This window comes from Xyrauchen texanus, chromosome 50 (assembly GCF_025860055.1).
Source record: "Xyrauchen texanus isolate HMW12.3.18 chromosome 50, RBS_HiC_50CHRs, whole genome shotgun sequence".
Lineage (NCBI taxonomy): Eukaryota > Metazoa > Chordata > Actinopteri > Cypriniformes > Catostomidae > Xyrauchen > Xyrauchen texanus.
In genome coordinates, this window is record NC_068325.1 from 19,293,058 (window position 1) to 19,406,970 (window position 113,913).

General features: G+C 38.6%; 9 protein-coding genes and 1 long non-coding RNA gene across 12 annotated transcripts; 3 read left to right on the forward strand and 7 right to left on the reverse strand.

The window, feature by feature from the left end:
• Window positions 1-284: 284 nt before the first annotated feature.
• On the forward strand, window positions 285-4,459 carry LOC127641315 (mitochondrial import inner membrane translocase subunit Tim13). Its single transcript, XM_052124243.1, has 3 exons — window positions 285-484; window positions 1,618-1,686; window positions 1,783-4,459. Exons 1-3 carry the CDS (start codon window positions 365-367, stop codon window positions 1,879-1,881), a joined length of 288 nt encoding a protein of 95 aa, XP_051980203.1. The 5' UTR covers window positions 285-364; the 3' UTR covers window positions 1,882-4,459.
• Window positions 4,460-8,557: 4,098 nt separating this feature from the next.
• Window positions 8,558-10,779, reverse strand: LOC127641105 (U6 snRNA-associated Sm-like protein LSm7). Its single transcript, XM_052123875.1, has 4 exons — window positions 10,757-10,779; window positions 10,471-10,561; window positions 10,171-10,242; window positions 8,558-9,698 (listed from the first exon to the last, which is right to left on the reverse strand). Exons 1-4 carry the CDS (start codon window positions 10,760-10,762, stop codon window positions 9,556-9,558), a joined length of 312 nt encoding a protein of 103 aa, XP_051979835.1. The 5' UTR covers window positions 10,763-10,779; the 3' UTR covers window positions 8,558-9,555.
• Window positions 10,780-10,838: 59 nt separating this feature from the next.
• Window positions 10,839-19,440, forward strand: LOC127641109 (uncharacterized). Its single transcript, XR_007970145.1, has 4 exons — window positions 10,839-11,221; window positions 12,234-12,299; window positions 13,085-13,263; window positions 18,616-19,440. It is a non-coding gene; the product is annotated as an uncharacterized LOC127641109 (long non-coding RNA).
• LOC127641093 (hippocampus abundant transcript 1 protein-like) lies at window positions 14,678-33,122 on the reverse strand. Its single transcript, XM_052123862.1, has 12 exons — window positions 32,883-33,122; window positions 32,069-32,164; window positions 29,754-29,816; window positions 29,541-29,668; window positions 29,238-29,352; window positions 28,924-29,142; window positions 26,890-27,003; window positions 26,666-26,737; window positions 26,464-26,576; window positions 19,698-19,795; window positions 19,460-19,611; window positions 14,678-16,728 (listed from the first exon to the last, which is right to left on the reverse strand). Exons 1-12 carry the CDS (start codon window positions 32,958-32,960, stop codon window positions 16,522-16,524), a joined length of 1,455 nt encoding a protein of 484 aa, XP_051979822.1. The 5' UTR covers window positions 32,961-33,122; the 3' UTR covers window positions 14,678-16,521.
• Window positions 33,123-34,821: 1,699 nt separating this feature from the next.
• Window positions 34,822-45,115, reverse strand: LOC127641099 (protein ABHD14A). Its single transcript, XM_052123869.1, has 5 exons — window positions 44,979-45,115; window positions 44,369-44,643; window positions 42,699-42,814; window positions 42,253-42,488; window positions 34,822-38,197 (listed from the first exon to the last, which is right to left on the reverse strand). Exons 2-5 carry the CDS (start codon window positions 44,638-44,640, stop codon window positions 38,015-38,017), a joined length of 807 nt encoding a protein of 268 aa, XP_051979829.1. The 5' UTR covers window positions 44,641-44,643; window positions 44,979-45,115; the 3' UTR covers window positions 34,822-38,014.
• A 3,863-nt stretch (window positions 45,116-48,978) lies between these two features.
• LOC127641094 (hyaluronidase-2-like) lies at window positions 48,979-61,279 on the reverse strand. The gene is made up of 4 exons (XM_052123863.1): window positions 61,083-61,279; window positions 59,171-60,164; window positions 54,144-54,233; window positions 48,979-51,758 (listed from the first exon to the last, which is right to left on the reverse strand). Exons 2-4 carry the CDS (start codon window positions 60,155-60,157, stop codon window positions 51,420-51,422), a joined length of 1,416 nt encoding a protein of 471 aa, XP_051979823.1. The 5' UTR covers window positions 60,158-60,164; window positions 61,083-61,279; the 3' UTR covers window positions 48,979-51,419.
• An 11,314-nt stretch (window positions 61,280-72,593) lies between these two features.
• LOC127641104 (tumor suppressor candidate 2-like) lies at window positions 72,594-76,064 on the reverse strand. The gene is made up of 4 exons (XM_052123874.1): window positions 75,929-76,064; window positions 74,915-75,124; window positions 73,608-73,728; window positions 72,594-73,459 (listed from the first exon to the last, which is right to left on the reverse strand). Exons 2-4 carry the CDS (start codon window positions 75,061-75,063, stop codon window positions 73,394-73,396), a joined length of 336 nt encoding a protein of 111 aa, XP_051979834.1. The 5' UTR covers window positions 75,064-75,124; window positions 75,929-76,064; the 3' UTR covers window positions 72,594-73,393.
• A 613-nt stretch (window positions 76,065-76,677) lies between these two features.
• Window positions 76,678-91,677, reverse strand: LOC127641097 (ras association domain-containing protein 1-like). 3 transcript variants are annotated; one of them, XM_052123866.1, is made up of 7 exons: window positions 91,344-91,677; window positions 86,276-86,853; window positions 84,108-84,232; window positions 80,039-80,143; window positions 79,559-79,856; window positions 79,367-79,482; window positions 76,678-77,325 (listed from the first exon to the last, which is right to left on the reverse strand). In XM_052123866.1, exons 2-7 carry the CDS (start codon window positions 86,547-86,549, stop codon window positions 77,176-77,178), a joined length of 1,068 nt encoding a protein of 355 aa, XP_051979826.1. In that variant the 5' UTR covers window positions 86,550-86,853; window positions 91,344-91,677; the 3' UTR covers window positions 76,678-77,175. The 3 variants fall into 3 exon arrangements, with proteins under 3 accessions (XP_051979826.1, XP_051979825.1, XP_051979827.1); XM_052123865.1 differs by lacking the exon at window positions 91,344-91,677 and adding an exon at window positions 88,386-88,863; XM_052123867.1 differs by lacking the exons at window positions 84,108-84,232; window positions 86,276-86,853; window positions 91,344-91,677 and adding an exon at window positions 82,029-82,264.
• A 659-nt stretch (window positions 91,678-92,336) lies between these two features.
• On the forward strand, window positions 92,337-94,418 carry LOC127641107 (transmembrane reductase CYB561D2). Its single transcript, XM_052123877.1, has 3 exons — window positions 92,337-92,596; window positions 93,331-93,368; window positions 93,456-94,418. The coding sequence occupies exons 1-3, from the start codon at window positions 92,470-92,472 to the stop codon at window positions 93,957-93,959; spliced, it is 669 nt and encodes a 222-aa protein (XP_051979837.1). The 5' UTR covers window positions 92,337-92,469; the 3' UTR covers window positions 93,960-94,418.
• A 1,075-nt stretch (window positions 94,419-95,493) lies between these two features.
• LOC127641088 (helicase ARIP4-like) lies at window positions 95,494-113,695 on the reverse strand. The gene is given in 23 exon segments (XM_052123856.1): window positions 95,494-98,164; window positions 98,255-98,344; window positions 98,463-98,552; window positions 98,637-98,815; window positions 98,949-99,145; window positions 100,110-100,285; window positions 100,367-100,572; window positions 100,661-100,760; window positions 100,838-100,947; window positions 101,181-101,299; window positions 102,242-102,466; window positions 104,375-104,552; window positions 104,752-104,981; window positions 104,983-105,095; window positions 106,022-106,218; window positions 109,225-109,358; window positions 109,432-109,614; window positions 109,703-109,938; window positions 112,233-112,346; window positions 112,450-112,562; window positions 112,660-112,909; window positions 113,018-113,186; window positions 113,481-113,695. Coding segments are annotated over 22 exon segments (4,311 nt in total). The 5' UTR covers window positions 113,172-113,186; window positions 113,481-113,695; the 3' UTR covers window positions 95,494-97,247.
• Window positions 113,696-113,913: the final 218 nt, after the last annotated feature.

The following is a 113,913-nucleotide window of genomic DNA, read 5'->3' on the forward strand; positions in this document are numbered from 1 at the left end:
TAATTACTTTTTAGAGTAACTTACACAACACTGTGTTTTTATATATATATATATATATATCAATGTAATACACACACACACATCAACACACACTGATTACAATGTAATACACACACATCTATCTATCTATCATATATATATATATATATATATATATATATATATATATATATATATATATATATATATATATATATATATATAATAACGATGGAAAACTACATTTCCCAGAATTCAGCAGTCATGATCTGTTCAACAGCGCTTCCGGGTCATCTCAAGGGCATTTGGCAGATGATCACATGTGCTGAAGCGGCGCAGACTTTAATCGTTCGCTCTTAGTTTTATAATATTTATAATATCTAAAATGGACAGTTTCGGTGCAGATTATTCCTCTGGCTCTTCGGCTGGGAAAATGGACACTGGCACGATAATGGAGCAAGTCAAAGTTCAGATCGCTGTCGCAAACGCTCAAGAACTGCTGCAGGTTTGTGACTTTATTCAGGAATTTGTCTTGGTGACAGAAGCTTCCAGTGCACAAACAATACAACAACAAGACAGAGTTAATAATTATAATAAAACACATATATATAATATAGAAATACAGTATAATACAAATAGATATGTAGACGTACGTACAAATACATATAAATCTGTTATATACAGATTCAAGCGAATAGGACGTTAATTTGCGATTTAATAAAGTGTATATATATTAACTTCAGTGTGCTTTTTAAATGTATACATCTGCATTTGAGAGGCATGTTTTCTATACTAAGAGTTTGCTATCTTTGCTGAAAATAGGGAGTATTCTTAAAAAAAGTGCTATAGAAATACCAGTTTATATTTTGGACATGCAGCATAGGAGTTCTTTGTATGTGAATATGGTGATCACTCAATACCATATAACAAAGTACCACTTTATTACAATGTTTTTTTTTTATTTGCTTCATGTTAATACCGACTATATAGTAATTTAAAGGTGCACTCAGTCATTTTTTTCCTCATTAAAAATTATTGTGCAAAATATGTGTGAAATCATGAGCACACACACATTTAAATGAGGAACCTATCAGTAACTTTATAAAAGCTGTTTTATTGTACATGGAGGGGGTCCGCACATGGGGGCGGCCATATTGAAATCACATGATCAGCCGTATACTACTCACTTAATCTCAGTAACCATCCTGTCATGTGACACTTTTACTCATTGATTAAATTAATCATGGCTGACTGTGAATACTACATTTCTACAATGATATCATATGAAACTGAAAACTATTGATTTTAAATGATGCTGCATTAAGCCACAAGGTGTCAGTGTAATCCAAGATGGCACAAGTTACCAAGTGCACCTTTAATGGTATGCTTTGAAGGTTCTTGGTCAGGCATGTTATATACATTTAAAGTGCAAAATTCCACGTAGCTTCTCTGCCCATAATGTCATAAAAGCTGCACAAAAATGATAAAATATTTAATTACAAAAATTGTATATAGCTGGTCGTCACACTGCAGGACAAATCAACTTACCAAACATATTTCATGTCTACTGTTTTGCTGTAAAATGATACTGACAGTCTTATCGAGCACATTTTAATTTGCATTAGTCCTACATTGCAGAGAATGACTGATAAATGCTTCAAGAAATGCATCGGCAAGCCAGGAAGCACACTGGACAATTCTGAACAGGTATTGGCGTTAAAACCGTAATCACTTCCTGTATTGATGTTTACTTGTGGAAGTAATATCCTACCTAACCCATCCCAAACCCTTGTGTTTTCCCAGAAATGCATCGCCATGTGCATGGATCGCTATATGGATGCATGGAACACGGTCTCGCGTGCATATAATTCAAGATTACAAAGGGAAAGAGCTCGGATTTGATGTGCACATGCTGGCCAGTAATACTTCTGTATCACCTGGGTATGCAGGTAGAGATGCTCTGTCTGCACAACATGTGTATAGACGGCTTTCTGACCTCACATCAACAGCTGATCACTACCGAATCAACCAGGTGGATCGGATTTATACCGTACATGCCATGGACTTTTTTAAAACGTGTTAAAACAATTATTTAAGACATTTGTCATCGAATGATTTGCAAGTTCCAATTAGGACTATTATGGATAGATTGTGGTTGCATTGCATATGCTTAAAATTATGCCCAGAATTGAGATTATGGGTCAAAAATGTATCTACATCCACTCTGTACCCTGTTTATAGGTCTCACTGTGTTTAGCAATGGAAGATCTTGTGTTGTTATCCGTTCATCAAGCTGCCAATCCAAATGTAGCGAGCCATCTTGTCATTTGTGGATCTTTTTTTTCCCCAGAGTGAACGACTCACTTTAACATCTGTTTCACAAACATACTTCTTCTTCAAAGGGGTGTCTTTGTTGCAAGTGGCCTCTTCATCAAGAGCAGCCAAATAGTGCTTCTTTACCGCAAAGAACAAAATGCAATAGTCAAACCTGGAGTGTCATTTGGCTCATTGTCGGTTTAGTACAGTGCTCGTTTTGTTTAGAACCACCGATCCTGGTGTAAAAGTATTTTAGGAATTTTGTGAAATTATGGAATGCAAATAATTACCATCAAATGATACATTTTTATTGTTGACAAAGTAAGAGAATGTAGCACCATTTGTAACAATTAACAAGTCAAATCTACTGGAGTGAAAGATGTATAGACCCATATTTAATTAAACACAACTGAAAACAAGGCTGTGAGAGATAGAAGTACATGAATGGGTTAAAATGTCATGCGATCCAAGACATTGAGCGCATTTAAATGCATGTTCTTATATGATTATGCCTAAGCTAACAATGTGTGTGGTCATGTAAACTTACGAAACGGCCTTTATCGGTTATAAATGGTGTTAGAATAAACCGATCGTCCCGGGTAGATTATTGTCCATTACGCAGATTTTGCATTGCATGTATGAATGGCCTTCCTCACATTCTTACCGCCGTATCCAACGTCCGAATGTATTGTGCATATAACGTTAGCCAGCTGGTAGTTAGCTGTGCAGTGTGTAAACCTCACTCCCCTGGCGTCAATAGGCGCACTAGCAACTGACGCTAGAGGCTGTAGCCTTTAGCCTCCATGTTAGCGCGCGCGCCTCCCATGCCGGAGACGCCGGTTCGAATCTCGCTCTGAGCTGGTCGAGCAGTTCTGCGTTGTTCTGTCTTTTTCTGAGCGCTGAAACAAAAACATTTATTATTAATTTGGCATCGGCCTTACAACGTAAATGTGATTATTTCAAATGTCAAGGGTAAACAAGGATTTCTCTTTTCTTTTTAAATAAACAGATTTTTTGGAGTAACTAGTGTATTGGCGAGCATGTAAATGGTCTTAAGAAAGTAAGACCCATTGAATGGGTGGTACATTCATCTCTCACAGCCTCATTTTGATTTTTGCGTAAAACATGACGTCTACCAGAGGCAGTGCTAGGATTTGGTCTCTTGAGTTGGGGGCAAGAGGTTAACCGTTGATCGTCTTGCCACTGTCGGGGCAATGGGGCATGAGGAAAAACTGGGGGGGGGGTGCGCGCCCCGTCATAGTCCCAGCCATTATATCTACCCTGACTGAGGTCCATGGTCTCCTTTTTCCTTTTGAAATCATAGTTTGTCAATGTAACTTTGGGTTTGATTAGAGACAAACAAATGTCGCCATATTTTAGTTCCTTGCTTATGTAATCTCTGTAGGAAAGCAGCTTAACTTGATGATTTCTGTATATCTTTTAGCAATATGGGTTACTCTTAGGCCCATACATTTCTACAGAACTCGAATGCCCATATTTCACAGAGTTCCTGTATTAGAAATTGCAAATAAAGTCAGTGATTCCATATGGGCCTGGTTACGGTTTGTCTCGACTAGAGGTGGAGAGTAACAAATTACAACTACTTTCGTTACAGTACTTGAGTACATTTTTGATTTCAAATTAATTTGAAATATAAATAAATAATAGTACTTTTATTTGAGTTGATTAAAAATGTAGTATTCAACTTCGCTACAGTTATTTTTCACCACAATTGCAAATAGATTGCAGGGCTTACCCGTCATGAAACCCACACGTGCTCCAATGACGAGCAAAATCAATATGGCAGCTAATGTGAAACATTGGCTTTGGGTCGTCCTCAGGCCACTTTTTCAAATCCTTCTCCATTGCAATCTAGACAAAAACCTGCAACACATCCTGGACATCCAAACCCTAAAACACAAGAAGTCATGGGGGTATAAGTTACACACAGTAAAACCGTTCATCTCCTAACAACACCTCCAGAATCACTGAGTTTGGGTTAGTAAGACATCAGATGTTGAAGAGCATCCTGTGGGAACTGTAAGTGAAAATCACCTCGTGGGATACCAAAGTATTATTTCACTAGCCATACAATTAAACAATACAAGGAGTGTTTCCAAGAAGCCAAAACAAACCTCTGTCAATTCAGAAATGTGAAGCCTTCTGTTTCAGATGGGATGATATAGCTACACAGCAGGCTTGTAAATGCCACAACAACTCTCTCATATTGCCAAAAAACAGTAAACTGGGTGTTTACTTGTATGCAAATTAAAACTTGAATTGCAAATACATTGTTTCCTTGCATGCATGGCTACAGTTCTGGCATGCATTTAACAAAACAGAACAATATGTTCCAATTTAAACGGGTATATAGTATATAATGGCTATTTTATGCATTTTTAAGCTATGTAATGTATATCTATAGTATGCAAATGGAATATGCATGTATTAAATATAAAATCTATAATATAAGAAATATGTATACAAATACACTATTGAAATGCTATTCAGAAAAGATTAACACAAACAACATTAGGCCTATTTTTTTGCACAGAAAACTTTAATCTGCTGTTCTAGACAGCATAAATGCCACAACAATGCTCCCATTACAAGCATGCATGCAAAAAACAAAAACAAAACAAACAAAAAACAGAGGGAATATAATGACTCTTCCAATAAAACATATATCATACATGCAGAAACAGTGCAATAGTATGCAACATTTTGGCAAACAGTGCAATGTATTCCAAATACAATGTAAATATAACTAAATAAAATACATTTCATATTTTAAAATTAAATAAAACATTTATTTTTTATTTTTATTAAACTTAAATATTTTGTTACCAAATAATTCAATTATTATTCTGTAGAATTTACACAAAGTACTACAAATAACATAATCTCATTGTAGGACGAATAACTACTAAACTAGTCTCAAAAGAGATGGTTACAGTTTCAGACCTCATTTGGGCAATGCGGAAATGAATAAACTGATGTCCGTGGAAACACGCGATGTGGTTAGTAACTGTACAGAACGCAGCGCTGTTTAGGCGGTCGGCTCTCTTGTGGGCGTGGCTTTACGAAGGTTAGCGTGTGATCTCATCTCTGATTGGTCAATGTTGCAGCGATGTTTTCCCTCTTTTGACAGAATCCGCAGAAATGATCGTATTTAAGCACTTTCGACAAACATTAAAGCATTTGTTAAATCAGCAAAGACTCACAACGTTTTTTAAAGAAGTTTGAACGATTAGGAAAAAAACAAACAATATATAGTAGTTTTTGGGAGGGGTTAAATTACACTTTTTGATTTAATTGGGATAACAGTGATTTGGGTGCACTCCAAAGCTTGAATTAAAATACAGTATATTTACAGATATTTTGTTATTTTTCTTTAAAATTCAGTACATATGTGCAAACTATCACATCCCTTCCTCAAAAAACACAATAATTGAAATTCTGATTGAATTTTATCTGACAAACCTCATTAGAATATATAATTTTTTATATTTTCCATTTGTATCTGCTTATATTTGAATTCAAAGATCTCTCCACATAGCATCCATTAAAGGAATATTCCGGGTTAAATACAAGTTAAACTCAGTCGACAGCATTTGCGACAATGTTGATTACAATGTCATTTTTAACTCATCCCTCCTTTTCTTTAAAAATAAAAGCAAAAATTGAGGTTCCAGTGACACACTGACAATGGAAGTGAATGGGGCACATTTTTGGAGAGTTTAAAGGCATGTGTGAAGCTTATAATTTATTTATTTTTTAAAGAAAAAGAGAGATTAATTGAAATAAATATTGTGGTAATCTGATGCTTCAAATGCTGTCGATAAAGGCTTAACTTGTATTGATCCCCGAATATTCCTTATATTCTTTATTTCTTAGATAAAAGACTATTTAATGTTAGTAAATAAGTTGAACCAGCAATCATAAATCAACAAAGAATTATATAATTTTAGGATCAGTCGGCATCTTTAGATTTCTTCTGAAAACATGTTTAGTATTTTATCTATTTAAAGTTTAATTCAATTACTCATGCAAACTGGTACAGATAATGGACAATGTCACGTTGTGATGGGGCAATACTTTAAAGGAAAATGTACATTTATGTTTCTAGTATTTTAGCTTTGATGAAACACCAAGGAACCCCGCAAGTGAAAATGTTTTAGTCTTATAGGGGTCCGGGACCCCCCTAGCCCACCCTCAATTTGAACACTGTTTACAGAGGAACAATATAATATACAAGATAACTCTCGCTTCAGTTGTACTCAAAAACATTAAATTAAAGTCACATCTTATATATTTTATAGAACATAGATCTTTTTCGCTGCCGTGGAGAATAGAGCAAGTCTCCACATGCGCGACTACTCCACAGTAAATAAGCCACGTGATAAGATGCGCGGGTTGATGTCTCAGAAGAGGAGGCAACTGAGATTCGTCCTCCACCACCTGGATAGAGGCAAGTTACTACGCCACCATGAGGACTTCGAGCGCATTGGGAATTCCAGATTTGTATATCCGAAACCGACCGGTATATCAGTTTTACCAGTCTCGGTACCGATAGTTGCTTTTTGGAACAATCGGTTATTGGCAAAGATCTCTACCAATAGTTGCCGATATCAATAAACCTCATCTTCTGAAATACACACACACACACACATATACAGGTCCTTCTCAAAAAATTAGCATATTGTGATAAAGGTCATTATTTTCCATAATGTAATGATAAAAATTAAACTTTCATATATTTTAGATTCATTGCACACCAACTGAAATATTTCAGGTCTTTTATTGTTTTAATACAGATGATTTTGGCATACAGCTCATGAAAACCCAAAATTCCTATCTCAAAAAATTAGCATATCATGAAAAGGGTCTCTAAACGAGCTATTAACCTAATCATCTGAATCAACTAATTAACTCTAAACACCTGCAAAAGATTCCTGAGGCTTTTAAAAACTCCCAGCCTGTTTCATTACTCAAAACCGCAATCATGGGTAAGACTGCCGACCTGACTGCTGTCCAGAAGGCCATCATTGACACCCTCAAGCAAGAGGGTAAGACACAGAAAGAAATTTCTGAACAAATAGGCTGTTCCCAGAGTGCTGTATCAAGGCACCTCAGTGGGAAGTCTGTGGGAAGGAAAAAGTGTGGCAAAAACGCTGCACAACGAGAAGAGGTGACCGGACCCTGAGGAAGATTGTGGAGAAGGACCGATTCCAGACCTTGGGGACCTGCAGAAGCAGTGGACTGAGTCTGGAGTAGAAACATCCCCGCATTCCCCAGGTCAAGCCACTTTTGAACCAGAAACAGCGGCAGAAGCGCCTGACCTGGGCTACAGAGAAGCAGCACTGGACTGTTGCTCAGTGGTCCAAAGTACTTTTTTCGGATGAATGCAAATTTTGCATGTCATTCGAAATCAAGGTGCCAGAGTCTGGAGGAAGACTGGGGAGAAGGAAATGCCAAAATGCCTGAAGTCCAGTGTCAAGTACCCACAGTCAGTGATGGTCTGGGGTGCCATGTCAGCTGCTGGTGTTGGTCCACTGTGTTTTATCAAGGGCAGGGTCAATGCAGCTAGCTATCAGGAGATTTTGGAGCACTTCATGCTTCCATCTGCTGAAAAGCTTTATGGAGATGAAGATTTCATTTTTCAGCACGACCTGGCACCTGCTCACATTGCCAAAACCACTGGTAAATGGTTTACTGACCATGGTATTACTGTGCTCAATTGGCCTGCCAACTCTCCTGACCTGAACCCCATAGAGAATCTGTGGGATATTGTGAAGAGAAAGTTGAGAGACGCAAGACCCAACACTCTGGATGAGCTTAAGGCCGCTATCGAAGCATCCTGGGCCTCCATAACACCTCAGCAGTGCCACAGGCTGATTGCCTCCATGCCACGCCGCATTGAAGCAGTCATTTCTGCAAAAGGATTCCCGACCAAGTATTGAGTGCATAACTGAACATAATTATTTGAAGGTTGACTTTTTTTGGTATTAAAAACACTTCTTTTATTGGTCGGATGAAATATGCGAATTTTTTGAGATAGGAATTTTGGGTTTTCATGAGCTGTATGCCAAAATCATCAGTATTAAAACAATAAAAGACCTGAAATATTTCAGTTGGTGTGCAATGAATCTAAAATATATGAAAGTTTAATTTTTATCATTACATTATGGAAAAGAATGAACTTTATCACAATATGCAAATTTTTTGAGAAGGACCTGTATACTTATACTGTATATACAAAACTCTTCATCTGGTGGAGATATATATATATATATGCTATAAAAAGCTTCATTTGGTAATTACTAACATTGTCGGGCTTGTTTATAGTTAAAAGTCTGGTGTTATGTACCAAATCTTAATTTTACTGGATATTAATGAGACTTTGGTTGCACACTAAACTGCTTTTGGGATTGTATACATTTTGAACATTTGTAGCCTCAACGTCTGTGCCCGTCTTAGGTAGGCAAGACTAAGAAATGTATAATCATTTTATAAATTGATTTTTAAAACAAACTATCGGATGATTTATCAGTTATCGACATTTTCCATCACCTTGGTAATCAGTATCAGCAAAATCAAATATCAGTGGACCTCTAATGTAAACCCAGTCCTTTTTATGCTATTATACAACTTGATACACGTAGAAAAAACATTCCCCAAAATGAAGAAGCATCCCAGAATTGAATCTTTACAGTTGAACAGGTATTAGTATTGTGTATTTTGAACAGAGGGGACACCATTAAGGTAAACGAGAATGTTATCTGAAGGCGTCTGGTTGTTTTTCGAACCTAAGCCACTCTAAATACAGTTTGCATTAAGCACATATAATGCTGTCAATGTCTTAACAATTTGAATGTCTACAAAAGCTTTCTTAAAAGGTAAAACAAAAGCAAGCCAATGGGATCCACACAGTCGTAAACATTGTTTTTGTTTAAATCAGAAATGATGAAATCCCAGATGTTTATTAATGTCCAAATTAACTTCAGAACCAGAGGAACACTATGTGCCCATTTTCATAAACGGTAAACATGTCACATATTTCACCATAATCAACATACACATAAATTGCTGGAACAATACCAACAAAAAAAATTCATCCCGGGTCTAAATACAAAATGCAAAAAGAAATGTAATCAGTGTGACATCACTATCCATTATTTCAGGCCTAGCAAAAAAAAACATCTACACAACGCAGGAAAACAACTTGTGTCTGTTTGTTTTTGTACATTCGTGTCTATTTTATCCATCCTGCTGTTGAATGAATGGGTTTGGAATGGCTTCCATCCCGTCCTGTGGACAGATAAGCACAACCGACGTCCCTCGACACACAACCAGACCGAGCTGCCTTGTGTCTTCCGTTAATTTATACTGGTCATCAGGATCTGTGAGAAAAGGATGTGATCAGGAAGATTCGAAATACATTTTTATTATTATTATTATTATTATTTATACCCTTTTCTCCCAATTTGGAATGCCCAATTCTCACTACTTAGTAGGTCCTCGTGGTGGCGTGGTTACTCACCTCAATCCGGGTGGCGGAGGACAAGTCGCAGTTGCCTCCACTTCTGAGACCGTCAATCAGCGCATCTTATCACGTGACTCGTTGTGTATGAAACCATGGAGACTCACAGCATGTGGAGACTCTTGCTACTGTCCACGATCCACACACAACTCACCACACGCCCCATTGAGAGCGAGAACCCCTAATCACCACCACGAGGAGGTTACCCCATGTGACTCTATCCTCCCTAGCAACCGGGACAATTTGGTTGCTTAGGAGACCTGCTGGAGTCACTCAGCATTAATACTCTATGAGCTACCCAGGCCAACAATTGACCAATTATTAAGACTTACCTCGCATGTATTCAATGGTGCCATCCAACACAAGATTTAACAGTGGGTCAAAGCCTTTTAAGACACCACTAGCTGAGAATCAAAAATGACACGAAATTATAGATTTTATTACATTTGACAAATACTCAATTATTTTACTTTCATCTACATGAGGTAAATGTTCAATTATGGAGATTTGTTTTAAAATATAATGTGTTAATTATAATTAAAACTCTAGTCTTGCATCAGAAAAAGAATAGCTTGATACTAAAGAGAAATTTGGTTATGACCTTTTATAATTCAACAATAATATTGTTTTACCTTCACGGCCTCCTTGGAACTTTACTCTGATATGTTTGTCGATGTATTTCGACAAATCGAATATACTTTCCTTCTTTTTCTTCTCTTTATCCTGACAATTAAAGTCACATGTTATATATTTTATAGAATAAATGATAGATAGACCACAATATCTAGCGAACTCTAGGCTGTACAAATATAAAATGCTTAATGTACGCAGCACATTCCTTTGTTTACATATTTATCAAAGCCACGTGTTCATAAATGCGTTTATTGAGTGAACGGTGCGAAAACGTTTGTTACTCACCGCCATTTTCGATGCTGCTTTATCCCGCCCACTTCGTGTTTAACGTTGCTCTCCACCTCTCGACCAATCACAGCACGTTTTTTTTACCTTCAACGTCTTCCACTCAAACAGAACACGCCTCGCTGCGATGGGACAAATATTTTTATTTTATTATTCGTAAATAACCGCACGTATGTGTTAGACATAGTCAAAAATGTTTAATATTATTTTAAAGTGGTTGTAAAAATATAAATATACTTGAATAAATAAGCCTGAAAAGGGTAGAATGTCCGGCGTTTCCGGTGAGATTTAGAACGGACAAACGAGGTGAGCGACGCGCCAAAAAAACAAACAAACCAAACACGAATCAACCGTGATTTATATTATTATTATCCGTTTTAGCTTATTTTATGAACTGAAAATGACGGAATTAGTTTTTAACAAGAGGTTACCGGTGCTGGTGAAGAGTAGAGATACGGATGAAAGGTAAAAACTGACATTATATGAAAGAGCTGAAAATGAATAATAACAGTATGTTTGTTTATGTTTTCCCGTGTTTAGGTTTTGTGTTAATAATTATATTGTGTTATAACTAGTAAGGCTCTATATGTGTTTATATGCAGTGTTGGGTGTAATGCATTACTAAGTAATGTCATTAAATAATTTTTTCATTGAGAAATAAGTAAAGTAAGGGATTACTCTTAATTTTTCATTAATTTAATGACAGTTACTTCTAATGCAATTGCATTAAATACTGTATAGACTCTAGAACAATTAAATATGAAACAATAGTGAATTTAAAATAAAAAATGTACAAGTTAAATATATGTAAATGTTAAAATATATGGTTTCTAATTTAACGCTGCCCCTTTAAATTCTTTGACCAGTTCATGAATAATTAATTTTATTAATTAAATAATTTGTTTCATGTCTATCCTTGAATTTTTCATCTGGTCGAGGTTGATCAGGGTTTTAGAAAGTAATTAGAAATAAGTAATGCAGTTACTTTTCAAACAGAGTAATTAGTACAGTAATCTAATTACACTGTTGATGTAATTAGTAGTTAGTAATTAATTACTTTATAGAGTAACTTACCCAACACTGTTTATACGTCATGTTTCACTAAATATCAGGCGTTCAGTCATTCACATTGGTATTGATCTGCAACATCAAATCCTGTCCATAGAAGTGTGAGAAAATATAATTTTATGCATTTCCATTTATTGGTTTAAAGCTTGTTTTTGCATAATAGGTGTGTATAATAGGTTGTTGATGTTGGTAGTGTAAATGAATGTGAGGGCATAATAGCTACATGCATAATTATGGCAAAGAATTGGCCATTTTAGAAGGAGTAGAGCATGTCCCACCACAGGACTTGTCAATTACATATGCAAAAAATAATCTTGAGAATGTAAAAAAATAATATCCAGAGCATATCAATACATAAAATATTGTTTTTATTAGCAAATCAGTTTTTCTCTTGTGTTTTGATCAACAGGATTTTGTGGTACGGCTGACGGATGATACCGATCTATAACATCATATCAGAAGAGGATTTTCAGAGGTATTTTGAATAATAATGCTTCAGATTAGTCAGCGCATTATTATGGAAGCCCATTTCAGCCACATAAAAAAGTGCTTTGATAAGTCAAAATTATGATTTAAAAAGTTTAAATTCTGAGATGCAAGTCATTATGAGAGAATAAAAGAGTTTGAGATAATCTCAAACTTTTGACTTTTTAATCTCATAGTTATTATTTTCTCATTATTTTGAGTGTTTATTTCAAATCTGACATTAATATCAGAATTATGATTTAACTTCTCAAAATTATGACTTTAACCTTTGACAGTGATTCATATGACGTTTATCTCATAATTGTGATTTAGCCTAGTGTCTTATAATTATTACTTTTATCACATAATTATGGCTGTTTATCTAAAAAAATAAATACTTTTTAATCTCATATCTTTGACGTAGTAATTCATAATTATGATCTTTAATTATTTTGTCTTTTTATCACATAATTATTACTTTTTATCTAAATATTATGACTTTGTATCATAATTTTGATTTACCAAAGCAAAAAAATAATTATATATATATATATGTGTGTGTGTGTGTGTGTGTGTGTGTGGTGGATATGGGCTTCCATACATTATTATTAACAGTTATATGTTTTTTTTCATCAGTGTCATAAACTTTATTTTCTTAATGACAGTTTAAAAGTACAAAAGCGGCATCACAATGTATTTTGCACAATCTCATCATAGATTTGACTGAAACTTTTAGCTTTCAGTATGATTTGATCATGCTTATTTATCCAATGCATGTTAAATCTGTATTTACAGGAAGAAAAGAAGCAGTTGATGAAAAACTAAGATCTTACCAGACAACTATACTATGCACAACAAGTCAAGTATTTGGTCTGACCTTGGGGAACTTGTTGGTTTGGACTCCAAGTACTTTGAGCAACGAGATGACAGCATTCCACTCCGAGGTCTTTTACCCAGCATGCATTTGAATAGAGGTAAAACACAAATATTTTTTTTTTCTTCACCATTTATAGTTGATTGCTAATTAGCATTAGGAGTTAATTAGGGCTGTCACTAGCTTACTAATAGTGTCATTATTCCATGATAAATATGACAACAATGCAACATTCACTGGTTGAAACACGACTGCATTGCATGTGAGTGCCCTCCAGTTATCATTTGGGGGAATTTAAATGGTTATTTTCCAAATATATTTTGCTATTAAAAAAAGGCATTCCGAATAAATTAGTCCAATAAATGAAATGTTAAAATCTTGGTTGCAATTACTTCCATTTAAACTAAAAACGGATGGTCAAGTCGAGTGCATTGCATTGTAAAGTATTCTGTGCATAATGTACACAGTTAAATTATTATTACTAGTTCATCTAATGAAAATACCAGTATGTATAATTGGCTATATATCTTCATTAACGTTTTACAATAAGATTGTGTTTTTAACATTCACTTAGCATGAACTAATAATGTACTATTATTGTACAGCATTGATTAATCTTGGTTAATGTTAATTTCAGTATATACTAATTAAATCTGTTGATTTAACATTAATTCCGTTAATTTATTATTTGAAAAATGTACGCAACTCTTCATAATCAACTGTACATATATTTAGCAAAATAGTAATTCAAGTGACTGTTGGCCTTGTTCAGTGATTTGGAAATGAACCAATGTATTCACTTCTAAAGCCACTTTTATAATGTAATGTCTAATACACTGTGTACACAATATAGTTACACTCAGGACGAAAATCTTTGATCCCAGTGCCATTAAAGAATTAAGTCATCAATTCTATGATATTATGCTTTAATTCCAGAGCACTGGCTTCAAATTATTATTATGATTTTATTTATCTATATATATATATATATATTCCACCAGATGGCGCCATTTCCCCCATGTTTAGGCTATGGAGCAAATACAAGCTTTTCCCCTATTTTCTGTTTGCTGTATTATAGAGACCTGCTGGACAATTGAATAAATGATGCAGCTAAATGTGTGCGTGAAAAACAACTGGCATTATTTAAGATTTAATATCCAGAAAATTAGGTAGTTATTATCAGGCTGATGTTGGTTATAAAATCTTACGTCAGTGAAAGTGGAAAATAATATGCATATTTATAATAATCTTATGGCAGTTTTTTTGTCCTAAGGATCTCGGAGTAACTTTTATTGACACACAAGTTTTAACATTAACCCAAGTCAATAAATGCTTTAAAATATTCTTAATTGATGGTTAATTTAATGCATTGAACAGCCAAAACCCACGACACTGTCTGCGTGGATTGCTATTTATACCGCTACCAAGATGCAGATGATATGATATGACTCTTCTTCAAACGTGTTTAATATAGTTAACATTTTCAGCGTGTGACCAAAAGGAAATAACTTGATCGCGCATACATCAAAATACTTAACTTTAATGCATGTTTAGATACTTTGTGACATATGTACATAGTTCAATTAAAAGTTAAAATGTACAATGAAGCCAGCACAACAAAACCACAGAACGTAAAAAAAAAGCACACCGTATTCTGAGACGAAGAGAATATATTACAAAAACTAATCTCATAAATATCCAAAACAACTAATTACTCTCCCATCAATAACATATCTTTAAATTTGGTCAAATATTGTATTTTAAAACAAGCCATTCTACTGTCTCAATGAAAAATACACAAAGGCCACTGGCAAATTTGACCCCTGTCAATTGGCAAAGTGTTTTATGCAAACGTTTCCCAGCGAGGCTGAAGGATAATCAGCTAACACGGATCCTTAAATCTTGTAATCAGATCCCACCGGCTTCACCAATTCCTGTCAACAATGCAATGTAAGCTGGGGAAGGCACCATTGATTCAAAGTAGTACAAATAAAACAAGCATCAGCTTATTATATGAGCAACAAATAAAGGGAACTGTACAACAATCAGAGCGAAAAACTTCAAAGCTGAACCGTTATTTAAGGCCATTCACGACGAAGCGATGGGAATCTGTATGATTATCCATTCATTACGTTCCCTATCAAACTTATCTCATGAACGCAGCACATTCACATCAAGGCCTCGTTCATGAAACAGGAGCGTAGTTCACGGCCATTTGTCAAAATATTAGTACGAATGATTTTACGATGATTTAGACATATTTGTTAAACTTGAATTCTTTCAAATGGACATTTGAAGAGTTGTTTCTGTTTGACGTTTTACCAACAATGGTGCCTTATTCGTAATCTCAAGCCAAACAAATCTGTAAATTGTTAGTTAAATGATTGTTATGTAAACTATTCAATTCAAGGAACAATATACATAATTCCCAAATTGCATATATTGGTTCTGCTTACATTTTTTAAGAATGTTTTGGCAACAATTTAGGCAAATTTTTTGTAATGGTTTCATGAAGAATTAACAAATATTAGGTCTGCATTTGTGTGTGCAGTCAGAGTGGTCACCACCACTCGGCATAGTGGCTAAAGCACAGGGCTGTTAATCAGAAGGTCACTGGTTCGAACCCCACAGCCACTGTGTCCTTGAGCAAGGCACTTAACTACAGGTTGCCCGGGGGGATTGTCCCTGTAAGTCGCTTTGGATAAAAGCATCTGCCAAATGCATAAATGTAAATATTAGTTCTGCTTCAATTTTTACGAACGATTTACGCGAATGTTTTTACTGTTTCTGCACCGAATTACGAATTATTTTCGCATTTATTCTCTGCAAACGGTTTTACAAACTAAATGTGTTCTGCTTTACACAGAAATTCGCTCTGCTCTCATTTCATGAAGGAAGCCCGTTGTTTTTACGTTGTCGTTAGGCCCTTCTCATGGAGGAACACACTGTGTTCAGAAACATTCCTGACAAGGCTAATGTCCCTGAGTGAGCTATGGTAATGAAGAACTAGAAGTCAGAATGAGCAACGCATTAAAACGGAAATAAACAATAATAAAATGAATAAATACAAGCCATTGCAATAGTGCCTTTGGACAGAACCGTCATTAAATATATGTTCTTCTATATACATTTCTTTAAAAAGTGGTGCTCTATTCTTGAAACGGCAAGATACTTGTAATCCTGATTACGGAGATCTATGTTCCTGGAGAATTAGGCTCAAAAGTCGATCTATGAAAGCAGGACTGAGGGACCGCTCGGATATAGCTTTACATTTCAATATACGACAACAGTCTCCATGCGCAACGTTTTGCTCAATCGATTGAGGGTTTGACCAATACGGCCATTGTGAAACAACCAATCACACGTTAGTGTCCTGTAGCAAGGGCTCTTTGGCCTCTCCGGGTGGGTGGGGACTGTGCGGGTGCCCATGGGGCGATGTGTGCTTCTTCCAGCTGCCAGCACGAGCACCCATATGAGGGTGTTCGGGGATGAAAAGAGCCACCAGGAGCGCCAGCAGCACAGAACACGCACCAAACAGGAATGGCGGTCCAGGGATTATTGCACTCTGTTTGGGAAAACCATAACAAGGGAAACTGGTTAAGATCCAACCAAGACCTTTTAAAATCGATCTCCTGTAAAGGCCTATTTTCAGCACAAAACGTGGCAATACATTTCTATGTGATCATTTTAGTTTGCAAATATTTATACTTAAGTGTAAGCTTAATCAAGTTAAGCTCAGACAGCATTTGTGGCATAATGTTGATTACCACAAAAAATTATTTCGAAATTTTCTTAAAAAATCAAGGTTACAATGGCTACGTTTACATGTACACCTTTACTCTGATTATTGCTTTATTAGTAAATAATATTACAAAAAACATCTTGTTGCAAAATGTCTCCGTACACTGGATGTATGAACCGATTATTTTTAGTGAACTGAAACGAACAGAACGAGTCATTTGTTTGTCAGACTACACTGGTTGGTCTGTCCGTTTTGATTCACTAAAAAGAATCGGTTCATATGAGTCGTTTGTTTGTCGGACTACACTGGTTGTTCTGTCCGTTTTGATTCACTAAAAAGAATCGGTTCATACGAATCATTTGTTTGTTGGTCTGTCCGTTTTGATTCACAAAAAAGAATTGGTTCATACGAGTCGTTTGTTTGTCGGACTACACTGGTTGGTCTGTACGTTTTGATTCACTAAATAGAATCGGTTCATACGAGTCATTTGTTTGTCGGACTACACTGGTTGGTCTGTCCGTTTTGATTCACTAAAAAGAATCGGTTCATACGAGTCGTTTGTTTGTCGGACTACACTGGTTGTTCTGTCCGTTTTGATTAACTAAAAAGAATCGGTTCATACGAGTCATTTGTTTGTTGGTCTGTCCGTTTTGATTCACTAAATAGAATCGGTTCATACGAGTCGTTTGTTTGTCAGACTACACTGGTTGTTCTGTCCGTTTTGATTCACTAAAAAGAATCTGTTCATACGAGTCGTTTGTTTGTCAGACTACACTGGTTGTTCTGTCCGTTTTGATTCACTAAAAAGAATCTGTTCATACGAGTCGTTTGTTTGTCGGACTACACTGGTTGTTCTGTCTAGGGCCTCTGCTTTTCTCCTTGTTTATGCTTCCCCTGGGAGATATTATCAGGAATCGTGGAATACGTTTCCACTGTTATGACGATACACAACTTTATATTTCTTAAATAATTCTCCAAATTAGCAGAGTGTATCAATGAAATAAAAGATTGGATGGCCAGAAATTTCCTTCTTCTCAATTCCGACAAAACAGAGGTACTAATTATTGGACTAAAAACAAGCCACTACAATATAATTTGACTTTCGATGGATGTACTGGTACATCATCTTCACTGTTGAAGAACTTAGCTGTTATATTTTATAACAATCCTTCCTTTGAGAATCAAATTTCCAATGTTTGTAGAACAGCATTCTTCCAGCTGAGAAATATTGCTGATGCCGAAAAACAAATGAATGCGTTCATGACCTCAAGACTAGATTATTGTAATGCATTACTGAGAGGATGTCCAGCAAGATCAATAAATACACTTACAGCTGCCAGAGTGCTGACGAGAACCAAGAAATATTATTATATTTGCCCCATTTTATCATCGTAACATTGGCTACCTATTCAATTTCGTATTCATTTTAAAATTCACGCTATATTTCATTACGATCGCAAAATTCTGGCCTGTTAATAGTTCCTAGAATATCAAAATCCACAAACGGAAGAAGATCCTTTTCATATTTGGCTCATAAACTATGGAATAGTCTCTCTAACACTGTTCGGGATGCAGACATACACCTCATTTATACATCAACTCACAATTAGGCTGCTTTAGTTGGGTCTGCTTGAACCAGAAACATTGATCGTGATCTTTAACGCTGCAAAAAATTGAATGGCATCTATTCTTATATTATTTGTTTCCCAGCTCCATTCCTGCTTCGTGTCGGACTCCACTACTACGTGTCGCTGTGTGATGATGACTAATAGCGGCCGGTGCCAACCAGACATCACTTCAGTCTATTATGATGGACTTCAGAGGATGAACTGATGCCAACTACAACAATAAGACATGGGCACTTCGTATGCCACGGCCTGAACCTTGGATTTAGGGTTGACCTGCGATGCACCTCACTGATCTCTGCCTGCATCACCTCGGTCTAATGATGGATTACACTCTTGAGAGGGAACACATACGATTAACAATCTCATTTTATCTAATTATACAATGATGATTCATCAACTTTATAGACAGTTTTATCTTCTGTAAAGCTGCTTTGAAACAATGTGTGTTGTTAAAGGCGCTATACAAATAAAATCGTAGTATTGCCTTAATCGCATGATGCAGTGCATGAGACAACGGAAGTGAATTATGTACATTTTGGGAGGGTTTAAAAGGCAGAAATGTGACCTTTATATTAATTCTTCTATTTGAGCTGTAAAGTTGTTTTGGGGTTTACAGTGTTGTCATTATGGTAACAAAATTGTATATAAATTGACAAAGAATAGGTTAGTAATCAATTTTATCACAATAAAATCATGTTAAGACACATTGTTTATGTCTTGTCTATACTTTTGAAAACATGAGTATTTTAACGTTTATGGATTAGTCCCCATTCACTTCTATTGTAAGTGTCTCACTGTAACCGTGAATGTTTTTTATGTGGTAATCAACATTATGCCACAAATGATGTCGTTTGAACTTAAAAGCAAACCTGAATTGTCATTAAATCACATAGTTCCGTTAACTGCATTGATTTGAGATCGCTGACCTGTTGGTGATCGAGGTGTTGCTGTACATCCGGATCTTTCTCTGGGACCTGGTCCAACTCAACATGAAAGATGTAGAAGATGAAACCGTAGAGGGCCGGACCGAGACCGTTACACAACCCGCGGATTCCCGTGACCATGCCCTGACCCACACCTACAGAAACGAGAAAAAAATGTATTGGTCCCATTCGGACTTAAAGATCAACGCTGCATGTGTAACTTTTTGATTAAACAAAATACCTTGTTGATCAGGATCAGCGTTGCGGGAAATCAGGGTGCTCACAGCAGGGAAGGTTATACTGGACATGGCGGCAACAGCTCCCGCGGCCCACATCATCCTAGAAAGTTGGGGAAATGCACAGAAAATTCACTTAGTAAACAATCATTCATTATTGACATTATTCTTAACCTCGTGCAACACCGCGCACACATGCGTGGACATTGTATTTTGGTTTCGCTATATGCAACGCATATTTTAAATTCATTTAAACCAACTGATCTCAGTTCAGGAGACACCATACAAGCACAGAGTCTTGTGACAAAACTACATTTGGTAAGCCACCAGATAACCTTTTTAAAGTTTGAGTCAAAATATTAAGAGTCTCTAGTTTCATCCAAAATGCCCAATTTTAAATTTGAGCGATTTATCGTGAAACTCCACACTGATAAAAACAATGTACACTAGTTCACCAAAAGCTGAAAAATGTGTCTTTCAGAGGCTTTATATGGAATTAGGATGAAAATAAGGTGCATTTCAGACTGTTCTGAAACCAGTGCAGACAGACAGCACACTGAAGGTTAAGTCATGCACTAAATAGGGAGCAAGGGAGCATCCTATAGCTCTCTATAACTGTTCTGAGACCAGTGCAGACAGACAGCACACTGGAGGTTAAGTCATGCACTAAATAGGGAGCAAGGGAGCATCCTATAGCTCTCCTATAACTGTTCTGAGACCAGTGCAGACAGACAGCACACTGAAGGTTAAGTCATTCACTAAATAGGGAGCAAGGGAGCATCCTATAACTGTTCTGAGACCAGTGCAGACAGACGGCACACTGGAGGTTAAGTCATGCACTAAATAGGGAGCATCCTATAGCTCTCTATAACTGTTCTGAGACCAGTGCAGACAGACGGCACACTGAAGGTTAAGTCATTCACTAAATAGGAAGCATCCTATAGCTCTCTATAACTATTCTGAGACCAGTGCAGACAGACAGCACACTGGAGGTTAAGTCATTCACTAAATAGGGAGCAAGGGAGCATCCTATAGCTCTCTATAACTGTTCTGAGACCAGTGCAGACAGACGGCACACTGAAGGTTAAGTCATTCACTAAATAGGGAGCAAGGGAGAATCCTATAGCTCTCTATAACTATTCTGAGACCAGTGCAGACAGACAGCACACTGGAGGTTAAGTCATGCACTAAATAGGGAGCAAGGGAGCATCCTATAGCTCTCTATAACTGTTCTGAGACCAGTGCAGACAGACGGCACACTGAAGGTTAAGTCATTCACTAAATAGGGAGCAAGGGAGCATCCTATAGCTCTCTATAACTATTCTGAGACCAGTGCAGACAGACAGCACACTGGAGGTTAAGTCATGCACTAAATAGGGAGCAAGGGAGCATCCTATAGCTCTCTATAACTGTTCTGAGACAAGTGCAGACAGACGGCACACTGGAGGTTAAGTCATGCACTAAATAGGGAGCAAGGGAGCATCCTATAGCTCTCTATAACTGTTCTGAGACCAGTGCAGACAGACGGCACACTGAAGGTTAAGTCATTCACTAAATAGGGAGCAAGGGAGCATCCTATAGCTCTCTATAACTGTTCTGAGACAAGTGCAGACAGACGGCACACTGGAGGTTAAGTCATGCACTAAATAGGGAGCATCCTATAGCTCTCTATAACTGTTCTGAGACCAGTGCAGACAGACGGCACACTGAAGGTTAAGTCATTCACTAAATAGGGAGCAAGGGAGCATCCTATAGCTCTCTATAACTGTTCTGAGACCAGTGCAGACAGACGGCACACTGAAGGTTAAGTCATTCACTAAATAGGGAGCAAGGGAGAATCCTATAGCTCTCTATAACTATTCTGAGACCAGTGCAGACAGACAGCACACTGGAGGTTAAGTCATGCACTAAATAGGGAGCAAGGGAGCATCCTATAGCTCTCTATAACTGTTCTGAGACCAGTGCAGACAGACGGCACACTGAAGGTTAAGTCATTCACTAAATAGGGAGCAAGGGAGCATCCTATAGCTCTCTATAACTATTCTGAGACCAGTGCAGACAGACAGCACACTGGAGGTTAAGTCATGCACTAAATAGGGAGCAAGGGAGCATCCTATAGCTCTCTATAACTGTTCTGAGACAAGTGCAGACAGACGGCACACTGGAGGTTAAGTCATGCACTAAATAGGGAGCAAGGGAGCATCCTATAGCTCTCTATAACTGTTCTGAGACCAGTGCAGACAGACGGCACACTGAAGGTTAAGTCATTCACTAAATAGGGAGCAAGGGAGCATCCTATAGCTCTCTATAACTATTCTGAGACCAGTGCAGACAGACAGCACACTGAAGGTTAAGTCATGCACTAAATAGGGAGCAAGGGAGCATCCTATAGCTCTCTATAACTGTTCTGAGACCAGTGCAGACAGACAGCACACTGGAGGTTAAGTCATTCACTAAATAGGGAGCAAGGGAGCATCCTATAGCTCTCTATAACTGTTCTGAAACCAGTGCAGACAGACAGCACACTGAAGGTTAAGTCATTCACTAAATAGGGAGCAAGGGAGCATCCTATAGCTCTCTATAACTGTTCTGAGACCAGTGCAGACAGACAGCACACTGAAGGTTAAGTCATTCACTAAATAGGGAGCATCCTATAGCTCTCTATAACTGTTCTGAGACCAGTGCAGACAGACGGCACACTGAAGGTTAAGTCATTCACTAAATAGGGAGCAAGGGAGCATCCTATAGCTCTCCTATAACTGTTCTGAAACCAGTGCAGACAGACAGCACACTGAAGGTTAAGTCATTCACTAAATAGGGAGCAAGGGAGCATCCTATAGCTCTCTATAACTGTTCTGAGACCAGTGCAGACAGACAGCACACTGAAGGTTAAGTCATTCACTAAATAGGAAGCATCCTATAGATCTCTATAACTGTTCTGAGACCAGTGCAGACAGACAGCACACTGGAGGTTAAGTCATTCACTAAATAGGGAGCAAGGGAGCATCCTATAGCTCTCTATAACTGTTCTGAGACCAGTGCAGACAGACGGCACACTGAAGGTTAAGTCATTCACTAAATAGGGAGCAAGGGAGCATCCTATAGCTCTCCTATAACTGTTCTGAAACCAGTGCAGACAGACAGCACACTGAAGGTTAAGTCATTCACTAAATAGGGAGCAAGGGAGCATCCTATAGCTCTCTATAACTGTTCTGAGACCAGTGCAGACAGACAGCACACTGAAGGTTAAGTCATTCACTAAATAGGGAGCATCCTATAGCTCTCTATAACTGTTCTGAGACCAGTGCAGACAGACGGCACACTGAAGGTTAAGTCATTCACTAAATAGGGAGCAAGGGAGCATCCTATAGCTCTCCTATAACTGTTCTGAAACCAGTGCAGACAGACAGCACACTGAAGGTTAAGTCATTCACTAAATAGGGAGCAAGGGAGCATCCTATAGCTCTCTATAACTGTTCTGAGACCAGTGCAGACAGACAGCACACTGAAGGTTAAGTCATGCACTAAATAGGGAGCAAGGGAGCATCCTATAGCTCTCTATAACTGTTCTGAGACCAGTGCAGACAGACGGCACACTGAAGGTTAAGTCATGCACTAAATAGGGAGCAAGGGAGCATCCTATAGCTCTCTATAACTGTTCTGAGACCAGTGCAGACAGACAGCACACTGGAGGTTAAGTCATTCACTAAATAGGGAGCAAGGGAGCATCCTATAGCTCTCTATAACTGTTCTGAGACCAGTGCAGACAGACAGCACACTGGAGGTTAAGTCATTCACTAAATAGGGAGCAAGGGAGCATCCTATAGCTCTCTATAACTGTTCTGAAACCAGTGCAGACAGACAGCACACTGGAGGTTAAGTCATTCACTAAATAGGGAGCAAGGGAGCATCCTATAGCTCTCTATAACTGTTCTGAGACCAGTGCAGACAGACAGCACACTGGAGGTTAAGTCATGCACTAAATAGGGAGCAAGGGAGCATCCTATAGCTCTCTATAACTGTTCTGAAACCAGTGCAGACAGACAGCACACTGGAGGTTAAGTCATTCACTAAATAGGGAGCAAGGGAGCATCCTATAGCTCTCTATAACTGTTCTGAGACCAGTGCAGACAGACAGCACACTGAAGGTTGTCATTCACTAAATAGGGAGCAAGGGAGCATCCTATAGCTCTCTATAACTGTTCTGAGACCAGTGCAGACAGACAGCACACTGGAGGTTAAGTCATTCACTAAATAGGGAGCATCCAGCTCTCCTATAACTGTTCTGAGACCAGTGCAGACAGACAGCACACTGAAGGTTAAGTCATTCACTAAATAGGGAGCAAGGGAGCATCCTATACCTCTCCTATAACTGTTCTGAGACCAGTGCAGACAGACAGCACACTGGAGGTTAAGTCATGCACTAAATAGGGAGCAAGGGAGCATCCTATAGCTCTCTATAACTGTTCTGAGACCAGTGCAGACAGACAGCACACTGAAGGTTAAGTCATTCACTAAATAGGGAGCAAGGGAGCATCCTATACCTCTCCTATAACTGTTCTGAGACCAGTGCAGACAAACAGCACACTGAAGGTTAAGTCATTCACTAAATAGGGAGCATCCTATAGCTCTCTATAACTGTTCTGAGACCAGTGCAGACAGACAGCACACTGAAGGTTAAGTCATGCACTAAATAGGGAGCAAGGGAGCATCCTATAGCTCTCCTATAACTGTTCTGAGACCAGTGCAGACAGACAGCACACTGGAGGTTAAGTCATTCACTAAATAGGGAGCATCCAGCTCTCCTATAACTGTTCTGAGACCAGTGCAGACAGACAGCACACTGAAGGTTAAGTCATTCACTAAATAGGGAGCAAGGGAGCATCCTATAGCTCTCCTATAACTGTTCTGAGACCAGTGCAGACAGACAGCACACTGGAGGTTAAGTCATGCACTAAATAGGGAGCAAGGGAGCATCCTATAGCTCTCTATAACTGTTCTGAGACCAGTGCAGACAGACAGCACACTGAAGGTTAAGTCATTCACTAAATAGGGAGCAAGGGAGCATCCTATACCTCTCCTATAACTGTTCTGAGACCAGTGCAGACAGACAGCACACTGAAGGTTAAGTCATTCACTAAATAGGGAGCATCCTATAGCTCTCTATAACTGTTCTGAGACCAGTGCAGACAGACAGCACACTGAAGGTTAAGTCATTCACTAAATAGGGAGCAAGGGAGCATCCTATAGCTCTCTATAACTGTTCTGAGACCAGTGCAGACAGACAGCACACTGAAGGTTAAGTCATGCACTAAATAGGGAGCAAGGGAGCATCCTATAGCTCTCTATAACTGTTCTGAGACCAGTGCAGACAGACAGCACACTGAAGGTTAAGTCATTCACTAAATAGGGAGCAAGGGAGCATCCTATAGCTCTCTCTCTCAATGATAATCAGTACATAGATTCACAATTTATAATTTTATTTTAACATGGTTGGCAGTGATTGGATTATGCTGGACATTGAATCACCAACAGTCCTGGAAACATAAACAATTTAATAAAAACATTTTTAAAAAAAACTTTCTACAGCTTAGTGTTATATAAAATTCCACAACTGTCACCATCCATTTTTAGGAAAACTAAAAATATGTTTTTTGCATGTTGATTAGGTGCTACTAGTTACAACTTAAAAAGGGAAATGGAAAATACATTTTGTAAATATGCGCTAGACAGAGAGTTATGCTACGACTTGCTGTCTTTTCAGCGCTTGCGCAGGAGGGCGGTATTTTTAAGATGTTTTTATCGACACCATTTGTGGTATAACGTTGATTACTAAAGAAATACATTTTGACTTGTCCCTCTTTGTTTTTAAAGAACATTTGTGGAGCGGAGGGGGGCGGGGCCGGGGCGGAATAAATAGCGAGGGATAAAGCGGTGAGACGATGGTTCGAGAGAGAGAGAGAATTACAGGCATGTTCGTCATGTGTGTGTTTGTTTATGGTTTTGGTTTGAGTTTTCATTAAATTATTATTTATGTTGACAAGCCGGTTCTCGCCGCCTCCTTGCCCATCCTTTAACTGTGTTACAACATTTTATAAAAGTTATAAGCTTCACATTTCTGGCTTTTAATCCTCAAAAAATTGGCACCATTCACTCCCATTCCAAATGCCTCACTGGAACCTCGATATCTGATATTATAAAGGTTAGAAATTAGTAATTTTTTTATCAACATTACACCACCGTCGATTGAGCTTAACTTGTATTGAACACGGAATATTACTTGTTATAGTTATATTTTGGCATTTCAATTAGCAGAGTGGTTGACAGGAAATAACAGAGAAGAGCTAGAACAGGATCGGGAATGAACTCTAGCCTATATGGGGGTTTTTTCTCCCCAATTTGGAACGCCCAATTCCTAATGCACTCTAAGTCCTCATGGTGGCGTAGTGACTCGCCTCAATCCGGGTGGTGGAGGACGAATCTCAGTTGCCTCCGCAATCCAACTTATAGCGACCACGAGGAGGTTACTCCATGTGACTTTACCCTCCCTAGCAACCGGGCCAATTTGGTTGCTTAGGAGACGTGACTGGAGTCACTCAGCACGCCCTGGATTCAAACTCGCGACTCCAGGTGTGCTAGTCAGCGTCAATACTCGCTGAGATACCCAGGACCCCAGCCTATCTGGTTTCTAAAAATTTTTGGGATACCAGCTCAGCTCCAAATCTTTTATTTAATGTTTTTATAAATGACATCCTTTTATTGAAATCTTACCATGGCTCCGATCCAAACCCATACCAGGCGAGCTGCAGAATCTGAAATCCCAGACCCAGCAGGATTGTGTTCTTGTTCCCGATGGAACGCATGAGTAAACTTAAAATTACTGTCTGTAGGTGAAGAGAAAGAAATGAAACGTCATACCCTTTACAATGTTATATAATTTTATGAGTATGAATATACTTTGAAAAATAAATACCTGTGCAACAATTGACAACAATCCTAAAACAGCAATGAAAGCTGCGACACTTTCAGGTGAGAATCCCATTATCTGAAAAACAGGTCAGAACAATTTATGGATCTGTTTATTCATAAGATTTCAACTTGCATAAGCAATAAAACAGACGTGGCCCACTAAATATAATGAACAGAGTTAAAGATTAACTACAGAGATAAACTAATGCAATTAACAAAGACAGGTACCTGTTGCAGATACAGGAAGAAGCTGGAGTATTGACCAGCCTCAGGCAGATAAGACAGAAACACTGTTATACAGATGAGCAGAACCGTTGAGTCCTGACCCACTTTCCTCAGAGACTGCAGAGAGAGAACACACTTAATACATGCATACTGTACTTGAATGAACACCTCTACCACACGTCTAATGCATATCCCAAAATGGCTTTTGATGTAAAGTCCGGTCCGAATTAAAGGTTGTCCTCCAGTGGACTTTGGCTATACCGATAACGAAGGTGGTTGAAGTCCGCCAACCGATTAATTGGGTGATAGTTTTAAGTCTTTCCTCACTATAAGGGCCTAGACACAGAGGTTACAAGCGTCCAAAATAATCAAATTCTAGAAGCAGTCTATTGTGCAACCAGAAATCCAAATATTATTCATTAAAAAATGAAGATTAGGCCGATGAACGATTAATCGGCCAATAGTTTTTAAAATCGATTTACAGAATGTTGTGTTCTGATGATCTGAAAATATGCACCGAAGTGAGGATTCAAATATTGACAGTAAAGACGCTGACTATCGCACCTGGAGTCGTGAGTTTGAATCCAGGGCGTGCCGAGTGACTCCAGCCAGGTCTCCTAAGCAACCAAATTGGCCCGGTTGCTAGGGAGGGTAGAGTGACATGGGGTAACCTCCTCGTGGTCGCTATAATGTGGTTCTCGCTCTCGATGGGGCGCGTGGTGAGTCATGCGTGGATGCCGCAGAGAATGGCGTGAAGCCTCCATATGTGCTACGTCTCCACGGTAACATGCTCAACAAGCCACGTGATAAGATGCACGGATTGATGGTCTCAGACGCGGAGGCAACTGTGTTTCGTCCTCCACCACTCGGATTGAGGCGAGTCACTACGCCACTATGAGGACTTAGAGCGCATTGGGAATTGGGCGTTACAAATAGGGGAGAAAAAGAAAATAAAGTGGCTATCGGCACTGATGATCTGTAAAACCGATATATCGGTCTACCTCTAGTCCACATTGGAGATTATTCCAGCCAAAAAATGCCTACTTGGACAAAGAAATCGTCATGACGTCTGATGTCATGTGAAGCAACGCACCACCATTTATTAACATTTAGGGAGAGGTGAATATGACATTTCAATGAGAACAAAGCGTAATGTACAGTTCAGGATTACCACACTTTTTGACAAGTGACTTGTAGAGTCATTTATGATTATTTGATATAATTATATTGACATTGCACTCACAAAGAGCCGTTGGAATATTTTAGAACGGAGTAGACTAAAACCAAGAAATTGTGTAAATTAAATGGCTAAAAACCAGACAATCAGATCGCCGTTTTCAGAAAGCTTCATTTGTGTCTGTGACACGCATAAGTTGGTCTATAAACGGTTCGTGCTTCTGACACCATATTAACATACCAAACTTTAAAATGTCCCTCTTCTAAATTTCACAGCAACTGAAGCACCCAAAAATAACCAGAAATTGCAACAAATCGAACTCTTCAGAACAAGCCATGCATGAAAACGGGAAGGTGTAAGATAGCATGTGCATTTATAAATATGGTGCAGCTTTTAAAACTCCACAATGTTAACACTTCATGCTGTTGAGGGGGAAATAGTTATAAAAAACTTCCCTACAGAAACCACACAGGACGTGAGCAAAGAGTTGCATCAGCGTCATTACTCTTGTCTCTGTGATAATCTCTATTTATATAATGAATAAAACACTTCCGTTCATCCAACGGCATTTGCAATGTATCTAACTTCAGTAATGTGACATTCGAGGGAGAAAATGATGTTTGATTTCAAATAAAGATTATGATTAAATGTATTTTCTTTCAAATAACATGCATATACTCAGTGAGACCAGCAACATTTGATGAGAAACTAAATGGGGCCAATTTTGATTTCATTGGTTCTCAAAATGAACAAAACTTTAGTTTTTGTCCTTAAGCTATTTAATTGATCGTAACCATTTTATGAAAGCAAAAAGGCACTATCTATCTTCCAACCATCTTAAAAAGATCAAATCTACTCACAGCAAAGGGGTCTGCTTGTTCCCATGATATAGGGGCGCCCCAGGACGCTGGTCTCATCTTCTCAGGAAGCGATTCAGGCACAGCCACCAGGATGAAGCAGATGTCCAGCATGGCTATAGCAGAAGCCAAAACCACAACAAGACTGTCTCCATACACCTGACTTAGATACGCACCGATCGCAGGGCTTATTACGAGACTCGCCGCAAACGTAGCCGAAACCTTTTGGAGGGAGGACAGAAACGTAAATGTAAACATCATATAGAGAGATGCTGATACTGTAGTGTTGACTGTAATCTCAGATTGGATCTACATACCATGCCGTACGCCATACTGCGCTCATGTTCTTGGGTGATGTCGGCCACATAGGCAAAAATAACCGAAAATGTAACCGCAAACACTCCAGATACAGAGATAACAGCAAAGTACCACCTGAAACACAAGAGGAACACTCTGCTCTTGTGAACAGCCTTAAATCAATGCTAGCATGTGACTTAAACGACTGTTAAATAGCAGCTAAATTGGTTAATCGGCTAATTTGGGGCTTTTTTAGATTAGCATCAATAACAAAATCTTCCGACAGTCTTCTTCTGAACAATACAAAGAGGAATGTAACATACCATGGGCTTATCTTCATTAAAGGAATAGGAGCACATGTGAAGAACACAGTGAGTAAAAGAAATGACTTTCTCCCCCACACGTCTGACAGAGCACCAATCAGAGGAGCGCTTAAAAACGACAGAAGACCCTGCAAACAAAAGCACACAGGGGTGAAGATCAAGAGTTTACAGAAAGAACTCAACAGAATAATTATGAATAGAATAAAAACACACCTTAACCCCCTGAATCAAGCCATTCATGAGAAACGTGTGCTTCGGGAAGGTTTCATGGAGAGCCTACGAACACATGATACAACACAGGTTCAGTGACATTCGTGCAAGTTCATTTGAGTTTCTATCATCTGTAACACAACATAGCAAAACAACCAGGGCACCGTTTCCCAAAAGCATCGTAAGCCTAAGTAGATCGCCAATGGTCTCTACGATCAACTTAAACTTCCGATGCTTTTGGGAAACGCAGCCCAATCTGATATGCATATCTTTATTTTTCTCCAATTCCCAATGTGCTCCAAGTCCTCGTGGTGGTATAGTGACTCAACCCGGGTGGTGGAGGACGAATCTCAGTTGCCTCCGCGTCTGAGACCGTCAATCCGCGCATCTTATCATGTGGCCCGTTGAGCGCGTTACCGCGGAGACGTGGCGGGTGTGGAGGCTTCGCGCTATTCTACGCGGCATCCACGCACAACTCACCACACGCCCCATTGAGAGCAAGAACCACATTATAGTGACCACAAGGAGGTTACCCCATGTGACTTTACCCTCCCTAGCAACCGGGCCAATTTGGTTGCTTAGGAGACCTGACTGGAGTCACTCAGCACGCCCTGGATTCAAACTCACGACTTCAGGTGTGGTAGTCAGCGTCAATACTCGCTGAGATACCCAGGCCCCCTGATACGCAAATTTTAATAATTCACATATTTAAATGTTTTAAGTTACATTTTAACCGATGTACAGTACTGTGCAAAGGTTTTAGGCACTTAAGATGTTTCACAAAAACATTTGTCTTAAGATGGTTATTTATATCTTCAGCTTTAGTGTATGTCCATAGGAAAAATACATTTTAGACTCCCAAACATTACTTTTACAAATAGAATAGAACAGAACAGGGCGCCCTGCAACAGATGGCATTGCCCACACTAAGCCCCCCAATGAGCATCATGTCTGTCCGGGATTACATGAAGAGACCGCCTATAACAGCCTAAATAGACAGAAGAACTGTGGTGAATTCTCCAAAAAGCTTGAACATCCTATCTGCCAACAACGATGAAAGCTCTCCAGGTGTATCTTGGAGAATTGGTGCCGTTTTAAGGCAAAGGTGGCCACACCGAATACTGATTTAGCTTTTTTTATATGTTTACTGGACAGTATGATGTTAATTGATCAATGAAAAATATGTACGGCATTATTTTTGAAGACATGCTCACTATGCAACATTTTTCACAAATGCCTAAAACTTTGCACAGTCCTGTACTTTATACAAAACAAGCTATTCTCAGGTTAATTTACCGACGGTCTCATATTGACACATTCAAATCCATTTAAATTTTAGTCAACGTGAAATGGCACATTTGTGACATATTTCTAGGTACAACAGGACATTCAACGAAAAAGAAAAAAAATAGGGCATAACTTGATTTTATTCAATGGGAATTAGTGACACGTGTGCATTAGATAGCAAATTGGAGTCAAGGGAGGGGTTGAAAAAAGTGAACTGTCCGCTTCTACAGTGAGATTTTTCGTTCAAGCTACTGTTATAGCGAAGCAACAGTTTGAAGACAATATTGCTGAGCAAGTACTTACTGTTGCTTCAACTGGACAGTAGTTGACTTGAAAGAGAAAACTCACCGTAGATGTGTATAGTTCACACTAATCTCCCTATAGCACCCCTTGTGGCGACGTTGAGAATGCAGCGCATACTCACAAATTGCGAAACATTTCCGAATGCAACTACGCACAAAATCAAGCTTGTGTAGCTGGAAGCATCTGCGTTCACATACTTGCATAGAGTATGTTTAAGACTTTAGACATGATGCACAGCACACTTTTCACAATATAGCAATGCGTCGAGTGCCAAGCTACATTCATACTCAAGTTGCTATAAATATATTGACGTCTCAGCAACTTACTCAGCAAAATTCTCTTCAAACTGTAGCTTTGCTATGATAGTAAAACTCATGGTAGAAGAGTACGGTTCACACTAATCTCGCTATAGCGCCCCTTGTGGCAACATTGAGAATGCAGCAATACTAATGAATTGGAACTATGCACAAAATCAAGCTTGTATATCTAGAAGTGTCTGCATTGACATATACTTCCGTAAAGGAGGCGTTTACACAATCTTATGCCTTGTAGGCATTTAAACCATTTAAATGCTTGCAAATGCGCTCATTGATTCAACTTTGGAATTACGTACACCAATAAAATTGCATACAGTAAGACCAGGAACATGTATTAAAGATAATAGGGTCGATTTAGATTTCATGTTGACTTTAAACGGTGGCACAAAATGAAATAAAACCAGAACTTACTCCCAAAGTAGGTGCCGTCAGTAAACCCCAAGCAAAGAACTCCAGAAATATGACGATGACGGCGTGATAAACGCTGGGAGACCCAAACCCTTCAGGCTATAGAGAAACAATAATGTAATACATAGCATATTATTAGGGAAAATGACCTCTGTTAGGCACATAAAATACAAATGTGAAGAAACCAGTCTGTTAAAAAAACACATTTTCACTTTTGGTCTGGATTTGACAACTGAGAAATGACATGAATGTGTTTGTGGGAGTAATTCTTCATTCAAGGAAATGCCCTACATAAATATTTGTGTGTGTTTTTTGTTAGTGTAAACCCTTTTAATGAAAGATCAGAGCACATTATATCAAACTATTCATTAGGAGGGTGGTTAAATACTAATCAAGACCTTGTCCTTCAATTTTACTTGTATTTGTGTGTTTATTATTATTAAAAAATGGAGAATGCTCATATTACAGACAGAATTTCAGATCAACATCCTCTAAGATATCGATGTCTCTCTCTATATATCTATCTATCTAATATATATATATATATATATATATATATATATATATATATATATATATATATATATATATATATATAAAATGTATGTGTGTGTGTGATGTCTGTGGTTAAAAAAGGTATTTTTCATTTCCTGACAAAAACATTGACAGACATGACGTCGCACATCTGTAAACTCACCTTATGTGTGATTAGAGCACCTTTGCTTTCCAATATCAACCGAATAAGTAAATATACACCCTTTTGAACCCTATATATGTTTGTAAGTGTTTTATGTGGTTAAACTCAACAGACACTCACCGTTCCTCCATCCTTGATGATGATTTTCTTCGCCAGCAACAAACTGCGATTCACCCGCTTCTTCTTTTTCTGGGTCATATTATCATCCTAGTTCTTCACACTAGGTTAAAATGCCGTTGATTTCAATGTAAACGCATGTGGATCGGGATGTAAAGGGGATAAGAGGGGGGACTTGTACGAATTATTTTGCTGCTTTTCGTCCATTCAGTTTACCATCATGTACACAGTCGCCATCTTCCCCAAGAGAGACGCATGGTGTGCGCGATGACGTCAGCATCATTCGATTCCGGCAGGCCACGCCCACACACTACGTACACGTAATACAATTTTTAAATACAAGTAAAATGTAAAATAAAATATAAATAAAATGAAAACGTTAGTCATTTCTTCATTCATTTAGTATTATTTACACTTACCCTAACTGTTTTGTCACAAACTCTTTTCCTTGCAACTTAAAGCTGATGTAACCTTTTCTGTGTTAAAATACTGTCTTCTATCCCAGTTTTCTCTCTCTCTCTCTCTCTCTCTCTCTCTCTCTCTCTCTCTCCTTTTTTCTCCCCAATTTGGAATGCCCAATTCTCAATGCGCTTAACTCCTCATGGTGGCGTAGTGACTCAATCTCAGTTGCCTCTGCATCGGATACCGCCAATCCACACATCTTATCATGTGGCTTGTTGAGCGCATTACCGGAGCGACATAGCGCATGTGGAGGCTCATGCTATTCTCCACAGCATCCATGCACAACTCACCACGTGCCCCACAGAGAGCAAGAACCACATTATAGCGGCCACGAGGAGGTTACCCCATGTGACTCTACCCTCCCTAGCAACAGGGCCAATTTGGTTGCTTAGGAGACCTGGCTGGAGTCACTCAGCACGTCCTGGATTGATTGCACGCAACCAAAATGGCCCGGTTGCTAGGGAGGGTAGAGTCACATGGGGTAACCTCCTCATGATTGCGATTAGTGGTTCTTGCGCTCAATGGGGCGTGTGGTGAGCTGTGAGTGGATCGTGGAGTGTTTGTTTTGAGAGACCCGCTTAGTCCCGCCCCAACAACCTGACTCAACCAATGGTGTGAGCTGGGGGCAGGACAATCTGACTGTTTGAACAACAGCAGACGAGGGCCGTACTTGGACAGCTGTTTTGTCAACATTGCTTATTTTTGCAATTCCTTCAAGAGGCGCAGAAATAACTTACTTCAGCTTTAACTTTTCTCTACATCTTGTCGTATAAATGTTGGGCTTTTTCTATTTTGTTTAGAGTTTTTGTTGGATAATTTAGCATGCAGTATCCACTGCAGGGTAGTAACGGGTTACATGTATTCTGGATTGGATTACGCAATCAGATTACAAACATCAAGTACTTTAAATTACATTTTACAATACTTTCGATTAGTTACTTTTTATGGATTACATGATTACATATTAATCAGGCAAAGGCAGTAAATTGTTTGTAATTTATGGATACCTCCGGTTAAACTTTTTATTTACACAGTACACAGACCTGTTCCTATCCACCTGCCATAATTACACCGAAGATGGGGCAGTAATCCACACATAAATGCAGAATCCATTGCCGTAGTCCGGTCAAGTTAGTTTAAATTTCACAAATCGCTTTTGTACATGAATGTGCTTTTGCTTTTGTGAGAACTTTTGTGTTTTTTTGGTTAACGTTGATTCACAAACATAATTGGTCTGATCTGTTAACACACATGGATGGGGTGTGTAATGCCAAAATTGCCTCCAAATGGGGGCGTGATCTCCAAAAGAGGGTGGAGTTACTCTAAAAGGGGTGGGGTTACCCCAACTCCAAAAATGGGCATCACTTCCACTCACAGTTAAGGTTCGGGAAAGGGTTAGGTTAGGGGCGCCATATATCTCTAAATGGTGGTTTCCAGCTCTTTTTTTGGAGAAATGCCTGCAGTTTCATCCTTCTGAAAATTGCCAGAGTTAAGCACATTATACTGCCTATTTTCATGTCAAGTTATAGAGGAGCACTAGAAACGATAACCACAAATGCAAAAGGATTCATAAGAACTGATTTTATTTTGCAATGAACAAAAGCATGTCCCACAGTTCTGCTGCTCCATGCACAAAGGAATTCAGTCTCAATGAAGAATCAGGATGAAGATTTAGAAATATTGACAGCTCATAGGCGTCTCACAGTTCTTTACAACATATTCATATTTACAAGCTATAAACAAACAGCACATCAATACCACACACACACACACACACACACACACACACACACACACACACACAATACAGGTTCTGTCATGTTTAAGCTTTGATGCAATAAATAAATATGTAATGAACAACCAATGAAACAATTAGGCACCTACATTTTCATGTGTTATAATAATAATTCCAGTGAATTCGATGATATCATGACCGCAGATCTGTTTTTCTTTTTCGTAACTTGTCTCCATGTTTGAGCTGTTAAAACCACAAACCCAGTATACACATGCTACATTCAGTGGTAAAATGTGTGCCAGCTGCTGGTGTGAAAACTTTGGACTTCCCTCAAACACAGTAAGATGTCTTACTGAATCTATGTCAAACAATGCGAGTGCCATTTTCCCCACAGTCTCGGAGAGGTTCCTGTAGCATTGCAGACTCCAGACACACGGCAATCCAATGGATATAAGGGGGTTGTAATAGCCATGATCATGTTTTGTCCGTTAAGTGACTACAATATCGTTCAGCCTATCGACGATGTTCATCTCGATAATTGTGGATTTGCTCAGAAATGACACAAGTGAAATTAATTAAGTAGATTGCAAATTAAATTAGTCTAATGATGCGCTCTTTAGGAAACATAATGGCCAAAAAAAAAGTGCATTAATATCATTGCGCTATTCGTGAAACTGCTTAATTTAGTCTCGCCAGCAAATTAATTGTGAAATCAACGGCACCAAAGTTACAGGTACAACACTCAGGAAACCATGGCAACAACATTTCCAACTCGAACTCTCAGATATAAAACCATGGAAAGATTGTGTTAACCTCTTCAACTCGGTGGACACACAGGTCCAAAAGGGGGTGCTATATCGCAAAAAAAAGTAAAAAAAGTCTTCGAATACATAAATCAGGTGTATGTGGTATCGTTTGAAAGCTTGGAATCGGAAGTTTCTTTCGGTTCTGCATTTATGTTACTTAAAATACCAAAATTCGCGTCACAATTAAGCGCCACCTAGTGGTTATGTGGTAGAAATATTAATATAAAAGTTTTTAAAATAGCACTTAAATAGACAAATCATATATCAAATGAAAGCTCATTCTCACGTGACTGTATATATACTGTTTATTTTGTTGCACTAATACCACAGTTTAAAATATTTTCAAAAGAATCACAGTGAAATATGATTTTTGTAAGTCATCAAATAAAAACATGTTGTTTATGCTTCGATAACTGATGCTGTAAGCCCCAAATAGCTATAAACGTTACCGTAGGAAGTTCTTAGCCATTGTTTTCTTGTCTGTGAGCTTGCTTGTGAATAATCCAATGTTATATCTTAGATGTTCAGGACAAAATATGCATTCCCGCAGGAAAAGCATGCTAAACAAATCATCAGAAATATACGTTATATTAGCTTGTGATTGAGCTTCTAGTCTACTCCGAAGCTAAAGTATTTGATATAATAATGGGGGAGATGCATAAACTGAAAATTAGACTCAATGTCTATGGACGAGCACATCTGTGAGGGCTAAAATGTGTTAGAGCGCCACCTACATTTCAGATTGGCATATTGTGACTTCCTGCCATCTAGTGAAATAAAATAATACTTTTTTGAGGGAGATGGTGTCAGCAGAACCAGAATAACATGTTAGGACAACAACAAATATTTGGGGGGGTTTCTGAAAAAATTAGACCACTTTTTGGCAGTTAGTCCACAGTATGTGTAAATGGTGAGCTTTTAAATCGGAGTGTGAAAAATTGCTGGTGACCGCCCAAAAGTGCTTCAGAGTTGAAGAGAATAAAGGAACAACCCTCAGACTGGAAACCATGGCAACAACATTACAGATCCAAACCCTCAGACATAAAACCATAGCAACAGAATAATGGAACAACCCTCAGATAGAAAACAATGGCACCAAAGTTACAGGTACAACACTCAGACAGGAAACCATGGTAACAACATTTCAGACTCAAACTCTAAAAGACCTAAAATTATGGAAAGATTGTGTTAAAGGAACAAACCTCAGATCAGTAACCATGACAACACCATTACAAAACAACCCTCAGATAAGAAACCATGGCAACACCTTCAGACCAGGAACCATGGCAACATCATTAGAAAACAACCCTTAGATATAAAACCATGGTAACATTGTTTTCCAGGAGCAACTCTCAGACTGGAAACCACGGCAACAACATTACAGATACAAACCCTCAGACATAAAACCATGGAAAGATTGTGTTAAAGGAACAACCATCAGATCAGAAACCATGGCAACACCATTACAGCAAACACCTTCAGACCAGAAACCCTGGCAACATCATTACAAAACAACCCTCAGATATAAACCATGGTATCACTGTGTTCCAGGAACAACCCTCAGATCAGAAACCATGGCAACACCATTACATCAAAAATCTTCAGACCAGAAACCATGGCAACACCATCATAGGGAAAACCTTCTGATAGTAAACCATGGCAACAGCATAATGGAACAACCCTCAGTTACAGGGAAAGAAATCTCAGACAGGAAACCATGGCAACCTTGTAGAGATGGAGGGCTATGACAGTTGAAAAGGTGACTAAGCATTTAGTGGCCTTTTCCAAAACAAGATCAACCCTCAGACTGGAAACCAGGGCAATGTTACAGGAACAACCCCCTGTAAGCCTGCTAAGGTTTGGCTTGTTATAAACTGTAATTGTAATGTTTTATCTTAATGCTGCCAAAAGTGAAATAATACTCGTGAGTTGATGTGGATGGCTAATAAAATGTTTGATCAATCTGCAAAATGGTGTTTTGGCTACAGGGTTCAGGTCTGCTTTTATACCTCAGCTACGTAACAGTTCTGTTTCTATTTTTCTAATTCATTTCTTTTCTCTTTCTTTTTCTTCTGTAGTCTCTCAAAGGTTTTTGCACACATTCTTCGTATACTTTCACTCTTGCTCCTCACTCAGTCGAGTTTGCTGAGGAAGTCGAGCAGGGCGCGGTGGAACTCGCGAGGTTTGTCCATGTAACAGGCGTGTCGAGCTCCCTCCAGCTTCACCACGGTGTGATGGGGCAGCTGAATCAGGTTCTTCTGAGACTGGGCACCAAGATTGGTGTCCAATTCACCATATATGATCAGCGTTGGAGTCTGTCATACAAATGGGAAGTGAGAGAAAGTGAAATAAAACAGAGAATTATACATTAAAGCATACCATTTAACGTGTTAATTTAGTGATTCATTATATAAAAAACAACGTGTTAAAAAAATGCAAATAATCATGCTTCTTGACCTGTCCGTAAATTTTGTTATAAAAGTATGTATTTTCCACATGAGCTATTTAAGCTCAAAGTATATGTTTTTTGCAGGGATGCACCAATGTATCGGCCGACGATATTTATCGGGCCAATTAATGACCAAATGAAAACTATCTGCAAATCGGTTAAGCATGAAAACGCTGATATGAAAAACCGATGGTTCATTTATAATTATCACACTTTGTTAAAACTCTTTGAATTCAAATGAACAATCCAGAAATATTGATAGACATCATATGTCGAAGGGTTGGCACTCCAAAGAACATGTAATATTTCATTTTTAATCAATCTCGTTCTCACATTAATGAGGAAAAACCGTCGTACGTGACACTTGTGAAAGCGGCACTTACATATACATGAAGTAAAACCATCCAAATCGCTTTGGACATTGGTATGTTATCCATTAAGGCTGCACGATTGATTGAGTTAAGATTGAAATCACAATAAGGTCTTGCACGATTACAGAAGAGCAATCAGTGCTTCAGTCAGCATTGTGTAAGCAAGCGGCGCCCTCTAGCGGTCTAGACGGCATTTTCCATTATTCAATACACCACTACAGAATTTAAAAGGCGGTTTTGTTCCTTTAGTAACTTTATATTCTTCCCTTATGTGGTCGACATTTGCAAAATAGGATAAAAATTATTCTATAAATTTAATATCGGTGCATACCTAGATTTTATGAATTTAATCCCGAAACAGCATTCTAAAAACATGCCGGTTATTACGCTAAAAGCCAGTGAGATGCTCCAAGTGTGCTTATATTATGCATATTTTTTGACTGACAATAAACAATAGTGCAAATGGAACGGAAGAACACGTCCTGTAAAAACAGCACAGATTGACAAGCTCGATTGCAAAATAGATTGCTGTGGAATGCAGGCTTGTTGAATGATATGGGAATAAAACAAACATTAGTATATTTAAATCTGAAATATAATTTTATATATTGCATTTATAATTATATAAATTATATTGAATTATTCATATTGAATTATCTTTATTTGGGGGATTTATTTAATTAAATATGGATTATATAAAGTAAGTGATTAATTGGATTAATTATATTAACCCATCAAGATCTGAGGGTGTTTTTTAAGATTAAGGTGTCAGTGGCATGCCCAAAATTAAAGACTAATAATTTGACAAAAAAAAATTCTTATCCATTTTTTTAATTATATACAATATAATAATTTCTGAGACTCTCAACCTAAGAAATTGCTAAAAAATCATTAAAAAAAAGTTGAGCCACAAATATCCCTTTTTTCTGATTTACATTATATATATACAGTGAGGAAAATAAGTATTTGAACACCCTGCTATTTTGCAAGTTCTCCCACTTAGAAATCATGGAGGGGTCTGAAATTGTCATCGTAGGTGCATGTCCACTGTGAGAGACATAATCTAAAAAAAAATCCAGAAATCACAATGTATGATTTTTTAACTATTTATTTGTATGATACAGCTGCAAATAAGTATTTGAACACCTGTCTATCAGCTAGAATTCTGACCCTCAAAGACCTGTTAGTCTGCCTTTAAAATGTCCACCTCCACTCCATTTATTATCCTAAATTAGATGCACCTGTTTGAGGTCGTTAGCTGCATAAAGACACCTGTCCACCCCATACAATCAGTAAGAATCCAACTACTAACATGGCCAAGACCAAAGAGCTGTCCAAAGACACTAGAGACAAAATTGTACACCTCCACAAGGCTGGAAAGGGCTACGGGAAATTGCCAAGCAGCTTGGTGAAAAAAGGTCCACTGTTGGAGCAATCATTAGAAAATGGAAGAAGCTAAACATGACTGTCAATCTCCCTCGGACTGGGGCTCCATGCAAGATCTCACCTCGTGGGGTCTCAACGATCCTAAGAAAGGTGAGAAATCAGCCCAGAACTACACGGGAGGAGCTGGTCAATGACCTGAAAAGAGCTGGGACCACCGTTTCCAAGGTTACTGTTGGTAATACACTAAGACGTCATGGTTTGAAATCATGCATGGCACGGAAGGTTCCCCTGCTTAAACCAGCACATGTCAAGGCCCGTCTTAAGTTTGCCAATGACCATTTGGATGATCCATGTGGTCAGATGAGACCAAAATGGAACTTTTTGGTCATAATTCCACTAACCGTGTTTGGAGGAAGAAGAATGATGAGTACCATCCCAAGAACACCATCCCTACTGTGAAGCATGGGGGTGGTAGCATCATGCTTTGGGGGTGTTTTTCTGCACATGGGACAGGGCGACTGCACTGTATTAAGGAGAGGATGACCGGGGCCATGTATTGCGAGATTTTGGGGAACAACCTCCTTCCCTCAGTTAGAGCATTGAAGATGGGTCGAGGCTGGGTCTTCCAACATGACAATGACCGAAGCACACAGCCAGGATAACCAAGGAGTGGCTCTGTAAGAAGCATATCAAGGTTCTGGCATGGCCTAGCCAGTCTCCAGACCTAAACCCAATACAGAATCTTTGGAGGGAGCTCAAACTATGTGTTTCTCAGCGACAGCCCAGAAACCTGACTGATCTAGAGAAGATCTGTGTGGAGGAGTGGGCCAAAATCCCTCCTGCAGTGTGTGCAAACCTGGTGAAAAACTACAGGAAACGTTTGACCTCTGTAATTGCAAACAAAGGCTACTGTACCAAATATTAACATTGATTTTCTCAGGTGTTCAAATACTTATTTGCAGCTGTATCATACAAATAAATAGTAAAAAAATCATACATTGTGATTTCTGGATTTTTTTTTAGACTACGTCTCTCACAGTGGACATGCACCTACGATGACAATTTCAGACCCCTCCATGATTTCTAAGTGGGAGAACTTGCAAAATAGCAGGGTGTTCAAATACTTATTTTCCTCACTGTATATATATATATATATAAATAAGGTAGCTCCAAAAAACTTTTTTTGTTTCCCAATCATGTCACCTGTAACTGAGTAAAATTTTGTGTTGATACGACAAAGCAATCAAAAGTTGCAAAACTATGCGATTTTCTTTTTTTACAGTGTACAAAAACATCTCCATGTGTCCAAATGCCTCTCGAAACAAATGAAACATTATAATTGTACATAAGAACTAATTACTCAACAATGATTAAATGCTCTCTCTCTCCAAAGCATGCAGGCATAAGTAACAAGATCTCAGAGTTCCATTCTGTGTCATTTGAGCCATCATTGAGTCATGCACTTGGCGCCATCTCCTGGTGGCCATATGTAATTACAGTGAACGATCCTTTCTGCCCATATTTGGAGGACTTCCACTTCTGGTTGCAGCAATCTGAATCCTAATATGATTGGTTTAGCCTTCCATGATGCTGCACAACATACTACATAATTTCCGAAGAACTCATCTGATCCAGCAAAGCTAACGTATTTTAAGCCAGATAGCACAATAGCTAATGATCTATGCACTATTATGTGCTGAAGAATTCTCAAAAGAAATCATGATTTCACCTTTTTGATTTCTTTTTTTTTGCATTTAAATTAGTTAAAAGGGTTATTGATATCAATTAGATTGAAAATAAAATCAAAATGTGTAATAAAAGGCACATTTTCACACTGTTTTTACAAAAATAATCACAAATAAGAATGATATGTAATCATTATCGTCTATATGCACCAATATAACAACATACACTAATATTTACCTACATGCAGATTACAAAAAAATGAATAAATGAAAAATGCAAAGCTGAGACTTCTGTGAACATTTATGATTGATGGAGAAAACAATAATTTAGTTTAAAGTTTAAATGAGAAACAATAATAAAACCTCTCAGAAATGCTCTCATACTAGGAAGTCACAAGTCAAATAAAACAATGACAATGTTGCTTAATTTTACATGCACTATATTCAATATGTCGCTTATAAATGTTTAAATATCACACCTGAATGTCCCGGTACTGCTGTGGGGTGATGCCGCGGGTACCCACAGGGGCGATGGGCACAAAGCCATGCAGCTGGGCACTGTGTCTCTGCAGGAACGGCATGGCATAATGACCGCTCATGGACGGACTCAGCAAAACTGGAGCTCTGACGCCCAGAGCTTCCAGAAACCGCTTCAGAAGATCCACGCGGCTCTGATCCGACTTGACCGACTCAGAGTCTGGAGAATTCCCAAAACCTGTGAGTGAGAAAGAGAAGGTCTCTACATGTACCTGTAGCTCAACTGGTGCAAGCATGGAGCTAGTAATGCAAAGGTCATGGGTTCATGCCCACATAAACAATATATACAAATGTAACAATGTTTTTTTGAATAAGTCTGACTTTTGGATATACGCAATACGGATCAAGATCAGTCAATAATATGGATGAAGTGAATCATAGACTTTACCGGGCAGATCAAGTGCCAGGGCTTGATACCCGTTGGTAGCCAGCAGGCCGAGGGTGCCCAATTCCTCCCAGGATTTAGAGGTGAAGGCCTGGCCATGAAGCAGCACCATCTGAAGCCTGATAGAAAGAAAACAAAGCTCAAGCATAAGATGCCATTAAATGCCATGAGATATTTAAGTTACTCTAGTGCAATAATTGTCAAGAGTATTATAGAGTATAGAGTAAAACAACGGGCTCAGAAAAAGTCCCACTTTGCAAAGACCCCGAACTGACAATACTAGAAACGGCACATTAATATAGACAGACATTTACAAAAGAAATAAAAAAATAAATTAAATTAAATGTAAAAAATCCACAGATTCCTTGAGCAACCACTGGGTGGCGCCAAGTCCATTTTGATTGACGCTGGACTGTTTTTTGGTTCCGCTCTGCAAAAGAAGCAATGCAAAAACGAATGAAACTAGCAATCCAGATGGATAACATCCACCATTTTAAGGTTTAGTTGGCGTAAAAATTTGTTAAGGCCAGGGTCGGATCTAGGGGGGTGCTGGGGAGGGCTTTTGCCCCCCCAAATTCATTCATGGCGCTAACCCTTTAACCTAACCCTTATGAAAAATGCTGGGACTGAAGATGCGCACAACCTTAAAAGAACATCCCCCATTAGGAATTGGTTCCAAAAATATAAAAATAATCGAAAGGGAACCATATGCTAACATTAGGGGAACGTTCTTTGTATGCTGGGCACCACCAAAACGACAGAAGCAAATGGGAAAAATGTATTCACTACTAAGATTCGTTCAAAAACACGAATTCGTTTACTCAAAATTATTGCTTTATTTTGTTTTATATTGTATAATTTAATTATTATATACAGGTCTCCTAAGCAACCAAATTGGCCAGATTGCTAGGGAGGGTCGAGTCACAAGAGGTAACCTCGTGGTCTCTATAATGTGGTTCGTTCTCGGCGGGGCACGTGGTGAGTTGTGAGAATAGCGTGAAGCCTCCACACCCACTATGTCTCCGTGGCAACGCGCTCAACAAGCCATGTGATAAGATGCACCGATTGATGGTCTCAGACGCGGAGGCAGCTGGGATTCGTTTTCCACCACCCCGATTGAGGCGAATCACTACGTGACCACGAGGACTTGCACGTTGGAAATTGGGCATTCCAATTTGGGTGGAACGTTCCTGCAACACTAAATCACACCGCTTTGAAATGTATTCTTTGTATTGAACAAAGAGGTAAGAGTATGACGTTTCGATCTTCTATTGGTCCACGCGTCGCCGCCTCAGAGTTCCCCAAACTTCAACTTTTGTGCAGCGGAGCACACGTTTCCGGTCTGCCACGTTTGAATGGGCGTGAATGAACGAGGTGTAGAGACCGCCAGGTAACTCCGCCCCTTCCGCTACTTACAGCAAGCTGTGAGCGATGAGTTAATGACGTTTCCAACATTTCACACACAGAAGTGCCTCATCTGGGTACCCATGGTACACTTATTTTTATTGCATTTTAAGTGTTAACATACTACTTACTACACTACAAAATTACTTAGAATAGGGCGGAAGTGTGCGGTTTGCGACGCACATAGCTGTCAAGGTAGGCCGCACACTATTTTTGAGAGACACAGCTAGTAAAATTCAAATTAATTATAAAATAAAAAATGATGTCACCTGGGCAGTATCTGTCTACCAGCGCTGTCCACGGGCAGAGCTTCCCTGAAGAAGAGCGGCGGGTCCCCGGGCAGCTGTCCGGTCCTCACCGTTATGTTGATGCTAGACGGCGGCGGTGGAGGCGGAGAAGCCGCGATCAAACCCATCCGCTGCTGTACCTCCAAAGACGGCTCCATACTCCCCTGCCGCATGGCGGGTAGCAGCAGATACAGCAGCACAGTGGCCAGTAAAACCAGCCCCAAAACCACCAGACGGTTGCGGAAGAAATTCATGATCTGCATTTCAACCCATTCAATCGCATTAATTACACCAGAATAAACCCCAGAGATCATTTAAACAAGATGGCAAACATTTGATCTAATCAATGACAGAGGATTAAAGTCCCCAGACTCCATTTTTAACTGAATGACATTTACAAAACATCTGAAATGCTTAATCAAATATATTGTCTAAGGTCAAATCGACGCACATCATAAACAGAAATAGTATTTTTTATAATATATGTGCCTAAATAACGTGATTAAAATAAAGTGCGCAGAAAAATGCAGCTGTAATTAACATGGCAAACAATGCAAAAGCACCTTACGTGACTCGTGCATTCGGCACCTACCTAATAAGAACCAAAAATATGAGAAATCTCCAATAATCGACGATTGTTTGAAAGTTTTCGATTGATCATAATTCGCATGTAGTTACAGCAGCGCAGCCTTAATGCGTCACACACAATAATAGTCCCGTGCGGAAACCGGTTTACGCCTACGATGGTTCCGCATAGTTCCCTGCTAAATTTGTGTTCCGTTCATTCCTGTGGTTGAACGTTTAACTTTGTTTTGGATCTTTTTGTTGCGAAATAATCTAAAACAATGACATGTTAATACACGGTTCAGTCTGCATATTTGTATTCCGTATGGGTGTATACAGCAATGATTACACCTAGCATGGTTTTACTATAGTAACACCAAATGTAGTGCTATTTTGTAAACAACTATGTTCAGGTTGTAGTCCAAAAACCCCATTTCGAGCCATGGGTTCCCTCGGGATTTTCCTACGGGGGTTTTTATAATGGCGGTTTTGGATTTATTTGTAAAATAAGGTCTGTGCTAAACTTGACTTTAAGATACTTGGGCGTTTTTGTTCTAAAATATAAATTACAGACAGTCATACCTTAAACTTTTTTTTTTCTTTAATTTATAGTCACAGTGTTGTCCAAAAAAGTATGCTGCTAACAAGTAGCTAAATTTCGAATTAGCCTACAAATTGACGTCATGGCTGAAAAGCTCTGTACTGCCTACCCAGCTAGCCAAATTACATAACTGTAATTTGACCAAACTTTCGTTGTGGCAACATAACTGATTACAGTTGAAGACAGAAGTTTACATACGCTTAGGTTGAAGTCAAACTCATTTTTATCCACTCTACTGATTTCATATTAGCAATCTATAGTTTAGCAAGTCTTTATGACATCTATATCACAATTCCAGTGGGTCAGAAGTTTACATACACTAAGTTAACTGCCTTTAAGCAGATTGGAAAATTACAGAAAATGATCTCAAGCCTTTAGGAAATTAGCCTGTTAGCTTCTGATAGGCTAATTGGAGTCAATCGGAGGTGTACTTGTTGATGTATTTTAAGGCCTACCTTCAAACTCAGTGACTTTTTGCTTCACATCATGGGACAATCAAAATAATCAGCCAAGAACTCTGGTTCATCATTGGGAGCAATTTCCAAATGCCTGAATGTGCCACGTTCATCTGTACAAACAATAGTACGCAAGTATAAACACCATGGGACCACACAGCCATCATAAAGCTCAGGAAGGAGACTCATTCTGTCTCCTAGAGATGAACTTAGTTTGTGTGAAAAGTGCAAATCAGCTCCAGAACAACAGCAAAGGATCTGGTGAAGATGCTGGAGGAAACAGGTAGACGAGTATCTATATCCACAGTCAAAACGAGTCCTATATCGGCATAACCTGAAAGGCTTCTCAGCAAGGAAGAAGCCACTGCTCCAAAACCACCATAAAAAAGCCAGAATACAGTTTGCAAGTGCACATGGGGACAAATATATTTTTGGAGAAATGTCCTCTGGTCTGATGAAACAAAAATTGAACTCCATGTTGTGGCGGTGCTTTTTAGTGCTTTCTCTAAAGTCATGACAATTTTTGCACCGCTGCGGCCTGTTGTCATGACTAGCAGTCAGTAGAAATGTCTTTTTCAACACAAAAATATTAAATTGAGCTGGAAAATTAAATCAATGAGCTGGTGTGGTGTGTTGTGTTGCAGGCCGGGTTTGGTGGCCCACTCTGGGCCTGAAAGTCAAGGGCCACTTTTTAAGTCCCGTTCACACCGTGCGAGACGGCGACAGCGACAGCATCCCATTCATTTTCAATGAGAGCACAGCGACTTCCGGCAACACAAGCTGTCGACACGAGAGATCGCCGTGGGAAGCAACAAGACAAGTTGAGAAAATTTCAACTTTATGCATATGACGAGCGACCTTCACGAGCAACTACCAATGAGAGTGAAGACCGAAGATCTTGCGTCATCCGTCTCAAGGCAGACTGAGTGTGAAATACTTGAGTGCAGTTAAACGTTTCTGTGAGTGATTCACTGTTCTATATCATTTGTCTGTAGCCACATACATCGTTATAGCCTAATAAAATGATGCATGGAAATCCATTCTGAGTTTGATTCATATAATTGATATATATCGTTCGTCTTGTTTAAAGATATGATGCATTAAGCACTACTGCAGGTTATATAAAACACTCTCTCCTACAAAATGTGCATGACTTCAGGTGGAGGCGCATGCTGTTATATTACAGTATGTATTGTGTATTTCCCATCCATCATTTTAAATATGTTTAACTTTGCGAATTCTATCTTCAGTCAATTTTCTTTTTCTATGTTGTTGTGACTGGAGGCGTTTTATACATTTTAAACACTGGTATTGTTTAATTGGAAGGTGAAGTGGTAATTATATTACGGACCTATGACGTTGCACTTACGTTGCCAATAAGTCACATAATTACCCAAATATTACGAATACATTACGTAACTGGACCATTCTGGGTGCTCTAGGTCCTCATGGTGACTCTCCTCAATCCGGATGGCGGATGACGAATCTCAGTTGCCTCCACGTGCGAGACGTCAATCCGCGCATCTTATCACGTGGCTTGTTGAGCGTGTTACCACGGAGACATAGCGCGTGTGGAGGCTTCACGCTATTCTCCACGGCATCCTCGCACAACTCACCACGTGTCCCACCGAGAGCAAGAACCACATTGTAGCGACCACGAGGAGGTTAACCCATGTGACTCTACCCTCCCTAGCAACCGAGCCAATTTGGTTGCTTAGGAGACCTGGCTGGAGTCACTCAGCGCACCCTGGATTCGAACTCAAGACTCCAGGGTGGTAGTCAGCGTCAATACTCGCTGAGCTGCCCAGGCGGGTATTACGTAACTGGACCATTCTGGGTAAGCTTGCAACATTATGAGGATGTAAATATGACATTGTAAATTGTCATATAATGGTAATGAAATCATGAGCCTGTGACATTACAATTACATTCCCTGTTAGAAAGTCATGAAATTACCAAAAAGGATGAATAAATTACATAAATGGTATGTCGTGTGTTTATACACCAAAGGCCAAAGTATTCTTCGGTTATTTCGGTTTATTGCAGATGTAGTTTCAGTTTCTAAATGTGGTTACACAACTATTTTACCACAACAAATACGATTTTACAGTCGTGGATTTAATCGGATTACAAAGTAATTAGATTCTGTAATCAAATTACTTTTGTCAAAACATAGTGACATGGTTGAGCGGATAAACAATCAGTGCTATAGAAAGTAACTTAAAGTAATTAAATAAGTAATCTGATTACAATTGTAGAGATGTAAATATTAATTTGTAGATTTGTTACTTTGAGTAACTTACCCAAATCTGATGATACAACTGATGACAGATTTGGACATGTACCATGATAATACCATATCTAATCAATCAATCAATCTGATACTACAGTATGATACTGCTTCGTAACCATGGTAATAAAGAGCCATGTTTTTTTTACCTCCTGTGGCTATTATGGTCTACAAATACCACATTTACAACAAATACTTCCATTAAACTGTGGTTACATTGCAACAGCTACAGTAAATGAGTAATTTGATAACAATAAACAAATGAATGAGTATAACCATTGTTTTCTATTGTTGCCCAACAAGATAAAAAGATATGGCATCTCTTTGTTCAACAGAGTCTTATATAAGAGTATTCAGATGACGTATTCACAAAGACATGTGGGACATGTGGGATCCATATTACAGTGCAATTCTCAACAATTCCAGTATAATTCACACATACCAGTAAATATATGGAAGATCTTAAATGGAAGAACCCGCTGGGGGTCTTGGAGGTTGAGGTGGGATAAAAGTGAACACAACAGAGTAGAGACAGGACGTCTGGTTCGAGTTATAACACAAGGCGTTCTCTGTGCTGCCAGTCCTGTAATGCTCCCTTTGGCACTGTCTGACTACCCCCAGAAAACGAAGGGGTGGAAATGAGAGAAAACACGAACAAGCTAGTGAGAACGAGAGTTTGATCTGTAGCAGACACATTTCTGGAGTCATTGTGAGAGTAAATTACACCTTCACCAGGGAGATTTTAAATCTTATAAAGATTTATTGTAAAAAATATCAAACAATCAATTTCAAAACAATTCACAAGGATCATTCACCAAACACCCGATCACACATTTCATCATGACAATAAAAGCTCTTGTATTCAAGTTATACAAGTCACTCCGGCCCTGGACAACACGAGCACAATTTGGTATGACGCTATATGAAAAATGACAATTAATAATAAACCTCAACAGCTCTCGGGTTTTTGGATTTCCTATTCTTAAGGGACACAAATGCAGAATCATTTACAGGCACTACAATGTAAAAACAACAGGAAAACCAACCCGAAATAGACCAAAAGTCACATCGTTCAATTCCAACAGAATTTCACATATAAAGACACATTAAACTACACATTAAACTACACATGACAACATTTCTGGCAGACCCTGTTAACCATGAAATGACGCCTTACATTTCACTGAAACCTTTCCAGTTTATTCCACACCAAAAAAAGTAAAACACAACAGAAATGCAAAGTTTAGCAATGAAATGGGAAATCTCTGAATCAAAATATTTCTGTGCAAACCAGGCAGAAAAAAAGGCATCTTTGTTTTTTTTGAGCTGCAAAAAAAACTCTGCAATACACTGACTTTACATTTACATTCATTGTTTTTGGCAAAGCGAGTTAAAAGACAAAAAATCCCTCACTATCCAGCAGTGGTCAAGTCATGTCAAGAATGTATCCCGGTCATATTTCAAGTAGGACATAAGAAATTATATTTTCCATAAAAAATGAAGCATACTAAATGAAATGAGAATCATATTTGTAGATGGGCAGGGAATTCATTTTTTGAAATAGTATTGTAGCATTCCTCCAATAGCTTTATTTATCCTTTTAGAAATTATCCTTGGTTTTACTACAGTAACTATGGTTCAACTATAGTATTTGTAGTAAAACCATAAAATTTACCATGGTTTTATAAAAGTAACCATATTTTAACCATTATATTTGTGGTTAAACCATAGTAATAATACAGGAAAACCAATACTATGGTCATAAAAATAATAATCCTTATTGTTAAACAGAGTTATTGCGAGGGAAAAAATGTATCTGAACCCAATATAATTGCAAGGGAACCCAAAACGTATTGTAAGGGACCGCAAAAATTATTAAGTGGGAACGGAAACTTTTGTGAGGGAACACAAAAGTATTGAGAGGGAACGCAAAACGTATTGCAAGGGAACGGAAACTATTATCATTGATAAACTATAATTGTAGAAAAAAAACTGTACATTTTTGTAAGGGATGGATAAAGCTGTATTCGAATAATTTTCAGGGAACAGAAAATAAATACAAGGGAACACAAAAGTTATTGTGATATAACGGAAACGATTGCAAGTAAACCCAAAACAATTTAGAGTGAACGCAAAACTTACTGCGGGTGAACGAAAACCATTGAGGGAACCCAAAATAATTTAGAGGGAATGGAAACTTTTGCGAGGGAACAAACTATTGAGAGGGAACCTAAAATAATTTAGACGGAACAAACTTTTGCGAGGGAACAAATCATTTCTAGGGGACCATTGTTAAACTATAATTGTATAGTTTATATAATGCATATATAAATGTATATTATAATTGTATATTGATATAATAGAACTAATGCAAGGAAACCCAAAATAATTGCGTGGGAATGCAAAATTTACTGTGAGGGAACAGAAAATAATTGTGAGGAAATGCAAAACGTATTAAGTGTGAATGGAAACCATTGCAAGGGATTAGAAAATAATTGCAAAGGAACGCAAAACTTATTGTAATGTAACTCAAACTATTGCGACAGAACCCAAAATAAATGCAAGGAAATGCAAAACTTATTGCGGGGGAAATGCATCTATTGTGAGAGAACCCAAAATATTTGAGAAAATATATGCCCTCCCTGCCCACATGACCCAGACACGTTCTTGACAGGTTTTGTGAAATTCACCCAACGACATTTTAACGAGACAACAGCGTTACAGTAACACAATTTGTCCCTTTTAAAGAGCTGGTCATGTGACACAGCCAAAAATAAGGTCATACGTGGATAAAAAGAAGGCAAAAAAGGCCTGTAGATACAGCACATCTTTATAAGACAAAAGGCACTCAGACATTTACACAAACCATTAAGTAGCAAAAACGGAATTCTGCCTGCCTGCAGTTCAGCCTCCCGTGCAGCAGGGGGCGATCTCTGAACAAAACCACCGCTGAGCTGCAGAGATAGTTCCCCAAAGTTCGCTTGTTTGTTTTCCACTTCTCCGTTTCACTCCTTCTCTGAAAATGAGAGACTGCATCCTGCCGTTGTCCTCACAGAAAGAACTCTGTCAGAGATGTTCCTGCATATCCTTCTTAAGAGTGGTTCCAACAAACTCCCCCTTGCCTCAATGTAGAAACCCCATCAACAACAGTGGTAGCAGCAGAACTTGCAACCGGGTGGTCCAGAACACTATACCTCTGTTCGCAGTTTTTTTCTGGCTACAGTTTTCCCCTGTATACCCGTTGTAGCACTGACACTGGAACTCCTCTCTTATCTTGCTAAGTTCTATGGTGCGGGTGTTCGGACTGAGGTGCAGGTACGTATCCGTGTCCTGTTGTTTGCGAAGACAGCGTCCGCGGAATCCGCAGAGATTCCGACTGCACTGCTCGGCAGCAGACGTTACGTTATGCAGGTATCGACTCAACGGTCCTTGCAGGTATTCTTTAAGACGAGAACAGCTCACCTGAATGGGACAAGAGGAGAAAGCATTCACTTATGATATTTTACATTAGACATTTTCATACATTATATATAATAGTAAATTAGTGATCATAGATATATGTATATGCTAAACTGATCAATTAGCCGATACTGGACCATTTTGAGATTTATCGAAATCGTCCGATGACCGTACATTTATTGAACACGTACATGTGTTTTTGTGCCTTGCAAATTAAAACATTTGAGTTTTTGTGATTGAACATTCTTATCTTATCATGTGGCTTGAGCATGTTACCGTGGAGACGCAGTGGAGTGGCGTGTGACTCACCACACACCCCACTGAGAGCAAGAACCACATTATAGTGACCACAAGGAGGTTACCCCATGTGACTCTACCCTCCCTACCAACCGGGCCAATTTGGTTGCTTAGGAGACCTGGCTGGAGTCACTCAGCATGCCCTGAATTTGAACTTGTGACTCCAGGGGTGGTAGTCAGCATCTTTACTCACTGAGCTACCCAGGCCCCCAAAAATATAAGTTTGTTTTATTATTTTTATATTTTCCTGACACATTAAATATGTTGCTACATACAGTGCATCCGTAAAGTTTTCACAGCACTTCACTTTTTCCACATTTTGTTATGTTACTGCGTTATTCCAAAAATGCAGTAATGCACTCAAAATTCTACAAACAATACCCCATAATGACAACGTGAAAGAAGGCGTAGTGGGCTAAAGCACATAACTGTTAATCAGAAGGTTGCTGGTTCAATCCCCACAGTCACCACCATTGTGTCCTTGAGCAAGGCACTTAACTCCAGGTTGCTCTGGGGGCGGAGTAATAAGTGCACTGTAAATCACTTTGGATAAAAGTGTCTGCCAAATGCATAAATGTAAATTTAGGTATTCACAGCCTTTGCTCAATACTTTGTTGAAGCACCTTTGGCACCAATTACAGCCTCAAGTCTTTTTGAGTATGATGCAACAAGCTTGGCACACCTATTTTTGGGCAGTTTCTCCCATTCTTCTTTGCAGGACCTCTCAAGCTCCATCAGGTTGGATGGGGAGCGTCGGTGCACAGTCATTTTCAGATCTCTCCAGAGATGTTCAATCAGGTTCAAGTCTGGGCTCTGGCCGGGCCACTCAATGACATTCACAGAATTGTCCCGTAGCCACTTCTTTGTTATCTTGGCTGTGTGCTTAGGGTCGTTGTCCTGTTGGAAGATGAACCTTCGCCCCAGTCTGAGGTCCAGAGCACTGTGGAGCAGGTTACATTGCTGCATTCATCTTTCCCTTGATCCTGACTAGTCTCCCAGTTCCTGCCGCTGAAAAACATCCCCACAGCATGAGGCTGCCACCACCATGCTTCACTGTAGGGATGGTATTGGCCAGGTGATGAGCGGTGCTTGGTTTCCTGCAGACATGAGACATGCCATTCAGGCCAAAGAGTTCAATCTTTGTTTCATCAGACCAGAGAATTTTGTTTCTTATGGTCTGAGTCCTTCAGGTGCCTTTTGGCAAACTCCAGGCAGGCTGTCATGTGCCTTTTACTGAGGAGTGGCTTCCATCTGATTGGTGGAGTGCTGCAGAGATGGTTGTTCTTCTGGAAGGTTCTCCTCTCTCCACAGAGAAATGCTGGAGCTCTGTCCGAGTGACCATCGGGTTCTTGGTCACCTCCCTGACTAAGGCCTTTCTCCCCCGATCGCTCAGTTTGGCAGGGTGGCCAGCTCTAGGAAGAGTCCTGGTGGTCCCAAATGTCTTCCATTTACGGATGATGGAGGCCACTGTGCTCATTGGGACCTTCAATGCTGCATAAATGATTCTGTACCCTTCCCCAGATCTGTGCCTCTATACAATCCTGTGTTGGAGGTCTACAGTCAATTCCTTGGACTTCATGGCTCGGTTTGTACTCTGACTCGCACTGTTAACTGTTGGACCTTATATAGACAGGTGTGTGCCTTTCCAATCATGTCCAATCAACTGAATTTACCACAGGTGGACTCCAATCATGTTGTAGAAACATCTCAAGGATGATCAGTGGAAACAGGATGCCGCTGAGCTCAATTTTGAGTGTCATGGCAAAGGCTGTGAATACTTATGTACATGTGATATTTTCGTTTTTTATTTTTAATAAATTTGCAAAGATTTCAAACAAACTTCTTTCATGTTGTCATTATGGGGTATTGTTTGTAGAATTTTGAGGAAAATAATTAATTTAATCCTTTTTGGTTTAAGGCTGTAACATAGCAAAATGTGGAAAAAGTGAAGAGCTGGGAATACTTTCCGGATGCACTGTATGGCCATTTATCATTTGTGGTGGGACCATTGAAAAACAGCAATTGCGAAACCACTGTTGTAAGTTTTCGTGAAGTCCGGGAGTCAACAGCCTGATGAGGACGCAAACTTACGAGACTGCTTGCATAGGTGGAGTCACCCCAGAGAATAACGCCAGCTACACCCAACGCCACGCTCTCACCAATAGTAGATACCAGATCCATCTAAGAGAGAAAGAAAAGACAAAAAAACAGTAAGAAATGAATAAATCTGAACCCAAATAATACAATCTGATCTGTGGTCAACACGTGTTTTAGATAGTAGTTCCTGTATGGAAAGGAAAGTCTTCAAAGTCCTACAAATCATCAAATCGTAACTACTGTCAAATTGTAAAGATCGTAACTGAACTCTAAACATTTATGCGGGAGATTGTGAGTAGGTCTAGTGTTTGTATATGTAGGTCTAGTGTTTGTATATTTGTAAAGAGTGACATAGTGAGTGACATCAGTAGCTGACAACAGGGACTTCATTCTTCTCATTTTCCTCACCACACAATTCATCTTCACTCTTTCTTAACATTACTCACACAATCATACACTCAGTCATTCGCTTTTGTTTAAATACTACACCTCTCATTTCAATGACTCTACACACTCAACGTCATTCCCTCTCTGAGACAATCCAAATGTTCCCAAAGACTCACAATGAATCACTTATTTTGCTATGATAAAAGTTCTGTTATATCAATTCACAAAACGCAGCTTTTAGAGGACCTAGTATACGGTTTGTGATAAAAGTATTATACGTAACTTCTTAGAGATGCATGGCAAAACATTAATTTTGTCTGAAAATGGTCTAAACAGTTTTTTGTAAACAAGATAAACATTTACTAGAGAAGCAAAATGGCATAAGATGTTTTTATGTTTTCAGAGAAATCTATACAAATTTAGGAACATAGTTTTTGCCAGTGGGGTCAGAAATAAACTTGATTCAAAGGGAAAACAAGTTTATTTTTTTTATCCCAATGGCAAGTATTTTTTTCTTGTTTTAAGCTTCCACCACACCAAATTTTGTTAGGCTTCTCTGAAGACTTCATATCTTATGCCATTTAATTTTACTTATGCCACAGCGCTTCCAAAGTTGTAATTGTCATATAATTAGGCTAAATCATGAGCATAATACAACCCTGTGTTGTGGTGATTTGTTTGACTGTACCTCCGAGGCATCGTAAAGTTACGGTACAGTGCCGTAAAATGTATTCGGTTTCATATACTTTAAGTGCGAGGCTTTTACAGGGAGGTTTATTCAAACAGTTTATGGAAAATTAATGTTCTGCCTTATATAAGCAGCTGAATTAATTCACCAGGTCATATGACAAATTCATTTAGACTCAAATGTCTCAAGGAATCTCTGTTGTCACTAAAGTGTGGCATTTCTCTCTGCTGTGTTTACTGTTTTACGATGCGATGTAGGGTGGACTGACAGTCTGGGGCCTGTTTTGGACACATTCTGAGAGTTTGGTGTAAAAATGTTGGTTTGGACTTCTCACGGGTTGGCTCTGGTTTTTATACCTGGATGCAGACAACAGGCTCTCCACACAAGTCTGACGAATCCAAAACGCAACCTGAGGCCAAACCTCACTCATTCGTTTACGAATGCAAACATTCAACCAAATTCACGGCACACATACTGGCGTTCTGTAAATCAGATGCAAATAACGGCTCACTGAAACACAAATACACACAGTAGATGTTACGTGATCTTCAAGACCCCGTTATAAATGCAAGGTTGTACTCAGGACGACTACACACTTGAGGAAGCTCTGATGGACCATTTGATAGCCTTGAAGATGCCTTAAGGCCAAAGTATACTTCCGCATGTATACTGTCCACATCCAGCCTAGTTTTTCTCATCTTAAGATGAATTTTGAGGGTGTGGAAAGAGCAGTGTCAGTAAAAAATCAATTGGGAATACAGCAAATTGTATCGGTGAGCACCGCTTGACATGCCGCTCTGACATTCTCATTGGTCAACAGATATCTATGCAAGTTGAAAACTTTTGGTCGCGCGATGGTGTGCTGCTTTCGCAAACTCTTGAGTTTTAATTCTATAACCTTGTAACACAATATCCCCAACGAAATCAATGGATTTACAGCGATCTCTAGGTCAGCTTTAACGTATAGGCTCCCCCAGACATGTCAATGGTCTTACGGAGCTATTTGGGCAATTCTTGTAATTAGTTTCCAATGGAAGTTGCCAATTTGAGTCGACAGGGACAATTGGTGATATGACAAAAATTGGGTTTAGTTTAATTTATGCTGAGTTTCCAACTTTAACCTGATACAATGCCTAGTAGCAACTGTCAGTACTAGGGCTCGATACAGATTTCACTATTTTATTTGATTTCAATGCACAAGCTCTCTATTCAATTCTATTCCAAATTTGATTCTGATTCATTTGGGTACATTTCAGTTATAAATGTCCATTTTGCTTACATATGAAAGAAATATTCCATTAGCTGATGCAGTTAAATATACAGGGACCTTATAATTTGCTATTTATTTAACAGATATGATAATCAACACAATCAAAACCAAAGTAAATCTTGGGATTTAACAAATCGATATAGTTTGTGATCATTTGATTGGGATCGTTCAAATGAAAACCGAAAATGAAATATTTTACAGAGCCCCAAACAGTATAACTACTTTCCGAATTCCAGTGATTTCAGAATAATAATAATTCATCTATTGTCACACAGTATACATACATTCAGCATATATACAGTGAAATTATTATTTTTTTTTTCCACAGAGTGTAGGGTCAGTCATGATACGGCACCCCTGGAGCAGATAGGGTCAATGGCCTTGCTCAAGGGCCCAACAGTGGCGTCTTGGCGGTGTTGGGGCTTGAACCCCGACCTTCTGGTCAGTAACCCAGAGCCTTAACCACACAGCCACCACAAACGTCATGTAAAAATGCATAACTTGCATTTCCAAAAAAATCCTTGGATGGAAACTTAGTTAATGTCAAAGAAGGAGTTTTGCTGAACTTGCTAGATTGTGTATCCATCATGCTTTTTTAGGACATGGTATCAAGCTACTTTGGAATACCATCTGCTTTGCTTGTACATAAATGGGTACATTTTGAATATCTTTGGTAAACATCATCAAATATCGACTTGGATAAACCTCAGGGCCTCACATGCTATCCAAGCTGCTGACAGTATTGTGGTATTTGCTTTACAGAGCCAACAAAACTCGAAGGGGGAATCTAGTGGAACACAGATGAGTCTTTGTCTCCAAAAAGCAGAGACGACTCTGCACATGTGTTCATGCTATATTTAGGACAAGCTGACATATCAGACAGTTTAAAGTCTGTTTTCTCTGTACCTACACTGGCAGCCAAAACTTTGTTATAAATGTACAGATTTTGCTCTTATGGAAAGAATTTGGTACTTTTATTCACCAAAGTAGCATTCAACTGATCATGATGTATAGTCAGGATATTAATAACCATGGCATACTAGCAGTCAGTTTGTCTAGATACTCAGGTGACATTTCAACCCACACTTCCTGCAGCACTTGCCATAGATGTGACTATCTTGTCGGGCACTTCTCACGCACCTTACGGTCTAGCTGATCCCACAAAAGCTCAATGGGGTTAAGATCCATAACACTCTTCCAATTATCCAATGTCTGTGTTTCTTTGCCCACTCAAACCTTTTCTTTTTGTTTTTCTGTTTAAAAAGTGTATTTTTCTTTGCTGTTCTTCCCATAAGCATCTTCTCTTTACTGTTGTACATGAAACTGGTGTTGAGCGGGTAGAATTCAATGAAGCTGTCAGCGGAGGACATGTGAGGCGTCTATTTCTCAAACTAGAGACTCTGATGTACTGATCCTCTTGTTTAGTTGTACATCTGGACTTCCACATCTCTTTCTGTCCTTGTTAGACACAGTTGTGCTTTGTCTTTGAAGACTGTAGTGTACACATTTGTATGAAATCTTCAGTTTTAGGGCAATTTCAAGCATTGTATCGCCTTCATTCATTAAAACAATGATTGACGGACGAGTTTCTAGAGAAAACGGTTTCTTTTTTGCCATTTTTGACCTAATATTGACCTTAAGACATGCCAGTCTATTGCATACTCAAAAACAACACAAAGACAATGTTAAGCTTAATTTAATGAACCAAACAGCTTTCAACTGTGTTTGATATAATGGCAAGTGATTTTCTAGCACCAAATAATCAATTTATCATGATTACTCAAGGATAAGGTGTTGGAGTGATGCTGCTGTCTAGATGTGATCAAAAATGACTTTTTTCAAATAGTGATGGTGCCGTATTTTACATCAGTAATGTCCTGACTATACTTTGTGATTAGTTGAATGCCACTTTGGTGAATTAAAGTACCAATTTCCTTCTGAAGCAGCAAAATCTGTACATTATTCCAAACTTTAGGTCACCAGTCTACATCACATTGGGAACAATCGTTCAATGCCAGGAAAAAATACACCATGACACTGCGCACCTGAAATACGAACCGCAAAACTTCCTTCAAACAGCCTTAGAGGTCAACAGACCATCACACAGATCTATTCAGCTGGGTACATGTAGGTCTAGTGTTGGCATAAACGGGGCTTTAGTTGTGCAGTACCATGAATAATGAAAATGTCCTCTTTATTTGCGACCAGCTTCATTGCGGAGAACTCCGGTTACTCTAATAGAACTCCCTATGTAATCACTTTGTATTGAAAAATGCCAGTTTACTGACTACTTACCACAGTCTATGAATAATTACCAATCATATCCACCTTTAAAACATCACACTTACAGATCCCAAATTATACTGTTTTTCAGACAAATACAGCATCTACCTAAAGGTCCACTTCAACAAACAGGTGGCCTCATTGGTGCAGTATTTAAAGGAATAGTTAACCCAAAAATTAGAATTGTTGAAAAAAAAAGTCAGCTCTCACATCTAATTTGTGTTCATATACATTAAAATATGGCACACTCAAGACCAGGTTTGACATCATTGACATCCAACATCAATGGTAAATTCAAGTAAATTGACAATTTTCACTCAACCATCCCTTAAAACATGCTTTTGTCTTTTACAATGCCTCACCATGACAAACACAACCATCCAAAAATCTCACCTCTGACAGCATTGATAGTTCAGATGGGTTACCGTTAGAGGCCGGAGTAGCACTTCCATAAGTGGGCCGTGTATAGACAAACACAGGCCTAGCCGGCCCGTCTCCAACAGATGCCAACCTCATCCCTTCCTTGACCCGGTTCCGTACAAATTGTCGGCCGGATTGCTTGTCCTTCAGCAATTCTACCAGGTATATCGAAGGAAAAAGAGCCGTACTTTCCATCCAAAGCCAATTTAGCTGGTCGTTTCTCTGTACTTCTACATCCGGACAACGTCCTGTGTAATTTTCCAGTTTACTTTGGTAATTGTGGTTATAACAGTCAGGAAACAAGTAGAACCCCCAAAGTTGGTTGGGTCTTAAGCTTTTGGCAAATTTGAGAGTCTCCAACATGAACTTACGAGCAGAAAGCTCAAACTCTTGCTGGGCAACGTTGGTCACCTGGTCTTGAGACCAGGTTGGGTTCTTCTTCAAGACTGACCGTTTTGAATGATTACGATAAATGTCTTTAGTGTTCCAGTTACGTATCCAAAGTGGCCGCCACTCTTCCCAGTCGATCACAGCCAGACCTTTGGCCATAGGGTCTTTGATGTACTTCAGGAGACCTTCTGGCATCTTCTCCAGGTGTTGAGTGAGACTAGCAGCCTGCGGTAGCCCACCGTTGACCACAGTGTTGCCCGGCCCATAATATGGGTACAGACCCAAACGTTCCTTGTAGAAGATGGTGAGATTTTGCTTTGTGAAGCCCTCATTTGGCGATGCTACTATCTGGAATTGGTCAAGCTGGAAGACGATTTCATGTCGAGGTCTGCAGTCTTCTGTAGGGGCGTTCCAGGCCAACAGCAAAGGCTTGCCGGAATACAGCGGCCATCTAGTGGTTTTTAATAGCTGAGCTTGTAAACAGGTACAGAGGTGCAGCAAAAACAAGAGCTGGAGCCAGGAGACCCATTGAGGTTGGGCCGACCCAGAAGGACGCATGACGTTCCTCATATTAGAACTATAAACACACAAAACAAAACAGTTCGAAAACAGCGGTGAATAACTTTAGAATATCTCAAATATCCATCTGCAAAAATTAAAAGTTGGAACACCTTTGCTTATTGTGTAAAGTAGAGATAGACCAATATATCTGCCAATATTTAGCCATTTTGTGATCATCGTCTAAGGTCAGATCCACTGAATCTGATGTATCGGCCACCGACATTTATTGGCCAATTATTGAAAATACTAAAACCATCGGCATATGGGCTATAAGCATAAAAACAGATTTTTTTTTTTAAATATGTACATTAGTTGCGTTCTATCATGGTTATAATAAATACATTTGTGTGTGTAATATAAAGAAATACCCATTTTTATTTATGCATTTATTTTTAGTTGTGTTAATTGGTATCAGTGTATCCCTCAATATATTTATCACAAAATGTTATATCTATCTATCCATCCATGTTTTGATTGGAGTCAGTTCTTGTTTTTATGAGACCTCTATGTAGTCATTATGTAACTTTGGTGTTGAGTAGGGACTGATCTACTCTCTTAAGATACCCAAGACTGGTGTGTAAGTCATCATACCACATACTTGCAGTATTAAGTGATATTCTAACATTTACAATCCGCAAACTATAATCAACTGTACTTACGGTACATTTAACGTACACATTTGATCAGTACGTGTGTTCCCTGGGAATCAAACCCATAATCTTGATATTTTTAGTGCCATGCTCTACTAGTTGAATTATAGGAAAAGAAAGAAAAGGGCGAGAGAACGAACGTTCTTTAGAACGTTCTATGGAACGTTCAAACTTTGTTACACTTTGTTCAACGCTGTTTGAGTCATTGTAACATTGTTGCATGTTTCCGTCAGAGACACAGTTACAAAATAACTGTACACATCTTTAAAAGGAAACACACTGACCTGCACAGATCTTCCTGAACCCGTTTAGCACACCGGTCCGATCACCCACGTAGAGTCTATTCACCCGTCTGTCGATCTATCCATCAACTAGATGCCAAGACCACATAACTACAAAGATCCAGCAGCTATTTCAACATAAAACATCCACATATCATTATTTTCACGTCTCGGTGTGTCGCAAAAGCTCACAGCTGCTTCTGCTTCAGTGATTCAATGTGAGGAAATTTCGGCCCTGAAACTGTTGAATACTGTTGAAGTCAGAGGGGTGCGAGTTCTCTTAAACAGCACGATTTACTATTCTGTGACGTCAGGTATACTTTAGTCCTATAGATTACAATTTTCTAAATGGTAGTCATTATTCATAAAGCACTTCATCCTTTGCCTTTAATGTTCGAGTAAAGACCTGGTAAACGTGTTCCTCTGATCATCCCTATTCGGTGATTTGGTCTCGTCCTCATATTTCTACTGAACTGAACTAAAAGCTGACGGGATTCTAGATCGCACACAGATCACAGAGAAATTACATGTGAAGTTCTGCTTTTTACGTTTTTTTTTTCTGTGATTTATTTGTCATATCATATGAGGGCAGAACTAAAAGTAGCCTGACTATGACTACAGAAGTATACTAACAAAAAATGTCAAGGTACATTACCACACACACACACACACACACACATATAATGCATGTATATATGTATATTTATTAGTATGAGCCAGAAGGCTGTATCATGTGAAATGTATGTATGATGTCACACTCAACAATATGCAGAGAAAGGCATTCAGAAGGCACAATATAGCCAGTATACAGGATGGTCATTATGTTAACCCAATAGACAAGATGCTTAATGCTTAAGTTAACTCATTATGTATCATCACCATAACCTGTTTACCCAGAATGTTTATATATAATATATATATATTTATATATATAGTTGAGTTGCTAGATTCCACCATTAGGAAGAAGTCATGTGGTCTGAGAAACAATGGTGGCAAGCCCATCGGTTAGAGATAATAAGAATGAACGATTTATGGGTTCAGAAGAGATAACAGAAGTGTATAAAGACTCTGAGAGTTTACAACAGAGAGGCAGGGTGATACCGGGGTATAACTGTTTTTAAATATACTATGGTAATGCCATTTTATTAGGCATGTACCATTGCAATACAAAATTGTGGGTACATATACCGTGGTATTACTGTGTTTCTGAACATGTATCATGGTAATGCCATGTTTTTTTGGGCATATACCATGGTAACACCATTGATCATGCTAATACCAGTTTATTTTTGGGGCATGTACCGTGCTAATTCCAGTTATTTTGGGCATGTACCATGCTAATACCAGTTTTTTGGGCACATACCATGCTTATACCAGTTTTTTTGGGCACATACCATGCTAATACCAGTTTTTTTGGGCACATACCATGCTTATACCAGTTCTTTTGGGCACATACCATGCTTATACCAGTTTTTGGGCACATACCATGCTGATACCAGTTTTTTTGGGCACATACCATGCTGATACCAGTTTTTTTGGGCACATACCATGCTTATACCAGTTTTTTTGGGCACATACCATGCTAATACCAGTTTTTTTGGGCATGTACCATGCTAATACCACTATTGTTTTGGGCATGTACCATGCTAAGACCAGTTGTTTTGGGCATGTACCATGCTAATACCACTATTTTCTTTGGGCATGTATCATGCTAATACCAGTTTTTGTTTGGGCATGTATCATGCTTATACCATTTTTTGGGGGGCATGTACCATGCTAACACCATTGATCATGCTAATATCAGTTTTTTTGGGGGGCATGTACCATTTTAATACCAGTTTTCTTTTGGGCATGTACCATTTTAATACCAGTTTTTTTGGGCACATACCATGCTTATACCAGTTTTTTTTGGGGCATGTACCATGTTAATACCAGTTTTTATTTTTGGGCATGTACCATGCTAATACCACTATTTTTTTGGCATGAAAAACATGCTAATACCAGTTTTTTGGGGCATGTACCATGTTAATACCAGTTTTTTTGGGGGGGCATGTTCCATGCTAATACCAGTTTTTTGGGGGGCATGTACCATGTTAATACCTGTTTTTCTGGGCACATACCATGCTAATACCAGTTTTTTTGGGCACATACCATGCTTATACCAGTTTTTTTGGGGCATGTACCATGTTAATACCAGTTTTTTTTTTTGGGCATGTACCATGCTAATACCAGTTTTTGTCTGGGCATGTATCATGCTTATACCATTTTTTTGGGGGCATGTACCATGCTAACACCATTGATCATGCTAATATCAGTTTTTTGGGGGGCATGTACCATTTTAATACCAGTTTTTTTGGGCACATACCATGCTTATACCAGTTTTTTGGGGCATGTACCATGTTAATACCAGTTTTTTTTTTTTTTGGGCATGTACCATTTTAATACCAGTTTTTTTGGGCACATACCATGCTTATACCAGTTTTTTGGGGCATGTACCATGTTAATACCAGTTTTTTTTTTTTGGGCATGTACCATTTTAATACCAGTTTTTTTGGGCACATACCATGCTTATACCAGTTTTTTTGGGGCATGTACCATGTTAATACCAGTTTTTTTTTTTTGGGCATGTACCATGCTAATACCACTATTTTTTTGGCATGAAAAACATGCTAATACCAGTTTTTTTGGGGGGCATGTACCATGTTAATACCAGTTTTTTTTGGGGGGCATGTTCCATGCTAATACCAGTTTTTTTGGGGGGGCATGTTCCATGCTAATACCAGTTTTTTTGGGCACATACCATGCTTATACCAGTTTTTTTGGGCATGTTCCATGCTAATACCAGTTTTTTTGGGCATGTTCCATGCTAATACCAGTTTTTTTTTTTTTGGGGCATGTTCCATGCTAATACCAGTTTTTTGGGGGGCATGTACCATGTTAATACCAGTTTTTGTTTGGGCACATACCATGCTTATACCAGTTTTTTTGGGGCATGTACCATGTTAATACCAGTTTTTTTGGGGCATGTACCATGTTAATACCAGTTTTTTGGGGGCATGTACCATGTTAATACCAGTTTTTTTGGGGGGGGGCATGTACCATGTTAATACCTGTTTTTCTGGGCACATACCATGCTTATACCAGTTTTTTTGGGCATGTACCATGCTAATACCAGTTTCTTTGGCACTGTATGGACATGTATCATATATATCATATATTCATACCTATGTTTTTTAATAATGGCTTTGAAATAAAGTTGCAAACTTCTAAACGTTTAATAACATTACATAACACAGCCAGTAAGGTTGCTCCATGTGGGCCCAATGGTGCTGGAATGGACATTCCCCTCTGATAGGCAGGAAGTCAGCTGATCATAGGGCAGCGATGGTTCCCATTTCAGTGGATCCCATACTGTGTGCTGACTCACGTGAATCTGACAAAGTTATTATAAATTGAACTCTATGATCCCAAAAACATGCTGACAAAGTTAAACACACACACACACACACACACACACACACACACACACACAAGTTTTTGCATTGCTAATCCTTCCTGCACCCTACGAAACATCTCCTTTTGTTTCCCTGGAAGATATAAAGTCATACCTTACATACAGTACGACATGAGTAAATGATGGCCGAATGTTTATTTTGGGTGAACTGTTACTTGAAGAATCTGACCCATGAGAAACTGATTATAAGCTCACTTGCTCTTTACAGAGGCTAATGCTTATAAAGATCTAACTGCATCTGTCATTCACGAGAACAAAAGCGTATTCATGCTCAAACTATGAATCCCTATAGGACGACTCCTGAATAAAAAGACTTCCAGGAAACGTCCCTCCCAGGAGGACTGATGTCTGTATTAGTGGGAAGGGGAGGTTTGTTATTATTGTTAAAAAAAACTAAGTTTTACATTTTATTGAGTTTATTTATTTTTTACAATGTAAAATGAAAACTAACAAAAATGACACAACTGAAAAAACAAATGGAAAACAAAATAGAAATAAAAACTAAATAATGAAAAATAAATTAAATATGTTGTTTACACTCAAAACAATATTTAAGATTTACGCATTTCAATTTCATAATAAAAATTCCATCAAATTGAATTGAGCAATGTTTCATAAAATTAAATGAATAAAAATGTAATTATTTTGTTTATTTATTATATTTTATCAAAGATTACTCAATTAAATTTGATGGAATTTTATTATAAAATTGAAATGCGTAAAACATCATTAGATTTAAAAAAATAATAATTTGTAGAAAGTTTGTTGCATTATTTGGTTATTATTTACATGGTTAATGTATTTTAAAAGTTTTATTTCTGGCAACCACAGCTGCCAGTTTTTACCAAAAACTTAACAGGATTGTTTTTATAGTATAGTAGAAAAATAAAACCAAAATATACTGAAAAAGTGATACTAAATCTAACAGTCATTTACCATAAATGCTTTAAATAATTATGTTATTTTCCAACCATTTTACTTGTCACAATGATTTTTGCCTTATCAACTCACTTTTATGAGTTTTGAAAGTTTCAACTCGATTTTCTTGAATTCATTTTTATTTAAATACTTATTTATTTAAATGTAATATTTAAATTCTAAATGGTCAAAAAAGTGCAATTATCTTATCACTGTAAGTTAGATTTGACTTAAAATTTAAGGCAGTAAATACAAATTTCAAAATAAAAGTTTTAAATTTTATCAGGTTTAAAAAAAATAATAATTCAGTGTAAGTGAAAACTAACAAAAACGTAATTCAACTGAAGCAAACTGAAAACAAACTAGAAATGAAAACTAAATAAAAACAAATATGTAAAAACTATAATAACCCTGATCGAGACTTCATAGAGACTTTAAATGTGTTTGCATTTCGTTCTGTATTTGTCCCGCAAATATGGAATCTAGTGTGTATGTTTGCTTCTGTCCACAGCAGGAGGGAGACATTCCATCATGGAGTCCCGCTCCGGGCACAATACCTCGATCCCAAACATATCTTGTACTAATAAAGCATTTTAAGGACTAACACAGACTTTACAGCCTCTTATAAACAGAAGACCGAATCTAAAAGCTGTAAACACATTTTCCACCACTAATGTAATAATGGACAATACGCCATCTTGACTTTTTTGACAGGTTTTCATTCCCTAAAGTTTAAATTAATTTTCTCACACCCATGAGTGAGTCATGCCTTAAAGCAAAGGCAATGCTGGTAGATCGCACAACATTTAAATGTATTTCGTTAAATTTTAATACAAATAAATATAATGTTTTTCCATATTTTTGTTTCTGTCTGACTTGCACTTGACGAGTACATTTTGACCAGGCGAGATTTATGTTTATTCAGTTGCCATGACAACTAGGTTCGCGCCTTCCAAGGGCTTATTAGAACAGAGCGCGAAATTGCGAATGCGAAGCTAGCAGTTTTTGAGGCTAGCTACCAGCAGCTAATGCCCGGATTATACAAAACTGTCTGATTCAATTCAGTGCAAATCATCAGAATAAGTTAAATGCCCTGGCTATTGTTTACATTGTGCTGTAGGTGTTTTGGGTTTAGTGTTAAAACTGAATGATATCAACATTGAACATTATTATATATATTTTTTTATTAATTAGAAGATGAATTCCATGCAGGCATAAATGCAGTAGTCCCAACAAGCATTTCTTTTTTTTTTTTAACAAAACTGTGTTTTTTTTTAGTTGGTAGATCTTAATGAGTTGGTCATTTAAAAGTAGATCATCACACAAAAAAGTGTGGACACCCCTGCCTTAAAGGAACAGTACAGCCAAAAATTTTAATTGGGTCATTTATTCAACATCAATATTTTAATAAACAGTTTTCATGTTGCTTAAAACATTAAATACAAGCTTCTACTCATCATACCAACTTGTGTCTCTACCAGTTGACCTCAGTTATTTCTTTATTCAGATGGACACCTGCATCGGCTCACATATCACAGGATACACAGCTACTCCAGATTCCTGTATCTCACCCACCCCGGGCATTAATTACTGGATATGAGTTGGCCCCTACATTAGACCCCGGGCTTGCCAAGGTGATATGAAAGACTCCCACATGTGAGCAGAACATTGTGCTCATATCAGACTAATAGATCATAAAAATATTCAAATGGGAGACGATATTCGGCTAATCGATGAGCTGAGAATGCTGCTTAAAAAGTCTAAAGAGATTATTATATATTTTTTCACATATATGTTTTAACTCACATGAAATGAAGACTCATAGTCTCACAGTCATATCCGTAGCTTAGAAAAAGCCCCTGACGAAGCGTTTCTTGCCAGATAATAAATAAAAACTTCAATCATCCACACCACTAGGTGTCAGTATAAAGTTCAATACTGTTGTTATATTAGTTGCTAAGGAAGCTGAATAAGAGCTTGCAAAACCTACACATGAAGTTGATTAGTATATATTGACATTTTCTGATAAAATATGAGTGGTGTTTGCCCATCCCAAATCCATGCCAAGGTCTTGTGAGTGGTATCCAGGTCATTGCTATGCGGTTGCTAGGGGGTAGGGTTGCCACCCATCCTGTAACTTACGTGATCGACCTGTATTTAAGGATTAAATGATGCATCCCATATAAAGGTCCACACATCATACTAAAACGTGCTAAATCTGTTGAGGGGGTATTGCACTGGTTAACACCTGTACAGGAATTTGTAATGTCGACCAATCAGATTAGAGCTTCAGACGGTCAGTAAACGGACTGTGGGCGATTCGAGGGTGTAACGTCTGAGGTCTGAGACTACTAGACATTGTACTCACGGGTCGTTTGAGGCGACAGTTTTCATCCTTTCTGAATCACTACAAATGATGAATGTCATGTTTCTGTTTAGACAATGACATCACTGGTGCTTTACAAAGAGTTTGAAAGCTTTGTGTAGAGCGATGAATCCCACAGTACAAATTAATCAACACTCTTTTCTTTCACTATGCAGAATGTACATTTTGACCTACTCTTTCTGACTGAAGCCATCATCATGTTTGATGATGCCAGTAAACACATATGAAGAGCTCCATCTCAATTTCCTGTGCTGACTCAGGAGAGGTTTTCCGGGGGTTATTGCAGAGAAAGCAAAGAACAAAGAGCTGTAAATAAAAACGAGAGGGATTGAATCCACCAAGGCCTTGAGCTCAGTATTACTATCAAGCTTTATTGAAAGCTAGATAACACTGTCTGATTAAAGATTAACTGATTTGACAAGTAATGACCATTTTCTTAAAGGGGTAGTGCTCCCAAAATGAAAATTCTGATATCAATTACATGTCATCATTCATCATCTAAAACCATGCGATATATTTGTGTGAAGAACGGACCGAAATTTAAGTGATTATTCTATTAAACCCTGCTCTCCAGAGAATTACAAATTTGGCCAGAATTAGAATTTGGCACGTCATGCCCACGTGACTGCACGTGGAAGTTGTATTTTGGATTCGCTATAGGCAACACATAACTTAAATTAATTTAAACTGACTGATCTCAGTTCAGGAGACTCTGTGCTGTTAGTAAAGTGCTAAACTTTCATGTGACAAAACAACATGGCGCTGACCACAGCGGCGTTTTTCTTTGGGAGAAACGGCAACATAACTACATCTGGTAAGAAACTTAATTACGTTTTTACATTGAATCTTGTTTGAGTCAAAAGATTAGAGTCTCTAGTTTCATCCGATATGCCATTTTTTTAATTTCAGCAATTTATCGCAAAATGCCATGCTGCTAAACACAATGTACACTAATGTGCACTTAAGTGCATCTTTTCCTTAGAAATGCTTTATTTATGATGCATTATCACATTGAGAATCAATGGGTTCATCCAAAAGCTGAAAATTTAAATGGAGTTAGGATGAAAATAAGGTGCATTTCAGACTGTTCTGAGACCAGAGCACACAGACAGCACACTGGAGGTTAAGTCATTCACTAAATAGGGAGCAAGGGTACATCCTATAGCTCTCTATACAGATAAGTGCACTCAATCCTAAAATCTGACCAAAAGTTCAGTTTCAGGTTGTAGATGATGTTTGGATCACTCACAGGGTTGGACTGGTAATCTGGCATACCGGGCATTTTCCCGGTGTGCCAACGAAACGGGCTGAATGGGCCGCGATAAGCTAAAATGAGCCGCCGCGTTATGCAGAAAGGACCACAAAATGCCGCCGCGATATGCAGAAAAGGACAGCGAACACCCCCGTTAAACAACTTTTGGCTCAGCACACGTCATTCGTCAGCGTTTGCAGGCAAGATCAAGTTAGTTAAAATTACACAGATCAATCCTTATGGCACTATATTTCACATGCTTTTCTGTTATGTAAGCTTACCTGTCCAATAAGAAGAAATGTAAGCGCAGCGTAGTTCTAGCGGGAAGACTAGCAGCTGTACATCATAAGCCATTGCTTTATAAGTCTGCACATATCTATCACATTACTGTTTCAGTGTGGTAACACAGCAACCTCCTCCACCCCACCACCACCAGTTGAGTCCTGTCCTGCACAGGGGTAGGCTCCTCGCCCTTGCCTCCTATTTCCGGCAAGATATAACTGTTCAGAGTACAAATTCTTCGGACCACCAGACTGGGCTTATGCCAAAGAGAGACATTTCATTTCTGTTTTATATCCATCAAATAAATGTCATCTTAAATTTCACTCAAGTCTGCGAGTCTTCCTGATCGAACGCCAATTCAGGGTCAGTTTTGATCCCCAAAAATATTACATGAAAAATATTACATACTGCACCTTTAATAAAGTTTTAATCATCGATTTGCTTCAGAAGAATCGTGAGGATTACTTTTATGATGCCTAAATATGCCTTTGGACCATCTAAAAGCCAGCAGCCTCCCGGCACCCATTCACTTGCATTGTATGGACATACAGAGCTGAAATGTGCTTATAACTTTTTTCGATTCAGTTCTGCTGAAGAAGGAAAGACAGACACATATGGGATGTAAATCATGAGAGAATAATAATTTTTGGGTGAACTATTCCTTTAACTGAGTACACACTGTATTTCATGTTTCAGAAGAATGGATGCGTACAAATGTTATCTTTTATTCCTGGACATGCCTGTTCCTTTCCAGGGGTCCGTAACTCATTTGGTCAGGACAGTGGACAGTTTGGTGGGGAGGAAGGTCACCAACAGCAACAGGACACGGGCTCTTGGCACAGCGAGAAACAAGAAAACATGCATGCAGAGAAAACTGTGATAGTGTCCAACGGCACGTCAATAAATGGGTTACATGGATTTTTCTAAACAAACCCATTAAAAAAAAGATTCACTTTAACAAACCATAAACTATAATGCATGGGCTACGAAACATTTATGGTACAACTGAGAGTTTGAGACATTCCAGTTAGAATAGCTAAATATTTGAAAAACTGTTGCCTAATGAGCCTGAGTTTTGATTATGGAGTATCATCTGAAAGCAATTAAGCAGAGGGCCCCTTTATGCTAACAAATCAGCCCTACACACATTCACACAGGCCATGCTCAGAACAGAATACTAGCATACTGCTTCTTGCATACTGCGCAGCATATACTAGATTGCATACTTCCATACTATTTCTGCAGTATTCCTGTGCACATTTTCAGTATGCATAAAACACCGGTTCGTCATGAGACATTATTACACAAACCAGAATTATAAATGTAAAATAGTCATTTGTATCCAGTCATATACTGAAAATTAGCTGGCTATACACAATATAAATAATGCATACTGCACAAATAGTAAGAGTTGTATAGAAGACAAATGAGAAACATACCCATTGTGTACTTAAAGGTGCTCTATGTGATTTTAGCCATTCTACTTCCATGAGACTGAGCCTTTGGATTAGCCACGCCCCTCTTTCCAAAGCCACTCCAAATATACCAAATGAGCTTTATTTATGCAGAAATGGTTGTCAAAAACAACAGCAGCAAAATGGCACCCTCAGCTGACAACTGTTATGAACAACATGGCATAAAAATGGCATTAAGCTTCAATAATTTACTACAATACTATGTGAATATGATTGACTGGTCAAAAGTGCCAGAGACCGTGGACACATTTTTAGAGCTGTCACAGACACTGGTGAGATATCTCACGGCACCATCCATCCATCTTCAACCGCTTATCCGAAGTCAGGTCGAGGGGGCAGCTGCTCCAGCAGGGGGCCCCAAACTTCCCTATCCCGAGCCACATTAACCAGCTCTGACTGGGGGACCCCGAGGCATTCCCAGGCCAGTGTGGAGATGTAATCTCTCCACCTAATCCTGGGTCTTCCCCGAGACCTCCTCCCAGCTGGACGTGCCTGAAACACCTCCCTAGGGAGGTGGCCAGGGGGCATCCTTACCAGATGCCCAAACCACCTCAACTGACTCCTTTCGACGCAAAGGAGCAGCGGCTCTACTCCGAGCTCCTCACGGATGACTGAGCTCCTCACCCTATCTCTAAGGGAGAATCCCGGCACCCTTCTGAGGAAACCCATTTCGGCCACTTGTATCTCACGGCACTCATTTCATTAATATACTTCAGGGAGTAGGACATTTTTTCACATAATTTTCCATGAAAAAAAGAAATCGTTAAATCACCTTCAACACAGCTATGACTAAAACATACCTAATACTGGTCTGTAATTTTATCTGTAACTTCCATGCAGTACTATCAGTTGAGGCCATTCTTATGTGGGAGTTTGATTAGAGATTTGGGACACAACTCTTTGGAAAAATGTTCATACACGCTGAAGCAGTTTGAGATTATGAGTCTCCAAGCACATCAGTCAAGAGTCCATCACAGCTCGTTTATGATCTCTCGAAGTAAATCACAGCTTGTCCTTGGAAAATAGAGTGGTAATACATATCCCGATTAGGGTAAGTGTGGGCGTCACATTGTGTGGTTTAAAGATTAAATCATGGACATGAAATTCAGCATGCATTCCTACAGCAGTGATAACCATGATGACAACACCATCATCCTAAAGTGATCATTGGATCTCTTTGGCCACGTTACAATTTTCTCAAGTATGCGAGAGTAATGGAGATTGCTTTTGAAGTTAATTAATTTCACTACAGCTCAAGGAGTTTGACGCTGACTAGCACACCTGGAGTCGCAAGTTTGAATCCAGGGCGTGTTGAGTGACTCCAGTCAGACTTCCTATGTAGCAACCAATTGGCACGGTTGCTAGGGAATGTAGTCACGTTGGGGTAACCTCCTCGTGGTTGCTACAATGTGGTTCTCGCTCTCAGTGGGGCGTGTGGCGAGTTGTGTGTGGATATCACAGAGAATAGCGCAAAGCCTCCACAAGCGCTATGTCTCCACGGTAACACGGTCAACAAGTCACATGATGAGATGAGCGGATTGACGGTCTCAGACGCGGAGGCAACTGAGATTCGTCCTCCGCCACCCGGATTGAAGCGAGTCACTATTATATGATAGTGTGTGAGTGAATTATCTCTTTAAATCTGACTTGAATAAATGGACACACGTGATAAACATTTAGAGGTGGTATTTTCTTTAATGCCATAATCATTTCAACAGTAATAAATAAAGACTGCTTCTACAGTGAGAGGGGGCGGGGCTTCTCACAGTGATTGGCAGCACTATGTCACTCAGTGACTCAATCATCCAGTCAAGAACTGGCAGCATTCTCATCATCCACTCAGCAATAACAAATCACAGCGTGGTAAACAGCCATTGATTCTCCCCTACTGGCTGAAAAGAAAGCAGATTCACGTGTATAGGGACTACATGCAAAATGTCAGGCTGTAGTTTAAAACGTACTAACCCTAACTGCGACAATCTGTGAAGTTTTGCTTTTGCAATGCCCATTGATTAAAGCATTCAAATACAACCGTATCATTCAGCTGGCTTCCAGAACATCGTCAAAAATCTAAACGGAATTCTAGGAGGTTTCTTAGGTGCTCCTCTTCATTCTTCATGACCTGCTTCTGATAAAGTCAAACATTGCTAAATATTCTCTACTTCTATGACCATATATATGTCAGACAAACACTCACACATTCATATACAAACCACACTTAGTGTCTTGGCCATACAGCCCATAATAATAGTCTTTAAGACATATATGTGGCAGATTACAAGAAATGTATAGAGTCAGGACATCATTGTCAGGCCGTGGCCTCTTCTCAGGCAGCCAGAATATCTTGCGGTCTGTTTGTTGGGATTCCACACAACACGCATTGAGCCCTCCCAAACTTAGGGGGCGCCACACAGCAAGCGTGTCCAGGATCCAGCAGTTGGGAGGAATGAGGAAGGATGGAATCATCGCAGGAGGCAAACAATGGCGTCAAGCCTCACAGATGACGACCGGAAAATCAACATGGATGCAAGGGAGATCCAACTTTATGGTTCCCTACAGAGAGAGTTTGCACGAGATGACTCATAATAATAATAATAATAATAAAATTTTTTTTAATGTTTTCTAGCCATGATTAATGTAAATAAAACATGCATCTGTTGACAGAATGTTGCATTTGAGAAATCTTCCCTCATTAACAAACCTGAGGTATGAGATTCTTTTGGATTCGTTTTAGTTTGGCTTTCTTACGGCCGTTTTTAGTCACTACCGTTTCCTCGTAGAACTCGTGAGCCAGGTCGCCGTCTTCATCGAAGTACAAAGAGCTACACAACACAAACATAAATAAAAAACATAAATATGCGAAGTTAAAGACTATTATGTCATCTCACATTCATTACTTTAAGTCCGTTTTAGTCTGATGAAAATAAACTTTTAGTTGACAACGATGTGCAAAATGGACGAAAAAGTGTGTCAAACTGTAACAGACCAAACTTGAATCAAATATTCAAACATTTAGGGAAAACATTTATAAACATTTTCTAACTTAAAAATGTATCAAACATATAACAATACACCGCCTACCGTCCATGTTGTGAAAAAACGTATTCGCTATTTTTTTAGAAGTTAGTCGAATGCACTCTGAATTCTTCATGCTTTAGAGATTTATTAGTTTTTTCGTGATGAAATAAAAAAGCTTAATCAACGAACGTTTTCGTCAGTGATTTCACTGACGAGATTAACACTATTTTACATAATACAATAATTTAAACTCAATTCTATAACTTAAAAATGGCCAGGTGTGACTGTGGCTCAGGTGGTAGAGCGGGTCGGCCACTAATCGCAGGGTTGGCGGTTTGATTCCCGCCCACATGTCTCCAAGTGCCGAAGTGTCCTTGGGCAAGACACTGAACCCCAAGTTGCTCCCAATAGCAGGCTAGCACCTTACCATCATTGGTGTGTGTGTGTGTGTGAATGAGTCATTGAAAAGCGTTTTGAATACTGCTAAGGTTAAAAGGTGAAAGGTCACGGAAAAAATAAATAAATAGTAATCCACTACAAATGACTAATTATTTATCTGAAATTGTAATCAACGATTTGCTTGTAACTGTGACACTTGTCACACAGTTTGTAACTGTGAGATTTGGGGAGAGATTCAGAGGGAAAGTACAGTATAATTCAGCATTGACAAGAGCAGGCAAATATGCAAAGAAAATATATTTGCGATTTTCGAGTAGTAATTTGAATAGTCGATTAGTTGATGCTGAACGAGTACTCGATTACTTGTCCACATCCCTATTATTAGACACAATTATGTGCGGTCAAAATAAACCATATCAGCGTGATACAATTCCAATCAGCCTGTATAACAACGACCCGAAATAGTTAGTTCTCTAAATATTTTACGATCTTGAAAATTAAAGCTTGAACACTTTCCTTCTCTTGCTCAGTGTAATCGCCACAGCAGTCCATTTTTGCAAGTCACACGCCTGGAGTTGTGGTTATATTTACCTCTTTCTGGTAAACACGAAAGGCGTTGCATTTCGGATGCGCCGCACCCTGGCCAGACTCTGCTCTTGGCCGTCTTTGGCAGGTTCATCGCCGCCACCCGAACCAGAGAATGGCCAGTAACCTTTACCTTTAGACCCGCTACCGCCCATTATGGGCTGCAGAACATTCTTCCCCTGTTCGGGTATTTACACTCAGAACAGATTTGCAGGCCTGAAAGAAGGAAAAACAGGCAATTATTTGACTTTTATAGTTAAATATTGACCTATTTGAGGATGTAAAGCTGATAACGTCAGTCAAAAATAATATATGACTACTTATGACGGTGGGAAAAGGAAGTACATAGATCATTTACAGCTGATATGAAGTACTTAAGGCAAATTATAGCATTTAAAACAGCATTTTGCAAATATTTCATTATTATTATAATTATTACGCATTCAGCTATTATGAGCTAAAGTGCATCTAGACACTACATGGAATAGCATTTTTTTTATTAATTTGTCACACCAAATGACCATTTAAAATTAACTAATAAAGGCAAAAGGGTGATTTAAAAGGTAAAAAGAAACGAGACCTAAAATATTTTAACCTGAAATTGTGATGTTGATAAAAAAAGGTCCATAAACATTTTATATGTTATATCATCAACGACTATAATATATAGACGCATATTCATCATTAAATATATTATTACACCCGTAATAAATTATTTAATGGGACATTATTTTACATAACAGATATTTTTACATCAGTATTAGAATGTAGCATCTTTAAAAAAATTAAAAAATACAGATCGTGTTTAACATTAAAATAATTCATCACATTTTTATTTTAACTATATTTCACAACTTACATGTTACATTGCGTGTTACTATATACTCGAAGGATAATTATTTTATTTTATAATTTTATACGTGTGTAGCTTTCATGCTAATATAGCTGACATTATTATAATGTCCTACGTTATTTGTGTTTATAACACAATAATGTTGTCATTTAATTCATGACACTTACTTGAATAGTCTCCTGATGTTACCTGAAGCGTTGCAGTAGAAATAAAGCGAATTAATTTGTTCAGATATTTTTTTATTTAGTATTTAGTTACAGACGAACCGCAGCAGATTTGACAGTGAATCATGACACTACAGCATCAACCGGAAATACAATACCGCTTCCTTGATAAAAAATAGAATAAAGGTTCATTATAATTTATAGAATAAAAGTCCTCAAAATCGCACTCAAATAGAGCCATTTCTATCTTATTAAATTCATACCTAGAAAAATTATATTCACTATAAAATGATCCATTATTTTAATAATTCACAGGCCTTAAAATCACATTTTTCAGGTTTACAGTCAACTTCATTACATTTTTTATTTTCAATTTATAATTTTTTCCTTGTATATACTTTATTATGATCAATAATTATTGTTAGAATTTTATATAATGTTAATAAAACATTTACATTTTTTTTAAATTATGATGACTAATCTCACGCACTAGATAATTTTCAAAGTTTATTTACCGTCATAGCATTACTTTTATTTTATTTAATATAATAAATCATTAAGTTTCCTTTTAGAATATTAATTTTATCATGAAAAAAGCTAAAAATCCAAGTGCTAAAATGGCAATAATAATAATACACTTTATTTTTCATGCAGTGTCACATAATTAAATAAATTAAGATGCTTTGTAATCAAAATATGACATGATTTTTGAACATTTGTTTATAATAAAAACAGTCATATTAAAGGGGAAAAAAATATATCATTTTTATTTTAATTTCAGAGAAAACTCAATATCTTTACATGGGTACATCAAAGTCTGACAAGGCACTAAAATAATAATATTTTCAGTTTAAACCTGCAAATGATGCATCTTAAAATACTGTTTAAAAAACATTCTGCATTGCTATATGCATTCACCACAAACAAATAATCTGCCTTTCAAACAGGAAGACGTCACTCCACTGAAGCAGACATTTAACTGAATCTACAGTTAAGCTACAACAGCAATATTTCTTCCAGTGTAAAGTCACTCTTCACACGGCCACAGTCACACTTAAACACACGCTGCTACTCCTCTCTCTCACTCTATTCCTTTCGCTTCCAACCCCTCTCATGTCTCTAATGGATTAGACCATTTAAGGACAAAGGGTTCTTCCACTCACTCTTTGGATTCAAACAAGCCGTGTATGAGTACGGTTCCTTTTCATTTTCTTTCATTTCTGAGGTATAAAAAGCACCCTGTGCACATTTCAGCCAGGTGTGCTACAATTCTCGATAGCCTCTTTCATCTTTTCCCGCGCCAGAGTGTAGCGTTGCACAATCTGTCGAACGTAATCCTCTTCCTCTCTCTGCAGGATACGCAGGAAGTTCTGGAGTTCAGGAAAACTGAATGCATCCCACTGAGAAGAACAAAGAATATCAAACCAGTTATGTGGATTACTTACATGTACCTCAGTTTGTGTCGATAGAAATGCACTTACAATTGAAGTCTATGGGGACAATATCAGGTTGCTAACCCTAACCACTGTATATGCTTGCCCCACTGGGTCTAATCCAATTACAAAGTAATTAGTTACTGTAATCTAATTACTTTTAAGTCAAAAAAGGTAGTGTAATACATTTCAAAATTCTTGTAATCAGATTACAGTTTCTGACTTTTAATTTAATTACTTTTAAGTACATTATATTTTTATGCAAATGTCTAATATATTATTTATGTCAAATACATGAATTATGGCCCTGTAACGAGAAAAAGAGAAACTTAAAGTAATTGTAATATGACTACTTTTTCAAATGAAGTAAATGATAACGTAATCTGATTACAATTTTAGATAAATAATTCGTCATTTGGTGTGGATTACTATTTTTAAGTAATTTACACAACACTGAATGTGTCGTTATTTTTAATCTGACGCTCCTGCGCGAAACGCAAAAGCACATTTGGTGTAAACGGGACCTTAAATTTCCATTCTGGTTTGAATGAATCACACAGAACCGGTCAAGAAGATTTCCAGATCACTTTTAACCCCAAAATAAAAAATACGTTTTTAATATATACACATATATATATATATATATATATAAAATGAATGAAGCCTATTTTTAGGTTGATCAAGATTTTTTGTATCATCATTTTATTTTCATGACAATTACGCACATTTCCATCTGCACTTCTAATTACTGTAATGACACACACACACACACACACACACACACACACACACACACACACACACACACACACACACACACACACACACACACACACACACACACACACACACACACACACACACACACACACACACACACACACACACACACACACGATATATCTTTCAGACAATTCATCTTAAAGCCATTTTACGATTATCAGCCAATAACGGTATTCATTTGGGTGATTAACAGAGTGTTCACCTTGTGTCAGATCTAAAATCTACCAGCAGATTTTAATTATTGATAGACCGATATATCGGTAAAGTGATTAATCAGCTGATTTTTGGTCATTTTGTGATTATCGCATCGGCCGATAACTGTGCTTGTTTGGCTGATTAACAGAAGTGTTCACCTTGTGTTAATTCCAAAATCAACCAGCAGATTTTAATTAGTGATCGACCGATATATCGGTAAAGTGATTAATCAGCTTATATTTGTCCATTTCACGATTATCGGCCAATCGCGAGGCGATTAAGCGGCAAATATTTGGCCATTTTCAATTATCGTATCGGCCGATAACTGTGCTCGTTTGGCTGATTAACAGAAGTGTTCACCTAGTGTCAGTTCCAAAATCTACCAGCAGATTTTAATTAGTGATCGACCGATATATCGGTCAGGCGATTAATCTGCCGATATTTGTCCGTTTTTATATTATCGGCCGATCGCAAGGCGATTAAGCGGCCAATATTTGGCCATTTTGTGATTATCAGCCAATAACTGTGTTCGTTTGGCTGATTAACAGAAGTGTTCACCTTGTGTTAATTCCAAAATCAACCAGCAGATTTTAATTAGTGATCGACGATATATCGGTAAAGTGATTAATCCGCTTATATTTGTCCATTTCACGATTATCGGCCGATAACTGTGCTCGTTTGGCTGATTAACAGGCGTGTTCTCCTTGTGTCAGAGTTAAAATCAACCTGCAGATTTGTCAATAGATTGCTTTCAAGATTTTTCTTTTTATGTTTATGCAAATGAGTAATGCATAAAATAATAGTTTCACTTTATAAACTTTACCTCTGATATGCTGTTGTTAAATCGTATTATGTTTATCTGCATTTATATTGCACATCCTGCTCTCTAGATATCGGTACTGGCCATTGAAAAACCCATATCGGTCGACCACTAATTTAAATGTCAATATATTTATATATCACGGTAGTATTTTTCGTACTGCCTTTCATATATTACCATTTAGAAAATAAAATCAGGATGTATACTTACATTAACTTCCCCGGTCTCATTTTCTTTAAGGACTAAACTGAGGACTTTCTCATTGGGTCCAGCACACAGACGCAGGAAAAGAGGCCGCTCATCATCCGCTAACTTCCTCAAGTACACTGAAAATAATATTAGTTAACATATTTTAATATAACAGTCCAAATTAGCTAAAGACACACAAAAATAAATTACCACCTTGATTCTGTCGCTCGCTGCGTTCGAACAGCGAGAACTTCGCAGGATTATCCACAACGGTGAATTTTTTCAGCAGAGCTTCGATGACCTCTCTGGCGCACGTGTTGGAGCTGATGTGCAGGTGTTTCACCGTGTCTCTGGGCAGGTAAAATGAAGTGCGATGCTTCAGTGCTTTGTCTTCCCGACAACCACCATCCAATCCAGAGGAGGAGGACGAGCTCCGTGTAGGTGGTATTGACACAGGCCGGGACAGCTTAAACTGGACCTTGATGAAGCCAGTGTAAGTCCCGTCGCGGTTCTGAAGATGTAGAACAAGTATGGGACATGAGTGTGAGTGCATGATGATGGGAGGTGTACTGTCCATTTAAGATGGGAGGTGTACTGTCCCTTTAAGATGGGAGGTGTACTGTCCCTTTAAGAAACCAGATTGCTCAAAAACATGATCCACTTTGAACTTCATATTTCAACATGTTTCCTCACCAGAACCATGAAGAGGTTACTGTTGACCTGCGCATTGTATTCTTTCACTTTCTGTTGTATTTCACTGATGGACAGGTCCTGCTTCTTCAAGTCCAACTGTTCATCCTGTAGGACAGATAAAGAGGCAGCGTGTAATTCTATCAGATGACCACATGAGGCCAGCAAAGGAGACCGTTTAGATTGTTGTGTATCGTGTGAACCAAACCAGCAAGGACTGGCCAGCTTCATATTTTTTTAAGTGGTTTAACCAAAATAAACGTTCATTTTTGTTGTTAATTAAATATAATGTAATAACAGTAACTAGTTGCGTAAGCACACCACAACAATCGCAGCAGGAGACGTTGCACACACGTTTTATAAGCACGAGTTTAGGCTGCACAGTGAGATACAGCAGGATGCTTTTATAATCAACTCATCGAGACCACAGGAAATCCATCCCTCTTCCAAAAATAGCTAACAGGAAGTGGGAACACACACACATATTGTTCCACTTACACTCATGCGCCTTCAGAAATGATAAAAGATATTCAAACCCCCACATTAACTCTGCAAGTACAAAAGCGTCCCACGTTTGTGAGATCCCCAGAAATATTGATTAGTTCCTCTCAAGCATTCTTCCTCATCTACTTAAACAACTTGAATCATCCGCTCCATATTTAGGGAGGTTTTCCCAATGTCAGCGTTGGCTTGCTTACTAAGAGGATTGTAAGGCACTATTCTATTCTATGTATTTTATTAAAAACACATCATTTAAATCATCATTTAGATGCAACTAATACATTTGTAATCATTAATTCACATAAATTTGCTTGTATATTACTATTATTTAATGTTATTAAAATGTAACAATTTAAATACAATAAAAAGGTTGTTTGTTAAATGTATTACATGTTATAGATGTATTTATTAGAAACATTTACAGTTTACTGGTCACAAGCTCAACCAGTGTGTCAGTCAGATGCTTGACCCACACACAAACACACAGACACGCTCATGCACACACACTCTCACACTCAAACACACACAGACAAAAAACACACACAAACACACACACACACACGCAATCACTTACGCGCACACTCATACACATTCACTTACGCGCACACTCACACACACACACTCTCTCTCACACTTATACACACACACTCACACTTATATACACACACTCACACTCTCACACACACTCATATACACACACTCACTTACACACACACACACTCTCTCTCTCTCACACACTTATATACACACACACACACTCTCTCTCTCTCTCACACTTATATACACACACACACACTCTCTCTCTCACACACTTATATACACAAACACACACACACTCTCACACTTATATACACACACACACACAAACACTCTCACACTTATATACACACACACACTCTCTCTCTCTCTCACACACACACTTATATATACACACACACACTCTCACACTTATATACACACACAAACACTCTCACACTTATATACACACACACACTCTCTCACACACACACACACACTTATATACACACACACACACACACTCTCACACTTATATACACACACACACTCTCACTTATATACACACACACACACACACACACTCTCACTTATATACACACACACACACACACACACACACACACACACACTTAAACTCATACAAACACTCTCACACTCCCATCAATACAATTTCATTTCATTTAAAATATCTTAGAAATACAAAACATATGTTAAAACAATACATTAATAGAAAATTTTATTTGTTAATAGAATTCTCTAAATTATTTTAAACATATTTATCTAGTATGTGAACATAATTTAAAAATAAACATGCACGCGCACATGCTTTGTTGGCAAACATAAAGTGATGTAAGATATCCTTTAGATCAGTTAAAAAAATGAATATATATTCGCAAAACTACGCAAAAACACAAAAACAAAATACACGTATGGTTCATATTGTATTTGTTGTTATTATGAACGCTTGTCTTACGCTGTCTTTGCGTTTCTTGGTCTTTCTGAGTGACGTGCGCGCGGTATAGAACTGCTCGAGCTCGTGCTCGGAGTCGCTCTGACTGCAGTATCCGCTGCTCGCGCTGCTGCCCCACGTCATGTCGAACCACTCACAGTCCGTCATTATCACACCGACTCCGAGAATACCGGTAGTTTATAAGAGCGGGTGTGTGTGGCTATGGATGATGTGGCTGTCTCTCCCTCGTGCAACCGGGATGTAACCGTTAGACGTAATTTAAAACCCCACCCATCTGTTTGCCCCGCCCCCAGATAGAATTTACAGCACAAGGGCTCCTCCCTCCATTCAAAACGGACTCCGCCCCTGAAGACCCACCAGAACAAAACAATTTGAATACAAATTGCTTTTTAAAATACTGATTAAAGCTGTATAAGAAATATGTTTTAAAAAAAATACGATATAATAAAGTATAAAAATAATATAAAATATAATATTTATTTTATTTATGTTTAAAAAAATTAAATACATACAATTTTACAATTCTTTTTAAACACAATTATGTAAAATTATTCAACAAAAAAATATATTTTGTAATTTTTAATACATGTAAAAAATATAAGCATTTTAAAATATTATACATAATATATTATGATGAAATAAAAACACTATATTTTATCATATTTGTTGTATATAAAAATATAATAAATATTTGTATCTTTAAATAAATGTAACATAATATATTACAATTATAAATAAAAATACAATTATATGATATATGATATATGAACCAAAAAACGAATATTTTATAATATATAAAATGTTAAATATTTATCTTTAAATAAATGTAATACATATTAAATATAATTATATAATATGATAAAACAAAACAATATATTGTATCATTTTTGTTATATAAAAATATAATATTTATATTTTTAAATAAAAGTAACATAATATTTTACAATTATAAGTAAAAATAAAATTATATAATATGATTAAACAAAAACAGTATATTTGATCATTTGTATTATTTATAAAATATGACAAATATATTTATTGTTAACTAAATGTAATAAATATTATATAATTGTATTTAAATACAATTATATAATATGATTAAACCTAAAACATATTGTATCATTGTTTATATAAAAATATAATATATGCATTTAAAAAATAACACAATATATATATATATATATATATATATATATATATATATATATATATATATATATATATTACAAAAATATAATTATATAATATGATTAAACAAATAATATTATATAAAAATGTAATAAATATATTTACTTTTAAATACATGTAATACAATATAAAATGTATTTTGTTTGTTTATAATCTACTATTTATTTGATACTGTTTTATATAATATAATATAATATAATAGATTGTTGTGCTAGTTGTGTAAGCCATGTATATGTATGGTCTAAAGAATTACTGGCTCTCAAGAGGATATTATGTATATGTCACATATGGTCCGAATACAGTCTGCCTAAAGCGTGCTTCAGGGAAAGTGTTGCCTGTATTCAAAAGGATTACAAGTAGAAAATTGCATTGACAACCATTGACTTTTTAATTTACCCATCTGTCACCATGCCACACTCCCCCATATCACTTTCTCTTGATTACTCAAGAAAGACTCGCTGACGATCAATAGCAGATCTGACCGTAGACAAAGAGAGTCACAGTGATTATTACTCTAAATATTCCTCATGAACTAAATATCCTATACAACCCTAAATATATCCAAATGCACACAAATATTGGAGTTAAACACACGGCTTCGACTCTAGTGGTTTAAAATATTATTAAAAGCCAACCCGAATTGATCTAAAAAGTCAAAACAGAGATAAATGTAAAATATTGTAAAATAGTAAGCAGCTGCTTTATTGTGTGGTTGCGAGGCTCCATCTGAGCTGTCGTAAAGTCAGTGGCAGCATATGGCGTGCGAAGACACAAAACCACCTCAAGTGACAGATGACGGGGCGGAAACCCATTACAGCATTTTAACTAAATGTATGCGCTCATTAACACAGATATACATGCAACAAAACAGCATTAAAGCATTTGTTTTCTCACCACATTAGTGTCGGTCTCAATTGTGTCCTCGCAGTATTTTGATTGGTCGGTGACAGAATCACAGTTTGAGCTGCAGTCCAGTTGAATAAACGGTTGACAGCGGTAATGACAGGTGTAGTTACAGTCTAAAAAGACCAAAAGTACAACATAAATTCAGGATATATTACTTCCACACTGGAATTAATGAGACGCAGATGGCTGTCAAACACATGTTGAGATACGCATAACAAATAATCTGGACATAAGATACACGTCACAAGATGTAACACATAAGATACAGCACTTTTTGAGTATAAATAGACGTGTCACTATATACTTGCACTTTCCTACTAGCAATGTGGAGTGCCAGTGTGGTCTTTGGCACACTTCAAGCATGCAGCGATGTTTTTAATGGAAAGTAGCGGCTGCCTTCATGATGTCCTGTCATTGACACCATACCTGTTTCATGTTTTCTGTACAGTAGACTCATGAACAGAGGTGTTAATCAGTTATAATGAGTCCTTCAAGTCTTTATCTGTCACTCTAGGGCTCTTATTTTACCTCACAGGGCATTCTGCAGAGTCATCTTGGCCGGACGGCCACTTCTAGAGAGAGTACCTATAGTACTAAATCATCCCCATTTGTCTAACTGTGGACAGATGAATATCGAAGCTCTTCGAGATATCTTCAACCCTTTCCAGCTTTATGCAAAGCAACCATTCTTGATTGTAGGTCTTCTGAGATCTCATTTTTGTGAGGCATGGATCACATCGGCAGATGCATCTTATGAATCGCAAACTCAAAATCTTTGAGTGCTTTAATATAAGTCAAAGTAGCTCTAACCCACACCTCCGATCTGGATGCCAAATCTAGGATGACTTCTGGATGACTCTAATTAGCTTTCGTTGACGTCACTAGCCTAGAGGTTCACACATTTTTACAACCTACACTGTGAATGTTGGAATGACGTATTCAATATGTACAAGAACAATATAATAATTTGTGTGTTATTAGTTAAAACAGATTGTGTTTGTTCATTATTGTAACTTAGATGAAGATCAAACCAGATTTTACGAAACCTGTTTGAGTCTCTAGTTTCATCCGATCTGCCATTTTTTTAATTTGAGTGTTTGGACCACTCAACATGTTTGACAGACATGATAATGATAATCAGTACATAGATTCAGAATTTATAATGTATCATTTTACATTTATGCATTTGGCAGACGCTTTTATCCAAAGTGACTTACAGTGCACTTATTACAGGGACAATCCCCCCCGGAACAACCTGGAGTTAAGTGCCTTGCTCAAGGACACAATGGTGGTGGCTGTGGGGATCTAACCAGCGACCTTCTGATTACCAGTTATGTGCTTTAGTCCACTACGCCACCACCACTCCATTTTATTTGAACATGGTTGGCAGTGATTGGATGATGAGAAAAGACTTTCTATAGCTTGATATTATATAAAATTTCACAACTGTCCACATATGTGGACATACATTTTAATGAAAACTATTTGGTCAAAAAATGACTATAATTTCTTTTGCATGTTTATTATCATGCAGGGGTCTAAATGCAGGTAAATCGAAAGGGTTAACATACTTTTTCTTGCCACTGTATATTGTGTTACACTATTCAGAAGAGAAAGGTTGATGAATATCAAAGAGGTGTGGGCATAACTCCAAAAAACGGATGAGGTACAGGGGATGGAATGAGGTCTCGGGTCACGAAAGACCTGATGTATGCATTAAAGGGTTACAAAATGTTCTGGATTCAAATGTTGCTATTTTACTGGAGCTCAGTTGCCTCCGCGTCTGAGACCGTCAATCCACGCATCTGATCATGTGACTCGTTGTGCATGACACTGTGGAGACTCACAGCATGTGGAGGCTCATGCTACTCTCCACGATCCACACACAACTCACCACACGCCCCATTGAGAGCGAGAACCACTAATCATGACCACGAGGAGGTTACCCCATGTGACTCTACCCTCCCTAGCAACCGGGCCAATGTGGTTGCTTAGGAGACGTGACTGGAGTCACTCGGCACACCCTGGATTCGAACTCGCGACTCCAGATGTGATAGTCAGCGCCAAAACTCGCTGAGATACCCAGACCCCAAATACTCAGTTTCCCCGGATTGACGGTGGAATGATCAACGTTGCCAGCTACCATTGTTACTCACGTGAACAGCGAAGACTCTGTTTGTACAGTCCCCAAATAAATTCGCCGCACAGGTCACACCAACTCAACTGTGTTTGACTGCAGGGCTGGAAGTCGTGATCCCGCCAATCAGGGTCCTCCAAACGGACGCGGTCCCCCACCATCCGCACCACCTTTTCTTTGCTCCACCTTTCCAGTGTTTGTCCCGCAGCGACAGGGGGACCGGTAAGGGGCGCTAACTCGATGCGATCATCGGGTGTCAAGTCTTGCAATTCAATTAGCTCACATTTTGCCATGTTGGGAATACAGTCAACTATAAAGCATGGCTCAGTAGATTGGGGTTAAAGTAGCACGCTGGACGAAACTAGAGGCATGATTTAGATTAAATAATCTGTTAGACCACTTTAGATTGACCCCGTTTTGTGCATCTGGATCACTTTGTGGTCATGTGTGCGACGTATATCTTCAGATGTATCCGCCAGTAGTCGTTAAATCCTGCATGAGATGATTTCTCATCAAAAGAATGCCCAGGTATGTGAGTTTGATGTTGAGATGTCCTCTTAAATTTCCAGAAGTGCTTTCGACAACATCTGGCTCAATCTGTGGGGAAACATTGAGATTACATTAGACTGCAGTATATTGTGGTTATGTATGATTACAGCAAAATGTGGAGCACATCCACACCATATAATCTCTCCATTTCAATTGTCCATGAATGAGTTTTACTATCCTTATATATTATAAACTGCATAGTCTTGTATTGCATTGAAAATACCCCACTATATCTGACATTGTTCTTCAGTAAAAGAGAGATTGTGATATTTACCGAACAGAGAATGAAATATTTACTTTGCACGGGCCAAACGCTTCTTCACACATTACACTGAAGGTCTATGGACTGTGTTCTCTTGTAAACATGCATATAGGGATATAACATTCCAGTGGGGTTGTGCAAACTAATCTGTACTGTGCTAAAAGCACTTAACAACATCTATGTGGAAACTGATCAGTATGCACGTGAAGGGTATTTCACTCAAGGGTTTTTGGAGCGTTTCTGTTGTAGGGCACCTCTTTTGGCTACTATCCTAATCCTGAGAAACCCAAAAGCCTGAAGCACTACACCAGAATAGAAAGAGGAGCAAAACTGGGTCACAAAAAGCACAAAAATCATTTAAAAAAAACGTTAAAAAGTAGACATAAATTAGATGTGAAAATACAGTTAACTGATTTGAATTGCTCCAAATAAAAGCAAATAAATAAATGCATAATTAAAATATTTATTTTAATAAATGTAAATAAAATAATATGTATATATATATAAATAATTTGAACAATTAATTATTTAATAAATAAATAAATAAATATTTCTGCAAATAAGAAAAATGCATAAATAAATTCACGTGAAAATGTGGCCAGTTGATTTAATTGCTCCAAATAAAAGCAACAAACACAGAACTACTACTAATAAAAATACAATATAAGCAAATAAACAAATGCAAAGAACAACTGCATGAATAAATATAAATAATTACTATAATTTAAATAAGATGATAAATAAATATATAAATGCATAATAAAAATAGATTGTAAAAGCCTCCTATCAATTAACATATGCATCTATTTATTAAAATACATTTAAAAAAATAATAATATATAAATAAAATGCATGTATATAAATAAACGTGTTTGTTTGTTAAATTTATAATAAATAATTCAAAAATAAATATTAATTTATATATAATAAATAAAATCCATAAATATTGGTGCAAATAAAGCAAAGAAAAGAAATAAGAAAATAAAAATGCATAAATAAACACATGAAATATTTATATGTGTATATGTGTGTGTGTGTGTGTGTAGTGAGTGAGAGAGAGCGAGAGAGAGAGAGAGAGAGAGAGAGAGAGAGAGAGAGAGAGAGAGAGAGAGAGTGAGTGAGTGAGTGAGTGAGTGAGAGAGAGAGAGAGAGAATAGAATAGACAACAGTGGAAAAACCTGATACAGATTACATGTGAAAATATGTCATTTGACTGACCGCAGCTAATTTACGTGGAGTAAACAAACTTTAAAAGTACCATTTAAAAAAGTCAGATTATACAGAAACTTTCGTTTTTGTTATAAGCGTTTAAACCTACCTCAAACCGAAACAAAACACTTGTATTTTTTCAGAGGAACTTCAGAATGAAATCAAACGCGTCCATGTTCTCAAATCTGCGCTCACGAAATCTCGAATTCCTCGTAATCCGGCGCGTGCATCAAACGCATCTGCAGTGGGATAACGGAGCCCAGATTGCGCAAGGGTAGAACAACATCTTCCATTACGCAAATAATCACGCGGAAAAAGTGAATTTTACGCGACCGAGTGATGTGTCCTCATACGAGTTGAGAAAGTCTGTACACCGTGGGCGTCCTTCGCGGTCACGGCTAGAAACCGGGTCAATCAATTTCCTTGTCCATCCAGAGCATTGGCGTGTTTGCGCGCATGCGCTCCAGCCGCAGATTACCAGTTAATCCGGCGTGATGTCCTACTTCTGATGCAGACATCATTTCCTGCAATATTTATAGTGGACCCTCGGGGTTTACAATCTGCCTGTGGGTTTATTTACAATTACCTTTTTTAAATTTAAACTCTACATGAGTTGTTTAGGACCTTAAAGGAACAGTTACAAAAAAATAAATATAAAATAGAAATAATTAAATAAAATTAAAAAAGACAGTTTAAGAATAAACTGACCTATAGGGGTATATTTTTACCCATAATGATGATTTCATGTTGCATGTAAACACCTTTACCTGCGTTCTTACCGATTCATCAAACGTACCCACGTGATGTGCATGCCATTAGATTACTGTACTAATTAATCTGTCTGAAAAGTAACTGCATTACTTATTACTAATTACTTTCTAAAACCCTTAACAATCTCGACCAGATGAAAAATACAAGGATAGACATGAAAGTGTTCGTTTAATTCTTTCAAACAAGTCATATAAATTCAAATAATTTATTCATGAACTGGACAAAGAATTTAAAGGGGCGGCGTTCAATTAGAAAACACACATTTTAACATTAGACATACAATTTCGATTTTAAATTCACTATTGTTTTATATAGAATTGCTCTATTAATGCAATTACATCAGAAGTAACTAATTACATTACTGAAAAATTAAGAGTAATGCCTTACTTTACATTTTTCAATGAAAAGGTAATATAATTACATTAATTAACCTGCTCACACCGCTGAATAAATGTGTATGGTCATGTTAACCCCTTAAACTCTTTTATCGGAGAAGTAATAAATGATTTAAGAGTAAACGGATCAGAACATGTAGATTTGTGTCAATGTGTCCCAGTGTTGTGCGCATGTCTGTTTACGTTTTGACAAATTAGTAAACAGGTGATGGTATATATAATAAGTAAATAAGTCTGGTGATGGTAGTCCGATTTTTTAAATATTTTTTTAAAGTAATTACCGTATTGGTGCGCATGTAAACATTTAAACCACTAGTTTCCGTACAATGACACTTCACAGCAACACTTAAATCCAGAATATAAAAAAGTACCATAAAAGTGGTCCATGCGACTTGCGCACTACATTCTAATGCTGCCTTCATGTGCTATCGGAATTATTGTAAATACGAGTTTCCCTCTCGTAAAATGCACATGAGCGCCCCCTCATGTCTTAATAACGACAGGGAAACTTTTCAGTTGGGAGAAGGCATAAACATTCAACATGGAGGAGGAGAATATAGTTTCAGTAGTGAATAATGACTTTATGCATTTTTCGAAACGCAGCTGCCATTTTATCTGTTGCCGTTTCAGTGATATAGTACATTTACGTATATTAAGAACTATCTGATGCTTAGTGCATTTTTGCACAGACAAAATAGACCAAAATTCCATCATCGTCAGCCACTTGGCTAGCATGTATTACTATGTCAAAATAAGAGTTACCCTGGGGTCTGGGTATCTCAGCGAGTATTGACACTGACTATCATCCCTGGGGTCACGAGTTCGAATCCAAGGTGTGATGAGTGACTCCAGTCAGGTCTCCTAAGCAACCAAATTGGCCCGGTTGCTAGGGAGGGTAGAGTCACATGGGGTAACCTCCTCGTGGTTATGATTAGTGGTTCTCGCTCTCAATGGGGCGTGTGGTGAGTTGTGTGTGGATCGTGGAGAGTAGCATGAGCCTCCACATGCTGTGAGTCTCAGTGATGTCATGCACAACGTGTCACGTGATAAGATGCGCGGATTGAAGGTCTCTGAAGCGGAGGCAACTGAGACTTGTCCTCCACCCCCCGGATTGAGGTGAGTAACCGCACCACCACGAGGACCTACTAAGTAATATGCATGAACGTGGCATCCTCCATGTTTACGAATAAAAAGCACTTGAACGTGATGTGTTTGTAAGTATGACTTCAGAAGTAGGATTATTCCGATAGCACGTGAAGGCAGCACAAGTCCAAATCCAGATTCAAATAATGGGGTGATGAAGCGCCGTGCCACGTTTTATATTATTGATGCCAAACACAATGCACCAGTTCGAAAATACGTTAAGAGAATAACGTTGTGTATTACGTCTTAAATTTCGGTCTGTTCCTCACATAAAGCTATATAGACCTTATTCGCAGCAGCGGCAATGACAACGTCCAATGGGTTATCCAGTTGTTTAAAGCGTTTCTGGATTGAACAAACATTGAAAAAAATATTCCCAAGACATTTCAGTAGACAAAATATCCCAGAGAACATGAGATGTGATCTAAGAGCTTTTTGATACAATGCATGTCATTGAAGAGACTTGTTTTCATTACCGTTAAAAATCAAAGATGGCGCTACCGTGAATAAGATCTATTGTATGGCTTCGGAAGACTTGAAACTGGACTTTAATGCTATTTTCGAAATACACTAATGTAACCAATTCATTTTATCTATGTATTATTTACAAAATCATTGCTGCAGCTCATGCATAAGTGTTGCAAATCGGATGCTTGGAAAGTGAAAGCTGCACAACACAGACTCACAGCATGCAAAATCACTTCCCATAATCCCATGCAAAACTTAAGTGCAACAACAGAGAAATCTAGTACACTTACTTGATCCAGCTAGTGTGCATAACTCCTTTGGACTTGAGTTAAGATACATCCTCTAACATTATCTCTCTCCCTGATAGCGGATGTCTTGTGGCATCAGGAAGGGAGGTGCTGGGGAGACACACGGTAGCAGATAAGAAGGTTGAGTGCAGAGTGCAAGAATTCTGCTCCATTCAGGACAAACATCCAGTAATTGGTTGTGAATGTCTGATTTTGTTACGGTCAATGGGTTCTCAAATTAACTGAGTCATTTCAAGACATTTGATTTGAACAAACCACACTATTGTCCCAGGAATATGGCTGCAACTATATTGTGGACACATTTTCATATATTGGGGACAAATCACAATAATGTCGAATAACATTAGTCAAGATTATAAAATTGGTTTATTTTAAACATAACAAAATATTATAGAGTATAATTAATAAAGAACGCATAATAATTTAAGTGACACTAACATGAAAAATAAATACATATATTAGCTTTTAAATATAATTGCGTGTTATATTTATGTAATGTAAAATGTTATGGGAATTTAAATGGTAAAATACTGTTATATTTTATTAGTAAGGGAGGTTACATCTGATAACATTTATATTAGGCAGATAACATATATCTTAATTTACTCTCGAACTGAAAACAAAATAAAACGGGGTGATCCCGGCAGGTCCAAAGATTTATAGGCTTGGATGTAAACATTAAACCCCACGTCATCATGAGCAACGGAATTTCTAGAACAGAGGCGATCTGGAAGAAATTAGTCGCAATTTTCCAAATTAAAAGTCTAAATGGGTTGGAAAAAAAAAAAGACAGATATAAAAGGCAGACTTTGGTTGGGGAAATTGTTTTAATAACTGAAATGATATGCATGAAAATTACCAAATGAACAAAAATGAATTGTTGTGTTTTTATTTTTGTCATATAAAATCTTAATCGGTAATCGTGCGTCGGGACTTTTATTTTGACAGTCTTATTTCTAACCTGAAATTGTGCTTTTCAGTTGAGTTCCCTGTCGTGATTGAAAATGAAGTAAAGGTATCTTTACACGCCGGTCTGAATGTACATGTCTGTTCATTGCCTGTTTTTGACGACCTATTTCATATTTATTTGAGAGGAACCCAGTTTATTATGTCGGTGTATCTCGAGTCGGAGCCGAAACTATACAGCTACAGTCGGATAGTTTGCGGCATCTTCACTCATGTGTTGTGTGCTGTCTTCACTGGCTTCATTACTGTACTGACCAAACCTGGAACCAGTAAGTACAAAAACATCCACAAACTGTGAAAACCACAGTCATCAGATTTTTTAGATAGATTGACAGATAGCAGGCAGATCTATCCATTTATCTATCTATCTGTCTGACTATCTGACTACCCATCATCTATCTATCTATTGTCTGTCAGATCTGTCTGTCTGATGGTCCATCCATCCAGCATCTATCTATCTGTCTGACTGTCTATCTATCTATATTCTCAGTTTTAATAATATAACATCCTGTTTTTTATTATGCTAAATATAGTTTGATATTAATATATGATATAGTGATGTAATGCGTTACATTTATATAGTTGTTAATAGTGATGTTGCATTTTTAATAAAAAAAAGTATCAAATAAAATATACTTTTATATTATTAAAAACAATATGTTTCATATTATATATTTCTGATACATATACTGATGATAATCATGCACAAAAGTTTATTCATATAATACCAAAATATTTTAAATGTTATATATATAGTGATATATTTGTTATATTTGGTAAAACACAGATTTCAGAAATATATAAAATAAATTAAAATATTGACATTTTATTTTATTGTAAATTAAGAATATATTTAATATAAAACGTTAATACAAAAAGTATTTGTAGTTAGTTTTCACCAAACACTTATGTCTGAAAAATAATAATCAAAAGCCTGAAATGGCAAAAACAATTGCAAATGTGTTCACTTTGAGTTCTCACACTTACTATTGTGTGTTCACAGGTCTGTTCTCTTGGCATCCATTCCTGATGACTCTTGCTGTGAGTATTGTGGAAAACTGTACCAGGCCCAGATGATTTAACATGTCAATTATATCCTAATTTTGCACATCTGTTTTCTCCTCTCAGTTCTCATTTTTCATGACTGAAGCCATCCTGCTCTTCAACCCCTATTCGTCTCCTGTCCGGAAGTTCAAACACAAAACTAAAGGCCGTCTACACTGGATCCTGCAGTGTTTGTGCGTTTCATGTGCAGTTGTAGGTCTGATCACAATCTTTTACAACAAAAACCTCAATGGAAAGCCACATTTCACATCATGGCATGGGTTAATCGGTGTCATAACAGTGACGGTTGTAGTGGTACAATCGCTTGGAGGACTTCCTCTGCTTTACCCCAAACTAGCCAAAGGATGGTCACTGGCAAAGCTGAAACGTTACCATGCCACCTCCGGTCTTCTGACGTACCTTCTAGGCAGCACCAGCCTGTTTCTTGGACTCTGTTCTGTTTGGTTCAGTGCCAGCGTAAGCGGGTATATGTGGTATCTGGCAGCCCTCTGTCCAACTCTCTGCGCTCTGGTTATAATGAGTCAGGTTACAAATGCTTACATGGCCAAGAAACGACAGCAGTATTGACATTGTCCAAGCTAAAGTTGGCGAATAATTCGCAAGAATTCAAACTTGTGAACGTACCAACCGTATCAGAGTCGCCAGTTACTGACCAATCTCGATAATTTTATTTTGTTCTGTAAATATGTGAAGATACTTAGTGCAACTACTTGTAATCTTTATTACTGATGTATAAAATTAAGTTTATTTTTATAAATAAATGTGCATTTCAGATGTATGGGGGACCTAATTTTTGTGGCTGTATAGCAGTTCAGCTTGTAGTCCAAAAAACATAAGTCTAATTCGCCATGGGTTCCCTCGGGATTTTATAATGTTGTCCCGAGGGAACCCATGGCGAATTAGACTTGCAGGTTCATCTAAAAATTTACGTCACGGCTGAACAGCTCAATTATCTTTGGTAATGACTGATGTCGATTATTTGTTATTCTTGAGAAGCTCCTTTTAAGAGTGCTTTCCTTTTGCCAATGCCAGACATTTTGTTTGTGGTTGAAGTTTTTGTCAAATATAATTTTAATGTATTTAATTCTATGTATTAAAACTTACATATCAATTATTAATTGATTTATTTGTATTTGTGCCACACAATCAAATATAATTGCGCATGGGATGTGTTTACCGGTAATCCCATGACGGGACTTTTATTTTGAAAGGGTCATTTTTAAACAGGATTTCATGAATTGTGACGTATACCTGTGGAAGTTTACCTGTATTATATTCATCTGAGAGGAACAAAGTAGAAATACGAAAGTTTAATATGACAAGTCGTAGTTTTATAGTGATATAACGTTAAAAAAAAGTCTGATACTGTACAGCTGCAGCCCGATGAATAAAATAACTTGTAACATAAATATTAATATTGTTAATTTGTAACGTTTATGTAATTACTAGCATACCGTTATATAATACTATTTATTAATATCGCCCTCAAGAACATGTTTACATGCACACAAATATGCTGAAAACTACCAAATATACAAAAATACAAACGGTCTGCACTTATAGGGTGCTTTTTTTTTTTTTTACCTTAGAGGTTACCAGAGCGCTTTACAGTGTCCCATGCACACGCACACTCATACACTAATGATGGCTGCCATGCAAGGTGCTAGCCTGCCATTGGGAGTAACTTGGGGTTCAGTGTCTTGCCAAAGGACACTTCGGCATGTGGAGACGTGTGGACCGGGAATCAAACCGCCAACCCTGCGATTAGTGGACAACCCGCTGTACCATCTGAGCCACAGCTAGCCCAAATATCCCACAATGCAAGAAAAGTGCATTTATATGAGCTAATTTATACAGGTCGTCAATTGGCAAAATTCTCTAAATTGGCTGTTTATTGTCATTGCCGTTTATGACTTCACCTTGATAAAAGAAAAGTCGTTTAAGCCGTTTACTTGACCATACGCATTATTGGATTATTAAGCATAAACGGTGCAAGATTGTGCATGTAAACCCACATTTTTCCTCATATTTATACACTAATAGTCTGCACAGCTGAAGTCGCACAAGACTGAGAGGAAGAACCAGATTCTGAATACAGGAGGAGTCAAGTTTATTTATGTTAAAACAATATTTAATAAATACAATGCCATTTGAATGTACTCCTCCCCATGCTGGGAACATAAGATGACACGTGTACACCTGCTGGGACTTTATGCGATCACGTACGTGGGTCCCGACTGCTGAATCTTTCACAGATCGTGGCGGGAAAACCCCCTCATCTCTCTGATGAAGGGATTTTTTTCCTTTAAAAAAAATGTCAAAAATGTATAAAAAAAAAAAGAAAAGAAAAAAGAATGAAAATGAATTTCTCTTCTGCATTATAAATAAATAGGTCTGGTAAATTTGTACATAGTCAAAAGAGAAAAATGAATACATGTAAATACACGAATAAAACGATATAATAGTCACATATCAAATGCACACCAGAGTATTTATATAACAGCGTCTGCAGACTCAAAAATCATAACATGGGTATCTGCCAATGAGAGCGCAGATTGTGGGAGGAGTCAAAATAAAGAGCTCTAATAGGCACAGAGAATGAACAGTGTTATTGGCTGAGGGATTTGTCAGTCACAGGTCAACCAGAGCACATGTATATATACGATTCAACATGAACACAAATGTTTTAACACCGAGATTCTTCGAAACGGCCGAACGAACACTTTGGTCATGATTGTGGCCCCCGACATAGATGAAACTGCCCGCTAACATCATGACCGCGCTAAATTGCCCAAAGCGCAAATTTGAAAATCAACAGCTAGTAGGGTCGCATAACAGTCTACACATTCGTGAGATGATCCCAAGGGCGAACGATGGATGATTTTGTTGCTACACAATTGAATGAAAACACAGATCTATTTGTCTGCTTTAAGGCTAATATCGAACTAAATGTACTAAACTTACGTCCCTCCACCCGATTTTAAAGGCTAATATGAAAATACATTCGAGTTTTTAAGGTTTTCCTTGTTTGTTTGTTTTTAAAGGAAAGAAAAAGGTCTTGGTGATGCTGAACGCTAGGCATGGCTTACGATTTTTACGAACTCTTTGTTTGCCCAGTCTGCGATTTCAATGATCAACACAACTAAAGGCTAGGGTATACCGAGTTTTTCCGCGTACCGTTCAGTCTCGCGCAGAGGCTGGCACTTAGCCTTTCAAAGCACACGTTTTTGACCGTGACTTTGTACAGACGCTTTCACCGCAAGAGCACTACCACTGCTTTTTGATACTCTTCTGGCCAGGCGCCTGTGCAAACAACACGCATTGAAGTGGACCGTCAGCTCTCCTATAAATATTGGGCTGCACGCGGACATTGTGCATAACGAAATTTACGTTATGCACACTGTGCGTAAGACGTAGCGGCACACGGACAACCGAAGTATACTTTGGCCTTAAGGATATTCATGTAGAACCACCATTTACAGAAAGTAATAGTAGTAATTACAATTATAATAAAAACGTTTCTTTTTTTTATCATTCCAGGTGATGCTACAAGGTCTAGCAAACAGCTAAGTATCTCTAAAGTCATCTCTTATGAATTCAAACAGTTCGTAAAGACAATCACATTAAGTTCTGTTCGGTATTCTCTCCAGAATAAGTTTATATGGTCCATTTCCAGGCCCACGAAAGAGATACAACTAGGGCTCTTCACGTTAGCCCTCTGGTCCCTTACTAAGAGGAAAACATATCCCCTTTCCATGCATATTCAGCATTTGGATTTAAATAATTTCTGCTTCATCCACTAGGTTTCTTCCTTTCGCAACAATGAAATCGAAGAGGCAGCCGTTCACAGTCCCCTCACTGGCCCATAACCTCAATGACATCGTCATCTGAGCTGCTCCCGCCATTTTCGGCGGCGGATGGGTGCATTTCAGAGCGGCTGAACGATGCCCCTAACAGGTCGGATGTCGAGAGAAAATTGGAGGCAGGGGTAGGTGTTGACGACAGGCCTCTAGGGTGAAAGGAACTCGGGAACAAAGGCTGGGAAAATGGTACAGGGAAGCTGGATAGCATGCTCGCCATTCCGGGGCTCATCATGAAGGGTGGAAGTGTTGAGGAAGAGGAAGATGACGATGAAGAGGGTACGGAGGATGAAGATGCCAGCATACTGCCGTGAGTTGTCGAGGTGGTATTGGTGGAGCAAGTTGGGGCGAAAGAGCTGTTGGACGCTCTCAATCCGAGAGTCTCAGAGGGGAACATTGTGTTTAAGTCGCCTAGTGTCTGCCCGGCTTGGTGCAGGAGATGCGACCTACCTCCAAGTGTGGGTGGAGTCAAGTGACCAAGCGCACCCAAAAGGGCGGGGTTCAGCCCCATGGGCGAAAACCCATATCCGCTGCTTAAAGGAAACCCTGGGTAACTCCCGGCAGAAGTCGAGGTCCTTTTGCTGCTAGATTGTTTGGATGTCCGACTTTCTGCAAGCTTCCGTTTCAAACTTTGGACGTCCAGGGATGTGATGCCGTCATTGCCAAGCTGCCTGTGCTGCTCGGAAACGCGATTGTGCTGGGCAGGTCTGTCCATTCCCGAGGGTTCAGGTGTTCCAGAGGAAATTAAGTTGTCTTCCGCAAGAACGGTATCACTGTTAGCGTGAAACTGTCGGAGCAGCTCGGGACTGTCTGGGGGTAAGGAGCGAGGCGGAGCTTCGGGAGTTAACCGCTTCTGCTCCTGAGGTGATGCGCGACCATTACTGACAGAGAGCAAGGCAGGACCAGAGTCCTCTGTGAGAAAGAGGAAAACTTTTGTTAGTAACAGGTTATACCAGGGGGGCTTATAGTAAATGCTACAGGACAAATTAGCACCAAGTGAACCTCTTGAAGCTGTGGTACCACCGTCGGGGGGTCTTGGCTTTCCAGAGCGGATGGCAAATATCCTTCCATCATTGGTCCTTATGTACGTGCCTGCAGAAGAGAAGCAAGAAGCAAATAAATCTTACCAATGACCCACGGAACAGCATTATTCTAGTAAGGAATCACGGCCAATACTTTTAACATTCCCAAACATCTGAAACTGGGGTACCTTTGGATCCTCTGATAACATGAATACTCTCTCCTGCACCGATCCGAGCCTGGACATCTGTGCTGCTGTTGGACCCTGGGATCACAATATCTGCAAAGAATAACAAAAAGAAACCATGAAGAAACTAGCTATAGACCCTCAAACAGACATGCATTACAAGTGAAGAGTTTTTACCTGTGGTGGTGACAACTCGTTGTACATAGACCCCAGCCTTTTGCAGGTAGTTGACCGGGAATCCGGCACTTGAACTGGGAATGCCCATGGGTATCTGCCGTGGCATCATGGGAATGGGTGTGGACTGGACCGGCCTGACACTTGCAACTGGCTTCTCTTCTAAATGAGGGTTGGGGCGCCTGAAAATAAGGTTTGAATGAATAAAAAATAATCAATAAAATGGGAAACACATGTGACTACCAAAACACCAAGAACATCAACACTCTGGAAAAGAGAGGTGGTATATATTTAGTTTTTTTTTAATGGACCCACCAGTTTCTCTGGCTGAAGGCAGGGATATTGGTGAGACTCTGGTCACTGGCTGGGTAATAATGTGCATAAGAGGGCCGCTGATAGGGCACGGATGCCCGCTTCTCATCTTCATAACTTTTCTTGGCTGCTCGCTTTTCTGCTTTGGTTAGTTTCAAATCCTTGCGGTCCATCAGCAGAGACTCATGATGGAAAGGTTGCTGGGTTTGAAATACAGAGAAAAATTAGGGCACTCCAGGAAGGTTATAAATCCATGTCAGCATAACCTAATAATATCCACGAGCCACACCTTCACCAAAGTACGATTTGGAAATTTGTAGAAATTCAGAAAATAGTTGCTGGCATGAAATTAGCGTACGTGACCAGATGCTCCAAGGAGGATACAAAGCCATAGGAACAAGCTAATTAATATTCATGAGCTAAGCACAAACCAAAGTAAAAAAAATTTCTGGAATTTTTTGCATATCTTTAGAATTTAGAAAACGGTTTTGGTGTGGAATACAGACAGCAAATAGATTGGGACAGGAGGTTACTAGAAGGTTACAAAGCAATGCAAGCACAACCTAATTAATATTCATGAGCCACACCTTCCCAAAGTACAAATTGGAAATTGCAGAAATACATTTTTAGTATTCAGAAAATAGTTGCTGGTGTGAAATTCGCTTACGTGACCTAGATGCTCCAAGCAAGCATCATATGCACTACCTAATTAATATTCATGAGCTAAGCCCACACCATAATAAGATTCAGAATTTTGCTGGAATAGTAGAATAAATGAAAATTAGAAAAGACAACTGTTGGGATGGAATACAGACAGTAATTTGGTTATGTGACAGGAAGTTACTAAAAGGTTACGAAGCAACGCAAGCACAACCTAATTAATATTCATGAGTTAAAATCACACCATAACAGGGTTTGGAATTTTGCCAAAAATCACATCATAACCGCATATAAACGGTGACACTAAGTAACTGAAAACAGAGATTTCAAACAAAAACGGATTACTGTGGACGTGGCCGGAATCAGTACCACCGATACTGAAGTAATACTGGTATCATTACGTTTTTATAATTTTGGTATCAACTTGGTAAACAGTCACCGGTAACCTTTCCCATCCCTCAAATGTATCTTGCATGAGAGCTACAGGTGTGCATGGATGTGTACCTTGGTTAAGAGATGTGGGAAACGCAGACAGGCTTGTTTTATGACAATTTCCATTTCCATACTAGGGACCAGTTCTGACTGGTTAGGATTAGGCTCCTCCTCCACAAAGTGCAGCAGAGACTCCACCTCCTTCCGTGTGAAGCTAAGAACAGGGTTCAAATCGTCTACAACTCGATCTGGAACACACAAAAAGAGTGTCAGAACAGCTAGTCACATTACGCAGGGAAACACACAAACACACTCACTCACTCTCTTACCGGACATGCCCTGCTTGGACACCTGTCGATCATAGATCTTCTTCTCCAGTGTGAAGTCGCACACCAGCCTGTAGATGTGACAAGGTTTGCGCTGCCCGTAGCGATACACGCGACAAACGGCCTGCGCGTCGTGACACGGGTTCCACGAGGCGTCGAATACCACAACGCGATTCGCCCCAATCAGATTCACCCCCAAACAGCCAGCCCTATGGACAAAACCATCTGTTAGTCCAGACCTCATTTATTTACCCATTGCTCTGTGTTCTTTTTAGGATACTTTTTGAAGTGTATCACCTGGTGGACAGCAGAAAGACCCAGGTTTGGTTGTTTGCTGGGTCGTTAAACTGGTTAATGAGTCTTTCTCTCTCTGAAGCCGATGTGCTCCCATCCAACCCTGAAAACGAAACATAAATTAAGTACAACGCACACAGACACTGGGACGGAGCACATAGACCAGTAACTGAAACTCACTGTAGTAATTGATGTTGCGGACCCAGTTGTGTGTCCCAGTTTCCGTTTGGATTGGCATGGGCCTCCGACAGAGGAAGTCTTCAATAACAGTGAGTGTGGATAAACTCTGACTGCAACAATCACACACACACACACACACACACACACACACACACACAAGTTAATAAGACAATGCAACTGGTTTATCTAAAAAAGAGAAATAGCAGAATGATTGACAGGAGATAATGAAATTAAACATCTGTGAATTGTCAAACATAGGAACATTTCTTCATCTTAAATAGAACTTTCTAATGGTTTTATGACTGGAATTTACCAAATGGAAATTTTAAATGTAGACTCCTACCTGAAAACCAATATTTTATCTCCTCGGCTGACACTCTCGTCAATAAGGTGGAATAACAGAACAATCTTCGCAGAGTTTTCCAAAACACCCGTCTGGTAGTTGGTCATGATGTCTTTTGCCTTAATGAAGTTAATTAAATTACTCAAATATGTTTCCATGTTCAATATAAGTTAAGAAATGTTGACAGCACCATGATTCAGAAAACTGTACAGCTCAACATTTCTGCTTTTAAGCCTGACACAGATGATATCAACATTGACACAGATGTTGTCGATTGAGCTTAACTTGTTTTAAAATGGCACGTATTAAGTCCCTTTTCACAAGATGTAACTTAAATCTTTGGTTCCCCAGAATGTGTCTGTGAAGTTTCAGCTCAAAACACCCCACAGATAATTTATTATACCATGTTGAAAATGCCAATGTTTGGGTTGGAATAAAAAGCGAGCTGATGTGTGTGTGTGTCTTTAAATGCAAATGAGCTGGTGTTCCCCGCCCCTTATCCAGAATAGGGCGGAGTTTGGACATCTCTGCTTGGGATAACTAGACATCATAAGCGATATGACTGACAGCGAAAAGTGATGTTCGGCCCGATATGTTTGAACTGGAGTCAGACACTGATGAGGCAGAGACTCTGTCAGAAGTAACAACTTTGAGAATAAACCAGGAAGTTTCTGAATGTTTATTCGATAAATTTATAATTTTTTCAGCAGTTTTGCAACAATGGATGAGCAACACACACACACACACACAAATACTGTTACAACGTTCGCTATACCAAATATGAAACAACTCAAACATGTCCGTCGGCAGTTTCCGTCAACAGTCGTGGGCGGAGCCTGTACAAAGTGACATCACTTTGTACAGAATCTGTGGACGGCTTGTTCTGAGATGGCGCTTATGATTAATGGGGATTAAAATGGACTGGGAGGATTTTTATCATTATAGGGTGGTTGTACATGTAAAAGTGAATGTTGCATAATAGGTCCCCTTTAAACCTGTAAATTTCCTTAAAAACGCAGCACACACACACACAATGTAAAAGTTGCTAAGTTTGGTCGTACCCATTCATAAGTGATGACTTGGTTGGCTCTCTCCTGTAAGGGATTCAGGCCCATTGAAGCCACAGCCATCTTGCTGTTGGCGGGGTCAGATGCTTTGCCCTTCAGTCCCGGGGCAGAGCAGCGGGTCCCGCTGGTGGAGTTGAGGTCATCCAGGTCCAGATCCTGCTCATTGGCCAGATTCTCCTTCTGAAGAGCCTCGTACAAAACATCGGGATGATTCCAGATCTACACGACACAGAGAGTAAAATAAGTTAAAACAGGATTTTTATTGCTCTTTTGAAAGAAAAGCATCTGTGGAGAGCGAGGCCGAGAGAGTGAGTGAGGTGAGGATTGACACCTGTGGGAAATCACCTCTAACAGCTGTTTTGTGTTTTCAGAGAGAGCGGGGAGGGTGCGAGTGTGCTGAAAAGTTGTTGAGTGCTTATAGCTGAAATGCGATCTTTTCTGTTAATAAAAGTTTGACATTGGAGTGTTCACTCGGCTCCCATTTCCTCCTTACATGACCGAACTAACCTGTTACACTGGTGATCGAAACCCTGGAAGAGGAGGGATACGCTACCATGAAATCCTTGCCGCTGGAAGAAGTCTTCAAGAGCCTCACCAGCATCCACCAGACACAACACCAGGCCCTCATGGAGCTGCGGAAGGAGCAGGAGAAACGTTTTGAGATACTCCTCCAGGCCCAAGCGGAGGACCAGCGGGTGTTGCGGAGTTTGCTGCTCCAGGAGGGGGCTTCAGCCATGACCCCAGAAGCAGCAGGACCCCAGTGAAACAGGTTATTTCGGTCATGTAGAGGAAACCGGAGCCGGATGAAAACTCCAAAGTCAAACTTTTATTAACAGAAAAGATCGCTTTTCAGCTATAAGCACCAACTCAAACATTTGTTTTTCAGCACACACACACACAGCTTCAAGCTCGGCACTTAAGAGTTGTTAGAGGTGATTTCCCACAGGTGTCAATCCTCACCGCACTCACTCTCTCTGCCTCGCTCTCCACAGACGTCGCTCGGCCACGCCCCCATCATAAGATTCATAAACGTGGTCATGCGTATAAATGAATTAGTAATTAATTAATATTAATAAAAGTATACATTTATATATAATTACTAGTATATATGTATATAATAAAATATTATAATATTAATAATTAATCCATGACCACAATAATATTCATTAAATGTGTGCATTGATACATAAATGTGAAAAATTGAATTATTAATATTAATGAACATTAATGGAGATTAATATTAATAAAAAATGTGTAATATATATAAAAATAATAATTACTATAGTCAATATTGACAATCTATTATATTAATACTCAATTAAAATTGTAATATATTAAATAGTGACAACATTTATATTCACTCAATATATATTGATACATAAAAACGGTCATATGTATATAAATACGAATTATTAATTAACGGAATTAATATTAATAAAAATATATATTTATATATAATTACTATAGTATATTTGTATTTAATAAAATATAATAATACCTAATATTTTACTATATTAAAAACTGACCACATTTATATTCACTGAATATACATTGATACATAAATGTGGTTATATGTAAATATTAATAATTATTATTTATAAATTAATGTTAAGTAATATTAACAACGTTACATTAATCACACACACACACACACACACACATACATATATATATATATATATATATATATATATTTTTTTTTTTAATAATTTATAATGTACTAAAACGAATTAATATAATAATAATAATAATATTAATATATCCTATTAATTATAATGGTATTAGTAATATTAATCAGTATTCAGACACATTGACCGTGCTGGTGAATAACAGGATGATCTACACTGATAAAATTAGTTTAGCCAATCATAACAGAGGTCATTTACATACCGAACTGTTAAAACAAGTTTTCCACACTTATTGATCAATGAATTAAAGACTTTTAACTTGACCTTTCCTGTCATTTGCAATTACTCATTCAGACGGATTCGCTAATTAACCATTTAGACAGTTTGACTCAATTTCAAGGACACAAGTATGACAGTTCAAGGACTGTTGACCTTTGTTTTACTCGTCCAGATCATTAAGCATTAAGATCTACCATCAACACCCACTGAGTGTTCATACCTTGCAGCAGACACAGAAAGCTTTGAGCGGGTTGAGTCCGAGCCACCCGCTGTTTCCCGCTTCTCTAAACCGGTTCATAAATTCAGTGTAGAGCGCTCTTTGCAGGCGAGACAGTCGTACCAGGATCACATGCTCCTCTTTCTCAGGCAGCTGCGTTTGTAGGACATCATGACCTCGTCTGGGAATGCAGACAGCAGTTTAGCTTATTGTGAAATTATATTATTAAAATATTATTTCAAAATTAAGATACAACTATGGCATTACAGTAGGCAGTATAGCAGTATAGCACTACAAAGATTGCCCAAACCAATTTCACCCAAAAATGCACAAGAGTGGCATTTTCATTCAGTCCACCAGGGCGGCGCTCTTTAACTCACCTCTGCACGAAGCCCTCCAGCAGACTGTGCAATACGTGACTCCTGTATCTCATGAGCCGAACGTCTTGTGGTGTGCTGTCTATACACTGTCCGTTCAGAATGGGCCTCTCGAACATGTTGCTAAACTCCTGCCGTGTACCGAGGAAATCAGGTCGAACAAAATCCACCATGCACCAATACTCGATCAGGTTGTTTTGCAGCGGGTATCCGGTCAAAACCACACGTCGGCGCGGACCGGATGTTCTTCAGGGCCTGGGAGGTGCTAGCGTGGCAGTTCTTTATACGGTGACCCTCATCACATATAACGACATCCGGACCGGGCCGAGACAGCGCTCTCTCAATCCCTAAAGATAACAGAGGTGCGTCATAATTTAACAAACGATTTAAATGAACATTTAACACCATATAAGTTTGGAGAATGTTTTATGAGCAAATTGAGGGCACCATTCACTAACTTTGTCACAAAACTTTCAGTTTTGCCATATTAAAGTAAAAAAAGTCAAACTAAGGGAAATCTGTTCTCTTTTAATTACAAGTTTGCATAAATGTTAATTTAAAAAAAATTTAATATCAAAGATAAAATCAATAGTCTAAATAAAATATAATAAAATAAAAAGTGAAGAAAATAAATAAATAAAATAGGAAATAAAATGTTTAAAAAAAAACATTATTATTAAATATAAAAGACATAAAAAATATTAATAAAATACACATAATATTTTTAATAAAATAGAAAAGAACAAAAATAAATATTTTAAAGATATATAAAAAATTTAAATGAATAAAATAGGAAATAAAAAGACAAAAATATTACAAAATATTATTAAAAGTAAAAAAGATAAAATAAATAAATATTAAAAGTAAAAACAAAACAAAAACATCAACAATAATAATAATAAAAAAAAAACAATGGCAAGTAGCATAAATTATTTCCATATTTCTTTATTTTGATTTGGTACCAAAGTACTTTTGACATAATGGCTGTGCAAATACAACCAAATATCAATATATATATTTCTCACAATATTGTAGTGATACTTTAGATCCTTATTACAGCTAATTACACTGCTGAGAAAATCTTAATTTTTAAGATTTAGAGGCTGTTCAGACCAAACACGTTCCTGCATTAAAAAGCGAAACAAATGGAACAGAACGCAGGAGTCTCGAGACACATTTTTAAAAGGTGGAAGTTCTTGAAGGACGTTAACCTACTATTTCCTCATATTAAACTGCAGATTCTCACATTATTGCCTGCAAAAACCCAACAGACCTTTCATGAGCTCTTGCTGTCGGTCCTCTTCGTCCAGGTCAATAATAACAGGTCCAGCAGGTTTCTTGGACTTCCTCTTGCGGCCAGTCACAAAGCTCTTTTTGAGAGACAGCAGGCGGTACATCTCGTAACCCATTAGCAGCACGCCACCACCACGAGTCCAGTCCTCCACCACCTTGGCCCGGGCCACTGTGTTTCTGATCCAGACATGCAAGAAAAAGCATTTTGGGGTGAAATTAAGGCCTGAAAACATTTGCATCGCAAATCATGTAGTAGAAATATTAATATAAAAGTCTTTCAATTACCACAAGTCATATATCAAATGAAAGCTCTCATACTCAGGAATGTGACTGTACAGATTATTTTGTTGCCCTCATACCACAGTTTGAAAGGTTTTCAAAAGAATCAAAAAGAGAAATATGCAGCGCTGATCACTTTATATCTGCTTTTACCTTAAGCAGTTTTCTAAAACATGAGCCATTTTTTTTTTACTTGTCTGTAAGATTGCTTAGCTGAATAATCCAATGTTATATCTTAGATGTCCAGAACAAAACATGGCACCCAGAAGGAAAAGAATGCAAAACAAAACATCAGAAGTATAATATAATGTTATATATCATCACAAAGGGGAGGGTCTCATCTTTATAATGGCACCTCGATTAAGCTTATAGTCCACTCAGAGGCCGAGATATCTGATGAAACAATGGGGGTGGTGCATGAACTGAATATAAACGAGCACACCTGTGCCACCTACATTTCAGAACAGCATTTTGTGATGGAAGGTGATAAAGAGGAAAAACTATTTGGAGGGTGCAGGGGACATTTAGGACAAAAAATAAATAAATATTCAAATTCCATTCATCATAAGATTATAAACATAATATTAATTATGAATAACTGGAGTCTTTATTTTAAAGGGAAGGAGGTATTGCCCCAAGTGAAGGAGTTCAAGTACCTCAGGGTCTTGTTCACGAGTGAGGGGACAATGGAGCGGGAGGTTGGCCGGAGAATCGGGGCAGCGGGGGCGGTATTGCACTCGCTCTATCGCACCGTTGTCACGAAAAGAGAGCTGAGCCGAAAGGCAAAGCTCTCGATCTACCTGTCAATTTTTGTTCCTACCCTCACCTATGGTCATGAAGGCTGGGTCATGACCGAAAGAACTAGGTCACGAGTACAAGCGGCCGAAATGGGCTTCCTCAGAAGGGTGGCGGGCTTCTCCCTTAGAGATAGGGTGAGGAGCTCAGTCATCCGTGAGGAGCTCGGAGTAGAGCCGCTGCTCCTTTGTGTCGGAAGGAGCCAGTTGAGGTGCTTTGGGCATCTGGTAAGGATGCCCCCTGGCCGCCTCCCTAGGGAGATGTTTCAGGCACATCCAGCTGGGAGGAGGCCTCGGGGAAGACCCAGGACTAGGTGGAGAGATTACATCTCCACACTGGCCTGGGAACACCTTGGGGTCCCCCAGTCAGAGCTGGTTAATGTGGCTCGGGATAAGGAAGTTTGGGGCCCCCTGCTGGAGCAGCTGCCCCCGTGACCCGACTTAGGATAAGCGGTTGAAGATGGATGGACTTTATTCTGGATGGACTTTATAAGTTCTGAAAATATTAGACCACTTTTTGGAAATTAGTCCACAGTATATGTGAATGGCAAGCTTTTAAATTTGAGTGTGACAAATTAAACGCGGCAGCACAAAAATGCTACACAGTTGAAAAAAATACAAAACATAAAAGAGTACTTGTACATATACCAAGTAGCCCCTCGTCAAAATCACGTTGTTCAGAGAGAAAAAAATACAAGTCGAAATGACAGGTTAAATCCGGCAGGCACTAAGACCCAGGATCAGCCGCCCGAGTCCCGACTTCCCTTTAGCGTCTCAACATCAGACATGACCGTTATGAAGATTACCACAACAAATATGCATCTCTATGCATTGTAAAACTAAGCTGTAAACAAATAAACAGCTTTTAGTTTTGTGAGTAAAACAGTATCCCTGTTGAATCTATTCATTCATCAACTTTAGAGACTGTCAATCCGTGGATATTTCTGGTATTAGAGAACTTCGCTCTGCACTAACTATCCGGTTCGATAAACTGAATGTGTTTACTATGTGATGAAACGTCATTTCTTGGGCACGTGAGGAGTTGCCCTTGACATGGTCTAGAGTTTGTCAGAAGAATAAAAGTATGGGACCGAATGTTTAAACTGGTGCTTTTTAAAGCAAAAAATATTCTGAATTGGCCACTTTAAATCACCATCTCTGTGATGCTTTCATTTGTTTGTGTGCAAGCATGTTTGGTATTGTGCGTGCATTTGAACGGTCGACATTAACTCTTTCCCCGCCAGCGTTTTTAAAAAAAAGTTGCCAGCCACCGCCAGGGTTTTTGACGATTTTCGCTAAACTTTAATGGCCCGCAGAATATTTTCTTCCATGAATATATGAAGATGCTATATATCACAATAAAGATCTGAGCCTCTGCTTTTAGGCAAAAAAAACGATTTTATTTTATCTTCATTTGTTCTTTTTTTATTGCGACTTGAACAGAGGTAGGTTTTGTCAAAAAACAACATTTCAGACAAAAAGCTGAGAAAAAGGCATTTTTATGTCTGATATTTTGAGCTTCTCAATACTCCACTTCTTCACGTTTGAGACGATCGCAGTCTGTTTCTTTGACCAAAGAGTTGCGTACTCTTTCAAAACATGCGGAGGGGTCTTCCTTACCGTATAACACCTAAAACACGGAAACCCGGAAAATTCCGTGTTTGGCGGGGAAGCGTTTTTCATAAAACACGGAAAATTCCGTGTTTGGCGGAGAAAGAGTTAACTACCTATAAATTATGTATGCAAGCTTGACCTTGTATAAGTCACAGGACCTTTCAGACGATGAAAAAAATAGACTTATATTCCACAAAATACGACAAATCAGCACAAATTTAAGGCATTACAAAAAATACTACCATTATGTAATTCACATGACTGCAATGTGTCCACGGGTCACGTTACAGTAACGAGATTATTGAGGTGATAAAAATGTGGGGGTAAAATGCAATTGACCGTCCTGAAAATAAAGCCACAATGCAACAAAATATTAATAGTCCTAATTTTCTTTTGGTTTTCTTGAGGTGAAACTTTATATATCCTGACAAACTTTATGATGACATTTGGTTTGACTGAAAATGAAAGTGTTCGTGTGCAGGTGCAGTGTTCGTACTTGTGCTCATCATTGAGGATGTGAACCTTGAAGGTTCGAGGTACAACCTGGGCTGGATCTGTGTCGGGGGGAAGGGACTCAGCAGCAGGCAGCCAGAGATTAAACTCAGCTAACCAGTTCTGTAGTGTATTCACCTGGAGACGAGAAGAGACCAAGTGAGACAAGGACCGATTTCAACTGTTGCTCAAAATGCTCTTAGACACTCACAGGTACAATGGCAAGGACAGTTTTGGCTCCAGTGTGCCGCAGCAGGATGTCGATAAAGGAGATGACCTGCAGGGTTTTGCCGAGGCCCATGCTGTGAGCCAGAATACAGCCAAACCCACTGCTGCTCTTATACCGCTCAAGAGACTCCACCAGGTTATCATACAGAAAACGGATACCACCAATCTGAGAGAGAAAGCGATATTGAGATAAATCTGGCCATGCAAGACTAATTCCATATGAAACAATCTGGACACGACAGGTGTGTCTGTACCTGGTGTGGTTTGACTGCATGGGCGAGTTGAGTGGCGAGAAACAGGTCCTCCTCGTCTCCAGGGTGGTTGATATTGACCAGCACCCTTCCCTGGGCGTCTGGCTGATTGAGCATGTCATTTACATGAGTGCCGCTACTGTCTTCCGTGCCGGGTGTGACCGAGCGATCTTCATTATTGTCTTCCTCACTGCTGATTCGCAGGGCATCTTCATCACCCGAACTCAACTCAATCACATCTGAAGGGAAACCGAAACATTTATCAACACTATACACACATCTAGAGTATTCAGAACATCATTTTCTGAATTGGTATTTTTTTGTCTTGTTTTCCAGTAAAAATATCAAAATTTTTGCAAATTCTGAAGCTAAAGTGAAAAAGTGAAAATTTGGTTAGATTTATGCTTACATAAAGCAAAAACTATTAGCCAACGGGGTAAGAAATATAAACGTAATACAAGTCTTAATATCTTAATTTTGCTTCAGGAGTAAATTTATCTTGTTTTTAGGAGGTTTACGTATTTTTAAATGGAAAACAAGACAAAAATACGGATTAAGAAATTGATATTTTGCAGTGAAAAATCAAAGTGTAATACCTTTCTCCGCCTCTGAAACAACTTTTCTGCTTATGTAATCAAGGCCACATGGGTGGGAAAAATAATTTTAACCAATAATATCCTCACAGTCTACTTTTCACAGTCCAATTAAATCCTGATGGATAAAATCAAGCCCTGTTTCACTCTAATAAATTGCACAAACTTTACAGAAGTTACAGTGCGTTCAGAAAGTGATCAGGCTATGATAATGTATTAAAAAGAAAACACTGAAATATCACATTGACATAAGTATTCAGACCCTTAACTCAGAACCTATTTGAAGCAGCTTTGGCAGCGATTAGAGTCTCAAGTCTTTTCGGGTATGTTGCGAAAAGTTTTCAGGTTGGATGGGGACCGTAGGTGGACAGCCATTTTCAGGTATCTCCAGAGATGTTCGATTGGATTCAAGTCCGGGCTTTGGCTGGGCCACTCCAGGACATTCACAGAGTTGTCCCTTAGCCACAATCGTTTGCATTGTTTTGGCTGTGTGCTTAGGATCATTGTCCTGTTGGAAGGTGAACCTCTGGCCCAATCTGAGGTCCTGAGCGCTCTAGAGCAGGTTTTCTTTAAAGATATCTCTGTATTTTGCTGCGTTCAGCTTTCCTTCAACCCTGACTAGTCCCCTGCTGCTGAAAAACACCCCACAGCATGATGCTACCACCACCATGCTTCACCGTTGGGATGGTATTGTGCAGGTGATGAGCGGTGCCTGGTTTCCTCCAGACATGATGCTTGGCATTGAGGCCAAACTGTTCAATCTTGTTTCATCAGACCACAGAATCTTGTTTCTCACAGTCTGAGAGTCCTTTAGGTGCTTTTTTTATGTGTCTTGCACTGAGGAGAGGCTTCTGTCTGGCTACTCTTCCATAAAGCCCAGATCGGTGGAGTGTTGCAGTGATGTTGTCCTACTCCAAGTTTCTTCCATCTCCACACATGATCTCTGGAGCTTAACCAGAGTGACCATTGAGTTCTTGGTCACCTCTCTTACCAAGGCCCTTCTCCACCAATTGCTCAGTTTGATCAGCTCTAGGAAGAGTCCTGGTACTTTCAATCTTCTTCCATTTAAGAATTATGAAGACCAATGTGCTCTTGGGAACATTCAATGCAGCCGAAAGTTTCTTGTAGCCTTCCCCAGATCTGTGCCTCGACACAATCCTGTCTCTGAGCTCTACGGGCAGTTCCTTTGACCTCATGGATTGTTTTTGCTCTGATATGCATTTGCAACTGTGAGGCCTTATATAGACAGGTGTGTGCCTTTCAAAATCATATCCAATCAATTCAATTTGCCACAGATGGCTCCAATCGAATATCAAAATGATCCAGAGAAATGGGATGCACCTGAGATAGCAAAGGGTCTGAATACTTATGTCAATGCGATATTTCAGTTCTTTCTTTTTAATACATTTGTGAAGTTATCAAAAATCAGGTTTTTGCTTTGTCATTATGGGGTATGGAGTGTAGATTGATGTGGAAACAATAAATACATTTAAAGCATTTTAGCATATGGCTGCAACACAACAAAATTAATACTTTCTGAATTCACTGTATAATGTGTTGAAAATGCTGTTTTTAAAATGTAATACATTTATGCTTATTTTTTTTTACCATTGGTAGATAGTAAGATTTAAGCTTAAAAACATGAAAAAGGCTACCACCCCTTGAGTCGTGAGTTTGAATCCAGGGCGTGCTGAGTGACTCCAGCCAGGTCTCCTAAGCAACCAAATTGGTCCGGTTGCTAGGGAGAGTAGAGTCACATGGGGTAACCTTCTCGTGGTCACTATAATGTGGTTCAGTCTCAGTGTGGCACGTGGTGAGTTGTGCGTGGATGCCGCAGAGAATAGCGTGAGGCCTCCACACGTGCTATGTCTCCGCGGTAACGCGCTCAATAATTTGTATTACTATTGAATTTTTCTGTATATGATTTATGTTGAATTTACCATCTCTGCGGGCAGGTAATGGAGGGGACGGGGCTTCTTTAGCCTCGCCCTCATCACCGCTGCTGTCCAGACAGATTACTTCCTGTTTGAGCCCTGGTGCTGTAGAAGCTAGATCTAACATACACAAGCATGGATATACAATGAATGAACATTCAATATATAAATGTTAAAAACTGGCACTAGGACGAGAGGAAGGAGCAGCTCGAATGGCACTCACCTGGATGAAGGGGGAAGTCCTTCCGCAGTTGCTCCAGACGGCGAAGTCTTTCAAGCTCCTCCTGCTGGGCGGCTTTGGTTCCCGCCTCCAGCTGGTGCTCCGTTAGCAGCTTCCTGTGGGCCGCAGCGGAGCGGTGCAATTAGCATTAGCAAATTTGGAATGACATGAGGATGAATAAATGAAGGAGGAGGTCTGAATTAGGCTCATTACCGGATGTTCCTCCTCAAGTGAGCAGGTTTGGACATGGACTTCTTCAGCATGTTTTCATTGGCTGAGGCATTGCTGCGGCTGTCCGGACTGGATGGAGGTTGAGAGCCGGATCGTGATGACGTTTGTGAGGTTGATGAGGGTTGGGAGGGGGGTCGGGATGAGGGGTCAGGGGTGGAGTCTCTAGACGGTGAGGTAGGTGGGGGGCTGCTTTGCTCTCTCTGATCTTCAGTATCCATGTTCTCAAGATGATCTGTTGAGGGAAAACAACAAATCGTTTAATTTATTTACAGGCTTTTTGTGTGTTCCTTTTGTGTTCCACAGGCATGACTTGACAGAGGACTTGATGTTTGGCACTCACCGCCTGCATCTTCCTCATCATCCCCATCGTTCTCTCCATCCTCTTCCTCCTCCTCCATCTCCTCTTCCTCCTCGCTAAGGCTGTGCTCCAGGTCGCTCCCTGAGTTTGCCTCTTCTGACATGGCGTCCCCTGGGTCTCCAAGAGCATTACTCATACATCTTCATCCAGACTACCTTATAAAAAAAGTCATGTAAAATATTACCTGAACATCTGCATTCAGATCGCCTTAAAGCGCAAATTAGCATTTTCTACAAAACAAATATATATTAAGAGTAAAAGATATTAAAATAATGGAGAAATCCCCTGTTGTGTACACAATTCAATCATTAATTAAACATTTTCATGGCAAAAAATACAAATGTTTGAGTCAATAATAAGTTCTCAGGTTTACACCAAATGACCCTTTCATAAAAAAAGGCAATATCTGATTTTTGTTTTTGTCGTATGACAACAAAATGGCAACCTACTTGTTGTTGGGGGGGGGCGTGGTCATGTGTCAGTCTGCGGGAGAGTGGCAAGGCTCGTCACCTGGGTTGTAATAACTCTTAAAGTGTCTTCACATACAAAGAAGAGTGTATGTAGCGAATGGCGCGACTCGAACACGCAAAATCGCGAGTTTAAATTTTTCAACGAGCTAAATATCCACATGACGCAATGTCGCGAAAGCCTATCAGCATTGGGATTGTCTGGATGTCACTGACGTAGTAGAAGAAATCAGGAAAAATGCATGAGAATATGGTTGTAGCGATGTGTGTGGGCACCCCGAATTGTCTGACACAACGTCAACGTATCTGGGACTTCCACAACAGATACACCGCAGCAATCGTTGTGATATCGGCCATAGTTGATGGCGGAAAGATAAGCTGTCATAGAAGCCCTTCCTCCTGTTTTTTGGG

Excerpts from the sequence above, each read along its gene's own strand:
- LOC127641093 (XM_052123862.1), bottom strand. The coding sequence starts at position 32,960 with ATGACCCAGAAAAAGAAGAAGCGGGTGAATCGCAGTTTGTTGCTGGCG. Across the intron at positions 29,143-29,237 it reads GCAGTATGGCGTACGGCATG|GTTTCGGCTACGTTTGCGGC; the intron begins GTATGTAGATCC and ends TCCCTCCAAAAG. Across the intron at positions 16,729-19,459 it reads AACACCTCGATCACCAACAG|AGTGCAATAATCCCTGGACC; the intron begins GTCAGCGATCTC and ends TTTCCCAAACAG.
- LOC127641104 (XM_052123874.1), bottom strand. The coding sequence starts at position 75,063 with ATGGGCGGTAGCGGGTCTAAAGGTAAAGGTTACTGGCCATTCTCTGGT. Across the intron at positions 73,729-74,914 it reads TTCGTGTTTACCAGAAAGAG|CTCTTTGTACTTCGATGAAG; the intron begins GTAAATATAACC and ends TGTGTTGTGTAG. Across the intron at positions 73,460-73,607 it reads AAAAGAATCTCATACCTCAG|GGAACCATAAAGTTGGATCT; the intron begins GTTTGTTAATGA and ends CTCTCTCTGTAG.
- LOC127641099 (XM_052123869.1), bottom strand. The coding sequence starts at position 44,640 with ATGAATTTCTTCCGCAACCGTCTGGTGGTTTTGGGGCTGGTTTTACTG. Across the intron at positions 42,815-44,368 it reads GGTAGACAGATACTGCCCAG|GCTTCAGATGGTGCTGCTTC; the intron begins GTGACATCATTT and ends TCTTTCTATCAG. Across the intron at positions 38,198-42,252 it reads AGCAGTACCGGGACATTCAG|ACTCCAACGCTGATCATATA; the intron begins GTGTGATATTTA and ends TTTGTATGACAG.
- LOC127641097 (XM_052123866.1), bottom strand. The coding sequence starts at position 86,549 with ATGGCAAAATGTGAGCTAATTGAATTGCAAGACTTGACACCCGATGAT. Across the intron at positions 79,857-80,038 it reads GTAACCTCTTCATGGTTCTG|AACCGCGACGGGACTTACAC; the intron begins GTGAGGAAACAT and ends CTACATCTTCAG. Across the intron at positions 77,326-79,366 it reads ATGAGACCGGGGAAGTTAAT|TGGGATGCATTCAGTTTTCC; the intron begins GTAAGTATACAT and ends TGTTCTTCTCAG.
- LOC127641105 (XM_052123875.1), bottom strand. Across the intron at positions 10,243-10,470 it reads GTTCCAAGGAGGCCGTGAAG|CTAGTGGTGTCTTAAAAGGC; the intron begins GTAAAACAATAT and ends TTTGATTCTCAG. Across the intron at positions 9,699-10,170 it reads CACCATTGAATACATGCGAG|ATCCTGATGACCAGTATAAA; the intron begins GTAAGTCTTAAT and ends CTTTTCTCACAG.
- LOC127641107 (XM_052123877.1), top strand. The coding sequence starts at position 92,470 with ATGTCGGTGTATCTCGAGTCGGAGCCGAAACTATACAGCTACAGTCGG. Across the intron at positions 92,597-93,330 it reads ACTGACCAAACCTGGAACCA|GTCTGTTCTCTTGGCATCCA; the intron begins GTAAGTACAAAA and ends GTGTGTTCACAG. Across the intron at positions 93,369-93,455 it reads CATTCCTGATGACTCTTGCT|TTCTCATTTTTCATGACTGA; the intron begins GTGAGTATTGTG and ends TTCTCCTCTCAG.
- LOC127641315 (XM_052124243.1), top strand. The coding sequence starts at position 365 with ATGGACAGTTTCGGTGCAGATTATTCCTCTGGCTCTTCGGCTGGGAAA. Across the intron at positions 485-1,617 it reads ACGCTCAAGAACTGCTGCAG|AGAATGACTGATAAATGCTT; the intron begins GTTTGTGACTTT and ends CCTACATTGCAG. Across the intron at positions 1,687-1,782 it reads CACTGGACAATTCTGAACAG|AAATGCATCGCCATGTGCAT; the intron begins GTATTGGCGTTA and ends GTGTTTTCCCAG.
- LOC127641094 (XM_052123863.1), bottom strand. The coding sequence starts at position 60,157 with ATGAGGAACGTCATGCGTCCTTCTGGGTCGGCCCAACCTCAATGGGTC. Across the intron at positions 54,234-59,170 it reads AACTATCAATGCTGTCAGAG|ATGGATCTGGTATCTACTAT; the intron begins GTGAGATTTTTG and ends TTTCTCTCTTAG. Across the intron at positions 51,759-54,143 it reads CCACCTATGCAAGCAGTCTC|GTGAGCTGTTCTCGTCTTAA; the intron begins GTAAGTTTGCGT and ends TGTCCCATTCAG.